Source organism: Carassius carassius, chromosome 14 (assembly GCF_963082965.1).
Source record: "Carassius carassius chromosome 14, fCarCar2.1, whole genome shotgun sequence".
NCBI lineage: Eukaryota > Metazoa > Chordata > Actinopteri > Cypriniformes > Cyprinidae > Carassius > Carassius carassius.
In genome coordinates this window covers 6,845,428-6,946,586 of record NC_081768.1, presented here as the reverse complement: position 1 = coordinate 6,946,586, position 101,159 = coordinate 6,845,428, and the positions used below count along the sequence as shown (strand labels likewise).

General features: G+C 37.0%; 2 protein-coding genes across 3 annotated transcripts; one reads left to right on the top strand and one right to left on the bottom strand.

Moving 5' to 3' along the window:
- The first annotated feature begins 1,079 nt into the window (after positions 1-1,079).
- Positions 1,080-5,940, top strand: LOC132157562 (5-hydroxytryptamine receptor 1D). The gene is made up of 4 exons (XM_059566932.1): positions 1,080-1,325; positions 2,878-3,007; positions 3,684-3,844; positions 4,596-5,940. The coding sequence occupies exons 1-4, from the start codon at positions 1,080-1,082 to the stop codon at positions 5,871-5,873; spliced, it is 1,815 nt and encodes a 604-aa protein (XP_059422915.1). The 3' UTR covers positions 5,874-5,940.
- Positions 5,941-8,470: 2,530 nt separating this feature from the next.
- LOC132156812 (solute carrier family 35 member F3-like) lies at positions 8,471-84,950 on the bottom strand. Of its 2 annotated transcripts, XM_059565845.1 has the most exons (8): positions 84,772-84,950; positions 83,016-83,230; positions 16,951-17,293; positions 11,951-12,170; positions 10,383-10,508; positions 9,560-9,752; positions 9,376-9,465; positions 8,471-9,014 (listed from the first exon to the last, which is right to left on the bottom strand). In XM_059565845.1, the coding sequence occupies exons 1-8, from the start codon at positions 84,861-84,863 to the stop codon at positions 8,776-8,778; spliced, it is 1,518 nt and encodes a 505-aa protein (XP_059421828.1). In that variant the 5' UTR covers positions 84,864-84,950; the 3' UTR covers positions 8,471-8,775. The 2 variants fall into 2 exon arrangements, with proteins under 2 accessions (XP_059421828.1, XP_059421829.1); XM_059565846.1 differs by lacking the exons at positions 83,016-83,230; positions 84,772-84,950 and adding an exon at positions 31,079-31,315.
- Positions 84,951-101,159: the final 16,209 nt, after the last annotated feature.

Below are 101,159 nucleotides of genomic sequence, written 5' to 3'. Positions count from 1 at the left end.
AAATTACACCTCTTTCGGGAAATAACTGGGTAGCCCTGATAACGGTTTTTGTGTGCAGGCAAGTGGGCAACCGTACAGGCTTGCGCATTGCAAAAGACGCTGAAACAGTCACAATCCCTGGAACTGAAACAGTGGCGTGCTTAGGTGAGAGTTCGGCCGTGGCGACTCGTACACTGGCGCTTTCCTAGGATGGCTTCGGGGCTCCCGGCCTCACGTAATCCTCTGCCGCGGTCCCCGCGGCGCGGGGCGACGGCCGGTAGAGCGAGAACGGGGGTCTCGAGCTGCGTTGCTGAAGCTGTTGTGATATTGGCTTTTGTGTGCAGGCAAGCGGGCAACTGTGCAGGCTTGCGCGTTGCAGAAAACGCTGAGACAGTCACAATTCCTGGAACTGAAACAGCGGCGCGCTTGGGTGAGAGCTCGGCCACAGCGGAACTCGGCCACAGCGGAACTTGGCCACAGCGGAACTCGTACACCGGCGCTTCGATGAAGCAGCCATCGTGTGCAGTGCAGACGCAGCCTGCTCAGCAGCAGAAGATTCGCTCGAGCAGAGGTGACGTCATGCAGCAGGCTTTAGATGGCAACACCGCTTTCGTCCGCCATCCAGCAGAGGGCGGACAAAGGTGCGTCGCTATCGCCTGTTCCACCGGCGGAAGTGACTGGTAGTTCCTGTTTTTAGCATCATCCAGTGTGGAGAATGCTAGTGAGACAGACGAACGAGTTTGCGCTGAATATGGAGCGTTCCAAGCCTTTGCCACCTCTTCGTAAAGCTCAGGAAGAAATGAGGCTGGCTTTGAGAAGTACGCTCATCCGAAAGGAAACTACCATCCAGCTGGGAACGAGAGGGGGGGCGCTGGTGCAGACCACTCGAGGCCGAGACTCGTCGCGGCCAGCGTGAGCACTCGCCTCGGCTCCTTCTCGATGTCAGCTCGTTTGCTGGGCTTCTGAGCAGAAGGCGCGAGATCCTCGGAGCTCGCCCAGCCCTCACTGCCCGAAGCTAGCAGAGTGCGGCGCCTCAGCGCAGCGGAGAATGCAGGCTCAGAGAAAAGGCCAAGCGAGTCCTCAGAGTCACCATGGCAACAATGTCTTCCAAGTCAGCTGGTGGACGTCTCCACTCATTCTTGGCTCAGATCCACAGCAGTAGCCTGCAGAATGCCAACCAAACTCAACATCATGGAGTCCTGAGGTTGTTCTTGGTCATCACTGCTTTCTTCTTGTGCTGGATGCCTTATATTAGTGTAGCTCTGGTGCAGGTCACCGAAACTGCCCTGTCCCGACCCAGCAGCCTTGTTCCCTCATCAGCAGTCACTTTTCCCGAAGCTAGCAGAGTGCGGCGCCTCAGCGCAGCGGAGAATGCAGGCTCAGAGAAAAGGCCAAGCGAGTCCTCAGAGTCACCATGGCAACAGCTCGCAGTGAGGGCATCCGCCGTCAGCGAGCGCGAGCGCTGCATGACCTTCACCCAGGCAGGAGACACAGATGACGTACCGGTCTCCCTCGCTGAGTGGGGCTCTGACGAGCCGCAGGAAGGCATCTTAAAAAAGATGCAAGCTCTTTTACGAGTGTGTGTCGCAGGGCGAACACACACACACGCATAAAGAACAGCTGGATATAACAGAATTGAAAGGATATGTGCGCCGGACATGTGCAGCAGGAACGGCAGTAGAAGGTGGCGAAGGCCAGCAGCTTCAGAATGGCTCGTCCCGCTGAGATGCTTCTCAGACGGCGCTTGCTTCCTCCGTGATCCAGCGATGCGTGAGCTTCGCTGAAGAGATGAAAAATCAGGTGAGTCAGCCTTTTCGAGCTCCTTTTATAGGGTTGGGCCACACCCGTTTCGGTGGGAAGTGGCATGAAGGGCGCGAAGCGAGCGAGTCATCTCGCCTATGGCTGTGTACTGCTGCAAATGCGCTTTACAAAAATTCAAAATTAAGGATAATTTTTTGCTTCAGTATTTGCCATCAGCCTGCGCTCGATAGGCTGTGCACTTGCCACAGAGCAGCCAATGAGCGAGCGAGCCGTCTCGCCTATGGCTGTGTACTGCTGCAAATGCGCTTTACAAAAATTCAAAATTAAGGATAATTTTTTGCTTCAGTATTTCGTGAAAAGAGACTTTTCCTGTAGCGTCTTAGCTAAGACGCAGTACGAGAGAGCTCTCGTAAGAGAACCGAAGCATTTATGTTTAAATATGTCATCTAACCACACTACCATCTGTTGTTCCTTTTATTTTTTACTCTGTATTACATTTAAAAGTGATGTTTAATGAATTTGTATATTATATTTTAAATGAAATATTTTCATATTGCTTTGAATTTAGGTTAACGAGTTTCAAAAACATTTCTATCTCAGTATGAGTGCCTTGATAATATTTAAATCATATTTACATGAATCATATTTGTTCCCATACGTTTATTATGGAACAATGCAATGCAGAAGTGAAAATTAATAAAATCCATAACTATTGTAAACCCTTGCGAAACTAACTGTCTGTGTAAATAGACTATTTAAGTGAACCAGATATTCAACTGGTCTGTTTTCTCTTGCTGTGTAATTGGCAAGTCAAGCATTTGATTTTCCATGTTGTCATCGCTGTAGATAAACCGATGGTTGATGGAGGGACCCTGGAGATACTAAACTGTGTCAGGTGCTCACACGGCAGATGAAGAACCAGAGAGCAGTGAGAAGTAAACTGTCTGCTTTGAATGTAGATGATTTGTTTTGACTGAATATTGTAATATATTCTCAGCCATTTTTCATTATGATGGAAGATTTGTTTATTTAAAACCGTAAATGGCCAGGTTGCTTGTGATGCACATGAGATCAGGATCCCTCTTCAGAGAGTTTCTGTATCAGATTGAATGTTTTTAAATGGAGTCCTCCGCTCAGGAGTGGCTTGATTCAGATGAGGCTACGTTTCAGATGCGGACGGCGGTGAGGAACTCGACGGTTTTGTGGCCTCAGGCACGTCTGGTGCTGGAGACTCTGATGGTGCTGATGAGTCTGGGCGCAGTGATGGGTGAGCAGTACTCTACTCAACAACACTTTTTTATGTGCATTTGCATTTTTTGCAGTTGATTTTTTAACAATATCTGAGGAATTAATAGGGCATAAGTAAGTCCAGATGATTTGTTAATTTCAATAAGTTGTAACACGGAAAAGGGAATATTTAATATGATTATTTTTCATGAAATTTCTTGTTTTATGCAGCAAAATGTAATGTGGTAGATATAAAGGTAGATGTTTATAGAGAGCTCATTATTTATTGCATAACAGGAATGATTCATTATATAGTAGGATAGATCATTGATTAATGCCCAAGTGTGATTGATGATGAGTGTTAATTAATGAACTTCTTATATTTTTTATAAAGTGTTACCAACAGTAATTATATAGCATTCATGAAAAAATAAATAAAAAACACAAATAAAAACATACTTTGCTATGAATTTCAGAACTGAGAACACTTTAGTCAGTCCAAATAATATAATATAATATAATATAATATAATATAATATAATATAATATAATATAATATAATATAATATAATATAATATAATATAATATAATATAATATAATATAATATAATATAATATAATATAATATAATATAATATATAAACAATTATTTATGTTATAAATTGCATATAAAAATTATTTTGAATTTTATTGTGCTTTTATTCTTTCTTGTCAGGAAACATTCTGGTTATTGTGATTGTTGCAGCCACCAAAACCTTCCACACTGTGACCTCCGTCCTCATCATCAATCTGGCCATTAGTGATTTCCTAGTGGGAATAGGAGTAATGCCATTTGTGGCTGTTTCCATTATTAACAACGGATGGGTCAACTGCAATGTAAGTAGGAAATTCTTTACATTTTACATTTGTTTAAATAATGCTTTATAAAGTACAGAAGGTTTCAAAGCATAATAAAAGTTAGTAAACAGGAAAATCAGTGTTAATGCTGTAAAATCAATAAATTATGAAACAAGTTCAGTTTGGCTATAAGCTGCTGGACAGAAAGCAATAGTGTCAATGTTGATTTGGTTCAATTCAATTTCAATTTTGATGTTTCAAAGTTAGTGTCTAGCTCAATTCAGAACAAACACTATTTTTCATGTTATAGAGTCAAAAAATGAAACCGATAATATTAGATTTATTTTAAACATTATCAAATGTGAATACCTTAAAGGGGAAGTGTGTAATTTCCCAAGTCCTAGCACTACTAAACAGATTCGCCACAAAGTCCCCACTATTTACCATTGGTCGACCAAACCATTTGTCCCACCCCCAAAGTTGTGCCATTGGCTTAAGGTTCCTGGACTAAACTGATTTTGAAACAAACATAACAATGGTTTCGACAAACCCGCAGTTTACTGTTCCTGTGGCTTAAGCGGTAGAGCATTGCATTAGCAATGCAAGGTTGTTGGATCGATTCTCAGGGATCCCATGTAAGGTTAAAAATATTAGCCTGAATGCACTGTAAGTCACTTTGGATAAAAGCGTTTGCTGAATGCATAAATTTAATTTACTTTAGTATTAGAAATTGCATGCATCACCTTTATTAGTGTTTTTGAAATCTTTGTACTCTCTCTTGCTCTTTCAGGATCTATGTCTGTATGTCGGCTACACATCTTCAGTCTACTGCACAGCATCAGTCTTAACACTTGCTGCTATCGCCTTGGACCGTTATTTCTCCATTGTGGACTGTCTGCGGTACGATTCCCGCTGCACTATTTGGAGAACAGGTTTGGCAGTGCTATGGATCTGGCTGCAAGCTATGGTGACCAGCTGTCCTCCTCTCTTGGGCTGGAGCAACATTAGTTTCGTTGCTCCCATGTACAGCTGTGCAGTGAACTGGGCCAACAGCCCAAGCTACACTGTCATAATGGCCTCATTAACATTTCTTCTACCAGCTATAGTCATTCTGTTCTGCTATGTGAAGATTGTCCGTGTGGCACGGTACCACGCTAGGAGGATTCACAGTCTGGAAGAACATCTCCAACGTAACAGGACCCCATCTGTCTTGAATCTCCAACAGTCATTCATGGACCCCTTCACACCATCCAAGCTGGTGTACCATGTGAGTGGGAAGTTTGTGATGGATCAATTGGATGTTCCTAGTGAAATTTCTCCAGATGCACCATCTGAGATATCTTCCAAGTCAGCTGGTGGACGTCTCCACTCATTCTTGGCTCAGATCCACAGCAGTAGCCTGCAGAATGCCAATCAAACTCAACATCATGGAGTCCTGAGGTTGTTCTTGGTCATCACTGCTTTCTTCTTGTGCTGGATGCCTTATATTAGTGTAGCTCTGGTGCAGGCCACCGAAACTGCCCTGTCCCGACCCAGCAGCCTTGTTCCCCCATCAGCAGTCACTTTTTCCTATTGGCTGGTGCTGTTCAATTCTGATATCAATCCATTGTTGTATGCGCTCCTCAGCAAGCGCTTCCAAGTTGCCTTCCAGAGTTTGAGATCTAAGATCCAGGCCAGGTTGGGGAGGATTGTAAGACGAGGAAGAGGAGCTGAGATGTCTACAGTTGGAGGTCGAGGCGAGAGTGACCCCTCTGAAGGAACAACCCAATGCTGCACAGCACATTTCAGAAATGACGGGGAACCTGCGTACCCTTCTGTCTTCACTCTCAGTTCTCAGTTACCCAACAGCTTCAAGGAACAGCTGAATAATGTTCTTCCCGTGGCCACTTCTTCTCGTCCTGTTTGTCATAAATGTGGCGGACAAAGTTCTAGGACGGTGGACCACCTGCAGGTTCCCTCCGAACAGCGTGAGCAGAACAGACTTCCTTACTCTGCTGCTACTAAAAAGAAGCAAGCCACATTCTTTTATGGAAAGATCACAGTAAGAGTAGAACATGATATTTGCTGAGTTTATCACAGCTGAGCAAATTATTTTAAATCATAATAGTATTTTACAATGTTGCAATTTTTATTGCATTTTTTAACCAAATAAATGCAGCCTTGGTATAAGATGCTTTTTTATTTTTTTATAAATATGTATTTAAAATTTTTATTTCAATTGTTTGACCATAAAATGTTTATATAATATGTATTTTACATAAAATAAATATTTTTAAAACTTCTGTTTATATTGATTTTGTTATATATAGCCTATATACTGTTATATGAATCATTTAATGTACATTTGAAGCAAATGTTTTTTTTTTTGCTTATGTTTCAGAGTGTTTTAAAGCAGAGTAAGTGAAGGGCATATTTTTTGTTAAAACACTTGTGAATAATGAATTATTTAATAAAATTATTCAATCTTTTATTTGAGTTTTAACTTTCTTTTTTATGTGTTCCTCCTTTCTGTGTGGATGAACTTGAGGTTATGCTTTGCTGACATGATTTCTGTTGGCTGTGGCTGCTTGTCTTGATTACTTGGTTTTACCCATGTTACTGTACATAATTGTGACATTCAAGTCAACAAATTAAATGATTGGATAAAACTTCTCTTACAAATCTCTTTTCATCAAGGTTTTTAAACTGATCTTTGTCTCCTCTGATGCATCTATTCTACATAATATACAAAATGACTAAATATTGAATGATTTTATCAACATGATTGAACCCATTCGAATGGTTTATGTGAAATGAATCCTGTTCAAACAAACCATAGTCTGTAGAACTCTAAGCCTGCTGACATTTTAAACAGGAGAAAATGTAAAGTTTTACATGGTACATGTGAAAACAGACAAAGCAGATCTGTTAAATGGATGTTTTCATTTATTCTTGTTGTCATTTTCCTCAAATGTGATCAGAATGCATTTCGGTGTAAAAATCATTCCTTACAAAGGTTTACAATAATATCGAGCAATAATTCCAGAGGAATACAATATTATATTTATTGCCATTGAAACAATGACAATGGGAGACAGTGCTGATGAGATCCTATTGCAAATCAAAGAAAAGGCAGTGAAGCCGTCTTCTAGCATTTATTGGTATTTTCTGCATGCATTTTCCTGTAGAACTAATTCCTGTCCAATGAAACAGATAAAAATAAGATAAAAAAATGCAACGCAGTGTTCAAGAAAAGTGACTGAGTCTTATGTGCAGAATGTGTTTTGTGTATGTAAAGACGGCGTTTCAGTACCAGTCACCACCTTTTGCGGAGCACATGGTGTGTGTGCACTTTTCAGCAATGGTCATACATTCACAGGATACGCATGGCACCCTTTACGTTAACTCGACTCGCAGAAGATTGTCTTTTCGTTTTGTCAATACTGCCCCTGAAATGTCCTCACAGTGGTTAGCATATGTGACTCAGAAAAATGTGATGGAAACCAATTATAGCTTCAGTATAAACAGTCTGGATGCTGTCCTTTACCCACATATATCCTTGTTCACAGTTTAGGAGATGAAATCCCTCTAGACCTCAGTTGTACTTTGTATAAGGCCAGCTGGACATCTGCACTCCTCCAGCATCCCATCCGACCTCAGCACCACTGTATCCCGAGGCTATTCCTGGACCACCTTTTCTCCAAAACCATCGAGATTGCAGTTATCCAAATATCCATCTTCAGTCACAGTTTGGGAGGGGAATCCCTCAGATGCACCTTGTGCAAGGTAGAACTTTGTTGTATGTGAAGATGGCACAAGTTGCAGTTCTTAATGTCTATATTAATGTTTGGCACATGTTCTAATGGACACTGGCAGTGAATCGTGCCAGTGAAAGCTTTAAAGTGACGGACGTGTTTCCTCCGAAGGGAAGTTAAACAATCTCAAGACCAGCATAGACTCTTTATTGTGGAAATATTTTTTTATATTATATGGGTCTCTTGAGCGGAGGTCTCAAGATCACACTACCTGATGTTTTTCCATTTGGGCCAGTTGACCGGTTACAACAAATACAAATGTTTTATGACTTTAGTACATACAGTTAGTGAGGCATGGATACATCTTTCCTTCATACATTGCATGGTGCTCATGTTTAGTGGAGTAATGATGCCTGAAATTGTATTACTGCAACTGCAATTTTCTCGTTGCACAGGCAGTTAGCACATTGGAAATAAATAACACATCTGGCATTGACGTAACAATCAAACATTTTTAAATATAAAATGACTAAAATGGATAGCAATCAGTCTACATTTATGATTGAAAAATATTTTTATATTTATACTGCATATCAGATGGTCAAAAAAAAAAAGTTGAAGTAGCTATAGTGCATCAAAAGTAGAAACATACATCTACTGAAGATGCCACAACAAATGCTTTCAGTGTAAACCACTACATCGATTTTAATGAGAGCCATCTAGATTTATATAGATGCATGTAACCCAAACTTTTCTGTTCATTTACATTCAAGTTTTAAGCTTGTAAAACCCATGTGGAGAATAAGAAATAGGCTATACATAATTAAATTACAATATAGAATATACATTAAATTAAGAAAATAATGTTGAAATATTTAATGTAATAATTATTAATTTCTAAAAAAAACAAAAAAACAATAAACGTAAAAAAATGAAAGTCTATAAACTGATTTGTGGGCTGCTTTTAAAGATAAACTATATACCCAATGGCACGTATGTTAGTAGTTTGAGACCCCCGCTCTTGAGTTTCAAATAAAAGACCCAAGTCATTGTTCAAATCCACTTACAGTTGGGAGAACTGAAAAACATTATTTGCTTTCGGAAAGCTTCTGTTGTAATGTGCATGATGGTAAATTATGGCATATGGAGCCTTGTTGAATGAGAATATTATGGAATGAATGCTCTTTCCAGCATCGTCCAGTCACTGGACTTTGAACGGGAAAAGTTAAATGTGTGTCAGTGGGAAAATGTGGACATGGAGGTCCTGGCCCGTCGCGTCCAGTTGAGTCCTGAGCTGTTTGCAGTCTCAGCCGGCTCAACAGGTTGCTCCTGCTTTCTGAGTTTGGTGCCGAGCTCAATCAAACACTGATCCCAGTCCTCCGGTAACAGCAGCATCAGGAAGCCCAGACAGATGATGAACACAGCGATGAGTCGCACTGTGTTGAAGTGGATATCACAGGTGTACAGGTCCACCACTGCAACGGGAGCCAAACACACATTTAGAGCCAATTTAATCCAGCACAAACTGTCTAGAGGAAGTTACAATGACTGTCCACTTTCAACTGGTTCAAAAACTGTTTTTTTCATTTTCTCATTTTTTTTTATTATTTTTAGCCGTGACATCAAAACATTTTGACAGCAACACAAACCTTTTAAAACATACAGTATAATGAGCTATGAGTGTAATATACTGACAAATATGATAATGTATGCTTCTGTAGGAACCACAAGTGATTTTGATTTCACTTTGGTGAACTATCCCTTTAAATCAGTCAGTAGCACAAAACATACTTCTGTAAACAAGTTTGCTTTTTACTTTGAACAAAATGAACTCACTTGCATTGACTGGGACACTCAACACAATGCCAAGTGAAATCAGCGTAGGGTATGTTATGGCAATGCCAAAATTCACCAGAATATTGAACGCTGTAAAAGAAAAAAAATGCACAGTAAATGTCAAATACAATTGTGTGCATATTATATGTAAAATACGCCTTTTTTCGGTCAGTATTTTATTTACCTAGTAAGAGTCCGGCTACTCCACACAGGTAGGCCCAGGGGAGATCAGCTATGGATGTGAAGTACTCAACATGTGTGAAGTACAGTATGACTGGCACAAAGCTCAATAAGACGAAGTTTGCACCACCTACAATGGTCAGGAACAGAGCCGCTTCTCCAAATTTGGCACTGCCCAAAACAAGCTTGAAAAGCACCTGAGGAATAAAAACAAGACCAGGTCAGATTATTTTTCTTCGTCTGTGAATTGGTTCATTTAATTAATACATTTCAGTATGCTAGTTCATATGGAATTATCACAGTATACATATTACTTTCTTGCAAAATACACATTTGGTTAAATACTGCTCATTTGGTGTTAGTTTTATTAGTTGTACTGTATATGAGTGTATGCAACTACATTAGCAAACTACAGCTTCAAAGCAACTTTCCCAATATTAGCCAATCTAAATATAGAAATGAACATGGTTTTATCTTTGAAATGTCAGAAGATGTGAGTATAACATGGCTGGTTTCTAGCTCATGATAAGTTGGAAATGTAAGCCAACTGATGAGCTAAAACTGATCTTTCTGTCCAGTTCCCTTATTGACCTGTCCTTTTCAGATGACCGCAGGAGTTGAAAGTACATCGCAAATCAATCAAGACAAATAGATTAGTGAGGTCATTTTAATTGCAGAAAACAAGGCACTCCCAGGACACCTCACTACATGACTATGTATGTAAAGAGATGCAGTTATTGATAAGTATGGCTTCAATGACACAAAACCTAATGACATGACTGTACTGAAAAGCATCTGATGAATAACGAAAGGGTCACGACTGTTACCTTATAGAGGGCAGAGGCAGATGCAGAGGCCACTACAAACGTTATGCCGATAACAGAGTGACTGTGAAAGCCATCAGCGTAGGTCAGCATCACGATTCCAGCGATGGCCAGAATGGCAGCAACAATCTTGTAACAGAACAAAATAAAGGTCATTGCATTCACATTGTGTTATGTCAAACAGCACAAATATTGCCTGTAGAAAGAGAGAGAGAAAGGTTTTGAGACATTTTAAATATAACATGGTTAGTACAAAACATGATTGTAAACACAAATTGTGGATCAAGGGCAAAACGATCTAGACAATAATTTCTCATGTTTTAGGGAAATTATTTTAGAATGTGATCAACACAGCCACTTAATTAGATATAGACTGTATATAACAGATATAATCATGACTACTTTTCTTGGAGAACAGATCATGTCCTTCAAAGAATATTGATGATTGAAGTAAAAAAAGATTGGTTATCAAACTCTTTAATTTTTTTTTCTCTTAAACCTTTCTTGTTATTTCTCTTTTCACACAGATAATGAGAATTCAAGGAAGTATGACTCTGGCATTATATATGATGAAACAGGCCTGCTTTATGGACTGTGTGTGTTTGTGTGTGTGTGTGTGTGCATTTGTTTACATGTGTGCCCAAATGAAAAATGTTTCCAGAGCGTAGCTGAATTGAGTGCAGTACAGAAACGTTATGAGGGTGTCAGAAAGACTGATTACTCCCACCCAACATCTCTCCTGAATAGCTTTCCTCTAGTGCTCTTTTCCTGCTCTGCCTTTTGTCTTGGCCCAGCTCACTCTGTTATGTGTCCTCTGTTTGCAGGATTGTGGTTTTGCATTTATATTGCTATATTCATATTACTTTACAAACATCTTACCAGGAAAACATAGAAATACACAAGTGAATATCATGAAACATCTCCACATTTCACCATAAAAATCACAAGCAAGAAATAAGAAATTGTTTTATATAAATATGGAACACCATAACTCAAAGAAAGAAGGGAATATGTTGAGCTGGAGGTCATTTTTAGTTTCTGTTACACACAGAGATGTTACATACAGTATTTGAACTGTATCATGAACTGAACACTCTCTTTAAATCACGTGAGCTAATGTTCTCTCTGTCATCTTATCATGTTCTCTAGATGAAAACCCACTTAACTTCTACTTTGCCATGGACGTCCAAACACCCTGACTCACCAAAATCTGTCCAGCACTGCAGTGCCCGTGTGTGTGTGTGTGTGTGTGTGTGTGAAAGAGAGTGGAACAGGAACACAAAGAGATAGAGAAAATGTTACAAAGCACTTTGGTTCCTTTGAGCCGAGAAAAAAAAAGGGAACAGGAAGTAGGAGAAAGGAGGGAACACAAAGGAAGAATACAGGATTGAAAAAAGGTGATTGTAAAAGCAAAGTATTGTACTGTGATGGCACTGCTGACTCATGGGATTACACAGATAGATAGATCTATCTATCTACTTTGGCGATTACTTACTGTGAAAAAATCCTCAATATCTAGAGTTTTATTCATCTATCCAACAATCCATTCATTTATCCACTCACTCACTCACCCTGACGCCCATGAAGCGATCCCGCAGCACGATCCAGGACAAGAGAAAGACGAAGGCCTTGTTACAGCAGAAGAGGGCCGATACATCGGTGCTGTTGATCTTTCTCAGAGCCTGAAGGTAAAGGTAGTTTGTCATAATCCACAGTAGGCCGAAAGGGGCCACTTTAGTGAAGAACACCTTTGCCGTCAGTCCATCGTCCCCGAAGAACCGACAGCACTCTCTGAAATATCACAGAGACAAAAAATGTATTCATTGTCCTCCGCACATAATGCACATTTAATCTGTCTTATGTACATTAGGCTACCATTCAAAACTATAGGGTCAGTGCGTTTTGTAAGGGAAATTAACACTTTTATTCAGCAAGGATAAATTAAATTCATAAAAAGTGACAGTTGTAGAGCCTTGTTCGATCTTACAGTGTTTTTCTAAATTGAGATTTTCAAATTTCTATATTTACATAAAAAATGTGGAATATGGATTCATATTTTGGAATTGTTACTGACACTTCTTATGGAAAGTGTGTCCTTTATTTTCTTTGAAACTCTTTATTTTTAATCATCACTGTTAGTGTTATCTGTATGCACCAAGGGTCTGAGAGTAACGCAATTTCAAGTCTCTGTATGTATGTGCTGAACATGTGGAAGAATTGACAATAAAGCAGACTTGACTTATTTTATATTTACAAAGGTTTTAATACTGAAGTGCAGTTTAAAATAAACAGAAAATGCATTTGTTTTATTTTAAAATGTCTCAGTGTAACCACTAGAGTTTAAGGGGCGGGTTCTTACAGAAAAAGGTGCAGTCAGTTTTGGGATCTAAGACGTGACTCATTTAGAGCTGCATGTTAGTATTCTGAGAAACTTTAAAAAGAAGAGATTTCTGAGTTGAGTGAACTCAAAGTGAGCGTGTGCATGCAGCGTGAGAAGACGACGTAATGGGTGGCTCCACTGGCTCGTGGATTGTGCTCCTGATGATAGGGTTTTTTCATCAGTGTTACATCGTGTCTTTGGAATCGGTGAGTATTCAATAAGGTTTCACATTAATATAAACTCAAAAAATTCACTTAAGTAGACTGAAATCTCACTTTGGTAATCTGTTTAATGTGATTTGAATAATTCATATAGAATTTTTTTAACTGAAGCGTTTGGATTACAACTGTGGAGATTTGATTGATTGGTTGTTGTGTTAAAGTGTCGATATGCTTGAATTGATTCATTTCGACAAAAGAAAAGAAACAAGAGGCAAAAGAGTTTAGCTTAATCAATTAAATTCTTGTGACTTTCCTGAAAAGAAAAGATCTGCAGCTAGGCAAGTATGTGGATTTACACTGGAACTGTAGTCGCAATCTGAGGCAGTATTATCACTTCAAGTGTAATCTGAGATCTAATAACTACTGCTTAATACGTTGGTAAATCATTCATAAATTTAAGCCATAACATTGGTGAAAGGGCTACACAGTAAATACATTTCCATAAAAAATATTAAGCACTTTCTAATGTAATAAGAATAGTTGATGAGAGAGCCTCTTTCTATAGCATTAAAATCATCTTCAGTGTTTTCAGGTATTTATAGAGGAGGAAGGGAGCATCGTGTATCACTGTATGCAGATGACCTCCTGTTATATGTCTCAGACCCTCTTAACTGCATAGATAGTATAATGCACCTGCTGAATGAGTTCGGTTTAGTTTCAGGTTATAAGTTGAATTATGCTAAAAGTGAGTGTTTTCCCATAGGTGATTTGGCGAAACAAATTCCTCCAGCTATGCTCCCTTTTCACATGTCCTCTACAGGTTTCCGTTATCTAGGGGTTCATATTTCAAACTCATTCAAGTCATTGCGCAAAGAAAATTTTACTAAATTAGTGGACCGTATTAAAGTAGATCTTCAGCGTTGGAACAATCTTCCACTTTCTTTAGTAGGCAGGATTGAATCAATTAAAATGAATATTCTACCAAGAATACTTTTTTTGTTTCAGACTATTCCTGTTTTTCTTTCTAAATCTTTTTTTAAATCATTCGACTCCATTATATCCTCATATATTTGGGCTGGTAAGCCTCCGCGTGTACACAAGTCAACTCTTCAAAGAACTAAACAGGATGGGGGTCTCGCTCTTCCAAATTTTCTTTTCTATTATTGGGCAGCTAATATTCAGAAATTATATGCATGGTGTAATTCTCCGAATATTGATTGGTGTATAATAGAAGCTAACTCCTGCTTATCATCCTCATTATCGGCATTAGTTTTTGATCCCAATTTGAAACGCCCTTCTAAATACACCACCAACCCAATTGTGCTCTCATCACTCAAAATTTGGAAACAATTTTGTCGTCACTTTAAATTAAACTCATTGTCCACCTTAATGCCTATTTGCGGTAACCATCTTTTTGTTCCTTCTACTTTAGATTCAACTTTTGCACAGCTCAGAGAGATGGGCCTAGTTCTATTTCATGATTTGTTTCTTGATGATCATGTATTTGCGTCATTCAATGATTTGATGAGTAGATTCAAAATATCTAGATCCAATTTGTTCCGCTACTTTCAATTGCGTGACTTTGCTAAAGCACACTTTAATATCTTCCCTCACCAGCCAATGAAAACTTTAATTGAAGATATAATGTCTCTCCCGAAATCGCATAGTCATATCTCCTCAATTTATGGCTTGTTACGATCTTCGCAATTCCCTCCTCTCTTTGCACTCAAGGGAACCTGGGAGAGAGAGCTGGGACTGGAGCTTGACGAGGGACTGTGGTATAAGGCTCTAGCTAAAATTAACTCTGTCTGCATTTGTGCTAGCTTGAATCTTATTCAGTTTAAAGTTGTTCACAGAATTCACTTCACCAAAGCTAAATTGAAGAAACTTTCTTTAATAGCAGACGATAGGTGCAATAGATGTTCGCTCTCCCCAGCAGATCACACTCATACATTTTATACCTGTCCTAAATTGTATTCATTCTGGTCCTCTTTTTTTGATACACTATCACAGGCTCTCAATGTCTCTGTGAAACCCTGCCCAATAATTGCAAGTTTTGGAATAACATTGCCTCATTGGTAGCCAGAAGACGAATACTGTTGCATTGGAAATCCTCATGCCCCCCTTCTAATTTTTCTTGGCTGAAAGACTTAATGTCCTTCCTACACCTGGAAAAAATTAAACACTCCATCAGGGACTCTGTTAACTCATTTTATAAAGTGTGGAATCCTATTATATCCTTTGTTGAGACAACACCTTCACTGGAGATTTGAATTATTATTATTATTATTATTTTTTTTTTTCTCTTTTTTTTTTTCGCTTTTTCATTATTATTATTATTATTATTATTATTTATTTATTTATTTTATTTTTTATTTTATTTTTTTGTGTGTGTTTGGGATGTTTTGGGTTGGGTAGTGTTAAGAGTGTTCTGTATATTTGTATATTTTTTCTTTATTCATTTCTATTGATGTTAAAAAAGCAGATTGTGGTGTTTTTAATTTATGTCATGCACATTGTCATTTAAAATTCTGCTTAATAAAAAATATATTATAAAAAAAAAAAAAAATAGTTGATGAGCATAACGTCAGTGTATTAGAATGATTTCTGAGGATCATGTGACATTGAAGACTGGTAATAAATTACATTCAAAAATACAAACAGAAAAGTGCTGTTTTAAATTGTAATATTTCACAATATTATTGTTTTTATTGCATTTTTGGCCATTTATTTGCAGTTCTGATAAGAAACTTTTGAATGTTAGTGTATTACAAAAAAAATCAGTAAATGCTTCTTCGTACTTGGTTATATGGATCTCAGGCTCAAAATGAGTACATATCATTTTACTGCACTTTCAAACCCTCTCTCTTTTAAAAAAAAAACTTTGTTCCCTCAGTGAAAATGTTCAGTCTCGAGTAGGACATGATCTGATGAAAAATACAAACAGTGCTTGCTTTTACTTTCCATCATGGCCATTACACTCAGAGCTGTCCTCAGTTCACCTCCATGTGGGATAATCAATTTTTGACCATGCATGCATGTCAATCTGTTGTTGGAGACTCCCAAAACTAAAGTATGATCCTTTCATTACCCATAATAGGAGCACTTTAAAGTTGAAAAAAAAACCTCCATGATTATCAATCTGTCCTGTCATCTTACTGAATTTAGTTATGGATAGATTTATGGTTTATTTCAGTGGTTCCCAACCCTGGTCCTGGAGGCACCCAAACACTGTGTGTGATGCAAAATGTGCAGTGTTGGGGTGCCTCCAGGACCAGGGTTGGGAACCACTGGTTTATTTAATAGAATTGTCATTCTGAAACCAACAAAACAATGTTGTTCAAGGAAAATGCCCTTTAAATCACATTTGCATTAATATGCAGTCAGAGGTCCATTTACTTAAATTCAAAGTCTCTGTATAGTTTACTACATTTCATGGTTGGCTGACAATCACTATTTAAGGTCAGCATATTGGCTGATACCCACAGACTTTGTACTCCACAGCTAGTTTTTACACTTTACATGCTGTACTGCAGTGCGGCTAATATTGTTTTCTCCTATATGATAAATTGCTTGGGCTTTTCCACATTTTCCACAAAATTATTTGCTAAGTGATTAAATTAAAAGAAGCACTTCCCCAGAAACTACAGTTTTACTTCCCAACACTCTCTACTTTGGTCTTCTTAGACAAAGCAGTAAGATATTTTACATCAACGACTGAATGAGCAATGAGCCTGCTTAGTATTCAGCACATAGAAGATTAAAGGAGAAACCCGGAATGGACAAACTGTCCGTGCATTAGGCTACAGCATGGAATTTCCTCAGTGTCCCCCTCAAGAGAAAGGCGTTTCACTAAACCGATTCATCAGATGTCTGTGCTGCTCAACCCAAACAGTTGCATATTTCAGCTGTACTACATTTTAATCTTTTGCTTTGCTCCAGAACCTAATAAGCTGTGTATTCTTCGCCGAGAGGACAATGCCAGAGTACACTGCTGGATAAACACAATCTCACGGGACCTGATTCTTACCTAAACCTCTGTTTTGGTGTCTGTCTCTCAGGACTCTTGCACAGATGGCCGATGTAATATAGAGGAAAGAAGAGGCAGTTCCACATGGTGGCGAACCATGTGAGAGTGAACGGTGCGTCGTACTGCTTAAAGGTCAGCTTGGCCAGCTGGGTGAAGCCTGCCCATGACGAGCACACGCACATCACCATGGCCACGCCCCATATTGCTTTTCGCACTTGGACGGCTGTCACTCGCACACAGCAGTTTAATCTCTGCCTCCCTGCCCCTGACTCCGCCCCTGCTCCGGCCACCATCGCCTGTCCATCGGCAGTGCCCACGATGTTCTCCCTCGGCCGGTCCTCCCCTATAAGTAAACAAAATGACATCGGTTGCTGATTTATGAGCTGTTTTATTTGCATTTTTTATTATGGATTAAAAATTATTATGAAAAACAGCAGATTTCACTATTACAGAAGTACATTGAACGTTTTCAGTGATGCAGTACAAATTTGGATGCAGTATCTACAACTGAAGGTACTCTTGTTGTAAATATCATATTTTCACATTTTTGGGCTCTCATTACAGTTCTTTCAATTGGGTCATCTTAAGTTTTGTATTTTTTTATTTATTTGTAATTTTTTTGCATGTGACAGTTTAATCTTAGAACTTCAAAAGATGGAGAGACTAAAAAAGTGTGGATTTTTATATCTTTATTTTATATGTATTTGCATTACATTAGGCTATAGATATGATAAAATTGTAAAAAATATTTATTTTTATTTTTTATCTGCACTACTGTTCAGAAGTCGGTAAACATTGTTTAAATGTTTTTGAAAGAAGTCTCTTATTTGATAATTTATCTGATCAAAAATTCAGTAAAACCGTAATATTGTGAAATGTAATTACAATAAAAATATTTTCTATTTTATTAAGTAATTTATTTCTGTGATTCCAAAGTTGAATTTTCAGCATTATTACTTTGGTCTTCAGTGCCACGTGGTTCTTTAGAAATCATTCTAAGCAGTTATAAGCTGTACTGCTTAACATTTTTATGAAAACTGTGATACTTTTTCAGGATTTTTTGATGAACAGAAAATCTGAAATAACAGCGTTTATTTGAAATAAAATCCTTTGTAGCAATATACATCTCTTTACTGTCAATATTGATCAATTTAAAGCATCTTTCTGAATAAAAAGTTGCTTATGTGACCTTGGAGCACAAAACCAGTCAAATGTATGGGTCAAAATTATAAATTTTTCTTTTATGCAAAAATCTTTCGTATATTAAGTAAAGATCCTGTTCCATGAAGATATTTTGTGCATTTCCTACCATAAATACATAAAAACTTAATTTTTGATTAGTAATATGCATTGCTAAGAACTTCATTTGGACAACTTCAAAGGCGATTTTCTCAGTATTTAGATTTTTTTGCACCCTCAGATTCCAGATTTTCAAATAGTTGTATCTCGGCAAAATCTTATCTGATCCTAATAAACCATACATCAATGGAAAGCTTATTTATTACTTATTTTATGATGTATAAATCTCAAGACACTTAAGAGGTTTAAGTTTTTGTGGTCCAGGGTTACACACATACAGTACAGACCAAAAGTTTGGACACACCTTCTCATTCAAAGAGTTTTCTTTATTTTCATGACTATGAGTCACACTGAAGGCATCAAGGGCTATTTGACCAAGAAGGAGAGTGATGGGGTGCTGCGCCAGATGACCTGGCCTCCACAGTCACCGGACCTGAACCCAATCGAGATGGTTTAGGGGTGAGCTGGACTGCAGACAGATGGCAAAACGGCCAACAAGTGCTAAGCATCTCTCGGGGAACTCCTTCAAGACTGTTGGAAGACCATTTCAGGTGACTACCTCTTGAAGCTCATCAAGAGAATGCCAAGAGTGTGCAAAGCAGTAATCAAAGCAAAAGGTGGCTACTTTGAAGAACCTAGAATATGACATATTTTTTAGTTATTTCGCACTTTTTTTGTTATGTATATAATTCCGTATATAATTCCACATGTGTTAATTCATAGTTTTGATGCCTTCAGTGTGAATCTACAATTTTCATAGTCATGAAAATAAAGAAAACTCTTTGAATGAGAAGGTGTGTCCAAACTTTTGGTCTGTACTGTATATATATAAGACCAAAAAACACTTTATTGTACACACCTCAAACTTTTAAATGCATTTAAAATGTCTGTCTTTAAGAGTATTTTCTTGTTCCAGAATTAAATTTTTCTTTCATTAGAAAATTCCCTCAGATGACATGATAGATGCCTAATCCATTGAATTCCCAACAATGCCTCTCACCAACGTTCCCTGAAACATCCAAGAGGAAATCAATAGCACAGTTTATTCATTCAGTGCAGTAAATCTTTCAAAAGTGTCAGGGGTAATTACTTGAAAACCAAGAATATTTTATAATACAGAAACTCTGAATGCAATCTGTCTGCAGTCTCTCAAGAACTGCAGTGCTATTGTTTAGATCAGATAAGGACATCTCAAGCCCACCATCCATTCATAAATGCTCTTAATGGCTTTAGTAGCCCTTCATCTATTCACATGCAGAATAAATGAGTGGAGTAATTACTCTGGCTGCGTCTGGTGGAGGATTCGATCTGTTGTTTATCCCAGACATAAAGAGAACGAAGTGCATCCTTAGTACTGAAGCATCTGAGTACTCTAATAACATACTTAAAGTAACTAAAAGGTTATTCAGAAGCAGTGTTGGGTAAGTTACTCCAAATATTTAATTAATTACTAGTTACTAATTACATCTTCAACAGTGTAATTAGGTTACTGTACAAATTACTCTTTCCAAAAAGTATTTAATTACTTAATACTCATTTACTAATTACTTTTGAAATCTTATATCAACCTCAACAAGTTAATGACACAAGGACAGACATGAAACAGTTCTTTTAATTCTTTCAAATAAATAACAGATATCTAAATAAATTATTCACTTTAGATTAGGTTCCAATTCTCACTATTAACTAACTATTAACAGTAGTGAATAAGGTCTTACAGAATAAGACATTAATGTGTGCTTTTTAAGTAATAATAAACAGTCAAAATCCCAGTAATGTTCATGCTAATAACCAACTAGTTAAAAGTGATATGGACACTAAAGTCATACCAATATTCTTATTAATTTACCAAAGTATTTAAAGTGAGAAGGGAACATAGAAAGCATGTATTTTAAGGTTAACTTTTTGATGTTAAATCCAGTATTGTATTGTATATAAATGTTCTACAGCCTATTAACAGTATTAAGTTCAATTACAATTGCTGGGGTATATCCTGAAGTACAGAAGATGTATTAGGATCCATATCACAAACTCTAAGAGACTCTTTGAACCAAATCAATTATTTGCTGGTGTTATAAGATTCTTTGTTTCTGTAGAGAGCCCTGATTATCTTTCTATATATAGTTCATCAGTCCTCTGAAGCAAATTTGTAGCCTTCATGTACCTGCACCACTATGGGGAAGTGCATAGAGAAGCCTTCAACATCCATTAACAGTTTGTACATCAGTAGATCTGTTTCTGTTGACAGAAGTTACAGTTTCCATACAGAAGGAATCAAATAACCCACAGTCAAATAACACCACCCACATGAAGTTGTATGTGTAAGCCGACACTAGTGTACTCTATTCTGTTTTCACACACACTCGCTGTGGAGGCTGTTGTCATATCATACACCACAGTAAATGTTTTTTTTCTTCCTCCCAAAGATAGTTACTTACTTTTTTGCTCAACCTTACATTTGAGTTTAATGCAATACTATTTCATTTTATTTTGAAAATTAGAATAGCAAACTTTATTTTTTTATTTTTAGTAAGAGCACTGAATCTTTATGGGAAATCCAAAGAGCCAAAACTTCCATGAGGAGTATTTTACATGTCAGACTATTCAAGGGACACAATCTCAAACCTCTTTTAAATGACCCATGTAATGCAAACATTCAAAGGTGTGTGCATGGCTGTGTGAAGCTGTCCTTGAATACAAAAGCTAGCTGTCACTGCACTCTGCCAGCACTGTATATGTTTTCAAACCTACGCACCGTTTCCTGTCCCCTCGTAATGAACTGCCACTACCACTGGGTATTTAACATGTGGGTAAATATCTGAAAGCAGTGAACGTGTGTAGTATCCATAGAGACTGCTAATCAGTATAATGCAGATAGATATCTCTGGAGACACATGCTCACAAATATGTGCGGTACTTGATACACAAGCTCAGCAGAAATCATAAAGAAATTAATTCTGTGGAAAAGTGAAAGAAAAGATAAGTAAATAAATATCAATATAAATAATAATAATAATTACTATTATTCTAAGTATAATAATTATTATTATTGTAAGAATAATAATAATAAAATAAAATACATTTTTGTATAAATAATTTTTATTATTTATAATAATACTAATACATACAGTCGGCATCTAGTCATAGCTGGGGGCGTGGCGAGGGCGGAGTTGGCGTGGGGGAAGACACAGTGAACATCGTGTGTACTTGAATGACAAAAATGCACATATTGAGCACTCATTCCCAGAGATGCGTAGAACAATTGTAGTCTCTTTTAACTTTAATATTCATATACACTAGTCCATATCGATATTTGATTCATTTTACAGCCTTAATGTAGATGTATTCATTCAAAAATAACCAAATTCCGTGACGTTCTGCTTTATATAGCAAGTTCTATTTTTACTGGATTCCGCGATTCAGTCGTTTCACAAACACAGACGGGGTGAATTTATGAATGAAAGTGTGAAAGTTCTGACACAAAACTAAGTTGTTACGTGTCCACACACTTTTTTAAGTGGGTACACGGGTTTATGTTCACTAGGCTAACGTTACATAGTTTTGCTTAAGGTAGAATGATAAGGCTAATTATATATGCATGCCACTTTTTTTCTGAAACAACCTTACACAGTTTTGATAACGTTAATAACGAACACAATGTTAACGTAGCCTGCCCAAGATGAAATGCCGACTAACACACATACACATGGTTAGTCTTGGGATTTCCACAACTTCCCTTAATCATCCTCACAACTTATTGCTTGTAGCCATTTTGTCATCCTTTCCGGTTCTGTATGTTTATTAGGAAGGATGTAGAACTTCAATTCATAATTTGTTAGTTTATTGGAGGTACAGAAAACGACACAACAACTCTTCGGCATGGTTTCACCCACAGGCTAAATTCACATCACGTGACGGGGCGTTCCCGGGGGCGTTCCCAGACCAACAGTCTGTATCTATACATTTACAGTGTGGGAAAGAGAGAGAGAGATGAATAAATATACAATGTAAAATCTAAAATAAAAATACTCAATAATAAAAAAGTATTATTATTAAATTAGTATAAGAATTATACAAGTATACATATTATTATACACACATATATAAGTATATATATATATATATATATATATATATATATATATATATATATATATATATATATATATATATATATATATATATATATATATATATATATATATATACGTATATGATCTCAGTGTCACCTTTAGATTCTGACCCTATAAACCTTAAGGCTTTTTCTTATGTTGCTGACCACTGTTCCAGACATTAGCCATCTAGCTAGATCATCAAACTCTGGCAAGCAGGACCAATCAACTCCTACACCAAAGAAGACCAAGCTAAGCACTTTTCAGCCAAGAGCAGCATTTTCAACCAAAAGCAGATCTACATTCATTAACTCTGCCATCAACATGCTACATGTGATTCACCTGCAACAAAGAGATGCTTACATGATTCCTTTTATCATATTATCATCAATGAAGTGTTCTCCACCAGAGAAAACTGGCATGCAAGAATATTCTGTGTAATTAACAGTAAGAGAAGTTACTTGACTTCAGAAGAACGTCTTCAGAAGGAATGATGCAGTCTGAATCAGAAGTATTTGAACATAGCAATTTAAAATTATTAAAAGGTTCTCACGGAAATCTTTGGATTTTATTTCTAAAAGACTAAGTTATGTGAATGGCCATTTACATTTTTTTTCCATCAGAATGAGATCATTCAGCGGACTGCAAGAAGTTACTTGGGAGGACAGTGAAAAATTTCATATAAAAAATTTGAAAAGCATTGGAAATACTTCCAAAATTGTACAAATATGATAGAATTATTACATTTATTTTGATTGTCTTTATAAAGCAACTTAATATTTTTCTCAAATGGACCTTCAATTTTTTTTTTTAGATCTTTAGCCTCTTAATGCTGGTTCATCGGAAAGAATCACCAATTTTGGGGGTCCTTGCTATCAAAAAGTTTAAAAAACTCAATTCCTATTGGACTCTATAGAGTCCCTAATTCGAAAACTAGCATTGCCATTTGTTTTTTTATGCCTGAACACTTCTGAACAGGTTATTTTGAAGGCATCATAGCTTCAAGTAACAGTTCTTCTTTTAGACAGGGAAGATTAAAATCTGTCTGTGCTAGAGGCTTGACGCTGAACCAGGCCTGTGAGTGTTTCTCACAAAAAGCTTTTCAAAATGAATCGACGTGTCAAGTGGAGCTCAGACAAAGTGCATCGGCAATGAGGGCAGCGGTCAGAGCTCAAAGTCTCAAAATGCCACGAAAGTTCATCCTCAAAGACGTGACAGATTTGAATCAGAACCTCTGTGACCCAGACTCAGCAAAAACTGACACAGTGAGCATCAGGGAATGTCATTTGGTAGGTGCTGGTATAATGAGCACACATTTGGAACCCATGAGAAATGGAAAAATATTAAGATTTAATGAGTTATCTTTCACTCTTTTTCATGAGTTAGCCAAAATATGCCTTCAGCTTACAATGTCAAGTCTTAGAAAAGCTTTAGACAATTAAAATGTTCTCCATGCTAAGAAAGAAATAGTTCTGTTCACTTAAAAGGTTATTTGGGGAGCCAAGCATGGTTCTTCTATGGCATCAATGCTAAAATTCTCTTTTGGAACCTTAAAAACTACAAATGCACTCAAAATGAAATATTTAACTAGTTGCCAAGGAAATATTTCTAATTTCCATTTAGTTTAAAGTCATGTTCTAAAACTGAAACTGAATTTTTTTTTAAATTTATGAAAGTCTGTTTCTGGGAATTAAGGAATTAAAAAATTAAAATGTACTTGTGACCTTTTATCTCACAATTTAGACTTCAGTTTAGTTCAGTTTTCTCAGAACTGTGAGGTTACATTTAAAGGTTATATCTCACATTCAGAATTGTGAGGTATAAGCTCAGAATTCTGACTTTCTTTCTTGAAATTCTGAGTTTACATATACAGTGTTTACATAAACTATGGTGAAAGGCCGATTGGTTCTAACTCTGATGTCCCACCATGTTTCAGAAACCTCCACCTTCCCCAGCTCCACCTGTATAGAAAAAAATAATAAAACTACAGTGATACTCAAATAACCCTGCAGCCTTCTTGTGGTCATTAGGTCTGATGATTGCTTGGTACAGCTGTATGACTGCCACATAATATGAGCCTATTGTATAAGAATGCACAGGATTACCCTCAGTGATTCCCTATTCCAACATGATAATGTGTCCATGTGCACTGCTAAACTCAAAGTGAAGTAATTAATTGTTGAAAGTGTCATTTTTAAGTCATGTATGCCTCATAAATGTATGTAAATTGCAAAAAAACCCAGAGCCTTTTTCGTTGCTCATTTCTACCTCTTTTAGAATGAATATGTGAGCTCTATACGTAGCCTTTGTTAGCTTTCTTCCCTCCTATGTTTGTCACTGCAGTGCAGATCTCATTTGATGATAACTGCCAGTTCTTTGTAGTGCCAACTCTGCACTAAGCTCAAGCAGCATGAAAGAGTACAGTCTCCTCTCTCACACACAGAGCATATCCATGTTATTTTGTAATGGCATCATGAGCGTGTCTGGGACATCGACACATGACTTCAAACAGTTGGAGATGAAATATGAATGTGTTGCCATCTGGGTGACGGTGGTACAGCTCTGCAGTGCAGCATCCCATGGATTCTGGGAACAGTTCGGTTTTTAGAGGATTTCCCTAGCTGCGTAATGTGTCCTTGAAGGAATGTACCATGTTACATGCAAGTTAAGCTCTGTTGAAAGAATTAGAGGCATTCTGTCAATTATACAGAAATACTGACTCTTGCAGATATATATGGAATTTTTACAATATACAGTATTTGCAATGATTTTCTTGGGGATATCAAACTGAGCAACACTAAATATTTGAATGATTTAAATTGGCTTTTTATTTTGCATTGTCTCTATAATTGGTTTGATTTATTTCCATTGATCAGTTTAGTGAATCATTGTAAAACTTCAGTGATTTGTTTATGTTTAACACAAAAATGGACTAATGAATGTTGATGTGATGGTTCCTCTGAATAATTCAAAGCAAATAGGTCACATTTGTACTGAATAATGTTAAATGACTGAAAAATATAGAGACATTTGTTCTTCAACTATTTCACATAAAAGAACACTACTGTTCAAAATTTGGTGTTGGAAATGTTTTTTTTTTTTGTTTTTTGCAATATTACTGTTCGATATCATTATTATTTTACTGTTATTTGTTAAAATAAACACAACCTTCATTGAGCTTAAGAGCCTTATTTAAAAAAAATTTAATTATAAATCAATCAATAAATCAATCTTTCCAACCACAAACGTTGCTTTCATTAAAATCAACAGTCACATTATCCTGCATTTAACAAAATATAATTTTTTTTAATGTTCTAATTATTTTTTAATCATTAGTTAGCCTCTTTCGTCCCCCATTATAGATCAAAATGCAAGTACTATTTTGCATATGTTTGTAATTTGATGTAAATTTCTCCATTCCAGCCATCCAGAACTGCTAAGAGTGACAGATGCTTTGCTGCAGCATGATAAAGGCCCTCACAAATTACCATTAATTTATGCTGACACCACCCATATGTTTTCTAACTCATTGTTTAGGATCTGCAGCAGTGCTGATCCAAGTTTGTAAAGAAGACAATCTTTCCGTTTGCAAATAAAGGAAAGCATTATTCAGCAATATACAGCAAGACATGGCTTAAAGATACACTAAAAAACACACTGTAACAGTATGGCCAAACATTCTGAACATGGTCAGACCATATCTCTCTTTATGCAGATATTTCAGTTCATTTTGATTTTAACTTGGCAAATAGATTTTGAGAATGTGGATTGGCTGGCAAATACACACAATACTGGCAAGACCTGTGTGTGTGTGCGTGAGTGTGTGTGTGTGTGTGTGTGTGTGTGTGTGTGTGTGTTGGTGCAGCAGGTCAGTGAACCCTGTAGTGTCCAGCTAGAAAAACAGATGCCCGGGATGTCACACTCTGTTGTGACCCTGCTCACGGCTCATGGACATGACAAAGAGAAGAATAACCCTGTCAGTTGCCCACTGTTTGTGTGTGTGTGTGTGTGTGTGTGTGTGTGTGTGTGTGTGATTGTGAATTGCAGGACTGAGCATCAGAGGCATCTAAGTGGGCAGTAGTGTGGATTTTAGATTCACTAAATCATTCTGTCTATCACAACCCCTCTCTGTCCCCTTCTCCACCGCAGCCTATAGATCCTGCAGAAGAAGGAATGCAGTTTAACAGACTGGAGTCATGCCAGCGTTCCTGCTCTAGATCAATACATAATAGATTGACCGTAAGTCCCCTGCTAAATCTAATTGATGAGCTTGTGCTGCAGGTGTCTCCCCAAGCAGAGCTTTCCACACTAATGTCCTGACAGTGTGAAGTGCCTAAGAAATCTGACAGTGAGCTTGCAGTTTTCGACTTAAATATACAATACTAATCCAACTCAGTCTGTAAACACTGAGACAAGTGTGCAAAAACCCATCAATAAAATGCTGCCTTGCTAGATGTATAAAGTCCTCTTCTTGTAAATAAGTAGCACTTCAGGAGAATTCATTTGTAGAAAGAAATTACTAAAATAACAAACAAAACACATGGACGCATTTTAAAGAAAGAAAGAAAGTCAAGCCTCAAGGTGTAGTTAATATAGAAAAAACCCAGTAGTTGGTGACAGGTGACTTTTTGACTGAAATTATCAAGCTGATTTGTTCAAACAGGCCTACACAGATTTTCTAGTAAGTAATTGAATCATTCACTCAAACAATTTGTTCAAAATTAAAATCTGTGAATTTTCGTCACTCTGAGATGTGCGGTTAATTCTGCTGTGACAGAACTGTTTTATAGTGTTATACCAATTAATATGGTCTGCAATTACAACAATGTTTATTTTATTTAAATACATACACTGGCCTATATTTTACTGAATAAACGGAATAAAAATCTGTCTGATGATATATAATGAATAATAATTTCACCAAGTCAAGACTTTCTTAATGTCTATGTTCTGTAATTCACACAAGAAAACATCTGAAATGAAGCTCAGGTAAGATCACTCCCCCTCACTAGTGCTCTAAACAAGAGACAAAAGCACCCTTTCCACTCACGCAAAACGCCTCTTAGTCACGCAAAACGCCTATTAGTCTGGATTACGTACATTCAAACACAAACATATCACAAGCAACACGCGAAAGTTATTGTTAGACTGAAGCTCTGTATCAAACTGATTGATGTCAGACGGAAAAACAGAGATGTTTTGTGCCACGGCTGACGGCTGTGAAATATATTTGATTAAAATGCTTCAATTAAATGGCTGGATATGTACCAAAAAACAACTTAAAAGGGCTCACTGGCTTCCAAACAGGGACACAGGGTTCTTACAAAAGCCAAGATGTGAACAGGAAGAGTTTGGCAGTGAAGGTGCGTGAGTCACGTCATTGTAATGACTCACTGCAGGTTTATTACAGACTCTTACTTCTGCCACCCTGCATTAGATTTAGCAGAGGATTGGCTCAGGTTTACAGATTCCTAAGGCTTCACAATCAATCTGAAATAAAGTAAAACAAAAACATCCTGCTTTTATTACAGCTGAAGTTGGTGATATCTGGATATACAGGGCTCCAAATGTGAAGATGAAAAGAAAAATGTACGACAGTGATCTAAAATGTGGTCGGGAAAACCAGTGTCCAGTGTTTCCTGCAAACAAAAACATATGCTATGTCCAATTTGCGTATAAATTACTCCATTTCTCACTAACTAGTCAGTCAAAATAATTCACTGTTTAATGGGTTATTCAGTTAATTAACTGAATATGACTCAGTCAGCCAGTGAATCTCTCACAAATATTAAAAAATGGCTTGTTAGACGTAAGGCCCCGATATAATTCAAATTAAATCGAAGAAAGAACTGATATGACGTCATTCTGAACAAAATCAGTCCGAGACATACACCTGTATGATCGCTCGCGGAGAGACTTTAAAGATTCAGAGAAAGTATTTAATTCCTAGAAAGAAATTGCAACAAGTTATCCAAAAAGCAATGTAGAGAAACATCTGAGACAAGTTTTCTAAAGCCATGAAAAGAATGAAAGGAAAGAGTAAAGTTATAAAGTAGCAAGTACCATACATGTGTTTCAAATAAATGTTACACCATGCTGCTGCTGCTGTTCTTTTAAGCAAATTTAACGGCTAGCCTACAATAAATGAAATGTCAAACGAATATACAATAATAAAACTTTATTGTTATCCAAAGTAAATCATGACATCACATAAAAGGTGTAACAATTTATTCCGTTTAATAAAATAAATGAACACTGCTCAAGTAAAGTAACAAACTGACTCCAATATTTTTTTTCCACATTGTGCTAAAGTTTTCAGACTATGAGGCATTCATTCCCATAAAGGACTGATTATGGAAATTGAATGGTTCTCTTGTATTGAAAACATGATACTTGACTCTGACCTGCTGCTAATCGTTTTTTCTTTTGTCTATAATATTCTGACCATTAGTGCCCGTCTCACACCTAAATTGATTACACTTCTTGAACGTCGCGACACGTTTACATTAATCTACACCCCGTCTCCAGCAGCGCGGGGTGATGGAATGTTTGGAAAATGTATAACGTCGCTCAGCCTTTTCGAACTTCTGTTTGCCCCAAATGAAGAATGAAAACAAACTTTGTTTTAAGTATATCGGGGCATTTACTTCCATCCATTTATTGACTGGTTGTTAATAACAAATGCGTAGATACCTTTTCACAACATTCACAGTTTGTGTTATAAATTAATTATAGTGTTGTAAAAATATATTTTACAAAAATGTTGATGAACAAGGTTCAATTGTAATGTTCAGTCAACCGTACAGGGTTTGGCCAAATGTCAAACAGGTTTCTATTGGCTGGACGAAGAAATAACCTTGCCCCTAAACTCACGCTATTTTTTTTGAGCCAATATAAAAGCACAGCAGCATTTACTTTTTGGGGATATAAACCTGCCACTGTTTATTTGAAGATTCCTTTGTAAAGTATTAAAGTGGGATATGAGAAAGATTATTACATCTTAAAAATGAATCGTTTCATTTTTTCTGTAAAGGAAGCTTAAAGGAAGGCCCAACAGATCCCTGAATTGCCAACTTAAAGCTTTTAAGAATCATAGAAGCTGCCAGAATTTGGCTGCAGGCAGACCCAAACCACTGCAACAGTATGAGTAGACCGCTGGGTCTGAGCCAGAGCTGAAACCAAAGACCAATGAGTGTTTAACATCCCACCTCATTCACCATATTACACATAAAAATACTCTAGAGTACAGCAGCTTCTGTCTTTTCTACCTCAGCCTCGGAACCAGACCCTTTGAAAATGCAGAGACCATATATATATATATATATATATATATATATATATATATATATGCACACATATATATGCAAAGAAATCAATTAAGACTATCCAAAGAAAAAAAGCGATTACAAATAACAAGTGCGGATCTGTCTCAAAGCATGAGCTCATCAGTGACTTGATTTGTAGTTCATTTCTCCAGCTGGTGCTGGTTATCACATCAGATTGGATACTTGGGGAAGATGGTTACTCATACTATGAAGTGTGCATAAGTGAGATGTCAGGGTATGATAAAACTGCCTGAGTGAAACCTTCACAAAAATTGCTGATATTTCTGTCTGTGCTGCTCATACAAGTTTGATACAGACCACAAAACCTGAGGAAAATGTGAACTCAAAGTACCTGTCTTCTGTCCTTTTTTTAGATTAAAGATAAAGAAATTCATGCTTTCTTAGGCATCCAGAAAATGCAAGCTAATGCAAGCATAATTAATATAAATTATGTTTTGGAGAACAAATGCACACACACTCAGCTTCTGGGGAAACATCATACAGGGTTCATACATCACAGAAATGGGAAAGTATGGGACATGCAATAAACCTGATAACAAGCAGCTCACTGCTCACATGATTGTACTGCCATCAAATCAGGTCGCACCTAAATCTGATCAATAATAATGAAAATAATAACAACCACAATAATATTCACAAAAAAAAAAAGAAAAATCAAAATGTAAATAATGTGTAAAATTGTAAATGAAATGACAACTCATTTTACTGCAAATATTGTGTAAAAAGGGAATATATAATATCAGTTTTCTAGTAATTTACAGTCTCAGCCAATGGGAAGAAGCCAGCATCTAAATAACTACTGAAGTTTGTCTGCAATAACAAGGAGTTGCACTTTTTATATCATCATCTGGACTGAAGGAATGACTTTTCTGCGAGTAGAAAGAGCAAATGATATCCTTAAGGAACAGATAGCAGATTGACAACCTATCTCTTAACTCCTTGTAAGAAATTGTAAAAGTATTTTTATAATTTGGAAACAGACATGCTTAAACGCTTTGGAAAAATTATACTATTAGGATTGAGTCCAAATTTAAACAAAAATTCTGTAGGCATACCTTTAGGATTTTAACATAGACAGGTGTTTTTGGATCTGATGCATTTTAACCTCAACTGCTTATATTGGTATTCTATTCATAAAAGGCGCAGAGAACAGCCTAACATCTGCACTGGTGATGCGAAAAGGAGACAGATGTTTCTCGGTGTTTCTCCGTGTTTCTATGCTATGTTTCGCATTCACTACAGTTCGATTTAAAATACAAATACTGTTTTAAAGCAACAAAGCACACAAAACTGCACGTTAAGACATGTAGGAAAGCAGATCGCCGTAGCCTACAGAAAGAGGTTAAATCGCGAGTCGCGTTGCGGACGTACCTCTCACTTTGGTCAGGGTGAGCACCGGACTGTTACAGGCGGACAGCGGCGCGACCCGGGCCGAATGTTTCTTCATATTGATGAGCTCGGAACAGACGGAGCTCAAGCTGCATCGACTACATCCCTAAAGCTGATTGTGACCGAACTGCTGTCGATGTCTCGTGCGCCTCCTCTACCCCTGATCTATGCTCTCCCCTCCCACTAAACCCTCTGCGGTATCCTCCTGCATTCTCCACGCGGGACAGTCACGGTGTTGCAGTTCGTTTCTTTAGCCCTATAGAGAATTGCACACGAGTTTTCAAGCTTAGGTAAATAAACCTCTGCAATGATGGTGATTCTGCCAGCTGCGTCGCTGTAGGCCTAATCCAACACATTAACCCCTTTTATTTGTAAATGTAACAAGAAATAGGAATATTTAACCAAAAGAATGCTAACTAAAACCTTTTAAAATATTAAACAGCCTACACAACAAACACAACCTGTTAACAGTTAAATGAGCAGAAACATAAAAATGGCCAGTTCAAAAAAAAAAAAAAAAGAATTATATATTTATAATTGTATATAATATAATATAATAATATATAATTATATATTTATATATATATATATGTATGTATTTCTGATTATTTTTAATGCTCATGGACATGAACATACATTTAACCTAAACTAATATTTTAATCATTTTAAAACAATTTGAGGTCTAAAAAATGTTTCTTTTCAGGTAAAATCCTCCTTCATTATAAAACTTGGCAGGCATATCAGCCATATCAGCCTTCAGCCCAAGAGTGGTTGCCCACTGAAGCTAAGCAAGGCTGAGCCTGGATGCTGGTTAATGCTGGAAGAGGTACTAGTGAGGCCAGCAGGGGGTGCTCACCCTCTGTGGGTTCTAATGCCCCAGTGTAGTGATGGGGACACTGTACTGACTAAAAGCACTGTCTTTCAGATGAGACATTAAACCGAGGTCCAGACTCTCTGTGGTCATTAAAAATCCCAGGATGTCCTTCAAAAAAGAGCATGGGTGTAACCCCGGCATCCTGGCCAAATTCGCCCATTGGCCCCTGACGATCATGGCCTCTTAACCATCCCCATAGACTGATTGGCTTCATCACTCTGTCTCCTCTCCACCAATAATCTGGTGTGTGGTGGGCGTTCTGGCGCACTATGGCTGCTGTGGCATCATCCAGGTGGATGCTGAACACTGGTGGAGGTTGAGGAGATTACCCCCTTACTATGTACAGCACTTTGAGTGCCCATAAAAGTGCTATATAAATGTAAGGAAATATTATTATTATAATTATGATTTATAGTCTCATTGATTTAGTAGATCATCTGAGCTTGAAACACCACTGAAGGACAACAACATGACAGATGAATTTCCCATCCCATTTTAGAGGAATATGTATGTACAAGAGCAATGGAGAGAGAGAGAGAGATCGGGAGACGGTGTGGGAGTGTTTCACCTGAATTATTCACCTTCCAGAACCTTAAAAGAAGATTTAATGTGGCCCTTAACAGCGGTGAGAGACTCCTCCAAGAGCTAACCTTCCCATTCACCTTTCTGCTCTCTCTCTTCTGTGTCATTTACTGGATTCCGGACCATTTTCCACTCCTGTTTTCCTCACAGCTAGACATGTGTTTAAAGTTGAATGACTGCAAATCATTTAAAATGGACATGGACTATCATGACTGAAAGCAGAACAGGATCTCAGGAATATATACCTGTGATCTTCCATGAGTCACCTAAAGGTCATGCTCCGCTTTGGCATCCACATGAAAAAAATACTGCAGATCAGCATCACGGAAGGGTGATTTTTATGAGGCATTCCAGTTTGACATTCTGCAATACATCTCTTTTTTTCTTTCTCTGAATGTCATATGGTCTCTTGACATTGGGTCAGAGTTTGGTGCTTTAGAGAACATTGATACAAATCATGTGACAGGGCCTTAAAGGTGAATTGGGTAATTTCTGCACCACTGTCTAAAAACTGACTTTCAGACCTCTGTCTTTCATTGTTTGGAAAAACAGACAAACGTACACCAGTGTATTGTTCTCTGAACCAATTGGATCCATTAAATAAAAGAGATTCTGCAACTTTGGTGCTGAAATGATACACTTCACTTTTAAGGTCAAGCTGGTTTTTGAAACCGAACAGCTAGTTTTTGCCCTTACTGTCACTAGTCAATTGTGGGTGGTAAAAATGGAAAACAAAAAAAAGATTATTTAAAAAAGCATAATGTAAACTAGAACATATGCAGATGTGCATTTAAACAGTCATTTTTGACAGTCATTTGCAAACTGTGTGGGAATTGTGTGTATGTGTGTGTGTTTGATAGTGTGAAGTGGATTTGCTTGCTGGGAAGCACACAGCAGAAACCACCATTATTTGAGTGGTTGGAGGGAAGCCTCGCTTGGTCACGACAGCTTATCTATTATTTACTACACAGAAAAGAAAAGAACGAACTTGATTCATGAGCATGCACTTGCAGGTTATAAGGGTTCTTTCTTACAGGTCCAGATACCTTTAAACCAATACTTTTAACATCTAGTCTGTGAAAATTCACTAAAGCTTAACTAATGAATCCAGTAAAGGAGAGAGACAGAGAGAGGGAAGTGTAATATGGATGAGTATGCAAAACATCAAACATACAGCATCTACCTCCTACGCTTCAGTACCCACAGAACCCCTCCTGAACTCAAATGTGTGGGCATAAATATCTGCATCCCTATCATCTCACTGCTCACTGTGTTTGGTGAGGGTTGGTGGTGGCTTTTCTTATCCACATACTGTCTAAGGAATAAACACAAAAAGCTTAAAAGTAAAATTTCTCTTATGTTGTTCCAAACATTTCTGTCATTTAAAATAGTTAATTAATTAATTTTTATTTATTAAAAAAAAAAAAATTTGAGCACCAAATCAACATATTAGAATGATTTTTGAAGGATCTTGTGACAATGAAGACTGGAGTAATGATGCTGAAAATTCATCTTTGACATCACAGAAATAAATTACTTATTAAATAGTAGTTTTATTATTAAAAATATTTGCATGTTTTATTATTATTATTATTATTTTAATATATTAAAATAGAAAATTGTTATTTTAAATCAATAATATTTCACAATTTTGTGATGTATTCTTGATCAAGTAAATGCAGCCTTGGTGAACATATATGTCTTTATGCATCTGAGGTGAAATAAAAAGACTAACAGTCCTCGGGGCAGCAATTGTACCAGCAATCAATTGTATTTCTAAATTATGGTTTGTCTAACCAATTACCAAAATGGAACAGGATTTATGTGGGTTATTCACTGTAGTGCAAAATATTATGTTTAATGAGAAAAGACTGTTACTGAACAAGAAAAGCTTACTTCAAATCCATAATAAAAGCAAAAAGCTGCCATAATAAAGACATTATTTCATATGACAAGACTTTCACAAAGAATCAATCTAAATATAGTACAGCAACAATAACTCTTTGAGCAAACAGGTAGTCCTGTTAAACATCACCCTAAAATCACCCCGAAACTGACAGACTACATCAAAATCAGCATACAAATACAGCAGCTAATAAATGAAATTATGTGGTGCTGCTCGGTTCTCCCAGTTTTAACATAATACAGAAGTTATCACTGATATGTGTTATAATTATCCCATCAGGAAAGTCAAAGATGAAACACACTCCAGAACAGGAAGTTCCTTTGTCCTGCTCACATTTTCCAACCTGGATGAAGACTTGCTTAAAGATGGCTTAAATAAAACAATAGAGAAACAAAACTCCATCAATCTGCTCAATGATGCATGCTTCACCAAACAAAGGCCTTCAGTAAATATTCATATTCAAATATTCAGGTCATGCTCTGCTACATTTTAAAAGGAAGATGAATAAAACAGTTCAGTGAGCAAGTCCAATAACTGATGTCCAGATACTCTCACTCATAATAATAACGAACAACAACAACCGATCAAATATATCTGCTGTAAGACAATGACAACTAGGAACACAATCCAGCTCATTTAAGTCAATATATTTGTAATAAAATTGGTAACAAATGTTAGCACTACTTTTTCATCTTAATGGAAGTTGTATATACACTTTATGCAGTACAAAAGCAAAAAAAAAACAACAACAACAACCTGAATTCTATATTTTTTTTTTACATTTCCAGATGTTGTCTTTAACACAATGGCTCCACCATAAATATCAATTATTTAGTAATGATTTAATTATTTTGAATACACATGGCTTAGATAATTCACTTAAAGAGACAATTCATCAGGTCGTCATTTACTCACCCTCAAGTTGTTCCAAACCTGCATGTGTTCATTTGTTTGTTTAACACGAAACAATATATTTTGAAGAATGTTGGTAACCAAACAGTTGCTGGTAGCCATTGACTGTCATAATATGGGAAAATCAAAGGCTTCCAGCAAATGTTTGGTTACCAATATTCTTCAAAATATCTTTGTTTGTGTTCTTTCATGACATTTTTCAAAATATCTTTGTGTTAAAAAAAAAAATAAAAAAAACTCCTATAGGTTTTGGAACAACATGAGAATTAGTGAATCGTGAGAAAATGTTAATTTTGGGGTAAACTATCCCTTTAAATAAAAACAAGATCTGTCCATCGATAAGGCATGCAACTTGAAATCTATTTCACCATTTGCAATTGCTTTTACATCTTTTATTCAAACACAACAATACTAGACGGTCTTAAGTAATATTTGACAAGCCACTTTGCAAATGTGTCAGCTTTTATTGCATAAAAACTATTGAAGGAGGTAATCGTACTGTAGAACTCTCAAACAGAGAACATAATCTATTACAAACACCCGCACATGCATTAAAACAAAATCTAGTTTTGTACCCTTTGAGTAAAACAATACAATTATCATCTGACATTTGAAAGGAATATAATAGGTACTGTATTTCGATTGTTAGTCATTCTTGGTATAATATTTTCCTTTTGTTCCTTTGCATACCTATATTCTTTCTGAATGTGAAACATAGTGGGTTCAACATATATAAGAATGCACAGAAGATAAAGACAGGTTAAAGACAAGGGGGACATCTGGTGGGTGTATCTATAACTATGACATGTAAAGTGATTCTATACTAAAACAAAAGTATATTCAGAAAATTTACTGTTACTTCAAAGATGTACTAAATTTGAGTATTTCACCAATGAATCCTCTGCGGTGAATAGGTGCCGTCAGAATGAGAGTCCTAACAGCTGATAAAAACAAAACAATAATCCACAAGTAATCCACATGACTGCAGTCCAACAGTTAACATTCTGTGAAGTGAAAAGATTCCTGGGTAAAATATTAATCCTCTATCTCTATCTATCTATCTATCTATCTATCTATCTATCTATCTATCTATCTATCTATAAATATAAATATAAATATATATATATATATATATATATATATATATATATATATGCCATTAATAGAGTAATCATATTTTAGCCAGAAACGGGTTTAAATTTGTCTTGATGGATTTGTGTCTTACAAACACACAACTTTTCACTTTACAAGTTTTTGGGCTGTATGTAGATTTTTGTGATGTTTTATCAGCTTTTTGGACTCTCATTCTGACCGCACCCATTCACTGCAGAGGATCCATGTTAATCAAGTGATGTAATGCTAAATTTCTCCAAATTTGTTTTGATGGAGAAAAAATAATCTAAATCTCATCTAGATATACTGAGGGCGAGTACATCTTCAGCAGATTTTCATTTTTGGATGAACTATTCCTTTATGAGACAATGTTCACAAACCCATTTTACTTTCCTAATCTGATGTATTTCAGCATAAAACAGCATACACCACAGTACATAGTATACCATAGTATATATAGTATATATCAAAATAAAAAAAAAAACTATGGTTATCAGTTTTCTTCCTATATTTTCTAGCAGCAACTATTTAAACCCAAACACACACACACACACACACACACACGTTTGTTTTTGTTAAAAGTGGGGACATACCATAGGCGTAATGGTTTTTATACTGTATAAACTAAACCTAACCCTAACCCTCACAGGAAACTTTGTGCATTTTTACTTTCTCAAAAAAAAAACTTATGATTTATAAGCGTTTTGAAAAATGGGGACATGTACTAATTCATATATGTCCTCATAAGTCAACCTCTCCTTGTAATACCTGTGTCACACCCGTGTCATTATACAAAGTTGTGTCCAGATGTGTCACAAAATCACGCCCACATACCCCCCCCCACACACACACACACAGCTCCACACACAAAGAAGCACCACTAGATTTCATATTGACTGACAGAGCAGTAGGGGGCGCTGTGGACTCACTGTATTGAGTCACCAGAACAATGACTGTGAAGGCAGAAAGATAAGAGCTAAGAGATTAAATAGAAAAAATAGATCTCTGATTGAACAGGACAGAGGAGTCTCAGTGTGTGTTGATATAGTGTAGTGCAGCTTCTGGGAAACAGAGTATAGGAAGATATAAGAGAAAGTGAGAGACATAGAGAGAGAGAGAGAGAGAGAGAGAGAGAGAGAGAGAGAGAGAGAGAGAGAGAGAGAGAGAGAGAGAGAGAGAGAGATCTGGATATTTATAACGGGGTCTCCTGGGAGAGAAGCTGTATTTGTATGTTTTCTCTTTTATCCTGTCTTACAGTTTTCACACAGATCACATACAATTTTTCAACAAGAAAGAAGAAAGAAAAAGAGTGCCAAGAATCAAAGCGGCACAAAAAGAGACCGGGAAATCATTTGGGAGTGATTCTTGTATTCTGTGTTTTGTGCACATGCTAACAATAATCTAGACGATTTGAGTCATTTAAATTCAAATGTCACTTCCAAAACTATGCAGTTTGGCCAGAAAGAAAGAAAGATTGATAGGTAAGCTTAGCTTTTTATTGTCAAATCAGCTGGAACAGAAATACAGTGGCATAAAATACTTAATAATATACAGTCTTTAAAAAAAAAAAGACATTTCTCCCTGTCTCTTATTTCTTTCTCTCATCGAGAAAGTCCTCTCGTACATCTCCCCTTTTTTTCCTTCTTGTTCCAAGGGATGCTCTCTTTCTCCTCCCTGATAAATCTTGACGGCTCTTCAGTGGGATTCACTGTTTGCTTGCATATCAGAGTCTGACACGCATGTTCTGCTATTAGCAGCTATCTACGTCCTGCTGCTGTGGCAGGTTTCCACAGGGACACACTATTACCACACACAGTGGGAGAATCACTGGGTGTAATCAATCAACAAGACCTGTTTACGCCCCTCGGATGTTGGTTCACAGGAACAAATGCAGGGGTCTCAAGATGGTTTTTAAAACGATTTTTAACTCGAACATCATATTCAACCCTTCAAAAGTTGTTCAAAAGACAGCACAAGACATAATGGCCAGAGACTAAAGTGGCACTGCTCTAAAATAAATTAATTTGAACTTTGGAATTTAAACAATGCAAACCTGTCTACAAGCTGCTAATCTAAATGATAATAATTATGAATTATAAACTATACATATACATGCTAATGCACTAAAGGTATTTTTTTCTATATTTTTTGTTAATTTTATGAATCAAACAATGATCTATAATCAATAACATAAAAGTTAATATTTTACATTGAATAATTACAATTTTTTGCAGTTTTTTAGTGCCCTATAAATATCAGAAATAGTGGTCATCAAGTGAATGCATAAAATGTTTCAGCCTTTAAAATGTAATCAGATGAATCGCTTGAACAATTCCTTTGGCAAATAAAGTGCATCACATCCTGTTAGATTTAAACATGGATGAAATATTGTGTGATATTCTTTAAAAAATAATGTTTTAATAAAATTATTAGTTGTTACTAAGTAATTATTACTTTGAGAAATTCATTCTATTGTACAATAGTAATATATCTAGTCAAACCAAAAGTTTATTTTTGCAGTTTAGTGAAGACCTTTAAATTTCTGTGTGTATATGAGAGTATATGTTAGTTTTTATCAAATGAAATGTCGAAATGATCAACAGACCCTGAAAACACCACAAGCACCCTGCATGCTTAAACTGAGAGACACACAGAGACATGAAGAACAAGCAGACATACATTTTTTATTTAATTTTAAATAAATTTAAATAGCAATCTTTTGCGGTTTAATAAAATTCTGATGAAATCAGACGTGACCAGAAACTGCATTAAAATAGTCTGAAATGCTAACAATGGTGAATTGAAGTGCACTTTCAGAAGGCATTGAGGAAATCAATGCAATGATGCAGACACATCAGATAAAGAGAGAAAATAAATAATATAGCAAGCCATGGGAAGCCTCAGAATAAAATTTGACAGAGGTGGAGTGATGCAAAGGACGGTTTGCATTTAAACTGCGGTTGGTTAAATTCAGCAGAACAGATGCAGAACTTGTTCCATTTAGCGCGGTTAAAAATTAAACTCCAGGCTAATGAAACATGCTTATGTAACTCCATTAAAGTCAAGATCAACATAGTAAATACAACAGTATTCAGGTAACAACTTTCAATCTTTAGATATTTGTACTTTAGCAATCTGTCTTTGGCTGAAAATGACCTCAAGAGAAAAGATATTTAACATTACATCACAATCACCAATGATTCCGCTGCATTGAATGGGTGCTGTCAGAATGAGAGTCCAAACAGCTGATGAAAACATCACAATAATCCATAAGTAATCTACATGACTCCATTCTACAAATTAACACTTATAGAGTGAAAAGCGTTCTTTTAAGAAATGAATCCATCAAGACGTTTAAAATGATTATTGTCAGTGCTTCTGACAAAATACCATAATTCATAAATCTAGTACATAATACATAATAATGCTTCCTCCAGTGAAATGTCCATCCCCTGTTGTCCTCTCACATCAAAATCCACCAACATATTTGTTTTGAACTGTTTTATACTGTTGTAAACAGTGCTTGATCTGTGCATATTTCTTTTATAATAAGCAAAAAAAAAAAAAATGTCTTGATGGAACTGTTACAAAAACAGCAAGATATTAATTGAGGAACGAGTCACGTGGATTACTTGTTTAAATGTCCTGATGGATTAATTTCTTAAAAGCACGGTTTTTCACTCTATAAAATGTTAATTTGTAGAATGGAGTCAAGTAGATTATTTATGGATCATTGTGATTTTTTTTATCAGCTGTTTGGACTCTCATTCTGACGGCACCCATTCACTGCATTGGATTCATTGGTAAGTAAGGGATTGTAATACTAAATTTCTCCAAATCTTGGTGACTCATCTATAATTTGGATAGCCTGAGGGTGACAATTTTTTCAAAAAAAATTTAATATAAAGAATATAACATTTTGCAGAATTGTATGCTGATTCATATTAATTCATAATCGCATTCATACTTTTTTTTTTAAATAAAATTATGTTGCATTGACAGTTAGGTTTAAGACATTAAGGACATTTATGGTTACTTTATCACCAAATAACATCATACTAATTGTGATGTTTTAGCAGCTTTTTGGACTCTCATTCTGACGGCACCCATTCACCACAAAGGATCCATTGGGGAACACGTGATGTAATGCTACATTTCTCCAAATCTGTTCTGATGAAGAAACAAACTCTTCTGCATCTTGGATTACCTGAGGGTGAGTACATTTTAAGCCAATTTTCATTATTTAAACTACTCCTTTAAGAGATTATACAAATACAAATAATGAACTGTATTAATTTTATTATAAAGGTGAATATGTAACACCGAGCTCAGCATTGTAGAGATGTCATATCTCATCTACTGATGTGCTAAAAGTTTACAGCTCATCAGCTTTACAAATATTGGCTGGGAAGAGAAGTTTTTTCACTAGAGTTTTATACATTAGCATCTTGCCTGTCCCTTCGCTCTTTGTCCCCCTCTGTGCTCTGATTGTATTTTGTCGTTCAGACTGAGCGCTTTCAATAATGATCAAGCAGGGGTCTAATCACGGTCGTGTTTTTGGCCTGCTTTCAAAGGAACCAGAGCAGGTGTGACTGTACTCTCACTTGTAAAGCTGAAGAGGAAAAAATCAGAAAGATGCTACAATCCATCATCTCACGCTGAATAACAAGCCATAAGGGCAAGATCAATCCGACTCTGAAACTAGACTAAAGCTTTGCTTCACTACCCAGATTTACATTGAACATCAATAGCGACCAAACAGTACTATAGACTTGCTTGCTGTACAAAAGTAAACAAATTGCATTAATACAACATTAAATTTGATTAATATTGCCATGAATGGAACAAAAGGCACTTCTATAAATGCATTAACAACAGCACACTGATATATCAGCCTAACTATACACAAGTATCCGTTGCTGTCTGCAATTCTATCAGACCTAGAACGCATGTTTGGGTTGCCCCACTCCAAGAATTTCAAGCTAGATTGAGTGTCTATTCTGGAGGATATGGAGGAAAAATAACCAGTATGTTTTATTTAAATTGCATATACAGACATGATATTGTACAGTACATGAGCAATGATGAGGACTTAAATATTATGTATTCTGGGAATCATCTCCAAAAGTCTTGCCTATTCATATGAGAATTACTTATAGAACATTTCACTGAGATTTTAATGTATTATTATCAAGACATTCCAACTTCTTTTCTTGACAGTTTTTGTTGAACTAAGAGTCTCTAGACTCTTTTGGGTTTGGGGGAAGAGATGTGAGGTGACAACATCTTAAGTCTGTTCAAGTAATGCTTTCCCTTCTGCAACAAGTTCAGAACAGGTTCACTTAAATCCTTAACATGGATTATGCCAAAGATAAGCTCCATTTCTGAGAAGTTCAAATAATATTCAGTGCTTTTTCTTCATAATAAACTCGTAAACTATTCATTGTGTATTCAAAATGGGTGAAAATCTATGAGCAATGAAGATTTAAAAGAAGATCTTTCACCACTGTTGTTTAAACCTTCTCTACTCTCAAACTCCATTGCTTCTGCATTCATATCATGTTTCCGGAACACACCTCCCTGTCTATCATTACCAATAATAATAATAATAATAATTATTATTATTATTATTCCACTGTCCAATCATCCTACTACTTGTCCACTTGATCCGATCCCCACTCACCTCCTTCAAGCGATCTCTTCTTCAGTCATACCTTCGCTAACTCACATTATCAACTCCTCTCTTCACTCTGGAACATTTCCCTCAGCATTCAAGCAGGCTCGGGTAAGCCCACTGCTCAAGAAACCATCTCTAAATCCAGCGCTTCTTGAAAACTACAGACCGGTATCCCTTCTTCCATTCATTGAAAAAAAAACTTGAGCGAGCTGTGTTCAACCAGCTTTCTATGTTCCTTGTACAGAACAACCTCCTGGACAGCAACCAATCTGGCTTCAAAAGTGGCCACTCAACTGAGACTGCTCTGCTCTCGGTTACTGAAGCCCTGCGACTAGCAAGAGCAGCTTCAAAATCCTCAGTACTCATCTTACTGGACCTGTCTGCTGCTTTTGGCACTGTTAATCACCAGATTCTCCTGTCCACCGTCAGAAAGATGGGCATCTCTGGAACCGCACTCCTGTGGGTCAAGTCCTACCTCTCTGACAGATCCTTCAGTGTGTCTTGGAGGGGTGATGTTTCTAAGTCACAACACCTTGCTACTGGGGTTCCTCAAGGCTCAGTACTTGGACCACTTCTCTTCTCCATCTACATGACATCATTAGGATCTGTCATTCAGAAGCATGGCTTTTCTTACCACTGCTACGCTGATGACACCCAACTCTACTTCTCATTCCAACCAGATGACCCGACGGTAGCTGCACGCATTTCAGCCTGTGTGAGTGACATTTCTAGCTGGATGAATGACCATCACCTTCAGCTTAACCCTACGAAGACAGAACTCCTGGTGATTCCAGCTCACCCATTGCTTCATCACAACTTCTCTATACAGCTGGGTTCGTCAACCATTACGCCTTCGAGGACAGCCAGAAACCTAGTTGTGATGGATCATCAGTTAAGCTTCACAGACCACATTGCTACAACGACCCGGTCCTGCAGGTTTGCCTTATACAACATTAGGAAGATTAGACCCTTCCTGTCAGAGCAAGCCATCCAACTTCTTGTCTCCAGACTGGACTATTGTAATGCTCTCCTGGCGGGCCTTCCTGCATGTACTGTCAAGCCTCTGCAATTGATCCAGAATGCAGCAGCAAGGGTTGTCTTCAATGAGCCAAAAAAAGCTCATGTTACTCCTCTCCTCATCAGGTTACACTGGCTACCAGTAGCCGCTCGCATCAAATTCAAGGTACTGATGCTAGCCTACAAGACGACCACTGGCACGGCACCAACTTACCTAAACTCACTGGTTAAATCTTATGTGCCCTCCAGAAGTTTGCACTCTGCAAGTGAACAACGCCTTTTGGTGCCATCCCAAAGAAGTTCAAAATCAATCTCACGGACCTTTTCCTGAACTGTGCACAGTTGGTGGAATGACCTCCCAATCTCAATTCGTACAGCTGATTCTTTACTCATTTTCAAGAAACATCTAAAGACTCATCTTTTTCGACAGCACTTAATCAACTAATACTAGCCCTTTTCTTGTCTGTCCATTTATTAAAAAAAAAAACCTGGCTATGCGTTCTATACTAGACTAACTGAGACTTGTCATGGCACTTGTATACTGTTGTTGTTCTATTGTTGACCTGACTGCTTCTATTGTTCTCATTTGTAAGTCGCTTTGGATAAAAGCGTCTGCTAAATGATTAAATGTAAATGTAAATGTAAATGTAATAATAATAATAATAATAATAATAATAATAATAATAATAATAATAATAATAATAATAATAATAATAATAATAAACACCTTGCCTTCAAGTTCAGTTTCTCAGTTTTCTCGGTTGTGGCAATTACATGAGTCATGATCCTGGTACCTGCCAACCTGTCCAGAAAGTAAACGGATGACCTTTCCAATGCTGAAAAGGGAAATAGGCTTTTCAAATGGCTTTTGTAAAAAATGCCACTGGAAAATATGCTGTTCAAATCTGTATTGACATACAGCATGCATTCAGTCTTAGAGATGTGGTTTCTTTCTAGTTGGTGTTGATGATGATGAAAAAGATGATGGAAAGTCATGGTATTAATGCAGAATGAGACTGGGTGGGCAGGGGCAGGTCTGGCCGAGGGGGGCTGTGGAGGGGGTGGGGGTGATTTTTCTGCCTCTTCTTGCTCCCTTCCCCCATTGTCTGTCGTGTTGGATATGTCACCAGCATTGCTCTAATTGCCTGCTTTCCCAGTGTGCATGGAGCTGGGCTGTGGTGCGTATTACACGCGCTGGGACCGCGCTGACTTTACACACACTGACATGCTGGTCAGAGCTCGCTGACATGTCCTGGCAGGCTGGCTTCTGACTTGTGTTTTAAAGCGATGCTAATTTCTCCTTCTAATCAGTGATCAGTTTGGCCCAAGCATCTGCCCATGTGCCTGGTGGCGATAGAAATAGTAATGTTAAAATTCAAGATAAAAGTGTACAGGACAAATGTTTCAGTCCACTAAGAGGACAGGCTAAAATATTAACAAGGTTGTTTCAATAAATAAGGTAGCAAGAAGTTTTGTGTGTACTGTACATGTGTTCACCTATAGCCTGTGACAAAACTGGTTGCCTAAACTACAAATATGTAAGGATGATTTAAAATCTAATAACAAATTTTATTTTGATAACTGACTCAAAAAAAAAAAAAAAAAAAAAAAAAAAATTATATATATATATATATATATTTATATTTACCTATATATATATATATATATATATATATATATATATATAAATAAAACAACCAATCGATAGATTGATTAGATAGATAGATAGATAGATAGATAGATAGATAGATAGATAGATAGATAGATAGATAGATAGATAGATAGATAGATAGATAGATTTTATTTCTCTAGAACCTCTCATCTTATTTTTTATTTATCATTTTATTCAGTGCAACTTCAACCTATTGATCAAAGACGCCAACTACTGTGTCATTCTGAATATAAAAGAGCGAGAGAGAAGTCACCAGGTGAGGCGTTTCTCTGTCACTCCAGGCTGAAGGGAACATCAAGCGTCTGTGCACATGGAGGAGAAACTCACGGGGGACAGAAGACAAAGTTCAAAGATAAAGCAGCTCTTTCTCATCCTCTCCTTGAAATCTCTCCCACTGCTTTATCCTGAGTTTACTTCCATTGGTTTGGGTTTTTTTAGCACCTAGCTGACCTTTCTGGGATGACTGTCATTCTTTCCTGGTAACCATCAAAAGGACGGCCCAGCAGGAGGGTTTAACCACCCTGTTTTTAGGTTAGGATATAAATGAAAAAGACACAGAGAGCCAATGTTAGCAACAGTTATTACTCCACAAAGATTGATTTTGTGTTCACATCTATCTATCTATCTATCTATCTATCTATCTATCTATCTATCTATCTATCTATCTTTGGTTAAAATGTCTCAGTGGTAGTGTAAAACAATAAAATTTTTACCTTGTCATGAACAGCTCTTTTCACAGCAACTCGTTTTGTTGCATGTCTCTTTAAATGCTAATTAACACTGCTCACCCCACCCCCTCTTCCTTGGGTGAGGAGCCCTATGGTTTACTTTAGCTGCATTTAGCCGCGAAACTTGCATTTTAATTTGTAATAATATTTCAAAACATCACGTTTTCACTGTATTTTTAGTTAAATAAATGCAACCTTGGTGAGCAGTTGGCATATATTGGGAAGTCATGGCCTAATGGTTAGAGAGCTTGATTCCTCAGCATAAATGAAGCAGCATAAATGGATGCCCACTGCTCTGTGTGTGTTTGTGTGTGTGTGTGTGTGTGTGTGTGTGTGTGTGTTCACTGCTGTGTGTGTGCATTTTGGATGGGTCAAATGCAGAGCACGAATTCTGAGTATGGGTCACCATACCTGGCTGTATTCCATGTCACTTTTTTATATAGTAGATCTTATAGCTCTTTTAACTGATGATTAATGACAATGTTATCATGTTAAATTGATTATAAGATAACACAATTAATTATTTACTGTACAAGTCAAATTTCGAGATCAATGCAAGAAAACAATAGAATTGTTACACAAGCTTTAAAAAATATCCAAAGATTAATTACACCCAATGCTTTAATCGCGACAACTCAAGTGAATTAAGTGTTAAAGATTGTTTTAGAACAATCACTGCCACAGCTCAGGATTCAAAGCCACTCTGCTCAAGACTTTGACCTTTATTTGATCCAAAGCCTCTGTTGGGAAAAGATCCATATGTGCATATGCATAACCCCATTTCCCATTGACAGCACACAAAGCTCCTGAGAAAGATGAGAAGAGGTAAACAAGGGTTTTTTTCCATCACGTTCTGCATCTTTTCAGCTCTTGCTTGTTTTTATGCTTTTCTCAGATTCAAGGCTCTGCTTAAAATTAATCTTGGTTGACACGCACCAAACACTTGGATTTTCACAGCAGTGGCAGCAAGGAATGCTGAGACCTTCTCTTCTTTTTAACACTGTGCTGCTTAAAAAGATCAACTAAGTGATTGACAGACAGTGTGAAAAAGTGACGAGAGAAGTACATGTTTGATTGTGTGTATGTGTCTCTCTCTCTGTGTGTGTGTGTGTGTGTGACAGAGAGAGAGACTGAGGCTGTTTCACTGGAGATCAGCCTGACCTTGTTTAGAGCAGAGCTGGAACCTTGGAGGGGCCAATCAATGGACAAACACTCCATACCAGCACGAGTTCAAAGAGCGGGAGAGAGATACTGTAAAATAACAAATCAAATCTGTGGGTCACACTGAGACAGACAAGCACCAACAGCGACAAACCAAGGTTGTTATAAAAAATGAATTCAAAAACTTAAAAAAAAAGTCTTTATGAAATTAAAATTCACACAATACACAACAATCTTACAATCTTCCAGAGTTCTCATTACAAAACAAGAAGAAAAAAAGAGAAAATTCCAGGTTTGACTGATTAGTTTCACCTGTTAGCCCCTATTGGTAGAAGTTGGTAGAAGTTGTAACTACACTTTTGGGCATAACATCAGTAATTCAAGGGGAAAAAAAACTGGTGAAAATTTTGGAATAATTGTTATTTATCTGTTTTTTAAACTCTCTTTAGTTAACCAAAACTGCATTTATCTAATCAAAATTACAGTAAAAACAGTAATATTATTACAGTTTAAGAGAACTGCTTTCTATTTTAATATATCTTAGAATGTAATGTATTCCTGTGATGTCAAAGCTGAATTTTCAGTAGCCATTACTCCAATGTCACATGATCCTTCAAAAATCATTCTAATGAAATTCATAAGAAACTTTTGACCTTTTTCAAGTATTTATTTCATTGTATTATAATAGATATTTGTATTATAATAGTTTTACCCAGTGCCATACCTTTTGAAGAGCTCTTTAAAACATGAAATAGAGTAATGTTTTTCTCTGGCTGCTGCCTTACATGTCACAGCTCATGCAATTGTCTGCCAGTTTTATTGAATGGTTCAGAGAGAGAGAGTGGAAAATGATAATGAAAAACAAAATTATGGCTGTTTTTGGGGTAAAAGCCATGATAAGTGGACCACAGCGAAACAGAACAAAATTGTCTAAAATGGTTTACACGCTCTTCTCTGCTGTTGCCAGTAGTAATTTCCTTCTGTTTTGCTTTCCAGGTGATTTACCTTTCACATTATTTAATTCCCAGCCACGTTAAAAGGATAGTTCCCCCAAAAATGAAAGTTGTCATCATTTATTCACACACACATTTGACTCTGATATTGGATTTTTCTAAATAAAAATAAAATAAAATGTCAAAAATATTCTTAAATGCTTCACAGAAGAACCCAAGTCATTAAGTTTTAGAACAACATGAGGTTGAGTAAATGACAAAATTGTAATATTTGGGTGAATTATGCATTAAACATTTGGGGGGGGGGGGGGGGGGAATAAATAAAAAATAAAAAGAGGATAAGTTCTAAATAATGTTTTAAGTTAATGTCACTTTGTAATCACTTTGGTTATGTTAATTCCTGTCGCACGTTTCTCTTATAATCATTTTAAGCAGGAATTTTATCTGCCGTCTCTCTCATTTTTGCCAGCATTTCAGCAACCATCACTTCCACTCAACAAGCTTTGCACTAAAATAACTTTATAAATTGCTAAAACTCATAATTTATAAATATTAAATGCACATCTTAAACTAGCTTTTATGTTTGAACATAACAGCACAACCCTGTTAATTTATTCCTGTCGTATTTCTCCACAGTCTAGTTTTTCTGGTTTTCTACAGATGTGTTTTACTATATTAAGCTTAGATTTCAGCTACAATGTTTTAAGTATGTTTCTTACTTAAATAAATAAAACATTGAGGCAGATCATGCCCCAAGAAGCTGACAGACAAGTCATGCGATAATCTTTTCCCAGTCTATCCCCTCAAGACCCCAGTACATAATTCATGACTGTACAAGTTAATCATATCCGAGGCAATTTTCTGCTATTTCATTTTTAGCCATGAACCATTTTATATCATATGAGCCAAGATATTTAAGTTAGTCCTATAATGAGCACAACAAATTAGATAAATTGGTTTATAATTGATCATTCAGGTCAGCTGCATCAAGACAAAAACTTAATACTACATACTTTCAAACAAATAGGAATTTCAGTCTAAAGTGATGAGTTTTGTACTTCAGAATGATTCATGTTATTAGTCATACATTGCTCTGGTGATCCTCCTACACACAGACCTCTATGAGAATTAGAAACATGCAAAAACATTAAAGTCTCGCATTTCAGTGATACTGGGGACACAAGCACTAAATTGTCTACTTTTAAACCCTCTGTTAGCATCTCTATTTGTTTACATTACTACTAATGACACATTTAATGGAGTTTTGCATTTAGTCTTTCATTGGCATTCTAGTTATTTATTACTGAGTAACTGCTTTTTATCTAAAGTGACTCACAGAACACTAATTGCAAGGATGGATTCCCCTGGCGTAGCCTGGAGTGATGCTGCTGTGCTCAAGAGCACCACAGCAACAGAGTAAGACTGTGATTACATTAGCACTCCAATTCACCTACAGGCTAATGCCACTCCATCAAACCAAGAACTGATGACAGTAATCGAAAACAGCGTTATTTGCAGCACAATAACTGGATTCAGTTGCAGAGTAAATAAAGTCTGTTAAAAGAGTGGAAAAAAGTACAAAAGGGCAGACGGGCTTCTGTTGTGGGCTGTAATGAAGGCAATCGGAATATCCTAACATATGGAATATATATGCTTTGAAAGGGATAGTTCAACTAAAAATGAAAAATCTGGGAAGTTTTGTTCATACAATGGAACTCAACCATTCTATGGTAAAGGAGGAGATCCCTTTTTTTGGGGGTGAACTATTCCTTTAAAGGTCCCGTTCTTCGTGATACCATGTTTCAAACTTTAGTTAGTTTGAAATGTTGTTGTTAGAGTATAAATAATATCTGTAAAATTCTAAAGCTCAAAGTTCAATACCGAGCGAGAAATTTTATTTAACAGAACGAACGACCCGTTTGGACTACAGTACATCCCTCTACTTCCTGCAGTAATGATGTCACTAGAACCATTTTTTGACTAACCTCCGACCCACGGGAATACACAAAAAGGGGGGCGTGGTCTTGTTGCGCTCCAACGGAGAAGAGCAAGAGTTGCGTTTGTGTTTGTCGCCATGTCGTCGAAACGCTTTTTTCATCTCAGAGTCCAGTCACCTTTGTTTGGCCTTCCCAGGGACACTGTACTTAGAGATCAATGGTTACAATTTACGTTTAACTCGGTTCCCGAAAATTATAATCCACATGTAAAACTATGTGCAGCACATTTTGCTGAGGACAGCTTCCTCAATCTCAATCAGTTTAATGCCGGATTCGCTCAAAGATTATTCTTGAAAGATGGAGCAGTTCCCTCTTTGTCTGGAGAAGGCGTTGTTTATGGACCACAACCGGTAAGTGTATTTTATTATTTAAGTTGGTGCGTTTAACAGTTTCTGTAACTTATTACACAAAGGGCAACACTGTTTAGCTTTGTTAAGTCAAGTCAAGACAAGTCACCTTTATTTATATAGTGCTTTAAACAAAATACATTGCGTCAAAGCAACTGAACAACATTCATTAGGAAAACAGTGTGTCAATAATGCAAAATGATAGTTAAAGGCAGTTCATCATTGAATTCAGTGATGTCATCTCTGTTCAGTTAAATAATGTCTGTGCATTTATTTGCAATCAAGTCAACGATATCGCTGTAGATGAAGTGACCCCAACTAAGCAAGCCAGAGGCGACAGCGGCAAGGAACTGAAACTCCATCGTTGACAGAATGGAGAAAAAACCTTGGGAGAAACAGGCTCAGTTGGGGGGCCAGTTCTCCTCTGACCAGACGAAACCAGTAGTTCAATTCCAGGCTGCAGCAAAGTCAGATTGTGCAGAAGAGTCATCTGTTTCCTGTGGTCTTGTCCTGGTGGTCGTCTGACACAAGGTCTTTACAGGGGATCTGTATCTGGGGCTCTAGTTGTCCTGGTCTCCGCTGTCTTTCAGGGCAGTAGAGGTCCTTTCTAGGTGCTGATCCACCATCTGGTCTGGATACGTACTGGATCCAGGTGACTGCAGTGACCCTCTGATCTCGATACAGACTGGATCTGGTGGCTACGGTGACCTCGGAATAAGAGAGAAACAGACAAATATTAGCGTAGATGCCATTCTTCTAATGATGTAGCAAGTACTATGGGAAGTGTTCCCGGTTCCGGTTTACCTAATTAATGCAGCCTAAAAATCCTTTAACGGATTTGGATATTAAAAGCATATTAGTATGTTATGTGTAAGCCAGGTTAAAGAGATGGGTCTTTAATCTAGATTTAAACTGCAAGAGTGTGTCTGCCTCCCGAACAATGTTAGGTTGGTTATTCCAGAGTTTAGGCGCCAAATAGGAAAAGGATCTGCCGCCTGCAGTTGATTTTGATATTCTAGGTATTATCAAATTGCCTGAGTTTTGAGAACGTAGCGGACGTAGAGGATTATAATGTAAAAGGAGCTCATTCAAATACTGAGGTGCTAAACCATTCAGGGCTTTATAAGTAAAAAGCTATATTTTTTAATCTATATGATGGTTCGATAGGAAGCCAGTGCAGTGTTGACAGGACCGGGCTAATATGGTCATACTTCCTGGTTCTAGTAAGAACTCTTGCTGCTGCATTTTGGACTAGCTGTAGTTTGTTTACTAAGCGTGCAGAACAACCAACCAATAAAGGATTACAATAGTCTAACCTCGAGGTCATAAATGCATGGATTAACATTTCTGCATTTGACATTGAGAGCATAGGCGTGAAGAAATATAGAGCTGAGTATCATCAGCATAACAGTGAAAGCTAACACCATGTTTCCTGATGATATCTCCCGAGGGTAACATATAAAGCGTGAAGAGTGCATACTGCACTTGTGATCGATATGATACATCTTCATTCACTGCTACGGACTGATGGCGGTCATATAAGTACGATTTAAACCATGCTAATCCACTTCCATTAATGCCAACAAAGTGTACAAGTCTATGCAAAAGAATGTTGTGGTCAATTGTGTCAAACGCAGTACTAAGATCCAATAAAACTAATAGAGAGCTACACCCACGATCAGATGATAAGAGCAGATCATTTGTAACTCTAAGGAGAGCAGTCTCAGTACTATGATACGATCTAAATCCTGACTGGAAATCCTCACATATACCATTTTTCTCTAAGAAGGAATATAATTGTAAGGATACCACCTTTTCTAGTATCTTGGGCAGAAAAGGGAGATTCGAGATTCTTCTATAATTAACTAGTTCTTTGGGGTCAAGTTGTGGTTTTTTGATGAGAGGCTTAATAACAGCCAGTTTGAAGGTTTTGGGGACATATCCTAATGACAATGAGGAATTAATAATAGTCAGAAGAGGATCTATGACTTCTGGAAGCACCTCTTTAAGGAGCTTAGATGGTATAGGGTCTAACATACATGTTGTTGGTTTAGATGATTTAACAAGTTTATACAATTCTTCCTCTCCTATAGTAGAGAATGAGTGGAACTGTTCCTCAGGGGGTCTTTCCCGCCAAGCAATATGAACTTACCGCAGGAAGATAACTTAAAAAGCAGTCTTTTGTGGTAGAAGTGATGGTTCTTCCATACTTGTAACGAGAAGTAGAATTTACAATTTTGGCTATATGAAGTTTGCACAAAACCAAATAATGATCTGAGATATCATCACTTGGCTGCATAATTTCAACACTATCAACATCAATTCCATGTGACAGTATTAAATCTAGAGTATGATTTCGACAACGAGTAGGTCCTGAAACGTGTTGTCTAACACCAATAGAGTTCAGAATGTCTATAAATGCTGATCCCAATGCATCTTTTTCATTATCAACATATTAAAATCACCAACTATTAAAACTTTATGTGCAGCCAGAACTAACTCGGATGTAAAATCACCAAACTCTTTAATAAAGTCTGTATGATGCCCTGGTGGCCTGTATACAGTAGCCAGTACAAACATAAAAGGGGATTTATCATTAACATTTGTTTCTCTGGATAATGTTATATGAAGCACCATTACTTCAAACGAGTTATGCTTGAAACCTGCCCTATGAGAAATCCTGAAAACGTTGTCATAAATTGAAGCAACACTTCCCCCTTTGCCTTTTAGACGCGGCTCATGTTTATAACAGTAATCTTCGGGGGTGGACTCATTTAAAATAATCATCAGGTTTTAGCCAGGTTTCTGTCAAACACAGCACATCTATATTATGATCAGTGATCATATTATTTACAAAAAGTGTTTTCGTAGAAAGGGATCTGATATTCAATAAGCCAAGCTTTATCATTTGTTTATCCGTATTGCATCTGTTTTTTATTTGTTGAACCTCAATTAAATTGTTAATCTTAACTCGGTTTGGACGTTTTTTGTATTTTCTAGTTTGGGGAACAGACACAGTCTCTATAGTGTGATATCTAGGTGAAAGAGTCTCTGTGTGCTGAGAATTAACTGACCTCTGTGACGTGAGGCAGCTAGCAGACGGTCGGTTTAGCCAGTCTGTCTGCTTCCTGACCTGGGCCCCAGTTAGTCAAGTATAAACACTAAGACTATTTGCCATATTTCTAGAGAGAAGAGTGGCGCCACCCCAGGAGGGATGAAGACCATCTCTTTTCAACAGGTCAGGTCTGCCCCAAAAGCTCGTCCAATTGTCTATGAAACCTAAGTTATTCTGTGGGCACCACTTAGACATCCAGCCATTGAGTGATGACAATCTGCTATGCATCTCGTCACCACGTTAAGCAGGGAGGGGACCAGAGCATATTACAGTGTCTGACATCGTGCTTGCAAGTTCACACACCTCTTTAATGTTATTTTTAGTGATCTCCGAATGGCGAAGTCGAACATCATTAGCGCCGGCATGAATAACAATCTTACTGTATTTACGTTTAGCATTAGCCAGCACTTTAAATTTTCCAAGATGTCAGGCGCTCTGGCTCCCGGTAAACATTTGACTATGGTGGCTGGTGTCTCTATATTCACGTTCCGTACAATAGAATCACCAATAACTAGAGCACTTTCATCAAGTTTCTCAGTGGGTGCATCACTGAGTGGGGAGAACCTGTTTATTGTTTTGATCGGAACAGAAGAGTGGTGTTTTGACCCACGACTACGCTGCCTCACTGTCACCCAGTTGCCCTGCTGCAGGGGCTCTGTTGCCGGAACCGAACAATGTACAGGAATCCCTGAGCTAGATGCATCCAAAGCCGTATCTAGAGCCCTAACATTCTTACTGTCCTCAATTAAAGTTTGGATGCGTGTCTCTAATTCTGAAATCTTCTCTGTCAGCCTAACTAATTCCCTGCATTTATCACATGTGAATCCCTCATCAGCGACAGAGATAGATAAACTGTACATGTGGCAAGAGGTGCAAATAACAATTGCAGGAGAAGCCATTACTCACCGTGCTTTATGAAATATTCTTACTGTGGTTGTTTGACGAACTTATGAAAAACTGGAGCGAGAGAGAGGAGAGGAGAAAAGAAAACAGCGATAGGTTCGAATGAAAACGCTAATGACAACCTAATGAGTGTTAATACTTTGCAGGTGTACTGCACTCACGGATATAAAATAAAAGTGAACGATCAAAATTAATCTGAATATATTGATCGATAATATCAGAAATATGGTGTGAATTAAGTTATATTTTATCACTTTAAAAAGCAGAGAGTGATAGTACGATAAAGATTCTAGAGAAAAATAAAATAAAAACAGCTACACGGAGCTACGACTAGCAACAGAAGGCCAACAGGAAGTAGAGAAAAAACTGTCCAACAGCAACACCCGCAGTCAGGAGGTTAACTAGATGGTAGGGCTGTGCAAAAAAATCGAATGCGATTTTCATGCGCATCTCGTCAGTAAAGGCATTCTGTGATTAGAAGTACATCTCCAGCACGTGCGTTCAGATCAGGATTGCCAGGTTTTCAAAACAAATCCTGCCCACTTGCTTCTCAAAACTAACCCAATCGCGCTTCCAGGAGGGCAACGTGCTCTAAGCTACTGCTGAATCACAACACAGGAACTGCTGGCACAATCAGAACTTGTTACGTATTTCTGAAGGAGGGACTTTATAAAACAAGGAAGACATCAGCCTGTTTTTATGACAGTGAAAACAGCGGTATACAGGTGAATTGTGTGAAAAATACTGTTTTTTTTTACACGCGAAACATGAACACGTTATATTGCACACTGTAAACACAATCAAAGCTTCAAAAAAACACGACCTTTAAACTTTAGTTTGGAACTCCGTTATGTCATTTATGACAATATTTCTGTCAATAAGAACAATAAGTTACAGCTGCTCTTCTACATTATAATGTTTTTCTACACGATAAGTTATTGGTACTTTTCGACATTTTCTGAATAAACTAAATGAAATGAATTCACTTTTTAATTACATTAGTTTAACAATAATGTAAAAATAACTAATTCAGTTTATATAATATATAATCTCTCCCTAAGTAAATTAAGGGAGTTTATCAGGCAGCAATTGGTAGAACTTCAATAAAAGGTTCAAATGCTCATGTATGCATAGGATGATGCAAAGTGGCAGATGCATGTCACAAATAATTCATTAAGCCAACCTTACATAACCCACCGTTACAGAGAAAAAAAAATATATAGCTCCTCTTCCTCTGCAACTGTATTGAGGTTAATAAAAGTGTTCATCTTCTTACAGGACCTCTGACTGCAGAACACTGGTAGAAAATCTGCTAATAAATCACTTTGAAACTGAAAGTGATTCAGTAACATTTCCACGTTTAAAATAATCATGTGTATATATATATATATATATATATATATATATATATATATATATATATATATATATATATATGACATGATTTATTGAAATGAAAATCTAATTTCAATTGGTAAAACACACTATTTATCCTTGCATAGTGTAATTAGCTTAATTAGCTTTTTTTCTAAATGCCAAAAAATAAAACATCTTACTAGCTGTCATAAGATCATAACATTGGGAAGTTTTTTTAACTCTCTTATGCTCACCAAGGCTGCATTTATTTAATAGAATATACAATAAAACTGTAGTATTGTGGCATATTACAATTTCTGGTTTACTGCATATTTTAAAATGTAATTTATAACTTACTTTTGAAAATGGTTGTGTAGCTCAACATTTTTGTGGAAACCATGATACATTGTTTCTCAGGTGTCTTTGATAAAGAGAAGAAGGATAGAATTTATTTGAAACAGATTTTCTGGGTTTTTGTTAAATGTGAGCCCAAATCATCACAATTAAAAGAACCAAAGACTTAAACTACTTCAGTCTGTGTGCACTGAATTTATTTAATACATGAGTTTCACAATTTGAGTTTAATTACTGAAATAAATGAACTTTTCCACGACAGATGCACCTGTAAATGTCTTTACTGTCAATTTTGTTTGATTTAATGTCCTTGATAAAAACTATTTTTTTTCCAAAAATTGCAATAATATCTTTTTTTTTATTTTTTATATTACATTTAGCTTTTCATTTAATATTTCTCATTAGAAAAACTACATTTTAAACTACTAAACCTTATAAAAATTAACTGAAATTAAAATGGCTTGTATAATAATGTATATAATTATTAAGTAAACTCAACATTTGCTGAAGTTTAAGCACATTCTTTCATTGACCATGAAAATGAAAGAGATTTTTTTTAAATATAGTTTCAGCCAGTCTTTTTGTGAAAAGTGCCGGAAGCTCTCCAAAGGCAAGCAGTTCTTCTTAGCTGTGTGAGCCAAACCCAAGGGCTTTACTGCAGTGAAAGAGAATATTACAGAGTGCAGAACTCTGTTGGAGTTAAACAAACTCTCTTTGTAAATACAAAAGCAATGATTCTCATGGGTTTCACTTGGCCCTGAACCAGCATCAAAACACACTCTCTTTATTTCTGCTGACTAATGCTTCGGTGGTTCAGGCACGGACTGCTTAGCCCATTTGGACCTCTGTGAGCTGCCTCATGTTGCCTTGAAAACCGATGAAAAATGCTATTTGTCAGGCCTCACTTAGAGCTAACTCAGACTTTCAAACAGTAATCAAACTTGCATGACTCACCTAACTGCGATTAGCTGCTTGATGTTTTCTTGGGGTGTTGTATTTCCACCAAACCCTGACAGGAACGGAATTAAATATGAATTTAGAGTGTCTATTTAGAGTGCGCTTATTAGCTGTCAGATGCTGCCAGATGTGTCCCTCTAGACTGCATAAAGACTATTAAGGAAACAATATATGTCTTTGCCTTTCTCCACTGCCCTCTGACAGACCTTCATCCCCTGAAGCCAATATCTGGTGTCCAATTTTATTCTCAGTCCATGATTGATTGAAGGATAAGAATGACAAATGTGACAGATGTTTGTCTAGGATATAACCTACGAATAAAACTGTAAAAGATACTGTCATATTTTCAAACACATTGCTTCTAGTCAAATATTAAAACCCAGTTCACAAATGTGCAACATGTAGCATAAGATTAAATTCACAAAATCTAGGCTTAAGTAAACAAAACTGTCAAAGGTATGAAACAAAAGCTCACAATATGCTGCCTCACAACTTTGCAAATATCTGCAAATCCACTGCTAATGTGTTTATAGGACAGTTGCTGGTAGCCGTTGACTTCAAAAGTATGGAAAAAATATTATGTAAGTCAATGGCTTCCAACAGTTTGGTTTCCAACATTCTTCAAAATATCTTTTGTGTTCAGCAGAAGAAAGACATATAGGTTTGAAACAAGAATTTGAATTTAGTAAATCCAGTTTGAAGTTAAAACCCATGTTAAAAAATATAGATGTCCAACATAATTTGATTCTTCAGTCCAAAAATAATCATTGCAATGGAATCAGCTTACACTAATGGGACCACAAACATTACAAGCAATATTACAATAAGCTTCAGACCCTGCAGCACACAAATAACAGTCACAGGCACAAAGTGTTTACAGAAACTATTTAGGAGCACAGAGAGGGTGTAACTCTACAGTGCTGAGAGGCAACAGACACTGTTTTGTAAGTTTGAGAAGCATTTATCACAGTCTTGTAAGGCTGACAGTGATGGAAACCTCGGCGCTTTATCAAATCAACTCAGGCAAGAAAACGGTGTGCTTTTGCTCAGTGCTTTGCAAGAAACTAGCCCTCTCTCTCTGTCTCAATCTTACAGTGAGTTTATTTTATTCAGATAAACACAGACGCTAACATGATTCTATTGTTTCTGATGCAGAAACATGATTAATACTTTTCTAACAGCATTGACAGTCATTCAAAAATCAAAAGTGACAGTCAGGATATTTAAAATGTTACAAAATATTTTTCAAATGCCACTCTTTTAAACTTTCTATCATCATCTTTACACTTTTTGAATATTAAGCAGCACAACTGTTTTCAACATTGATAATAATAATACTTTTTCCTTGAGCAGAAGATCAGTATATTAAATGCTTTCTGAAGGATCAAGTGACACTAAAAACTTGAACGATTATGCTGAAAATTCAGCTTTGCCATCATAGGAATAGATAACAGTAGAAAAATAATAACATTTCACAATATTACAGTTACTGTATTCTTGATCAAATAAATGCAGCATTTAAAGAGCATAAGAGACTTCTTTCAAAAACATTAAAAAATCTAACCAACTTCAAACATATCATGTACATATGACACACATTTGACTTTTCCTGAGTTTCCATACACACACACACACACACACACACACACACAATCTTCATCTCTTTATTAAGCTAAACAGACTCAGCCTCCAATGTATGAAAGCCTCTCTTACCAATTAAATTTCACTTCCTCTTAAATCAGGGGACTCATTTCACGGATGCCTGGGCAGTAAATACACAACACTGCATACTGCAAACTGAAGATCACACAAGAAAATGAGGACTCTGAATTCTGCATCTAAATTTGACATTCAGCAATAACAGCAGTACTACTCAATACACACTGATTATGCATTATGCAATGTTATCCAAAGTGACTTACTGTATCGTAAACTTGCTTCAGAGACTTTCTAGAACAAACTATGATTCAGTGTTTTGCTCAAGGGCAAAATAGTGACAATGGAACCATTCATGCATCACTCTTTCTATGTTTTGAACCTGAGACTTTTGGGAACTGTCACGCTGTCTGGTCTCTGTTTCCCTGAGTCTCCACTAGTGGTCTCACTTCCCCATAGGCACGTCACCATAGGCATTACAATTCCCACTAAGCCTTGTCCCTTCATCACAGTAATTGCACTCCTGTTAATTGCACTCAGGTGTCTTCACTTGATAGTCATTACCATGCCTATATTAACCAGTCCTTTTCTGTTTGTCTGCATGGAGTCCTTTCCTTCCCTCACCCAGTTTCCTCGCATTCGGAGTTTCTAGGTTCTATTCCTGTTTACGTTCCTGTTTCCGTTCCTGTTCCCGTTCCTGTTCCTATTCCTTTTCCTTTTTATTTGTTAGTTTGTTTGGATGGATTTTTGGTTTTGACCCCTGCATGTTGATTTCTCTTTGGATTACCCATTAAAACCCATACTGCGATTGGATCTCTCGTCTCCTGTGTTTCACTGGGTCTCCGATCGTCACAGAAGGACTCCATCAATGTCAAGATCCAGCGGTGTGGGACTTCATACCCGTTCCCCAGCCAGTATGGTGGAACGAAGGGCACGATACGTCAAAATGACCGCCCTCCACCAAGAGGTGATTGAGGTGGGTGCTATGGCACAAATGTTCTGGACCCTAGCTGAGGGTATGGGATATAATGATGCGGCCCTAAAGGACACTTTCAACACCGGGCTGGATGACCTAGTTCCTCGAAATGAAATGGAGCAGTTGGACGCTTATAATTTCTGGGAGTTTGTATTCTATTTACAACATCAGTCTCCGTGGAATACCCCAGCCATCTCCTGTTGGGATGGCCGATTCTAGACCGGGATCTACAAACAGGAGGACCGCCAGCCCAGCGCCACTGCACATTATGGCCGCCAGCCGAGTGCCACAGCACAAGGTGGTCGCCAGCCCAGCGCCACAGCACAAGGTGGTCGCCAGTCCAGCGTCACAGCGCAAGATGGCCGCCAGCCCAGCGCCACAGCACAAGGTGGCCGCCAGCCCAGCGCCATAGCACAAGGTGGCCGGCAGACCAGCGCTACAGCCCAAGATGGCCGCCGGCCCAGCGCCACTGCCCAAGATGGCCGCTGGCCCAGAGTCATGGCACAAGATGGCTGCTTGTCCAGCGCCTCTGCACAGGATGACAGCCGCAGTTGACCCTCCAGAGTCGAGTCAGGTTCCCGTTGACCCTCCAGAGTCGGGTCATGTTCCCGTTGACCCTCCAGAGTCGGGTCAGGTTCCCGTTGACCCTCCAGAGTCGGGTCAAGTTCCCGTTGACCCTCCAGAGTCAGGGCTAGTCACCGTTGACCCTCCAGAGTCAGGGCTAGTCACCGTTGACCTTCCAGAGTCAGGGCTAGTCACCGTTGACACTCCAGAGTCAAGTCAAGTCACCGGGGATCTTCATGGGCAAAGTCATGTCACCAATGATCTTCATGGGCAAAAGCAAGTCACCATTGATCTTCATGAACAAATGCAAGTCACCAATGATCTTAATGAGCAGAGTCAGGTCACCAATGATTTTCATGAGCAGAGTCAAGTCACCATTGATATTCATGGACAAAGTCCAAACTCTGCTGAACTACCACAGCCTCTCCATGCCTCTGCTGAACTACCAGAGTCTCTCCACGTCCCGGCTGAACTACCAGAGCCTCTCCTCGTCTCTGCGGAACTTCTAGGGTCTCGTCACGTCTCCGCCAAACTATCTGAGCGCTCGACTGATCCTGTCATGGCTATGGAGGCCACCCTTAACTTGTTCATGTTCTCTGTTTCAGACTTGCTTAATCAGACTTGCTCTTCTGCACCGCCCCGGGTGGGCTTCTGTCTCGACCGCACGGATGTGGTGGTCTTCTGCGCCGCCCTGGTGGGCTTCTGTCTCGACCGCACGGATGTGGTGGTCTTCTGCGCCGCCTTGGTGGGCGTCGGTCTCGACCGCATGGATGTGGTGGTTTTCTGCGCCGCCCGGGTGGGCTTCTGTCTCGACCGCACGGATGTGGTGGTCTTCTGCGCCGCCCTGGTGGGCTTCTGTCTCGACCGCAGGGCTCCAATTCCACCTTGCTCCTATCTGGATTCCTGCCCTGTCGGATCGGCCCTGGAGACTGAACGTTATGTCCTTCCTGGACTTGTGTTTTGTTGTTGTTTTGTTTTTGTTTTTGCTCCTCTTCTCTCAGTTTCCATCTATGGACCTGGCCCTCCGTCCCTCCCCCTGATCCTCCACCGGTCCACCTCCCTCCTGGGCTCCTTGTTTTTGTTTTCTCTCTGTTTCCCTCTATGGACCAGGCCCTCTGTCCCTCCCCTTGATCCTCCGCCGGTCCACCTCCCTAATGGGCTCCTTGTTTTTGTTTTTTGCACTTCTTGTCTCTGTTTCCCCATTTTACCTGGCCCTCCGTCCCTCCCCCTGGTCCTCAACCGCTCCACCTCTCTCCTGGTCTCTGTGTTCATTGGTCTCTTCTTGTGTTCAGGTTGAGCATCTGGTAGCTGCTCCGTGGAGGAGGGGGTAATGTCACGCTGTCTGGTCTCTGTTTCCCTGAGTCTCCACTAGTGGTCTCACTTCCCCATAGGCACGTCACCGTAGGCACTACAATTCCCACTAAGCCTTGTCCCTTCATCACAGTAATTGCACTCCTGTTAATTGCACTCAGGTGTCTTCACTTGATAGTCATTACCCTGCCTATATTAACCAGTCCTTTTCTGTTTGTCTGCATGTAGTCCTTTCCTTCCGTCACCCAGTTTCCTCGCATTCCGAGTTTCTAGGTTCTATTCCTGTTTCCGTTCCTGTTCCTATTTCTTTTCCTGTTTATTTGTTTGTTTGTTTGGATGGATTTTTGGTTTTGACCCCTGCTTGTTTGATTTCTCTTTGGATTACCCATTAAAACCCTACTGCTAATGGATCTCTTGTCTCCTGCGTTTCACTGGGTCCCCGATCGTCACAGGAACCCAATCAAAACTTTGACCACAGAGAGGATCCAGGGCCCCTTGTCTCCAAAAATTTGATTGATGAGGGTCATAAAAGCCATCTGTTCTGGACACCTGTTTGTACACCCCCCTCCCCTCCCCTCCCTGTACACCCTCCAGTGACCTTAATATGAACTTATGAGCCAAGGAGGAATTTCGGAGGGTGGGAGAAGTTGTGGGAAGCTATGTGCTTTTTTTAAACTTTGAAAAGGGGCGAAATCATGAAAATGGTGCAATAGAAGATTTTATTAAGGTTTTAAATAAACAGTGTATTTCAAGAAACAGATTATAAACACATAGCAGCAATGGAAACAATGTGATGATCGTTTTCGTAGTTGGAAAAGTGTAAAAACGTTGTTAAAGTTGTTACAAATGAAATAAAACTAGGTTACTGGTTATTTATCTGATACAACCAAACGAGTCAAAACTATCAAATATGTTTTTGTTAAGCAATACGTGAAAAAGATGTGAGAGCTTGTAGCATTACAATTTAAAACTGGTGTTTTGTTACCAGTTAGAAAATAAAGAAAACTAGGTAATAGAGTTTTAGCATTTGTACCTTACCTCCAACTGAAAAAAAGAAACGAATGTAAAGCAGCGATACAAACCAGAAAAGTAGGCGTTTTGTCACGAGGTTAGAGAAAATTTAAAACAAAAGAAAAAAGATGGTAGACATTACGTGGATCTAAAATAAAATACACCAGACCCCGTCTTTAAAACACCAGCACAAGATACTTGTCAAAACTATGTTGTACTTTACCACTAACTAAAATTTTACTGACAAGAGTTAAACAAAAGAAAGATCTCACAGCAAAGTGTTATGACGTCTCCGGTAACGTTAGCTCGACTCAAAAAAAAAAAATAGAAGCGAACGTAAAGCAATGTTATAAACCAAGAAAGTAGGCGTTTGTCACGTCGGGTGAAAAGTTAAAACAAAAGAAAAAAATAGGTAACTTAGGCATTTACGCGGATCTAAAAGAAAATAGCCTACATCAGACAAGATACTTGTCAAATCTATGCAGTACTTTACCACTAACTACAATTTTAAAAAGCGAGACTGTTAGACGAAAGAAAAAAAAAAAGGATCCTCCGGCAGAGTTGTGAAGCGTCCGTAAAACAACCTCCCGGCACCGATGAACAGTTAGAATGAGGCTCGGGAATGCTCCGGAAAAAAAACCACGCCTCCAGCGCTAGAGAGGGCCGGGCAGGAGGCGTGATAGCAGCATTAAATAGATTTAAATGTTACAATAATTAAACTAAGTAGTTTTTAATAAATAGATATCAGTCCTTAATTAGTGAAAACTTTATATCCGTTTAAACATATGGTCAATTTTTACTTTTTAAATGATGTAGACCTATACGATTTTTATTTACTTTTAGGCTAGTCTTAAAAAAAACAAACAAACAAACAAAAAAAAAACATAGTTGAAAAAGCGTTATTTGTTTTTAATGTGTTAAGTTAATTGCTTTAATCTACGACTAGTCCTAATTTAGACTATCTCCGTCGATATATTTTTTTATTTTTGTCAAGCTTAATTTCTCAAGCTATGTCAATTAACACACACACACACACACACACACACACACTTTCCTTCTGTCAAGCTTGTGTCGCGTTATCTAGTAAATAAACCAGACGTCATCTCGGTCATCTCAAGCACCGAAACCCGAATGTGTCGGTGTCTGTGTGATTACAGGCGTCTACATATCAGTTAGACATCAAGCGGTTGTAAAAACATCTAACAGGTTTTGAAATGCTTGTAACTGGCTTGTGAAACTAACTAATTTCAAAGGGTGTTTTATATATATATAAAACACACACACACACACACACACACACACACACACACACACACACACACACATACTTTCCTTCCCCCATGCTTATTCTGTGAAACATTTCTATAGCCACATCTTTATTTAACAAAATCTAAAATGAGATCTGATTTATTGCTATATTAAATGCTTCTGTAAGTTGTAATCTTTCGTTGTCATATCTTTTACATTTTATTAAAATAGGTTCAACTGTTTCACAATATCACATTTAACACAGTTTAAGTCCAGACACATGTTTTTCCTCTTATAAATAATGACTGATTAAGTGCAATGTGTCCAATTCTATGGCGAGATCTTCTCTTCTATTCCCAAAAATTCTCCATTCATTTCCAACCGGTCTTTGAATATTATATAAATGCTGGCCTTTATTCTAACCAACCCATTTAATTGACACGTATCTTTTTATTTTTATTTATTTTTAATTAGACCTTTTATTTCTAATTTACTCATTGGAGTATTAAATAAGATGTCTGACATTTTAATGGTCCACTTTTATCTGGTCCAATACTTTCATTAACTATATGTGTGGGTATCCATACAAAATAAATCTTTGTTATTGCTTGTATTCTGAACAAACTCTGTAAAATGCCTGACAAAATGCTTTGTCTAGTAGAAGCTTCACCACTCTTTAAAATTGATAGTACTGAAAATGAGTCTGAACATATGACTACTTTAATGTGTTCAACCCCACTGAAGAGACAAAAATATGACAATCATTTCTGTAGTATAAACGGACGGATGATTAGATGTTCTTTCTGGTATTCTATGCTCTTTATTTTTAATCTAAACAAAAGACCTTGATGTTTTATTTTATTTTAATAAGCCACTCACAATTACTAACTTCTTATTAACTTATTAACTTCTGGCACGAAATTCTAGATTCATAAATGTATGTTTTTCAAAATTCCCCCACGTTTAGTGGCGTTTAAAGTGGAATTTGTGATGTATTTGGGGGCGTTAAAAGGCATGAAAAGTCCCAAACCAAGACTTTTGTATTCTTCATTAGAGGACTTTGGTTTCTTAATGTGAAAATCTGTTGCACCCCACTACATTTTCTTTATCATTATATTTTTATTTTTTCTTAAGTGTTGTTTTATTTATTTTACATTTATTTTGTTTTATGATGTACAGAGTGTGAACAAAAATTGAGTGTAATCTCAGACCGTATTTGTAAATCTACCAGTAATGGACGTCTTTATGTTTTTAATGTTTAAAGCATCGAATAAAAAATAAAAAACACACACTAACACTTCCCCAACCACCCTAATAACGTTGGTCGCAAAGGTTTAAATGTATGTTAAAAGAATTAAACAAAGAAATGTTTTTAATAACAACACATCAGTTCTCATTCGATGAAAACATTCTACCTGGTTTTAATATTAGACCGATGTTTTAACTATAAAATTAGGTTTACATATACGATTTAATTTTTTAATCTCAACAAAATTCCTTGTTGGAAAAAGTGTTGTTTTATTTAATTTTAATAAGTCACTCACACATACTTTAGTAGTCTAAACCCTTGAATACGTCTTTTATGTTGTCAATATTAACTTCTATCATTGCTATATCGTTGCTATATCAATTAAAACATGCGTTTAGGCAAACACAAATATTAAACAGGAATGAATGTGATATGTCAAGATGGGCTTTTCTTGCCAAAGAAACTTTTACAACATTACAGGAAAGGCTAAATATTTCATCTCTAGTAGTGCGTAGAAACGCGTCTGGTGTCTTTGTGTTAACTTTTACGACCATGTCAGACTTTAAAACATCTAAAGGTTTTTGGAGGGGAAGGGGGGGGGGGTCAATTTCAACTTTATGGGTTAGACCTGGATAGTAAGTTTAGCTGAAAGTTCATCTACTGGTCAAAAGGATGTGAAATCTTTTAACAAGTCAGACCATAGAAAAATGTAGTTTAATTCGAATTAATTTAGTTTATTTTAGTTACATTTATAATTTTATTAACCCCTAGATCTTTCAACCTCAACATAGACGTACTGAGAATGCAAACAAGTACACAAACACAACCATACTATCATAAACACACACACACACACACACACACACACACACACGCACACACACACAGATACAAATGTAGACATACAGAAAACATGAACATGTAACCAAACAAATACAAATATACACTCAAACAGGTACATAAATACACAAACAAACAAACAAAATAGGTCACAAACACGAAAATACCTATATTAGATTGAAAATGAGTTGTCATAAGTTTTCTTTGAAACCGAAAGTGTTTGTTGCGACAAATGTCTCACAGAACTTTATACAATAGATTAGATGGCCTTTATCACTTTCCAAATGGGGTTGTTAACCATGATGTTTTTTAAAATAGATTAAAAAGTATTATTTTTTAGCTTTCATGTAGGATTCATGTCAGCACTCAAATGTTTTTAGCAAGAGTCCAGAGACAGATGAAAATAGATGCGTGAAGAAAAAAAATGTAAGAGGTTTTTAATGACAGACTAGTTGGTTTAGATTGTTTAAAACAATTGAGTTTATGCATTTCTCTTGAATGTGTGTACGGTAACTGTTGTATACATGAAGCAGAAGAAATACATAAACGCATTGTGATTGATGTTAAACAATAAAAAATATATTATTTATATATCATAACTTACTTTCTTTTCAAAACACAATAAACATTCTTATGACTTTTTAACTGCGAACAACCGGTTTGGTTGGAAAATAAAAAATAAATAAAAACATATTAGGTTTCTTAGTTAGATTGCTTATAGTTTGTAGTAAAATCACATATATAAGCTAAAACATTTTTCTTTCAAACCACGCCGTTTTCACACACATTCCTCACAAAACTGTTAACAAAGACCTTAAGTTTTGGTTTTAACGTTTAGCTGTAACTGAGACCTTGGGGGGAATTATTTTACGCACAGTTTTGGGGAAGTTACTATGAACTTTGCAATAGGTTATAGATCACAAATGAACCTATTTAAAATCTAAAAGGTTGCGCAACTATATAAATTTCTTTTAAAAAAGTAATGTAACTGATGACATTTGATTACATGTTTATGACTTGTAATGTTTTTAACCGTTAATCTTTTGAAACATGTAAACAGGACGGGTTAACATTAGAGCGCTCAACAGCTAATGACCGTCAGACTTTTCAAAATCCTTCATCACTTAAATTAGGATTGTGATCGTGATTTCATTTTAAAGCACAACCAGCACAAAATCAGATTTGCTTGGAGATTAAATACATAGAGTAGTTAGAGTTAGTTAAGGTGGTTTACGAAATATATTAATTAAATCTGTACGTGTGTGAAAAAATATTCAGATGTAACATTTTCATAATTAACCGCAATTTAATTATTTTTCTGTGACTGTAACTGATTACATTTTATTTTTGTAATCAAATGACATAATTTAGCTATATGTAACTAGTTGACCCCTAACACTGATTATGCATTCTGACAATAATAGATTGTGAAAGTGTTCATTATCCTCTTTAACTTTAAAAATGCGGACAGTGTCGCTTAACACTAGTTTGGCAAACAAGGGTTTGCTCTTAAAACAACCACCAGACCCCGACTTGAAAGCACCGTGACAAGTATAGCCATTGCAGAAATGTATTATAGAGATGTAGTAAGATAAACTCTGGATGCACGATTGACATGTTTACCATGTTATTACAAGGCCCTGCTTACCTAGTTTTATGATGAAATATGTCTGTAAAAATAAACAAACATACACACAATCTCCAGAACGGGTGGTCTGATGATGGGTCTTCATCATTTCCTGATGAAGACAGACTGGATATTCAGACCACAGCACCAGGACACGATTGTCTTTTTCTAAAGATAAAGACAATTATTTGGTTTCAGGACACACGCATCCTAATGGCTCACAAGATAACATAACAACGGTTGCTCCATTACAGCATAGCCAACCCTATTTTAGCCTGTTTTAGCACATGTACAGTATATCGTATTATTCTTGAATATAGTCGTTTAGTCTAAATATGTGTTAACAGTTATTTATTGTTATTATATGTATTATATGTTTTTGTTTTACAAAGGGGTTCAATTTAATACATTTAACTAATACCTCATTCAAGCTATGTAGATCTTCAGGTCAGGGAACTACAATACCCATCATACACCTTTGCAAATCTCTTTTTTGTGATCTGTTTTACTGATGCAAAGTCCGATTCACTTCTGAAAATGATTCATTTGGACAGTTTGGTTCAATGAACTGATTCATAGGCCCCTTAAGTCATTTTCGCAATTATGTCAGTACACATATTTTTCTTCTAACAACTCAAGAGTCATTTCATTTCTGTGAATCATCTAAATAAATGTATTGTGTGAACACATATTGGTGGTTATTATCATCTGTTCATTTAAGTTAATGCTGAATCATCTAAATAAAGTTAACTGTGTGAACACATATTGGTGGTTATTGTATTTTGCTCATTTAAGTTAGTGGTGTTTGTGTTCGCAGTTTTAGGCACAGTGCCTCTGTCATTTGTTTAGCTTAAACATCGGTTTTTAGTCAGTTACAAAGGTGTCAGGCATTACATTTTTGTATTTTTAACTAACCTAATTATGACAGAGTTACAGGTTTCAGGTGTTTTTGGTGAGTGTAAGCGGTGAAAACTTAAATGTGACCGTCGAGTAACGTTAGCTACTCAAACGAAGACAAATTGTGTAAGTGTTCATTAAGATGTCGAAATGAAAATAAGCGTACAAATATCCATAATGACAATAAGTACAATATACCCTAAAGACACAATAGCCCCTGCTAAGTACACCTAAAATTTGTTAGAGTGGTGAGATATTTACGTTTACCTTTATTCATTTAGCAGACGCTTTTATCCAAAGCAACTTACAGATGAGGACGGTGGAAGCAATCAAAACAACAAAAAGAGCAATGATATATAAGTGATATAACAAGTCTCAGTTAGGTTAACACAGTACACGAATCATGGGCTTTTAAATAATATAATAAATAAAAAGAAAACAGATTGAATAAAAAAGAATAGAGCAAGTTAGAGAACTTTACACACACACACACACATATAAATAGATATAAACCGCAATGTTTTTCATAGCGTTACACTTTGAAACCAGAACGATATGTTTCCATGATTTTGTTTGCTCTTTCTGTTTGAATCTGTTTACCGTAGTTTTCACCATCCTAATTGCAATGGTTTGGTCTTGCGCTTAGGGCCTATACGACTCGTTTTCCCAGTTTTTGGTCTCGTGTAAGTGGGTCTCTTTGTTCATACCAAGCAATATTTCTGTGAATTTGGGTATTAAAGTATTGCTTTAAACATCGTCTTCATTCGAGACGTTTACTTAACATCGTTATATTATCCTAGTTTATATCAGATATAAGATATGTTGCTTATTATTATTGAATTGTTAACAAACAAACAAAAGTGGATCAATCTTTTATTTCAACACTATATTGTTGAATATACATCGATGTAGTGAAGAAAATGATCAAATTGTCATTAAAAACAAACATGACATTACAGGGAATCTACCCAGATTAGAAAATCTCTGCAGATTAACATGTTTTGCTCCAATATAAAATCAACCAACGATGCAACAATTTCACAGGTCATAGAATCATAATTTTTGGAAGCCAACAGCACACATTGATCTGTTACAGATGTACACAGATAGAGAATGTCATTAACGTCCATCTCATCTTCACATTCAGACATCACTTCCAGAATTTTACGTGCAGAAACATACACCGGGTCCATCCCAGTTAAAAATATGCTCGTCAAATCAGGCCATGTATATTTCAGACTTCTTACAAGTTTCATTTGGCTCCTGAGATTTTTTTCCCGCTTGCTATCGCCCGTACAATCGTGATTTGGGTCGCATTCCGCCGTGATGATCTTTTGCATCAGACCGATCATCTATCCTCTGTAGTGTAGTTTAAAAACAGGGTCGATAATGTCTTTTATCTTTTATAATGTCTCAACAGCGCCGCTCCATTTACCCTCCATGGGTCTTTGTGCAGCGTCAGACGACTTTTTCAGAATTCGATTCTTTCCAAGGCATAAACTTTGGCCCTAATCGATATAGAACTTTGTCGCCGAATGCGGATGTAATGTTTTAATTCACAATGAATTTCCAGTTTATAGATTTATTGTATAGTTTATTGTTCACAGCAGGCAACTGTAGCATTTATCAGACGGTCTTTGTTGGTTTTAGTGATCGGACCCACCCTCAACCCCTTGTATGATGTACACGATGTGGGGGATTGTCATCAGGAAGTCATAAAGATTGGTCACGCCCAAGATGGCTCCGCCCAAGATGATCAAGATGATCGCCCAAGATGATCACTCGAGTCGGCCGTGATATTTTGGTTTGTTTGTTAACAATTCAATAATAATAAGCAACATATCTTATATCTGATATAAACTAGGATAATATAACGATGTTAAGTAAACGTCTCGAATGAAGACGATGTTTAAAGCAATATTTTAATACCCAAATTCACAGAAATATTGCTTGGTATGAACAAAGAGACCCACTTACACGAGACCAAAAACTGGGAAAACGAGTCGTATAGGCCCTAAGCGCAAGACCAAACCATTGCAATTAGGATGGTGAAAACTACGGTAAACAGATTCAAACAGAAAGAGCAAACAAAATCATGGAAACATATCGTTCTGGTTTCAAAGTGTAACGCTATGAAAAACATTGCGGTTTATATCTATTTATATGTGTGTGTGTGTGTAAAGTTCTCTAACTTGCTCTATTCTTTTTTATTCAATCTGTTTTCTTTTTATTTATTATATTATTTAAAAGCCCATGATTCGTGTACTGTGTTAACCTAACTGAGACTTGTTATATCACTTATATATCATTGCTCTTTTTGTTGTTTTGATTGCTTCCACCGTCCTCATCTGTAAGTTGCTTTGGATAAAAGCGTCTGCTAAATGAATAAAGGTAAACGTAAATATCTCACCACTCTAACAAATTTTAGGTGTACTTAGCAGGGGCTATTGTGTCTTTAGGGTATATTGTACTTATTGTCATTATGGATATTTGTACGCTTATTTTCATTTCGACATCTTAATGAACACTTACACAATTTGTCTTCGTTTGAGTAGCTAACGTTACTCGACGGTCACATTTAAGTTTTCACCGCTTACACTCACCAAAAACACCTGAAACCTGTAACTCTGTCATAATTAGGTTAGTTAAAAATACAAAAATGTAATGCCTGACACCTTTGTAACTGACTAAAAACCGATGTTTAAGCTAAACAAATGACAGAGGCACTGTGCCTAAAACTGCGAACACAAACACCACTAACTTAAATGAGCAAAATACAATAACCACCAATATGTGTTCACACAGTTAACTTTATTTAGATGATTCAGCATTAACTTAAATGAACAGATGATAATAACCACCAATATGTGTTCACACAATACATTTATTTAGATGATTCACAGAAATGAAATGACTCTTGAGTTGTTAGAAGAAAAATATGTGTACTGACATAATTGCGAAAATGACTTAAGGGGCCTATGAATCAGTTCATTGAACCAAACTGTCCAAATGAATCATTTTCAGAAGTGAATCGGACTTTGCATCAGTAAAACAGATCACAAAAAAGAGATTTGCAAAGGTGTATGATGGGTATTGTAGTTCCCTGACCTGAAGATCTACATAGCTTGAATGAGGTATTAGTTAAATGTATTAAATTGAACCCCTTTGTAAAACAAAAACATATAATACATATAATAACAATAAATAACTGTTAACACATATTTAGACTAAACGACTATATTCAAGAATAATACGATATACTGTACATGTGCTAAAACAGGCTAAAATAGGGTTGGCTATGCTGTAATGGAGCAACCGTTGTTATGTTATCTTGTGAGCCATTAGGATGCGTGTGTCCTGAAACCAAATAATTGTCTTTATCTTTAGAAAAAGACAATCGTGTCCTGGTGCTGTGGTCTGAATATCCAGTCTGTCTTCATCAGGAAATGAAGACCCATCATCAGACCCCCCGTTCTGGAGATTGTGTGTATGTTTGTTTATTTTTACAGACATATTTCATCATAAAACTAGGTAAGCAGGGCCTTGTAATAACATGGTAAACATGTCAATCGTGCATCCAGAGTTTATCTTACTACATCTCTATAATACATTTCTGCAATGGCTATACTTGTCACGGTGCTTTCAAGTCGGGGTCTGGTGGTTGTTTTAAGAGCAAACCCTTGTTTGCCAAACTAGTGTTAAGCGACACTGTCCGCATTTTTAAAGTTAAAGAGGATAATGAACACTTTCACAATCTATTATTGTCAGAATGCATAATCAGTGTTAGGGGTCAACTAGTTACATATAGCTAAATTATGTCATTTGATTACAAAAATAAAATGTAATCAGTTACAGTCACAGAAAAATAATTAAATTGCGGTTAATTATGAAAATGTTACATCTGAATATTTTTTCACACACGTACAGATTTAATTAATATATTTCGTAAACCACCTTAACTAACTCTAACTACTCTATGTATTTAATCTCCAAGCAAATCTGATTTTGTGCTGGTTGTGCTTTAAAATGAAATCACGATCACAATCCTAATTTAAGTGATGAAGGATTTTGAAAAGTCTGACGGTCATTAGCTGTTGAGCGCTCTAATGTTAACCCGTCCTGTTTACATGTTTCAAAAGATTAACGGTTAAAAACATTACAAGTCATAAACATGTAATCAAATGTCATCAGTTACATTACTTTTTTAAAAGAAATTTATATAGTTGCGCAACCTTTTAGATTTTAAATAGGTTCATTTGTGATCTATAACCTATTGCAAAGTTCATAGTAACTTCCCCAAAACTGTGCGTAAAATAATTCCCCCCAAGGTCTCAGTTACAGCTAAACGTTAAAACCAAAACTTAAGGTCTTTGTTAACAGTTTTGTGAGGAATGTGTGTGAAAACGGCGTGGTTTGAAAGAAAAATGTTTTAGCTTATATATGTGATTTTACTACAAACTATAAGCAATCTAACTAAGAAACCTAATATGTTTTTATTTATTTTTTATTTTCCAACCAAACCGGTTGTTCGCAGTTAAAAAGTCATAAGAATGTTTATTGTGTTTTGAAAAGAAAGTAAGTTATGATATATAAATAATATATTTTTTATTGTTTAACATCAATCACAATGCGTTTATGTATTTCTTCTGCTTCATGTATACAACAGTTACCGTACACACATTCAAGAGAAATGCATAAACTCAATTGTTTTAAACAATCTAAACCAACTAGTCTGTCATTAAAAACCTCTTACATTTTTTTTCTTCACGCATCTATTTTCATCTGTCTCTGGACTCTTGCTAAAAACATTTGAGTGCTGACATGAATCCTACATGAAAGCTAAAAAATAATACTTTTTAATCTATTTTAAAAAACATCATGGTTAACAACCCCATTTGGAAAGTGATAAAGGCCATCTAATCTATTGTATAAAGTTCTGTGAGACATTTGTCGCAACAAACACTTTCGGTTTCAAAGAAAACTTATGACAACTCATTTTCAATCTAATATAGGTATTTTCGTGTTTGTGACCTATTTTGTTTGTTTGTTTGTGTATTTATGTACCTGTTTGAGTGTATATTTGTATTTGTTTGGTTACATGTTCATGTTTTCTGTATGTCTACATTTGTATCTGTGTGTGTGTGCGTGTGTGTGTGTGTGTGTGTGTGTGTGTGTTTATGATAGTATGGTTGTGTTTGTGTACTTGTTTGCATTCTCAGTACGTCTATGTTGAGGTTGAAAGATCTAGGGGTTAATAAAATTATAAATGTAACTAAAATAAACTAAATTAATTCGAATTAAACTACATTTTTCTATGGTCTGACTTGTTAAAAGATTTCACATCCTTTTGACCAGTAGATGAACTTTCAGCTAAACTTACTATCCAGGTCTAACCCATAAAGTTGAAATTGACCCCCCCCCTTCCCCTCCAAAAACCTTTAGATGTTTTAAAGTCTGACATGGTCGTAAAAGTTAACACAAAGACACCAGACGCGTTTCTACGCACTACTAGAGATGAAATATTTAGCCTTTCCTGTAATGTTGTAAAAGTTTCTTTGGCAAGAAAAGCCCATCTTGACATATCACATTCATTCCTGTTTAATATTTGTGTTTGCCTAAACGCATGTTTTAATTGATATAGCAACGATATAGCAATGATAGAAGTTAATATTGACAACATAAAAGACGTATTCAAGGGTTTAGACTACTAAAGTATGTGTGAGTGACTTATTAAAATTAAATAAAACAACACTTTTTCCAACAAGGAATTTTGTTGAGATTAAAAAATTAAATCGTATATGTAAACCTAATTTTATAGTTAAAACATCGGTCTAATATTAAAACCAGGTAGAATGTTTTCATCGAATGAGAACTGATGTGTTGTTATTAAAAACATTTCTTTGTTTAATTCTTTTAACATACATTTAAACCTTTGCGACCAACGTTATTAGGGTGGTTGGGGAAGTGTTAGTGTGTGTTTTTTATTTTTTATTCGATGCTTTAAACATTAAAAACATAAAGACGTCCATTACTGGTAGATTTACAAATACGGTCTGAGATTACACTCAATTTTTGTTCACACTCTGTACATCATAAAACAAAATAAATGTAAAATAAATAAAACAACACTTAAGAAAAAATAAAAATATAATGATAAAGAAAATGTAGTGGGGTGCAACAGATTTTCACATTAAGAAACCAAAGTCCTCTAATGAAGAATACAAAAGTCTTGGTTTGGGACTTTTCATGCCTTTTAACGCCCCCAAATACATCACAAATTCCACTTTAAACGCCACTAAACGTGGGGGAATTTTGAAAAACATACATTTATGAATCTAGAATTTCGTGCCAGAAGTTAATAAGTTAATAAGAAGTTAGTAAGTGTGAGTGGCTTATTAAAATAAAATAAAACATCAAGGTCTTTTGTTTAGATTAAAAATAAAGAGCATAGAATACCAGAAAGAACATCTAATCATCCGTCCGTTTATACTACAGAAATGATTGTCATATTTTTGTCTCTTCAGTGGGGTTGAACACATTAAAGTAGTCATATGTTCAGACTCATTTTCAGTACTATCAATTTTAAAGAGTGGTGAAGCTTCTACTAGACAAAGCATTTTGTCAGGCATTTTACAGAGTTTGTTCAGAATACAAGCAATAACAAAGATTTATTTTGTATGGATACCCACACATATAGTTAATGAAAGTAGTGGACCAGATAAAAGTGGACCATTAAAATGTCAGACATCTTATTTAATACTCCAATGAGTAAATTAGAAATAAAAGGTCTAATTAAAAATAAATAAAAATAAAAAGATACGTGTCAATTAAATGGGTTGGTTAGAATAAAGGCCAGCATTTATATAATATTCAAAGACCGGTTGGAAATGAATGGAGAATTTTTGGGAATAGAAGAGAAGATCTCGCCATAGAATTGGACACATTGCACTTAATCAGTCATTATTTATAAGAGGAAAAACATGTGTCTGGACTTAAACTGTGTTAAATGTGATATTGTGAAACAGTTGAACCTATTTTAATAAAATGTAAAAGATATGACAACGAAAGATTACAACTTACAGAAGCATTTAATATAGCAATAAATCAGATCTCATTTTAGATTTTGTTAAATAAAGATGTGGCTATAGAAATGTTTCACAGAATAAGCATGGGGGAAGGAAAGTATGTGTGTGTGTGTGTGTGTGTGTGTGTGTGTGTGTGTGTGTGTGTGTGTGTTTTATATATATATAAAACACCCTTTGAAATTAGTTAGTTTCACAAGCCAGTTACAAGCATTTCAAAACCTGTTAGATGTTTTTACAACCGCTTGATGTCTAACTGATATGTAGACGCCTGTAATCACACAGACACCGACACATTCGGGTTTCGGTGCTTGAGATGACCGAGATGACGTCTGGTTTATTTACTAGATAACGCGACACAAGCTTGACAGAAGGAAAGTGTGTGTGTGTGTGTGTGTGTGTGTGTGTTAATTGACATAGCTTGAGAAATTAAGCTTGACAAAAATAAAAAAATATATCGACGGAGATAGTCTAAATTTAGACTAGTCGTAGATTAAAGCAATTACCTTAACACATTAAAAACAAATAACGCTTTTTCAACTATGTTTTTTTTTTTTTTGTTTGTTTGTTTTTTTTAAGACTAGCCTAAAAGTAAATAAAAATCGTATAGGTCTACATCATTTAAAAAGTAAAAATTGACCATATGTTTAAACGGATATAAAGTTTTCACTAATTAAGGACTGATGTCTCTTTATTAAAAACTACTTAGTTTAATTATTGTAACATTTAAATCTATTTAATGCTGCTATCACGCCTCCTGCCCGGCCCTCTCTAGCGCTGGAGGCGTGGTTTTTTTTCCGGAGCATTCCCGAGCCTCATTCTAACTGTTCATCGGTGCCGGGAGGTTGTTTTACGGACGCTTCACAACTCTGCCGGAGGATCTTTTTTTTTTTTCTTTCGTCTAACAGTCTCGCTTTTTAAAATTGTAGTTAGTGGTAAAGTACTGCATAGATTTGACAAGTATCTTGTCTGATGTAGGCTATTTTCTTTTAGATCCGCGTAAATGCCTAAGTTACCTATTTTTTTCTTTTGTTTTAACTTTTCACCCGACGTGACAAACGCCTACTTTCTTGGTTTATAACATTGCTTTACGTTCGCTTCTTTTTTTTTTTTTTTGAGTCGAGCTAACGTTACCGGAGACGTCATAACACTTTGCTGTGAGATCTTTCTTTTGTTTAACTCTTGTCAGTAAAATTTTAGTTAGTGGTAAAGTACAACATAGTTTTGACAAGTATCTTGTGCTGGTGTTTTAAAGACGGGGTCTGGTGTATTTTATTTTAGATCCACGTAATGTCTACCATCTTTTTTCTTTTGTTTTAAATTTTCTCTAACCTCGTGACAAAACGCCTACTTTCTTGGTTTGTATCGCTGCTTTACTTTCGTTTCTTTTTTTCAGTTGGAGGTAAGGTACAAATGCTAAAACTCTATTACCTAGTTTTCTTTATTTTCTAACTGGTAACAAAACACCAGTTTTAAATTGTAATGCTACAAGCTCTCACATCTTTTTCACGTATTGCTTAACGAAAACATATCTGATAGTTTTGACTCGTTTGGTTGTATCAGATAAATAACCAGTAACCTAGTTTTATTTCATTTGTAACAACTTTAACAACGTTTTTACACTTTTCCAACTACGAAAACGATCATCACATTGTTTCCATTGCTGCTATGTGTTTATAATCTGTTTCTTGAAATGCACTGTTTATTTAAAACCTTAATAAAATCTTCCCTTGCACCATTTTCATGATTTCGCCCCTTTTCAAAGTTTAAAAAAAGCACATAGCTTCCCACAACTTCTCCCACCCTCCGGAATTCCTCCTTGGCTCATAAGTTCATATTAAGGTCACTGGAGGGTGTACAGGGAGGGGAGGGGGGTGTACAAACAGGTGTCCAGAACAGATGGCTTTTATGACCCTCATCAATCAAATTTTTGGAGACAAGGGGCCCTGGATCCTCTCTGACCACTACAGTTTGCATATAACATCTAAAAATTATTTGTACAGTAGCCTCAAAAACAATTTTAAACTTGAGAAATGTGAATTTAATGCATTAGATAAAAGAAATTGCAAAAAATAAATAAACCAATATCAAAACGATATGCAGTATGTGCAATAATTTTTTATTATTTTTGAACTATATATCTACGGTTTTATCCTATATGTGTGTGTGTGTATATATATATATATATATATATATATATATATATATACAGTACAGACCAAAAGTTTGGACACACCTTCTCATTCAAAGAGTTTTCTTTATTTTCATGACTATGAAAATTGTAGAGTCACACTAAAGGCATCAAGGGCTATTTGACCAAGAAGGAGAGTGATGGGGTGCTGCGCCAGATGACCTGGCCTCCACGGTCACCGGACCTGAACCCAATCGAAATGGTTTAGGGGTGAGCTGGACCGCAGACAGATGGCAAAAGGGCCAACGAGTGCTAAGCATCTCTCGGGAAACTCCTTCAAGACTGTTGGAAGACCATTTCAGGTGACTACCTCTTGAAGCTCATCAAGAGAATGCCAAGAGTGTGCAAAGCAGTAATCAAAGCAAAAGGTGGCTACTTTGAAGATCCTAGAATATGACATATTTTCATTTTTTTCACACTTTTTTGTTATGTATATAATTCCATATATAATTCCACATGTGTTAATCAATCAATCAATCAATCAATTCCTACGAACCAAATAGTTGAAAGTGTCAAAATAGCCTGATTGCATATATATAATCATGTGCTCTCATAAATCAAGATTCAGTTTAAGTCACAGGCTTCTTTGAAGTTTCAGAAGTTGAGTCACTTTTAATTAGGTAGCTTTACAATACATATAGTTTCAAAGCAGTTTCACAATAATAAACAAGAAAACCGAACATTATGCTTTTTACTCTGCAGAACAGCTCTATAAAGACAATAGTGTCACTATTCACCTGAAGTCAGTTAAGTGTCGATTGGATTCAGTTCGATAGCTGTGTAATTAATTTAGTTAAGTGCGAGTTCGGTAAGGCGACTGTTACCTACCTGGGGAAACGGGTGGGACAGGGTCAAGTTTGACCTGTTGCCCTAAAAGTGCAAGCTATTGTGGAGTTTGCAGTGCCCCGTACGAAACGTGACCTCAGAAGATTTTTGGGCATGACTGGTTATTATCGTGGTTTTTGTAAAAACTTCTCAGATGTGCTTCGTGCTTCGCAAAATTTTGAATGGACTGCTAAGTGTCAAACTACATTTGATTCTGTTAAAACTCTTCTGTGTAGCGCTCCAGTCTTGGTTGCTCCAAGGTATGAGTGTTCCTTCAAAATGGATGTTGATACGAGTGCTACTGGTACTGGCGCTGTCCTGTTGCAGGATGATGAGAATGGAGTTGAGCATCCTGTTGGGTACTTCTCAAAAAAGTTCTTGAAACACCAACTAACTTATAGCACTATTGAGAAGGAGGCATTAGCCTTATTAATGGCGTTGCAACACTTCGAGGTGTATATTGGTTCTAGTTCCCTTCCGGTGATTGTATTTACTGATCATAACCAATTAGTCTCATATGAAGAACTCGAATCAACGGATCATGCGCTGGTCACTTTTTGTCCAGGATTTTTACCTTAAAATTCGTTATAAAAAAGGCAAAGATAATGTACTTGCTGATGCCCTTTCACGGTCATTCAGTTCTGAATAAATCTACTAGAAGCAGATTCTTTGTGTCCGGGGGTGTTACGACCTGAGTTTCTTGTAATGTTCGTGTGTGTGTGTGTACATTCTCCTCCCTCTTACTCTCTCTGGTATCTGATAGGATGCCCACTGATTGGATGTACGATCGCCATTGGTGGTGGAGACCAGGCGTGGACTTTAAAAGGACGCTGCCGGCATTCAACGGGGAGCTCATTGTTGGTTCAGACGCGGTTGGGTTGAAAGCTCTTGGATCCCTTCTCCGGCCGATGATCAAATTTGTCACATTCGAGTGTAATGTAAAAGCTAGTAATCACGTTCTTTCCTTTTCAACCTTGTGTATTAAGAACGTGGAGCAAAGGGGTGTCCTGCCGATTTGTTTTGGCGATCTTGTTTGGGTTCTGTTTTGTGTTAGGAAGTTAGGAAAGTAAAATGTATTTTACTTTTGTTATTTGAGGTTAATTATTACTCTTTTCCTTTCTAGATTGTTTTGTTTGTTATTTTGGCCTTTGGGACACTGTCACAGAGCTACCCTCTGCTCTTGTGACCCCTTGTTAGCCCTTTCAACAAACACATGTATACACATTTGGTTTGTAAAAGACTCTTTATTTACCTTGAAGTACCAGCAACAGGAGAGATGGATTAGCCACAAAAATGTATACCTACAACTATACTGTTGTGTTTCAGACTGGCCACCTGAGCACTAACTCAGAGGACATTTAAAGTTTGCTACAAACTGTTGATTATCGCATGGATCAGCATATATGGGGGCGGCCATCTTGATTTGAGTAAAAGACTGGAATGGACTTTTCTCATGCTTTTTATACCTGTACTGTGTTGCATCATGGGGAATGGGAGATACCAAGTATGGTGGGAAAAGAGGGGGAAGTGGTTTGATGTTATTGATGGTTATTTCCTCTAATTACTATTGAAGTTTATGTATGGAAGCTTGTACTGTTAGTTAAATTTGTGTGGTGAAGGAACTGGTTACTTGATCACATACTATTGTGACTTGGAATGTATTACATGTTTATGGTCTTAATTACTTTCCCATGTGATTATTGCTGAGAAATGGTTGTACCCAGGTGTATAAATTCTCACAGAATTGAGTGATCAGGAGGGCTAAGACTGTTGGTAGTGAATGCAGCATCTGCTGAGTACTCTGATTGAAGGAACCGACCTGATACAAGGTTCTTGTGTTTTTATAATGAAGTTTTTTTTTCCCTCTTTTTTTTGAATTTTTCATGCCTTGGCACCTGTGAGCACCCTGCACTTTGCTGGCTTGGGAGAACCTAAAATAAATACTTTAATGGCATTTAACGACCTCCATGTGTTATTCTGAAGAACAGTGAATGGTCCTATTGTGACAGACACCCTGGAGAGATGCTCTTTGTTTCACTTGTTGGTTTTTAATAAATCGAATTACTTATACTGATTAACATCGTGTACCTGTTTGATTATCGACCGGAGTGATTCGTACTTGGGATTCCATCACCACAACCCAGTCTTATAATGCCCTATTAAGAGTTTTTCCTACTACCCCTAGGCACGGGGCATAATAGTAAAGTTAATCAATAATAAAACAAAGTCCTTTCAGCTGTAAGCAGCTCTATAGAAGACAATAGTGTCATTATTTAGCTTGATTCAGTTCAATCAAGGTTCAAATTCAGATCAATAACTTTGATGTTGCAAAATTGGTCAATTATCAACAAATTAGATTCAGCTATAAAGCAGCTCTATGACAACAGTGTCATCCCTTTTTGGGGGTAAATTACTCTAAAAGATAATTAATTACTAGCTAGTAATTACATCTTCAGCAGTGTAATTAGATAACTATACTAATTACCAGGGGCGTAGATTACGCGGGGGACGTGTCCCCCCCACTTTTAATATAACGGAAATTCGTCCCCCGCACTTTTCCGGTCAAGTGTGTTCGCATAGAGGTTTTCAAGAGCTGGTGTGAATAAATATAGATTTAAACTCAAAGAGACAGGACAGTCTGCGCATGATCTGGTGTTTTATTAGGACCCAGAAGGCGAGATGAATATCACGGAGCGCTAAAAACTCCTGCAGTGTGTGTTTCATTCATACTCGAAGCTGGAGGGCGCTCTCGCGCAGAAATTCATACCAGGAAACTCCTAATATGACAACGGTGCAGCTATTGCTGTATGAAAACAATTATTTTCACAGAAAAACAGACACTTTTGGAAACACGAACACATTAAACATACGATTGCGACAATATGGGTTTCCAAGTCATCTCCAGCAGGTGATAAATAAAGTATATGAACAATGCAGTGCTGTTACAGTATAGAAACTATTCTGCCTTATGTGATAAAATTTTTTTTATTATTTGTTCTTGTCCAGAAGTTATAGATTTCTAAGCCAATTCAAAGCTTGAAATTATAGAAAAATTTAAGTTGCCTATACACTACCAAAAAGTTTTTGAACAGTAAGCTTGTTAATGTTTTAAGAAGTCTCTTCTATTCACCAAGCCTGCATTTATTTGATCCAAAGTACAGCAAAACAATAACATTTTTAAATATTTGTACTAGCCTATTTAAAATAACTGATTTCTATTTGAATATATTTCAAAATGTAATTTATTGAGATTTCAAAGCTGAATTTTTAGCATCATTACTCCATTCACACGATCCTTCAGAAATAATTCTGATATTCTGATTTGCTGCTCAAAAAAAAACACACATATAATGATAATGTTGAAAACAGTGGAGTAGATTATTTTCAGGTTTCTTTGATGAATAGAAAGTTCAGAAGAACAGCATTTATATGAAATAGAAATCTTTTGTAAAATGACGTCTTTATCATTACTTTTGATCAATTTAAAGAATCCTTGCTAAATAAAAGTATTAATTTCCATAATTTTTTTCCCCAAAAATACAAATTATACTGACTCTAAGCTTTTGAATGATATAGTGTATAATGTTGCAAAAGCTTTCTATTTCAAATAAATGATGATCTTTGGATCCTTCTATTCATCAAAGAATACTGAAAAAATGTACTCATATGTTTTAAATATTGATAATCAGCAAATCAGCATATTAGAATGATTTCTGAAGGATGAGACACTGAAGACTGGAGTAATGATGCTGAAAATACAGCTTGGATCACAGGAATAAATTACATTTTAAAATATATTCAAATAGAAAACATTTTTAAATAGTTAAAATATTTCACAATATTACTGCTTTTGCTGTATTCTGGATCAAATAAATTCAGGCTTGGTGATCAGAAGAGACTTAGAATTTCTCAGAAGAGAAATTATATATATATATATATATATATATAATTTCTGTCCCCCTCACTTATGAAAAGATGGCTACGCCCCTGCTAATTACTCACTCTCTCAAAAATATTGCATTATTTAATACTAATTTATTTCTATATCCCATATCATCCTCGTCCAGCTGAACAAAACAAGGAATGTATTTATTTCAAATAAATAATTACAAATATATAAAATAATAATTACAATATATATATATATATATATAAAATTGCATAAATTTAACTCACCAGGGTATTTAAAGGGAGGTTACATTAAAAACCATAACATTATATATTACATATTAATATTAAATCTTGTAATTAAATCATATTAATATTAAATCTTTTATGTAGAACTGATCTGTAGTCTATACACTATTTACTGCAATTGCATCAGATTTAATTAAAGTACAGAAAAATGAAGAGTGATTGCTTACTGTTCTTTTTCAAAGGGAAAAAAGTAATTAAAACACAGTAATTACTCTGTAATTCATTGCACCCAGCTCAATTCAACTTCTGTTTGTTCTCAACCCGTAGTGTTAGTGCAAATCAACAATCATCTCAACAATTATAAAATTGAACTCTGCAAGGAAAAATCAGAGATCTCATTATGAACTCAAACATTCTCAATTTGTTCCAAGACCACCTGATCTGATCTACTGGCATTCATTTTGTAGCCCTGGATTATTCTTACATCAAAACAAGGGTCTCATTTTTATTTCTCCAAAATAATATTTTAGGAGAAACATCTTGAGACAGAGTTGAAACTCCATCTGCTAAGCTCTGAAAGAACATCTAAGCAATAAAATGTTCCTCTGGGAGACACTCAACACCTTGATGTTTCACAGCTGTTCCACACAATCAATTCATTAGTAAAAACGAGTTGCTTACTCTTATAAACGGCATTCCACGGCTGGTAGCCATAATAGCCCGTGATTCTCAAGATCCTCTCCTCGATGGACGCGCTGTTGATGTCCTCAACTGATCGAGATGACTTCAGGTCCTCTTTAATCGACTCATCCACCACCAGGTACTTGAGCTGGCGGAGTTGGGGGCTGATGTCGGACAGCCTTCTGGGACTCACCTCGGGGGATTTACGCATTCCGCTGGAGACAAGAACACAAAGTTGGAATCGCGTTGGCTTCGAGCGCTTGACACCGATGGTGGGGTGTGCCAGTGAGATCGTGGCACACGAACAGCCCTTCTCATTACATAGGGATTCGGATAGTCCACCTCTTTAAACAGAGTATATGGTGTTTCTCAAACAGAAACACCCCGCGTAAAGCGAATTCCGAGTGCGCAGCTTTGTTTCGGTGCGTAACGAGGGTGGATGCGCGAATCTTCACCCTCCACTAACTGGCACCGCGAGCGGAGGAGGCAGAGGGGCTGAGAGATGATAACCAGACATGACTGCTGCTCCGTACAGTGTAACCCTCTACTGGTACAGTAGGCCACGAATCATTGGATGGAAAGTATAGATAATGCATTTGTGAAATACACAAATAATTGAAGTAAAATGTAATATTATGTAATGTTTAGTGCACTAAACATATTTTTCGAATCTGTAAAACAGAAATCATTTGTAGTACGTTTTACAAGAAAATACTATTTCAGTTTTTCTAAAATGTTATTTTTAATAATACAATGTGTTACTTGCCATTTATTCGTAATTACTTGTTAATTCACAATCAGTTTCTGAGTGATTGTGTTTTTGACAAATTTCCAGTGTAGACCATTTCTCAAGTTAAATTAACAATGGGCTACTAAAAATAACAGTGATAGGTCTAATAAAGATTGGTAATAACAAAACTAAAATCATTCATCAAAACATAATTTCGCTATATGATAAAAATTAAACTCCCACTATATTACAAGTTTTAATTAAAATATGTAAGATGCTATGTTGGGTAGGAACAAACAAACAAACCAGAAGCTGTTATTGATCCATAGTTATCAGTTTACGATCTTCGATGAGTCTGGCAGTTACATTCGCAACATGATAGATAAGAACCGAGTGAATTAGCTTTTACTAATGAGATGCAGCATGACAGCATATGGCAGATTAGTTAGTGTCGTTTCTTATGCTACAGTCTATATGACCACAGGGAGGCGTGCGCGTTTCAGCTTTACGCACCAACTCCACTGACGCTCCTTGCATGTGGAACAATTAACGCCACTGTTGGTGCTTCTCACAAATGCCGTGTTTACTATCTAACTTTATTTTACAGTTTAATATGGTAAGTCCTTTTAAAGTGTCTGCCCCCCCCCCGTCTTTTCTAATGCTTTAAGCATGAGTGTAGGCTACATATGCGAGGAACCTCGCATTAGCCTACATAGTCTCAAATGAATAGCATTTGAAATCTACTGTACATACTATTGACAAAATAAATCTGCATTAACTTTCAAATAATTGTTAATAAATCGTTAAAAATATCCAGATGCGAATCAGAGCTCAGTGGTTTTTTTTTTTTCTGTCATCAAGATTGATTCTAACTAGGCTTTGTTTTAGAAGCTTATTTTTTTTCTCAGTCCCTGAATACAAAGATAGCTACTACATCTGCCACGACACAGAAGTGTTACTGAGTAAAGCTGCATCTCAACACAACACGTATTCTGCTCATGCATAGGTGCTCTTTAAAATCCTTACATGGGCATCAAGGTGGTCGGGGGTCCCAGGTAACACATGCAGTCCCTCCGGGGCCGTCCGAGCAGGTCTCCATCTCCATACATGATCCCCATGAATGACAGCAGATCACTGCTCACACGCACAGAGACACACGGACTGGAATGGTCCGCTCACCCACTCGCACGCACGCTCCAGCCGTGACATGTACAGGTTTTCAGATAGTATCAGCTGTCACACCTCCAGCGGTTTCTCAGAACCACAGCGCCATCTGACGGTGGATGCAGTTTCGTGCTGCATGTTTTACTGGACTGTAAAGCTTGTGGAGAAAGACGGTCCACCTGTTCAAAGTAACAGCAAATCGAAATGATCGAAGATATTATTCAGGTTTTTGACCAAACTCGTAGGCCTCTTAGCAATTTAGGTCTAAGTTAGAAGTACACGGATAGTTAATTTTTAATGCAGGTACATTGGTAATGTCTGTCTGTCTGTCTGTCTGTCTAGTGTGTGTGTGTGTAAGCTTTTGAATAATATAGTGTATAATGTTACAAAATATCTTTATTTTAGATAAATGCTGATCTTTCTATTCATCAAAGAATTTGAGTGAAAAAATACTGAACTGTTTTAAATAATAATAATAATAATAATAACAATAATAGTACAAATGTTTCTTGAACAGCAATCAGCATTAGAATGATTTCTAAAAGATGATGTGACACTGAAGGCTGAAGTAATGAGGCTGAAAATTTAGCTTTGATCACAGGAATAAATTACATTTTAAAACATATTAAAATAGAAAGCAATTATTTATACTTTTCAATATATATATACTTTTATACTTTATAATATACTTTTCGGTCATGTTTAATGCAATGTGTTACTTGTTGTTTCTTTGTAAATTGTAAATCTTTGTGAAATTTACTAACAGTTTCTAAGTGAAAATTGTTTCTAAGCCATTTTTTCAGTCTGTAGGTTTTAACAGGATTGCAAACATTTTATAATAATGATAAAAGTTAGTCAGAAGCATATATAATAGAAAAGAGGAGGTAACTAAGTGCTTAGCCACCTATTTCCGATGAAATGTCAACAAAGACTGCTAATACTCTAAATCTATTTAACTATAGCATATTTCCATAACCAAACCAAACAAAGAACTTTCCCCTAATGTTAGTATTTGGTTCCTGTTTAGTTATATCTGGGAACTACAGTTTTTCTCAGTCGCTTTGGTACATTTCTCAGATCAGAATTGAAATTCTCAAAACTACCTGTTCAATTCTCACATCATTGTGTCACTTGTGCACATCAAAAAAGCAGTTTTTCATTTCTTTGAACAAGTTGCAAATGCTTTGGTACATCCATGCAAATGATTATGTACAATTCTCTGTTGTTTCCTAAATTATCAGTTGCTAATGTCATGTTGCTCAAAATTTATTGTAGTTTTCTGTGCAATAGTGTTACCCCCCAAAACATCGGGTCTTTAGTTCATCGTATAAGTCATTAAATGCAAAATGGTTAATCTAGTTGTCATAAACTGCCAAGCACACTTTTTTTTTACACATTATTATTAGACCTTTTGTCAATTTGGCATGAATTGTGCAAGTGAATATTTACTAATGAGGAGAATGTAGATGATAAACCAATGATAAACCATTTCTCTGAAATAGCTCAAAGGTTCATCTCATGAATCTTCAGTTGGAGAGCTTATACTGTATAGACAGAGGACAACACAAGAGTTACACATTCTGACAATTGACTTATTTTCATATTTGTGCCCATATTTCTTTTTCCTTTTCTATATCACAATGACATTGTAAAGTTTTTTTTTTTTTGTTTGTCTACAGACTGTCTCTTGAAAATTAACTGTATTATTACATTTAATGAAAAGGAAAGAAAATGAAAAAAATTAAGAATAAAATAAAAAAATCTACTATTTCGTGAAAAAAGCTTAATGAATATGCTAAACGATGTCTTAATGAAAGTATTTATTTGGGGGGTTAGGTTAGGTAGATTAAAAATATCATTAGCTCAGTATAAATACAGTAGATGGAAAAACAATATGATGGTCCTCTGAGTAAAGGCTCAGAGTTGAAAATGCAGAGGAACAAAGTTTCAGAAAGTCTCCAAACAAAATATGAGCAGTAGGAAAGAATAATTCATCATATTACTATCCTCTGTGTTGTTTTCAGTGAACACTTCCTTCTTATCATTTTTCCACTGAGCAGTTTACACAATAAAAAACCATTGTGTCCTTATTATATGGTACAAGCACTATTTAGGGGCTAAAAATAGATGACATCTTAAGAGCTCGCAATTTATCCTGCTCATGTCTGTTTTTCAGCAAGAAAAACACAGCGTCCCCATTATTGTATCAAATCAAATGTTGTAATATAGGGATAAAAGGAAGTAGAAAAGATCTGTCATTCGAATTTGATAAAAATCTTGAGTTTGCCAGTCTCCCTCAAACTTTATTTCAAAGAATGAGGTATAGCTTTCAGTCTTTCAGAGCCAAAAACCCATAGTTCCCACGTGTCAAACGAGTCTGATGTACAGTAGCTCGTCTGTTGAAGCTGGTCAGAATTATGATGGTTGAAACTATGTGAGAAGGTAGGATGAAATGTTCTTGCTGTTTCCCACAGAAACCCACCCACAAGGCTGTATGGTAGCCAATCTATGTGACAAACAGTTTTCATGGTGACTATTCTTATTAGAATCAAAACTGAAGAAGGTACATCCTGTTTGGGTGCAGTTATGGTCTATTTATTATTTTTAATTTGGGCTATATCATGCTTGTTTATTGTTTATTATCTTTTGTCTCGTTTAACAAAGCAGCTTGTTGTAAGGAGAACTAGAAAAGCTTTGGCTTGTGTGTTGAGTTCACAGCATATTTATTTAAAGACATAAATTAAAGCTTGTCTAATCTGGCTATGTTTTCGTCCTAAATTTCTTGATGTAGCTGGTCTTGTATTTAGGTCACCAGCTTTTCCTGTTGCCATGTAACCGAAGACGCTGTCTGCTGATGGGCTCTCGGCTGGCTCTTGAGTCCAAAACCCAGCATCCGTGTTCAGCTCTGAGGCAGTGAAAACATGCATCATACATATACAACTACACAACTAATCTGACTAGAAATAATGGGAGTTATGCTCCTGTGCTGGTGGAAATCACTGAAAGCTGTCAAGTTAACCTCGAAATAAGAATTATGCAAATTTTCACCCATCCGTTATTTATTTCTTTTAGTTTTTTATTTATATTTTATGGTAGCATGTGCAGCTACTGTATTACTGGTATTACAGAACACATCCATATTAAAATATGCATATGAATGCAGCAACAGGTTAATAGTCAGTAACCATGTGGTCACACTTTTGCAATCTAAAAGTTATAATCTTTTCTTTTGCAATGTGAGAACAGCTCTCTGTGCAGTTGTTCAGTGTTGATTTTGACTCCGGTATGAAATTTGTGTTTATATACAGAGCTATATTGGCTAGTAAAGCTCACGTTTCTTTTTAAACCATTGAATTCGATAACTCCTGAATGAAGAACAGGGAATGTTTCTGCACTATAAATTGAGGTGGACTGCAGTGTCAAAGAAAGAGGGTCCAGAGCAAATATAATTTATTGAGGCCTCCAATAGGGTCTTCTTCATGAACAGATATTAAAGGAAACCAGGACAAGCAGAATCAGAGGACTCTGGGTACAAAATCGAAAAGCAGTGAAGTGAAGAGACCAAGAGGAGAAGAGGTGAACTAAGATGGTGTTTCACTAAATATGAAGTATTGAAATATGCAGTATATATGTGCATATGTAGGGATACAAAGTATTTTGAAATGTAACTATGCATTATATGCATAACAATTCACAAGTTAAACTAAAAAAATTAATGATACAATAAAAAAGGGAAAAAAAGAGGAAAACAAGAAATAAAATAGGGAACGCTAGTGTTAGAGGGTCTTTTTCAAAATAAAGTTGAAAGAATAGCAAACTAATAGAGGATGCTTGTGTTAGAGGGTCATTTTCATAATAAATAAACAGAAAACATGTAGAATAAAAATATAGAGAGTGCAAGTGAGGGTCAAGTGTTGTTTTTATTTTTATTTGTTTCTTTTTTTATATAATATGCATATAAAATAGAATTATGATAGAGAGTGCATAGAGTTAGAGCCTGTTGTGGTTTTGTAAGCAAAAATTAATGCCTTGAATTTTATGTGAGCAGCTATTGGAAGCAGTGCAAATTGTCGTTCAGAGGTGTGACATGCACTCTTTTCGGCTTGTTGAAGACTAATCTTGCAGCCGCATTCTGGATTAATTGTAGAGATTTTTAACGATTTTGAAAATAATGTTTTAGCATTTGGTTTGTTTTGTTCATTTCATAATTTATTTTATTTTTCTTTAGAGCCGTATGAACTCTCCAAGTTTGTTCACCAGGATGATTTGAGGTGCTCCAAAGAGCATCTTGTGCTTCTGCACAAATGAGTTCACATAACCATAGCCAAATGTTTTTTTTTTTTTGTTTATGCAGCAGATAGAGTTATATGTGCAGAAGAATTCAATATGTACCAAGAGACGAGCATAAGTGAATTCATAAGTACTTCATAAATTCACACATTCTTTTGTCACTCACCGATGTGTAATGTTGGATGATTTTCCAGAAAAATAAATGACAAAGTATTTGTGTATCAATTGTTTGATTGGGTTCTCTTTGAAATAATTTTCAAATATACAAAATTCTAAACTTCTAACTTAACACCAGCACTAAGATTTCCCTCAAATTTCACACAGAAAACAATCAGTACAAACAACATCTTGCATGTTTTAAGCAATGTGTTTCCTCCATCGCATAATTCAACAGCGTAATGTAAACACAGAGCTTGTGTAAATATTTATTATGTAATATTTAATGCATGGAGGTATGCATGGTGAAAGGCCTCTACTCTCTGAGCTGAAGTGTAAGATTGTAAGAGCAGGATGGTGTGTATCAGAGCCCTGGAGTATCACTGCAACACTGATCCCCCTCCTCATGTGAGATTCACAAGTGACACAAAGCTGAGCGCGGCAGATGATATGCTGTCAGGGAGAGAGAAACGAAGACCGAGAAACACTGAAAGACATGTTAAATCAGTCGACTTCTTTGGGAACTCCACCCAGTACAATGCTGATGTTAACTATTTGAATATATATAAGTCTCTCTCTCTCTTTTTGGTCACAAAAATGTTACATGTTCTAAGGGTTATTATCAGGAACACAAAATAATCATAATAATTTTATTTCATATATATATATAGTGTAGAGAGACACAGAGAGAGAAATGTGCCTTAAAAAGAGATTCAAAAAAGAGGCAATCTGGTGCTCTCAACAGTGGGAATTCAGCCAAAATGTCACAAAGCTTTGTTTTGCATAGTTGTGTTGATATGTCAGGGTAGGCTGGGGGATAATTGGACTCCCAGGGCCGAGCCGTGAGCTCTGTGTGTCCAAATGCTCGTCACACGCAGACATCTTCCAATTTCACAGCCAGTACTTTTGGTGAATATTACTTGCTCTTGTTTCGCATGTGTGTGTGAAAAGAAAATTGTGGTGATGTGTGTATCCAGAAATATGTGTGTGGGAAAATAAACAAGCATGTCTGTGTGTGTTTAGGCATTCTTGTGGGAATGCATCAGGCCGGAGGAGGGGCAAGTCAAAGGAGAAAATTACCTTTGAAGTCTGCTGGGTATTTTCACAGTGTGGGCCTTGAATGTGGAATAAAATTATTTTCTTTTAACATCCGTTGCTCTGAAAGCCCTAAGCGGACATGGATTATTTTTTTTTTCTGACTTGTTCTGTCAAATTATAAGTTGTTTTCTTTTGGTCTGGAAGTAGCAAAAGCCATTTCCAGTTCAATACATACTCCCTCATGGATGAGTGGGTTCATTTTTGACGTTGATCAAGGACTCTGTCAAGCTGAAATGGCTCTCTGTCAGTAACAGACCACTTTCAAACCAGTTTCGATACTTAGGCTACAGGCTACAGCTTTATTGCCTTATGCAGAGACTATAGTGATATTTCATTGCAATATACAGTGATACAGTGTATTCCAATGGCAGTCAACTCCCAGCTGTGTGTATATATACCGTATATATATATACTGTACAGTCAAACCAAAATTATTTGATTTTACTGGTAGTCCACTGTATGAAGAATTTGGAATTTGAAGAATTTGGTGTATAATATGTCACGGTTAACTTTATTTTCCTCACTTACATAAGTGAACTATAGTGTCCTGCACCACTAGTAAAAAAAAATCATAAATAAAATAATATCTGGTGTCTGAATAATTTTTGGTTTGACTGTATATATAATGACTTTTCATCTTTCCACCCTCCTGCCACCTGCTGTATATATCGCTCACTACAACACTCTTAACAGGTTGAGACTTGGAAAAGGATTAGCTCAAAATGATTATTTTCTGTGGAATATTAATGCTGGAATATAAATTTTACTTTCATATTGTATTGGTTATAAACAAACTGATATTCTTGGGATACTGGTATCCACCTGACTGGAGTGAGAAGTTGGAAAATCTTTTGGAGGCCTTGGATGCTTTATTTCATCTGGATTGCATATTTCAACTGCGCCTAGCAATCACTGAATATTTTGAAGCATGGGCCTACATCGTGATGTTTAGAGACATAGCCTAGTCTCCCGCGATGTCTAGAGACAAGGCCTAGTATCCTTTAGTCAAAAAAGCAGTATAGATGAAGAAAGTACCTTTAAAAATGGCGGAAAAGACTGACAAAACTCACCAGAGCAGGTGAACCTTGCTGTCGTGTTATAGCTACTGCTTAATATAATGGTATTTGTTATCATATGCCTAAGTCTGGCATTATTTATGTGGTTTAGTTCAAAAGTTTACTTTAGAAAAGAAAAAAACTGTCTCCTCTTGCCTTATTTCGAAATAAACATTTTTCTTTACAAATCCTCGTTTTGAGCTTCTAATTCGTGACCAGTGTTTTGTTTCATTCTTTCTCCGCGCTTGTCACTAACCACGCAGCGATGACGAACTACAACATCCGCCCGCACGTCTTCCGGTTCCCCACAGTCAGCAAAGGTGAGAAAAAAATAGTTTATTACATTTGAAATATGGATATGTATCTTATAAAAACGCATGGATTTGCTACTGGGGGCCTTTATTCACCCCCACCCGATCGAGCCATGTGAGGGACGTTTTATCACAGATGTGTGCACTTTATTTCATGTCTTCTGAACTGTTGACAACAAACACCGTTTACCACATTGATAGGCTTGGAAGAGCAAGGACAATTTTTAATATAACTCCGACTGGATTATTCTGAAAGAGGAAAGTCACATGCACCTAGGATGCTTCGAGGGTGAGTAGAAGATGGACGAATTTCTCAGGTGAACTAACCCTTTAATGCTGCTCAGAGGTGCATAAATCCATTTACACAGCAATGATCCATATACTTAGGGACTGATGTGGGTCAGAGCTGGCATAATTTAGTATGACTTTTATGCAGCATTACGTCCCTTAACAGAATTTTGAGCAGACACAAAGCAAATTTAACCCAGTTGTGTAAAGATGCATTGAGACTCTCGTTACAGCAAAATTTGCCCCAAGTATCTCATATCAGATTCACAATAACTGTGATTACGTCAAATTAATACTGTAAATCTACTTTCTGAGATTTGCTAGTTTCTGTATTAGCTGCTATGGCAACCTGGATAGTAGTTAGTAGTAGTGTATTTTTTTCCTTGAAGGCTCATAGTACAGCGTGGTACTGTTCCACATGACACCCCTTCAGAAGGTCTTCATCTCCTCTCCTCTCCTCTCCTTCCCTTTTCTCTTCTCCATGCTGTCACTTCGTCTCAGCTGTTCTTCAAACCTAGAAGCACAAGTATGTAGTATGTGTGTTTTTACATGGGTGTGTGCTGGTTTGAATGTATGCACACATAACTGCATCTTTTACCCCGCCAGCTATGCCTGCATAAATCCACAGAGGCTTTATTTTATTCTTGTTGACTGTTTTCATCCGTGCTTCGTCCCCAAAGCAATGCTCATATATTAGATGACATATTTGTAATATTAGCCTATTACACACAGGAGGAAAATGAGACATGAAACGTTCATCCCATTCTATATTCCTGTGAGAAAATCTGGACATTGGCATAAAGTGATTGTAGGGATGTATTTAGCACTGCAGGGCTTCTGCAGTCACTGCTCCCTCTCACTCCTTCTCTTTCTCTCGGGATAAATATAGACCTCTTAGAACCAGCAGAGTCAGACCGTAAGGGAGGGAGAGAGAGAGAGAGAGAGAGAGAGAGAGAGAGAGAGAGAGAGAGAAAGCACCGTATGGGGTCTATACCAGCCTCTCTGCTTCCCAGAACTTGTTAAGGTAGCATCAGAGATCAGTAGACCATCAGTGGAGTTAATATTTAATGGCGTTTCCAGAGAATCTGTAAGATACATAGAGTTCCAACATATTCACTGTATTTTTCTGCATAAATATACAAATCCTTATGTCACCGGGAATTTGAGGCCTGCTAAAGATGTAAAGATAGCAGTGCAGACTATTCTGACTAATGGATTATAATTGTTTTTCATTATTATTATTCTTCAATTAAGTAGCCTAAATGGGGGGAAAATACTCAATGTCTCCTTTGCTTTAGTCTGTTCCTAGGAGCAGATAGAAGGCTTTGTGTCCCTGTGTCTCTGGAAGGATTGTGTAAAACAGTGTTAATTTCGTTAATGAAGACGAAGATGAAATATATTCGTTAATGAACATTTTTTTCTGTGACGACATGAAATGTATGCCACGTCTTCATTAATAAGATGGGACAAGACTATATAATGTTATTTGAGGACTACCGGACATCCAAAATACTTCCTATAGGCTACTGTCTTGTCCTTCAAAATGTACACCCCTGTCATTGGATTGCAATCGGATAAGAGGCGTTCGCATATCTAGTCTCAGTATGGCATTCACAGTGGATGGAGAGAATAACAAAAACAATGGCCTTAGCACCCATTTTTCTCTGCAGTCACAATTTGTTGTCGATTAACTTAAATTTAGTGAAGGCGTGATAGGTGGAATCAAGCTGATAGAAGCTCTCTCTCGCACACGCTCCACTTCTACAGTTGTCACATACAACAAAATACCAACAAAATATGTTAAATATTTTAAGTAAACCTGCTGTATCTGAAAAATGAGTTTAATTTTTATCTCTTTAGTATTTGTCTTATTGAGCTTCATTTAAAAATATATATATAAATTACATATATTAAATATATTATATATGAACAACTATAATTTTTATGTTGCTCCCTTTTCACTACTGTTAAAGGGATAGTTCACCCAAAAATGAAAAATGTCATCATTTATTTGTTTTTGTTTTTTATTCAATCCTTGATTCAAATGTATCATAAACTTAATTGATTTGGTCTAAACAGAGAAAAACTAATTACTATTTTTGTTTGAAGACCAAAATAAATGTTGGCAACTGCAGCTTGACTAAAAAGTATAATGATTAAAAGTAATGACTAAAAGTTGGCAAAAATGCAATGACTTTTCGTAGACTAAAACTAGACTAAAATATATAAGACTCATATGACTAAAATGTGACTAAGACTATTTTAAAGCATTTTAAAAGACTAAATCAACTGGTGTAAAACTAATAAGTACAGAGGTAGGGGGCGCCAAAATGTTGAAACGTGTGTAAACAAATTAAAGGGATTTTAAAATCAACTCTAAAATGAACTGACAACCAGTTAAGTGATGATCTGCATTATTTCAACATTTTTAATGAGTAGCATTTACCAGTGAAATTCCTTGTGAGAAACCACACTACCCATCATTCTACAAAGAAATCCTATCAAAAAGTTGTGCCAGTAAAGCTTTTTAGCACCTACTCCCATAAAGTACTGCAAATTACTGTCTCTATATGCTCTCAAACTGCTTGAATATTTCCACATATGTGCATATTTTGAAATAAATGTGATATATATGGTTATCATACATAATCAACATCTTTAAATCATATCAGTTGTTCTTATAATTATCCTCTATTTTTAACTTTTGTTTTAATTGTCATTCGCAGTGCTTCATGGGATTATAGTTCTAACCCAAAGCCCACTGTTTTGTACGTTTTCTGTTTTAATAAATTCTTTTTTTTTTTTTAACTTCAAATCAAAGTTTGTTATGTGATTTACCTCATAGCTGGATTGGTTTGGTTTGAGGCCCATAACTCTTTAATGAGGACAGTTTAATGGTATATTAACATAGTACAGTATCAGATTATGAGCTAGCAATGAACGGTAAAATATACAGGTGTCAGAATGCTTGTGACACATTTTATACTTGTCACGCTTACCTTTAATAAAACTGTAACCTAAATGGAGCTGTCACACATTCACCAGTCAATGCACCTCACATTATACTGCTCCACCTCAGAGGTCTTTATTCCACTTTAAGATTCTATTTGTATATTCTTTCTCTTTTTACTGTTTCAGTTTATTCCCATTGCTGGTAAAGAGGGATTATTCTTAATTAATGTATAAATGAATTAGGTTGTTCAACATTTAAAGATATAACAACAAGAATTATGCATTCTGATTCTATCCATGACAGAAAGGGGGCATTTTTGTTATTTTTAAGAAGAGTTTAGCCATTGACCTGTTAGCACAAATGGTTTACAAGCCCATGGATATATCAAATACTTGAATGAGAGCAGATGCCTGAAGCTTCATCACATTAACACCTGCACCTTCTCCAGTTCACCGCTAGAGGTCCTTCTCTCCTCATTAGATCCCATTTTAAGGGATAGTTCACCCAAAAATGAAAATTCTGTTATCATTTACTCATGATGACAGAATTTTCATTTTTGGGTGAACTATCCCTTTAAGGCAATCATTTCCAATGTTGATAACTGAAGTATGAAAGTAGTTCAAGTACTGGTTCATCAAGCACTTGTACAGACAAAACTGACAACATTAGTAGAAAATGTGTACACACAAAGCAATAATATATAGTTTTAAGGATATTTTGTTTACTTTGCTGTTTAAGTATTAAATGCTAAGAAACATTGCCATCCTACATTCTTCCAGAATGGCTTATTGTAGCAGCCAAGTCCTTTTTGTTTTAAAATGGATAAGTAAAAGCCAGGCCAGTCAGAATGGAGCTGCAAGCTTGTTCTCTATTACTTATGTAACACTGTGTGTATATCAATGTACATAGAATTTATATTACTGAAGGGATTCAGTTCCTATTTTTAGTATTCTATTTTTATTATTGAGTTGTGTGTTGGAATATCTGCATCGTCTTTGAAAATAAATGTTATATTTAAAACTGTAGCCTATGTATGGATAAGCGTTTTAGAGAGTGATATTGTGAGTTTATCATGTTGCACATTTAATTCAGAAAGTAGCATACAAGTGTTTTTTTCTGTTTTTTTTAGGTTAGTGTAAAAACATTTGTCAGTCGAGTCAAATCAAGAAAAATATGTTAAAACCATATTTTTGTGTGCAGATTGTGTACAGAAATCGTTTTGTGTCAGTAGGGATCTCCCACCAGGGGCCAGCGGGGTCAAACCAAACCTTGACCCAAAACCATGGCTGATGCTACTTCTGGATCATTTGCCACATGTAAAATAGACATTAATCACATTACATTGTGGGAACAGCACCCCAACCTTAGTTGAATTTTTCAAGAAAACTGTTTTACGTTTACATAGACTGCCATCTAGCGGCAAGATCCATCATAAACACAAACCTGATCACAGATGCGAAGTCCTTATTACTCTTTTCTTCTCTGTTTGTATTATACACGATTAAGGGAATGATATCTGTTTGAGGATACATAACACTGAAGATATTCGAGTGTGCTGCAACAATCCAGACAGCAAACTTTAAAACTGAAATTTTGCAGCGTATATTTGTAGCACCCTGACTGGGACACATTTAACTTTATTTTATTTTTGAGAAATAGACATTGACCGGAAAATTGCAGGAAGAGGATACAATGGCATTTTTCTCCAAAATATTTAGGACTTACTTGAAATTAATTGACTGACCCAGCAACCATGCATGCCTTTTCTTGCAATGAACTTTTTATGACCAGAATAAGAGAGAGAGAAAAGCTTTTCAGAGATAACAATTTATGAGTTTAAAGACTAAACAACAATTAATGAATGGGTCATATAACTAAACCCTGTAAATTTACAGCATCTTTTATTGTTATTCTTTGTTTTCATATTGTACTTGTTCACCATAGAAAAGAGCCAGATTTGTCAGTTTTTCAAGCTGTATGTGGGATCAAATTAGTTTTTAGTGGTTTAAAAAAAATTGCACTTGCACAATTTCTTGCAGTATTTGGTTCTGTGTTGAATAGCTTCTAATGCTTTAGAAAGAATAACCTTCCTGTGATGTACAGTTTACATTCAGTGATGCTCTCAGAACTTTTGCATACTTTGTGTGGTGCAATGTCCTCTGAGCTATTTCTCACAGGAAGCACAAGAAGAGCGTTACAGGCAACCTCATATGACTTCTGTATATCACAGAGTGTTAGTGAAAACTTTGGCTTTTAGCAGGATGTTTTGGTAGTGCTTTAATTTATATACAGACAAAACATATTACAGTGGTGGCCAAAATGATTAGAACACTAGTATTTTCACTAGCTAAAAAATGGTTTTAAGTCAGTTATTAATTTTAAGTCAGAGATCTGATCTCATCATCATCCAGTCTGCCTGAAATGACATTCCAGACATATTGGATGATGATGAGATCAGATCTCTGTGTGGAGTGCTGGCTGTTGTCAGACTCCTTTGTGCAAACAAAAATCTCACTGGGTTATGGCAAAATGAATGTTTGGAAATGTGAACTGATATTTCCATACTGACACACTACAGCAAACGACAGAAATAACTGACTTAAAACCATTTTTAGCTGGTGAAGATGTCACAAGGTGACGATCTTTAGGGGCGGAACCAAAATTCGGGAAGTTTGGTTCCGCCCGGAAGCGTTTCCGCCCGGACCGGAAAAACAGAACACCGGAACTTCCGGTAGCGCCGTAAGAAGGAAAATCAGGGAATTCGATGCACCTGTGCCTAGTTAGGGACAGCGGTTGGTGATTGGAGGATACGCTGGACAAGGCAGTACTTAAGGCCAAGTTATTTCCCAGTCTGGGAAGCTCTTTTTGGTGTGTGTGAAGCACTGGGTTGTGCCCGTCTTGGTACGCTGCTGGTAGCTGTCTAACTCTCTCTCTCCCTCAGGCTGGAATTGTATGATTGTGAAGACATCGCGAACCTTAAAGGTTGAGAAGTGAACAGATTATACGGCGAACTGAGACGACGTGAAAAAGGGGATTGGAAGTGGCATTGATGTGAGTACTAAGAGCCAGTCGAAAGTGCCCTGTATATTGACCTGGCGTTGTGTAGATCTCTCCAGGAGGAGGAGGGCGGCCCTACCCCTAATATAGTGTGGTGGGAGAGCCGAAGGAATACTTATTGAAGTAGTCACAACGACGACATCACTAGCTAGGCCGCATATTCCATCGCCAGATCCGAACCAAGCGAAGTGAAGGAAGACGGGTGTCCTTTCCGTACACTGAGTGTGGTGGGTGAGTCTTCGTGCTGTGAAAACCTATAATTTTGACGTGGTGCTGTATATTGCTGTGGGCTGCTGTGTATTGCCGTGTGTCCTGTCAGATAAACCCCCGCCTTCACGCACTTCGGCGTGGGAGGACAAGGAGATTGCTGGTCCTAGCCTAGTTCAGTACAGTATATGTTGTGAGCGTGCTTCAGATCTCCGGAGATAGCACGGTACGCTGTGTCCAGCCCAGAGGTGAAAGCCATCCAAAGCAGAGTAACTGTGTTTTGTGTCCAAGTTGATACCTGTGGAGAGGAAAGGAAAGAGAGTGAGTAACACAAGGAGAAACAGAGGAAACCGGTACTTACAGTGCGCTGTGTTCAGCCCAGAGGTGAGAGCCATTCAAAGCAAACTAACGGTGCTATTGTGCCCAAGTTGATATCTGTGGAGAGAAAAGGAGAGAGAGGGAATAACACGAGGAGGAATAGAGCGAACCCTGTACTTACAGTACGCTGTGTCCAGCCCAGAGGTGAGAGCCATTTAAAGCAAACTAACTGTGCTATTGTGCCCAAGTTGATACCTGTGGAGAGAAAAGGAGAGAGAGGTGAATAACACGAGGAGGAATAGAGCGAACCCTGTACTTACAGTACGCTGTGTCCAGCCCAGAGGTGAGAGCCATTCAAAGCAAACTAACTGTGCTATTGTGCCCAAGTTGATACCTGTGGAGAGAAAAGGAGAGAGAGAGTGAATAACACGAGGAGGAATAGAGCGAACCCTGTACTTACAGTACGCTGTGTCCAGCCCAGAGGTGAGAGCCATTCAAAGCAAACTAACTGTGCTATTGTGCCCAAGTTGATACCTGTGGAGAGAAAAGGAGAGAGAGAGTGAATAACACGAGGAGGAATAGAGCGAACCCTGTACTTACAGTACGCTGTGTCCAGCCCAGAGGTGAGAGCCATTCAAAGCAAACTAACTGTGCTATTGTGCCCAAGTTGATACCTGTGGAGAGAAAAGGAGAGAGAGTGGGTAACACGAGGAGAGACTGAGGAAACCTGTACTTACGCCGCTGCCTGTGGAGAAAGAGAAAGCGAGTGAGCACCCAAGGAACGAACTGTGTGAACCAGTACTTACTGTGAGCTGTAATCAGCGAAGAGGTGAGAGCAGAACCAAGCTGAACTAACTGTGCCTGTGTGTCCCAGCCGTTGCCTGTGGAGAAAGAGAAAGCGAGTGAGCACCCAAGGAACGAACTGTGTGAACCAGTACCTACTGTGAGCTGTAATCAGCGAAGAGGTGAGAGCAAAACCAAGCTGAATTAACTGTGCCTGTGTGTCCCAGCCGTTGCCTGTGGAGAAAGAGAAAGAGCCCGTTGCCTGTGGAGGAAGAGAAAGAGAGTGAGCACCTCGAGAACGAACTGTGTGAACCAGTACTTACCGTGAGCTGTATTCAGCGAAGAGGAGGAAGAAGGAGGGCGCTACGGATACCTAAGACTCAGGCCGGGGCCCGAGTCCTACGCCCCGGATCCCCGTGGCCCCCTTGCTCCCTGACCTCTTCCCGGCCATAGCCCATCTGGAGGGCCGAGTCAGAGTTTAGTTTTAATTGCCCTTTCCCTATTCCCCAAGCTATTTTTAAATATTTAAATAAAGATTGTTTTATCACTTACTTGTTCTCGTGTTGTTTGGCCATTGGGTCGGGTTTGGGGACCTCCTCGAGGTGGAAGTTGAGAAGGGGTGTGGCTTAGTTAAAGCATAGCCAGCCCCTGGGTGTGACAGATTTGGCGTAGTCGGCAGGATTTTCCACCTCGAGTTGAGTAACCAAGGTCGTCCAATGACCGACAACGCGGGGCTTTCAGCCCAACCCCGTGCCATGCCCGTTTTTATGGGGAGCCCCTGGATTCAAAAATATGGGGGGACAGAATCCGAGGTACGATTGTCTGAATGGAAGGCTCAACTAGAGTACTTGGCCGACCTACAGGGCCTTAGTGCAGCCCAGCGGCTTCAATTTGTGTTAAACTCCCTGGATGGAGAAGCGCGGCGAGAGGTGCATGCCGCCCCCGAAGCCGTTAGAGCCAACGCCCAAACCGTGTTCCAGTTCCTCACTGAACAGTATGGTGACCACACCCCCGTAGCTGTCCTTCGCTCCCAGTTCTTCAATTGTAAGCAGGGCCCCCGCCAACCGATTAGAGCTTTCGCCCTGAGGTTGCGAGAGCAATTCGCCCGACTACAGACCCGTCGGGACCACGGGTTGGGAGATGGAGAGACTCTATTGCGGGACCAGTTTCTTCTGGGGTTGAAGGAGGGTCCGGTGAGACAGAGCCTACGTATCCAGTTTCGAAGGGACCCGGGTCTTACGTTCGAAGATCTGAAGAAAGAGGCACTGGCCCTGGAAGGTGATGAGACTGAGGTGAGTGGTTCCCCAGTGTGTGCGGTTGTCAGTGAAGTAGCACCAGCACAACCCGGAGGCCCTGACTGGAAGCAAGCACTGAAGGCTGAACTTTTGAAAGATGTCCGCGATCAGATGTCTGAACTGTCTAAAGCCCTCGTAGGAGAATTGCGCCAAGGACGGGCGCGGGAGGAACCACGGCCGGCGCCCCGAGACCGAGTGTACTCAGAGGGAGGCCGAGAGCCGTTCAGGCGCCCGAACCACTTTAACCGGCCCCGTTTCGAATGGGACGAGCAAGGGCGACCCATCTGTAACCGCTGTGGCAAACCAGGTCACTATAGCCGTCAGTGTGGGCCCCGCAGGGCGTCAGAAGGGGGTTTTTAGGTCGGCCGGCCACTGTGGGTCGTGTGGCCGGGACCCCTCGAGAAGACCCTGGAAGAGGATATGGCTCTAGGAGCCAGAT

Excerpts from the sequence above, each read along its gene's own strand:
- LOC132156812 (XM_059565845.1), bottom strand. The coding sequence starts at position 84,863 with ATGGGGATCATGTATGGAGATGGAGACCTGCTCGGACGGCCCCGGAGG. Across the intron at positions 12,171-16,950 it reads ACACCAAAACAGAGGTTTAG|AGAGTGCTGTCGGTTCTTCG; the intron begins GTAAGAATCAGG and ends GTGATATTTCAG. Across the intron at positions 9,015-9,375 it reads GAGTGTCCCAGTCAATGCAA|TGGTGGACCTGTACACCTGT; the intron begins GTGAGTTCATTT and ends CTCCCGTTGCAG.
- LOC132157562 (XM_059566932.1), top strand. The coding sequence starts at position 1,080 with ATGTCTTCCAAGTCAGCTGGTGGACGTCTCCACTCATTCTTGGCTCAG. Across the intron at positions 3,008-3,683 it reads GAGTCTGGGCGCAGTGATGG|GAAACATTCTGGTTATTGTG; the intron begins GTGAGCAGTACT and ends CTTTCTTGTCAG. Across the intron at positions 3,845-4,595 it reads ACGGATGGGTCAACTGCAAT|GATCTATGTCTGTATGTCGG; the intron begins GTAAGTAGGAAA and ends TTGCTCTTTCAG.